Source organism: Acomys minous, assembly GCF_964271855.1.
Source record: "Acomys minous genome assembly, chromosome: 2".
Classification (NCBI taxonomy): Eukaryota; Metazoa; Chordata; class Mammalia; order Rodentia; family Muridae; genus Acomys; species Acomys minous.
In genome coordinates, this window is record NC_140484.1 from 49153952 (window position 1) to 49263553 (window position 109602).

General features: G+C 48.3%; 9 protein-coding genes and 1 pseudogene across 21 annotated transcripts; 5 read left to right on the forward strand and 5 right to left on the reverse strand.

The window, feature by feature from the left end:
* Positions 1–1044: 1044 nt before the first annotated feature.
* POLR2G (RNA polymerase II subunit G) lies at positions 1045–6323 on the forward strand. The gene is made up of 8 exons (XM_084773490.1): positions 1045–1237; positions 1362–1471; positions 2331–2490; positions 4645–4695; positions 4804–4869; positions 4981–5052; positions 5555–5588; positions 5767–6323. The coding sequence occupies exons 1-8, from the start codon at positions 1226–1228 to the stop codon at positions 5778–5780; spliced, it is 519 nt and encodes a 172-aa protein (XP_084629616.1). The 5' UTR covers positions 1045–1225; the 3' UTR covers positions 5781–6323.
* Positions 6324–6460: 137 nt separating this feature from the next.
* Positions 6461–7460, forward strand: LOC311592737 (small ribosomal subunit protein uS12-like; annotated as a pseudogene). Its single transcript has one exon. The product of its transcript is annotated as a small ribosomal subunit protein uS12-like (transcript).
* A 5995-nt stretch (positions 7461–13455) lies between these two features.
* Positions 13456–25259, forward strand: TAF6L (TATA-box binding protein associated factor 6 like). 6 transcript variants are annotated; one of them, XM_084773459.1, is made up of 12 exons: positions 13456–13644; positions 14705–14761; positions 16227–16386; positions 16811–16897; positions 18637–18787; positions 18900–18950; positions 19398–19492; positions 22170–22244; positions 22377–22597; positions 22878–23010; positions 24219–24347; positions 24456–25259. In XM_084773459.1, exons 2-12 carry the CDS (start codon positions 14754–14756, stop codon positions 25215–25217), a joined length of 1872 nt encoding a protein of 623 aa, XP_084629585.1. In that variant the 5' UTR covers positions 13456–13644; positions 14705–14753; the 3' UTR covers positions 25218–25259. The 6 variants fall into 6 exon arrangements, with proteins under 6 accessions (XP_084629585.1, XP_084629588.1, XP_084629587.1 ...); XM_084773462.1 differs by lacking the exon at positions 13456–13644 and adding an exon at positions 13701–13812; XM_084773461.1 differs by lacking the exon at positions 13456–13644 and adding an exon at positions 13702–13849.
* Positions 25258–27485, forward strand: TMEM179B (transmembrane protein 179B). Its single transcript, XM_084773488.1, has 5 exons — positions 25258–25411; positions 26361–26548; positions 26629–26763; positions 26926–27004; positions 27150–27485. The coding sequence occupies exons 1-5, from the start codon at positions 25316–25318 to the stop codon at positions 27309–27311; spliced, it is 660 nt and encodes a 219-aa protein (XP_084629614.1). The 5' UTR covers positions 25258–25315; the 3' UTR covers positions 27312–27485.
* Positions 27486–27563: 78 nt separating this feature from the next.
* TMEM223 (transmembrane protein 223) lies at positions 27564–29022 on the reverse strand. Its single transcript, XM_084773489.1, has 2 exons — positions 28712–29022; positions 27564–27964 (listed from the first exon to the last, which is right to left on the reverse strand). The coding sequence occupies exons 1-2, from the start codon at positions 29013–29015 to the stop codon at positions 27672–27674; spliced, it is 597 nt and encodes a 198-aa protein (XP_084629615.1). The 5' UTR covers positions 29016–29022; the 3' UTR covers positions 27564–27671.
* A 90-nt stretch (positions 29023–29112) lies between these two features.
* On the reverse strand, positions 29113–45533 carry NXF1 (nuclear RNA export factor 1). The gene is made up of 21 exons (XM_084773465.1): positions 45353–45533; positions 38643–38823; positions 38317–38470; positions 37533–37616; positions 37349–37453; positions 37156–37236; positions 36999–37068; positions 36799–36887; positions 36574–36681; positions 35967–36076; positions 33950–33986; positions 33607–33675; positions 33472–33527; positions 33248–33355; positions 33096–33154; positions 32877–32992; positions 32372–32414; positions 31756–31828; positions 31231–31413; positions 29666–29726; positions 29113–29446 (listed from the first exon to the last, which is right to left on the reverse strand). The coding sequence occupies exons 1-21, from the start codon at positions 45378–45380 to the stop codon at positions 29408–29410; spliced, it is 1854 nt and encodes a 617-aa protein (XP_084629591.1). The 5' UTR covers positions 45381–45533; the 3' UTR covers positions 29113–29407.
* Positions 45534–47211: 1678 nt separating this feature from the next.
* Positions 47212–63421, reverse strand: STX5 (syntaxin 5). 5 transcript variants are annotated; one of them, XM_084773482.1, is made up of 11 exons: positions 62880–63162; positions 62337–62583; positions 61898–61968; positions 61678–61733; positions 61387–61457; positions 56904–57020; positions 56759–56815; positions 56536–56617; positions 55906–56012; positions 55651–55772; positions 47212–47946 (listed from the first exon to the last, which is right to left on the reverse strand). In XM_084773482.1, exons 1-11 carry the CDS (start codon positions 62915–62917, stop codon positions 47787–47789), a joined length of 1128 nt encoding a protein of 375 aa, XP_084629608.1. In that variant the 5' UTR covers positions 62918–63162; the 3' UTR covers positions 47212–47786. The 5 variants fall into 5 exon arrangements, with proteins under 5 accessions (XP_084629608.1, XP_084629607.1, XP_084629604.1 ...); XM_084773481.1 differs by lacking the exon at positions 47212–47946 and adding an exon at positions 48350–48818 and having other exon boundaries at positions 62960–63170; XM_084773478.1 differs by lacking the exon at positions 47212–47946 and adding an exon at positions 48350–48818 and having other exon boundaries at positions 62880–63170.
* A 199-nt stretch (positions 63422–63620) lies between these two features.
* On the reverse strand, positions 63621–64462 carry TEX54 (testis expressed 54). Its single transcript, XM_084773492.1, has 2 exons — positions 64042–64462; positions 63621–63914 (listed from the first exon to the last, which is right to left on the reverse strand). The coding sequence occupies exons 1-2, from the start codon at positions 64109–64111 to the stop codon at positions 63703–63705; spliced, it is 282 nt and encodes a 93-aa protein (XP_084629618.1). The 5' UTR covers positions 64112–64462; the 3' UTR covers positions 63621–63702.
* A 134-nt stretch (positions 64463–64596) lies between these two features.
* Positions 64597–70468, reverse strand: WDR74 (WD repeat domain 74). 3 transcript variants are annotated; one of them, XM_084773484.1, is made up of 11 exons: positions 70333–70468; positions 70146–70252; positions 69942–70063; positions 68480–68555; positions 68204–68350; positions 67949–68050; positions 66492–66592; positions 66358–66413; positions 65414–65559; positions 65109–65165; positions 64597–64829 (listed from the first exon to the last, which is right to left on the reverse strand). In XM_084773484.1, the coding sequence occupies exons 1-11, from the start codon at positions 70394–70396 to the stop codon at positions 64650–64652; spliced, it is 1158 nt and encodes a 385-aa protein (XP_084629610.1). In that variant the 5' UTR covers positions 70397–70468; the 3' UTR covers positions 64597–64649. The 3 variants fall into 3 exon arrangements, with proteins under 3 accessions (XP_084629610.1, XP_084629609.1, XP_084629611.1); XM_084773483.1 differs by having other exon boundaries at positions 68480–68576; XM_084773485.1 differs by lacking the exons at positions 69942–70063; positions 70146–70252; positions 70333–70468 and adding an exon at positions 69340–69358.
* An 18632-nt stretch (positions 70469–89100) lies between these two features.
* On the forward strand, positions 89101–96122 carry SLC3A2 (solute carrier family 3 member 2). The gene is made up of 9 exons (XM_084773084.1): positions 89101–89652; positions 90080–90253; positions 91286–91384; positions 93698–93762; positions 93870–93928; positions 94086–94266; positions 94355–94498; positions 95248–95331; positions 95430–96122. The coding sequence occupies exons 1-9, from the start codon at positions 89247–89249 to the stop codon at positions 95799–95801; spliced, it is 1584 nt and encodes a 527-aa protein (XP_084629210.1). The 5' UTR covers positions 89101–89246; the 3' UTR covers positions 95802–96122.
* The last annotated feature ends 13480 nt before the right edge of the window (positions 96123–109602 follow it).

Sequence of the window (109602 nt, forward strand, 5' to 3'; positions counted from 1 at the left end):
CACACCTCCTGTTTGTTTGTTTGTTTGTTTCCCAAGACAGGGTTTTTCGGGGCTCAGATGGCTGCTCATCCAAAGGTCCTGAGTTAAAATTCCCAGCAACCACATGGTGGCTCACAACCATCTATAATGAGATCTGGTGTCCTCTTCTGGCATGCAGGCAGAACACTGTATGCATAATAAATAAATAAATCTTTAACTAAAAAAGAAAAAAAAAAGATAGGGTACCTCTCTGCAGTTTGGGCTGTCCTGGAACCTGTGCTGTAGACCAGACTGGGCTTTAACTTAGAGATCCACCTTCCACTGCCTCCTGATTGCTGGTATTAAAGACATGAGGCACCACTGCCCCGCTATTTATTTATTTATTTAATTTGTTTTTTGTTTTTTGGGTTTTTTTTTTTTTGAGACAAGGTTTCTCTGTGTAGCCTTGGCTGTCCTGGACTCGCTTTGTAGACCAGGCTGGCCTCGAACTCACAATGATCCACCTGCCTCTGCTTCCCGAGTGCTGGGATTAAAGGTGTGGGCCACCATGCCTGGCATTATTTATTTATTTATTTATTTATTTATTTATTTATTGGTTTTTCGAGACAGGGTTTTTCTGTGTAGCCTTGACTGTCCTGGACTCACTTTATAGACCAGGCTGGCCTCAAACTCACAGCGATCCACCTGCCTCTGCCTCCCGAGTGCTGAGATTAAAAGCGTGCGCCACCACGCCCAGCGGTTTTGTTTTTTGTTTTTTTGAGACAGGGTTTCTCTGTGTAGCCTTGACTGTCACCAAGCCAGGCTTATAATAAACTTGGTTTGATTTTGTTTTTCGGGACACGGTTTCTCTGTGTAGCCCTCGCTGTCGTGGAACTTGCTTTTCTTTTTTGTTGTTGTTGTTGTTGTTTTTCGAGACAGGGTTTCTCTGTGTAGCCTTGGCTGTCCTGGACTCACTTTGTAGACCAGGCTGGCCTCGAACTCACAGTGATCCACCTGCCTCTGCCTCTCGAGTGCTGGGATTAAAGGCGTGCGCCGCCACGCCCAGCTGGAACTTGCTTTTCACAGGCGGGAAGACTGACCGGCCGACCTGAGGAGCGGGGCTTCGTGGATCCCCGCCCAAGACGATAAGGCTCTATAAAAGGCCCCGGAAGCGCTCAGAAAGCAGGGGGTGGGACGTCGGAAAGTGCTTCCGGTGAGGTCCTTCCATGCGGAGTTCTGCGCTCCGCGGTGCAAACTTCTGCGGAAAATGTTTTATCACGTGAGCTGAACGTGGGGAGGCGGTGGGGGCATGGGCAGGAGGAGCCAGGAGGCCGGGAAGGGGCGAGCGGTCTCCTCTGGTTGTCAGGGCGGCTGCTGGAGTGGCCATTCCCCTTTCTCTGTAGATTTCCTTGGAGCACGAGATCCTGCTGCACCCTCGCTACTTCGGTCCCAACTTACTCAACACGGTGAAGCAGAAGCTCTTCACCGAGGTGGAGGGGACCTGCACCGGGAAGTGAGTGTCACACCCACCGTGTCGTAACCCTGACCGTAACCTCTACCCAACTCCTCCTGTCAGGGCTTGTCACTCACTCTCAGGAGCCCTTTCAGGCACCCAGGGCAGCCCGGTGTTGCCTGTCTCAGGCCCTCTGCAAAAGTTGGGTAACAAAGTGTCCTGCCTCTGTGTGAGATCACTAATGCAAATGGTTTTGATTTTGAGATGGTCTCACCATGTGGACCAGGCTGACTTCTGCCTCAAGAGATCTGTTTGCCGCGGCGTGCTGGAATTTTTATGTTTTTCGAAAGATCTGTCTCACCATGTTGTCTCAGGCAGGCCTGCGACCCTGACTAATCAATCCTCCCGGCTCAGTCTACATGGTGCTGAGGTAATAGACGTTTGTCAGCTGGTCTGGCCCTTGGGCATTTACTGTACAATTATGAGAGCATCACTTACTCTCACAGGTACTGATCTGGGTCCTGTCATTCGTTTGGCCGTTGAGCTCTCTGAGCAGAGCTCAGAGCAGAGCACACACGGGCTCCTGTTGCTGATGGCCTTTTTTTTTTTTTAATTAATTTATTCTTGTTACATCTCAATGGTCATCCCATCCTTTGTATCCTCCCATTCTTCCCTCCCTCCTCTTTTCCCCTTACTCCCCTCCCCTATGACTGTGACTGAGGGGGATTACCTCCCCCTGTATATGCTCATAGGGTATCAAGTCTTTTCTTGGTAACCTGCTATCCTTCCTCTGAGTGCCACCAGGTCTCCCCCTCCAGGGGACATGGTCAAATATGAGGCACCAGAGTACGTGTGAAAGTCATACCCCAGCTGATGGCTCTACATATACAGTAGCTGTCTTGTGTCATCCTCTTTGCAGGTATGGCTTTGTGATCGCTGTCACCACTATCGACAATATCGGTGCTGGTGTGATCCAGCCAGGCCGAGGTTTTGTTCTTTATCCAGTGAAGTACAAGGCTATTGTTTTCCGGCCCTTTAAAGGTGAGGTGGTGGATGCTGTGGTCACTCAGGTCAACAAGGTAAGGACATTCAGAGAAAGGTTGTGGGTGGTTCCTAAAGTCAGGGCTCAGTCCTCAGTCTTTTGTTCTTAAGGTTTATTTTTACTTCCAGGGTGTGGTGGCCCACGCCTTTAATCCCAGCACTTGGGAGGTGGAGGCAGGCGGATCTCTGAGTTCGAGGCCAGCCTGGTCTACAAATTGAGTCTAGGACAGCCAAGGCTACACAGAGAAATCCTATCTCCAGAAAAAAAAATTTTTTACTTTATATTATTTTTGCTTTTTAAGATGGGGTTTCTCTGTGTAGTCCTGGCTGTCCTGGAACTCACTCTGTAGGCCAGGCTTGCCTAGAGCTCAGAGATCCACCTGCCTCTGCCTTCTTGTGCTGGCATTGAAGACATGAGCCACAGTGCCCAGCAATTTATTTTCTTTTTAATTATGTTTACTTGTATGCTATCTCTGTGTGAGTATGAGCCGTGGGTGCTGGTACCCTCTGAGGCTTTGCGAGGGTTTCAGGTCCCCTTATCGCTGGGGTTGTGAGATCCTGGATATGGGTGCTAGGAACTAAACTCGGGTCCTCTGCAAGAGCAGATGCACTCTTAATTACTGAGCCGTCTCTTCAGTCCCTCAGGTCACTTTTTGGTTCTTCAGTTTCCTAACCTGTCAAGTAATATTACTCATCTAACTTGGGGTCTTGTGAATTAACATCAGTCATCACACTACAACAAAAGCCTCTGTTGACTGAGTAGGTGCTGTGGACTAATAATGTGTAAATTCCCTCTGACTTTTTCTTTCTTTCTTTCTTTCTTTCTTTCTTTTTTTTTGGTTTTTTGAGACAGGGTTTCTCTGTGTAGCCTTGACTGTCCTGGACTCACTTTGTAGACCAGGCTGGCCTCGAACTCACAGAGATCCGCCTGCCTCTGCCTCCCGAGTGCTGGGATTAAAGGCGTGCACCACCCCGCCTGCCATGCCTGACTTTTTAAATTATGTGTGGGTATTTTGTCTGCGTGTATGCCTATGTACCACATGAGTTGGTGCCCATGAAGGCCAGAAAAGGGATGTTGGTTCTCTTGGAACTGGAGTTAACAGAAGGTTGTAAAGTACCCTGTGGGTTCTGGAAATCAAACCTGATTCCTTTAGAGGAGAACCTAGTTGTCTCAACCACTTGAGTCGTTGTTGTAGCTGAAGCTGGAAGGCCTGGCGTGGCGTTTTAAGCCTGTAAGCCTAGCACTTGCGAAGCCGACGTAGGATCGACGCGTGTCTTAAACTGGCATGGGACGTAGAGGGGGCTCGCTGTCTCAAACCAAAAATAATGTGGCTATTGTTAGTGGGCAAAGTGCTTGCTGTGTGAGCGCGGGGCCCTGAGCCTGGTCCCCAGCACCCTTGGAAAATCCAAGCTTAGTAATAGAAGCCTGTAATCCTCTCTACTTGGGAGGCTGAAACAGACCACAAGTTCAAGGCCTGCCTGGGCTGTCATGTAAATAACACAGTTAGTGATACCGTCTTAAACTCAGAAGTTACATGTTTGTTGTTGTTGTTGTTGTTATTTTTGGGGGGGGGGTTGGTTTTGGTTTGGTTTCCTTTAGTTTAGTTTTTATGTACCATTGTGCCCAGCTAGACCTTAAGTTTTTTAGAAGCTAAGGATTATAGCTTAGTGGTTTAGAGCGCTGGTTGTTCTTCGGCAGGACCTGGGTTTGACTCCCAGCACCCGCACAGCGGCTCACAATCTTCTGTAACTCAGGTTCCACGGCCTCCAACACCTTCTTCTGGCTTCCACAGGCTCCATGCTCACGGTGCACGGACACACAGGCACGCACGATACTCTCACACATAAAAAGAATGGAAAATAAAAATGTAAGGAAGCAAAAGGTTACAGTGAGAGAAATAAAAGCAAACGCTACAATTCAGACTGTTACAAAACACGAATAGCACCATTAGAAATCAGATAAAGATGGAAAACTGAGTCCCTCAAAGCCATACGTAAGCCGGGCATGGTGGCGCACGCCTGTAATCCCAGCACTCGGGAGGCAGAGGCAGGCAGATCGCTGTGAGTTCGAGGCCAGCCTGGTCTACAAAGTGGTTCCAGGACAGCCAAGGCTACACAGAGAAACCCTGTCTCAAAAAACCAAAACAAACAAACAAACAAAAAAAAATCAAAGCCATACGTTTCCCTCTTAGGTTGGACTTTTCACAGAAATTGGGCCCATGTCCTGCTTCATCTCTCGACATGTAAGTCTGGGTGTGCTGGGAGGAGCCAAAGATGAGAGCCCAGTTCATGGCCAGCATCTGTTGACAGAGCCCTTTGAAGTGCTAACCGTCCTGTCAATTTCCTTCTAGTCCATCCCATCGGAGATGGAATTTGACCCAAACTCGAATCCCCCTTGTTACAAGACAGTGGATGAGGTGAGTGAGCGGGAGGAAGTTGGTGAGAGGCCGGGGGTGAGTCATGCTGAGGCTGGGCGCGGCTCACACATCCTGAGTGTGCATGAGCACGTCCTTCCTTTCCGTCCACAGGATATCGTGATTCAGCAGGACGATGAGATCCGCTTGAAGATTGTGGGGACACGTGTAGACAAAAACGACATTGTGAGTCTCTTGCTGGACTTCTTGCCTATAGCCCAGACTGGCCTAGGACTCATGAGCCCCCTGCCTCAGCCTCCCAAGTGGTAGGATTCCAAATAGGCCAATACCATCGTTCTTGGCTGAGAGCTCCTGGTTTCTTTTTTCTTGTTTAAAACTTTACTATTTTAGTGTTTTTAAAGATTGCGTTATTTGTGTGGATGTGCGTGGGTGTACACCCACTCACCACAGTGTGGCGTTCAGACAGCTTTCAGGCTCTCTCCTGCAGCTGCGGGCTTGGGGGATGGAACTCAGGCCATCAGGCCCAGGCAGCAAAGCTCCTTTTCCATCTGAGCTGTTTCACTGGCCCAAGACCTGTTGATTTCTTGCCATCCACAGTGGGTGGGAGTTTTCCGTGTTATTTTTCCATGAGAAGGGGATGGGAGCCAGCAGGCTTGGAGTGGGAGATGAGGAGAAGATGCCCGTGCTTGCCGTGGTCTCACTTCCCTCTTCCCCCTTCCTCCTACAGTTTGCTATTGGCTCTCTGATGGATGATTACTTGGGTGAGTGCCTGACATGGATGCCCAGACTGCGCCCTGAAGAAGGATGTGCTGGGAGGCATTAAGTCCCCGTCCTGCTCTCCTGGAAACCCGAGACAGACATCTCCTTGGGGTGGGGGTCTATGGTTTTGGCTGCCTGGGAACTCAGTGTCTAACTGGAGTGTCTTTGCTTGTTTTGTAGGACTTGTGAGCTGAATGAGGGAGCCTCCAGCCTTGTTTGGTCCTGTTTTGAAAAGTAGGACTTTTCTACTTGGTACATTGTCCACAGTACTGGCCACTGTTAGGGAGGCAAGGAAGGTTCCCTGCCCCCAGAAGACTTTGCGTGCTTCTCCTAGTTGAGTTGTGTTCCCAGACTCTGACTGTAACCGTAAGCATCCTTAGTTCTCATGGGAACATTGTCTTCTCTTATTAAGAATAAGAGCTCTGTGTAGCTGCGTTTGCTATTTTGTGGGTTCTTCTTTTTCCCACCCTCTATCCCCGCCACCGTTCACAGCAAATCTGAATCTAATTTTTTTCTTCAGCCAGTTTCCCTGAACAACCAACAGCGACAGACTCCGATGATTGTGATTCTTGGCTCTAGCATGTATATACCCTGTGAAAGTGCCCAGAATTCTAAATGTCACACAGTCACAGAAACCATTGCAGAACATGAGACAAATTATTGTCAGCTACTGTAAACAGTCTAATGTAGTCCCATATCCCCGTCCTAGGATTAAAATGAAACATATTCTTATGGTATTTCTGTGTTTTTTCTTTTTCTTTTGGTTTTTCGAGACAGGGTTTCTCTGTGTAGCCCTAGCTGTCCTGGGATTTCTTTAGACCAGACTGGCCTTGAACTCAGAAAGATTCACCTGCCTCTGCCTCCTGAGTCCTAGAATTAAAGACATATGCCATCGTGTCTCTCTTATTTCTGTGTTTTTAAATTTTTTATTTTATAAGCATTGGTGTTTTGCCTGCATGTGTGAGGGAGTCAAGTCCCCTGGAACAGGACTTACACTTGTGAGCTGCCATGTGGATGCTGGGAATTGAACCTGGGTCCTCTGAAAGAGCAACCAGTGCTCTTAACTACTGAGCCATCTCTCCAGCCCCCATATTTCTGTGTTTTGTTTTGTTTGTTGTTGTTGTTGTTGTTTTAAATAAAGAAACCAGTGTGGGTGAGGTGGCACACACCTGTGTTCCTAGCACTATGGGAGGCAAAGGCAGGCTGATCTCTGAGGCCAGCCTGCTCTACAAAGTGAGTCCAGGACAGCCAAGGCTACACAGAGAAACCCTGTCGTGAAAAACAAACAAAAACAATGCTGCCTTTCTCTCGGTTCCATGGTGCTAGCAACATGGGCAAGTGTTGTCTCTGTACTGCCAGGAAGCTCCGCAGTCACTGATTGTGACCAGAAGTGGCCTGATTAACGATACAAGAAAGGACACTTGGGCACAGCCATGAAGGCCAGTCCTCTTGAAGGTGCTTTTCATGCAAAAGAAAAAAGTGCTGGAAAAAGTAGGGGTTGAAGCCAAGCTGCCAAAGGCTGCTCTCCGGAAGTGTGTCAGGGCGCAGCTCAGCAAGAACGGCAAGAAGCTCACAGCGTCGGTGCCCAGTGATGGTGGCTTGAGCTTCATTGAGGAAAAGGATGAAGTCCTGGTTGCTGGGTTTGGTTGAAAAGGTCACGCTGTAGGTGATGCTCCTGGAGTCCGATTTAAGGTTGTTAAAGTAGCCAGTGTTTCTCTTTTGGCCCTGTACAAAGGCAAGAAGGAAAGACCAAGATCATACATTTTGACAATGCAAACAGTAATAAACTTCCATGTTCTGAAGAAGCAAAAAGCTCCTGCTGCTAGGTGTGGTGACTCACCTTAATAATAAGTAAATAAATTAATAAATAAAAACTGAAGCATCCAAAAATGACTGGAAGATGATAGAAGGAAGGCAGTCTAATATGGTTCCTTTCCCTTCACTACTCCTGGGCTGCTTTGTACACACGGATCTGCCTGGCTCTGCCTCCCAGTGCTAGGATTAAAGGCGTGCACAACCACCCCCAGCTTAAAATGTTCTTCATTGGAATTGGATGTCAACCTACTCTACATAGGTTTTTTTTTCGTTCAAAAACAGAGCAAAATGTTCTTAATTGAAATTTTGAGAAAAATAGGTTTAGACTGCTGCCCACATCTCCCAGCCCGTTTGTTAGACAGGGTCTCACTGTGGTGCTAGTTGGCCTAGAGATTTGCAGGCCTTCTGATCACTGAGATTAAAGGCATATGCTACTGCGCCTGGCTTTCATCTTTTAAAGTCAGCACCACACTATGGAAGTCTGAAAGTTAGAATGTCAAACTTTGTTCTTGTAAACAGTTTTTATTAGCCTTTATTATAGGGGTGTGTGTGTGTCTGTAGGAGTGCAGGTGCCTGCAAAGAGGCCAAGAACCAAAGTTGGAGGTACTCGTGAGGCATTGGCATGCATGCTTAGGTAGAGTAATCAGTTCTTTTAACTGCTGAGCCTTTTCTGCAGCCCCAGGAAGGTTAGTGCTTCTTGAATTGGCCCCAGGCTAGTCATAATGTGCTTTGTGCCTAAAACAGTACAATTCCTTTGACCCATAACTTCAAAACAGTTCCGTGAAATAGACTTATCTTGCTCTGTAACCTTCTGAAACTGCTCAGAGAGTCGAACTAACGAGCCTCAGGACACACAGCTAATGATAAAATGGAACTACAGGTTTGTGTTTTTGAGACGGAATCCCACTGTAACCCAGCTGCTCTCGAAGAGATTCTCTTGCACCATCCTTCCAAAGTTTGGGAATACAGGAATGTTCCAAAGTGGCCTGGCAAGGGTCTGCAGTAAAGCAACTTGTTCTTTCCAGGTGCTCACTGTCTGGGGAGTGAGAGGAAGCTTTTGTGTTGAGGACCATGTTGGCAGGCTAGTGATGCAGTGACTGAATTCACCAAAGACTAGACCGATAGAAATGAAAGAATTAGCCGGGCGTGGTGGCGCACACCTTTAATCCCAGCACTTGGGAGGCAGAGGCAGGCGGATAGCTGTGAGTTGAGGCCAGCCTGGTCTACAAAAAGAGTCCAGCACAGCCAAGGCTACACAGAGAAACCCTGTTTCGAAAAACCAAAGGGGGGAAGAAAAAGGAAAGAAAGAAAAAGAAATGGAAGAATTTTTAAAAATTGGCCAGGCGTGGTGGCACACACCTTTATTAATCCTAGCACTCAGGAGGTGGAGGCAGGTGGATTGCTTGATTTCGAGGCCAGTCTGGTCTACACAGTGAGTCCCCAGGACAGCCAAGGCTAAACAGAGAAACCCTGCCTCAGAAGGAAAAAAAAAGTTATTTATACATTGGTGTTCTGCCTCCATGTATGTCCGTCAGGTCCCATGGAACTGGAATTACAGACAGGTGTGAGCTGCCATGTAGATGCTGGGAATTGAACCCAGGTCCTTTGGAAGAGCAGCCAGCGCTCTTTAACTGCTGAGCCATCTCTCCGTCCCAGAAGTAGAAGACTTAATGAAATATCACCAAAGCTTCGTGTGTGTGTGTGTGTGTGTGTGTGTGTGTGTGTGTGTGTGTGTGTGTGAGAGAGAGAGAGAGAGAGAGAGAGAGAGAGAGAGAGAGAGTGAGAGAGTGCAATATGTAACATAATGTGGGAGAAAGGAAGGAAAGAAAAGCTCTTTGCAGGGTTAGGTGGAAATTTCTTAGCTCTGATCAGGAGGGACATTACTATGGGCTCTTATTTGGTTGGCTAGGTGACAAGACATAGTGCTGAAGATGAATAACTTTCACAGTGTGGTATGCATGTCCTTGGGACTGGCCTTCAGTCTCAGCATGTGCTATTAAGGGTCAAACTTCTCCAACTATAGATCTGCCCATTAAAGAGTGGAAATTCTACCAGGTGTGGTGGTGCATGCCTTGGATCCCAGAGCTTAAGAGGCAGAAGCAGGCAGATCTGACACCCCTACACCAATGCACATAAAATAAAGTTAAATAAATTATTTAAAAAGTTAAAAATTTTTTTCCAAGATGTATTTATTTATTATGTATACAGTGTTCTGCCTGCATTTACACCTGCAGGCCAGAAGATCTCATTATAGGGAATTGAACTCAGGACCTTTTGAAGAGCAGCCAGTGCTCTTAACCTCTGAGCCATCTGTCCAGCCCTAAAAAACATTAAACAAAACGGGGGAGGGGGGGGGACCAAAACAGTGGAATTCTCTGGTAACAAGGCCTTAAGATAAAGTGTAGCCAAAGTAGCTTTGTTTTGAGGGTGATACATCTAAGATGGCATCCGCAGCAGCCACCTTTTTTCCTGTGGTAATGTGGATCTCCTTGCCTTCCCAAGCTCCTGCCTCTACTCCATCTGGGAACAAATAAACCCCAAACAGATTATATACAGCTTCACTAGATCTGCTAGGACCCTGACAGGTCTGGGCCTTCATCTTCTTCTGTCTCCAAATGGCTAGCGGGGTGGACAGACACGCAAATGTGATCAGGATCAGCCAGCAGCAGCCCAGATGCTCCTGAGGTGATCAATCAAGGCCTTCAGGAATGGCCTCACTTTTATGGGTGGACACACACTTTGGTGCTCAAGCATGAAAACCACAGCAAATGTCAACCTAACTCAGCAGGGTCAGTAGCCTCAGGTGGAGTTGCCATGGTAACCCCAGTTCCATCCATCTGTCGTTTACAGCTCAGTCTCAGAGGATTTTCTTTTCTGAGCAGCAGCAGCAGCAGCAGCAGCAGCAGCAGCAGCAGCAGCAGCAATATCAAACCCTGAAAGGAAGAGAGGTGGAGGCGCATGTCCATGTTCTTATGCAGGAGGCTCCATTCTGCAATTAAAAACTAAGAGCTGGAGAGACGGCTCAGTTTTAAAAGCTCTTGTTGCTCTTAGACAGGACCTGGGTTCAGTTACCAACAGCCATGTTAGTAGGAGATGGAATCACCTACTATTCCATCTCAGGGGATCTGACTGCTCTGGCTTCCTTGACCACACTCTGCACTCGTGTGCACACATAACATACACATTAAAATAAATAAATAAATAAATTCTGGGGCTGGAGATGGCTCAGCAATACTTACTCACCCGGGGTGGTGGCCCACACCTTTATCCCAGCACTCAGAAGGCAGAAGCAGGCCGATCTATCTGTCAGTTTGAGGTCAGCCTGGTCTACAGAGCAAGTCAAGTACAGCCAGGTCTGTTACACAGCGAAACCCTTTCTAAGAATACTTCCTCAGGCTGGAGAGATGGCTCAGAGGTTAAGAGCGCTGGCTGCTCCCCCAAAGGTCCTGAGTTCAATCCCCCAGCAACCACATGGGGGCTCACAAACCATCTATAATGAGATCTGGTTCCTTCTTCTGGCATGCAGGCAGAACACTGTAAACATAATAAATAAATCCTTTCTGTTTGTTTGTTTTGTTTTTGTTTGTTTTTTTGAGACAGGGTTTCTCTGCGTAGCCTTGGCTGTCCTGTACTCACTTTGTACACCAGGCTTGCCTCAAACTCACAGTGATCCACCTGCCTCTGCCTCTGAGTGCTGGGATTAAAGACATGTGCCATCATGCCCGGCCTAATAAATCTTAACAAGAGTACTTGCTCTTCCAAAGGGGTCTGTTCTCAGCACCCACAGGTAACACATAGCTCCAGCCTCAGGAAATCTGATACCCTCTTCTGACTTCCTCAGGCACCAGCACACACATGGTGCACAGATACACATGCAAGCAAAACACTCATACACCTAAAATAAATATTTAAACATTTTTAGATGAAAATGATTCTTTTTTTTGTTGTGTATTTTGGGACAGGGTCTCTCTGTGTTAGCCTGGGCTGTCCTGGACTCACTCTGTAGACCAGGCTGGCCTCAAACTCACAGCGATCCACCCACCTCTGCCTCCCAAGTGCTGGGATTAAAGGCGTGCGCCACCACTGCCCAGCGATTCTTTAAAATAATAAAGAGCAAGCCAGGCATGGTGTGGCGGCACACGCCTTTAATCCCAGCACTTGGGAGGCAGAGGCAGGCGGATCACTGTGAGTTCGAGGCCAGCCTGGTCTACAAAGTGAGTCCAGGATAGCCAAGGTTAATACAGAGAGTCCCTGTCTCGAAAAACCAAAATAATAATAATAAAGAGCATATCAATTACTAATCTATTTTTATCATAAGAATATACATCTTAAGTGCAACAGAGAGATATGATTCTATAGAAAGATAAGGCAAAATAGATAAGATCTTCAAAAATCTCAGACATACAGAACATGGCATTTTAAAATGTTTTTATTAGTTTAAAGATTGACTGCCGGTTGTGGTGGCACACACCGGTAGGATTTGCTGAAGGAGGCAGAGGTAGGAGGATCACAAGTTCGAGGCCAGCCTGCTCTACAAAGTGAGTCCAGGCCAGCCAAGGCTACACAGAGAAACCCTGTCTCGAAAAACAAAACAAAACAAACAAACAACAAAAAGAAAAAAAGAAAAAGAAAAGAAAAAAATAAAAAGATTGACTGACAATGAGACAGGTTAACTCCTGGAAACACCCAGCCAACCTCAAAGAAGATGATGAGCATCAAAGAACCTCCCTATGGAGTTGGCTTCAAATGTGGCAAACAAGCCACTGGGCAAAATGTCATTGTTTCTACTACAGACAGAATTCTGCCTTAAAATGGGCAAGCTTGGATGCAGGCAGAGTCGACAGCCGAACTCTGCCAAGACAGAGTAAGCAAGTCCTCAATAGTTCCTGCTTCACAAATATGTCTATCAGATATATTGGGCCAGAAGGCTGAAGATGATGCTCCAACATTATAGAGAGTGTTGGGTGACTGATCAGGCAGCAAGTTGTCTCTGTCATTTTTTCACTTTGGAAGTTGCTAACCTGCACTTCCTGTTTACCCAGGTAATCAATTGTACTCCTTCTCAAGTCTCTGATGGGGTTGAAAACCAGACAGTTTAGTTTTACAATTAAGCTTAGTTGTTTACGGGTTAAGATGTTTTTTAAGTCTAAATAGATGGTTTAAGTTGATAAATGATGATATGATAGATATTGATTTACATTCAGAATTTTAAATGCACCAAGATAGGAAAGATGCTTTCTCTGAGGCCGCCAAATACAAATAGCCAAAACACTAAGATTGTAACATTTATCTAACTCCTGACTGTTTCATGGTTCTTCTTGCTGAAGGTAGTTTATTGTCTATATGTGTAATAATATAAATGTGTATGTAAAAAATAAAAATATTTAATAAGAAAAATAATCAAGAGCACTGAGGATGTGACTCAGTGGTAGAACACTTGCATATCTGATGCAAAGCTGTAGGTTGATCATCTGAACCACAGTAAAAAAAAAATTACTTTCTCAGGGTTTCCTATATACCACGTTAGCCTTCAGCTTGATACGTAGCCAAGGATAGTATTGAACTTCTGATCTTCCCACTCTAACCTCCCAAGTCCTGGCGTCACAAGTGTGGATCACCTCACCGAGTCTATGTCCTGCAAGTTCTAGACAGGCTCTATAACAAGTGAGCAGTATCCATCTTTACACAGGACTGGGGAGATGGAGAAAACAAGTAAAGGAGCTTGTTGTATAAGCCCAACAACCTGAGTTCAATTGTTGGTCTCTACATGGTGGAACAAGAAAGAGCATCAGCTTCTGCAAGTTGTCCTCTGACAAGTACATGCACACACATAATTTTATTATTTTTAAGATCAGAAACTGGAAAGCGGTGTAGTGGCGCACACATTTAATCCCAACACTCCGGAGGCAGAGGATTCTGCCAGCCTGGTTCACATGGTGAATTCTAATTCAGTGTGAGCCAGGGTGACACACACCTGTTAACCAACCCACACGAGCTGTTGCTTTAAGAAGCGCCGCTCACGTGACCAACGACGCCTCGGTGCCTTTACTGCACATTCACACTGACCAATCTTGAGGTGGGACGCCTCCTTGGTGGGCGGGAAACTCAGCAGACAGCCACCGATTGGCTCCGCCTATGGAGGGCGGAGCCTGGGCGCCGAGAGAGGGAATTAGTGTGAGCCCGGTGAGTGGAAGCAGCCGCCGCCTCTCCATCAGGGCGCCCTCACAACGCCGGAGTGTGCAGGTGAGCAGGCCCTGCCGGGACCCGGGGCTCCGCGTCCCCCGGTGGGCTGCTCACTAGCCTCGGAGCCCGCGGGGTCCCGCCCCTTCACTGAGCACACGTGACACAAGTTCCGTAACCCCTGACCTCCCTACTCCACCCCCACGCCCTCTGGCTCTGGGATGAAGGAAGGTGGGTCTGAGGATGCGCAACCCAGAGTCCCCTGGAGGTCGGTTCCCACGCTTCCTGTTCAGAGGGACTTGGAAGTGAGGGTGTGCAGGACAGGAGACTGAGGAGTGAGAGACCCTGGTCACAGACCGGACTTTGTGAGGTCTCAACAGGGGGACCATGATAGAGAAATTCCCGCCTGGCTTTACACTTGAGCAAGACTGAGTGCTCCCATTTTACAGATGGGCAAGCTGAAGCGTACTCATTCAGTGGTGAGTGACCGTGGAGGGACTCCAAATCGTTGGGCTACAATGCCAGGCCTAGTTCAAACACAAGCCTACTGCTCGTTTATATAATACCCTGCATTGACTTAGAGCAAAGAGGTGTGGGTCCTTGACGTCGAAATTACTCAGTGCTAACTGTTTGATCTTGGACAGTCAAGGCAACCTCTGTGAGCTATGACTTCCTTGGCTTTGTGAAGTGGACACAGCATATCTCTCGTTTCATAGGATGGGGTCATGGGGTGTTGCTAGCTGGAAGCCACAGGCATTTATGTGTGTAGAAACATAGCTGGGCTAGAGAGGTGGCTGCTCTTCCAGAGGACCCAGATTGAATCCTCCAGCACCCCCTGATTCACAACTGCCTTGTAACTCCAGTTCCCGGGGACCTGGCACCCTCACAAAGATACATGCATGCAGGCAAAACACCAGTGCGCACTGAGATGAATAAGTCTTTAAAAAGAAAGAAAAAGAAAAATAGCTATTCTCAGCTAGGAGCAGTGGCCCATGCTTTTAATCCCGGCCCTTGGGAGGCAGAAACAGAAAGCCCTGAGTTGGAGGTTAGCGTGGTCTACAGTATGAGTTGTAGAACCAAACAGCTTTTGTCTCAAAACAGTAACTGTCCTTTCTTTTTTCAGCAAGTGTTAATGAGGGCATAGTATGTGCTGACACTGCTGGACGCTTGGGATGCAAAGGTGAGCAAGCTGGCCATGGTCTTTGCTGGTGTGCAGCTTACAGTCTACTGGGGGACCACGTGCTGATCCCCAGCATCCCTTTAAAGAGAGTGGGATTGATGGCAAAAAGCTGTGTGCGGTGAGCTTGTAACCAGTGTGCCAAGGTAGGTTGGTCTCAGGAGCCTTGCCGAGCAGCCAGCCTAACCTGGTCTGTGGACCCCAGGTTCCAGTGAGAGACCCTGTCTCAAAAAATAAAGTGCATAGCTCCTCGGGAGGAATGGTACCAAGGTTATCTTCTGGTAGGAAAGCTCTTTACCTCTGAACTTTATCTACAGGGTTTTTGTTTTTTGTTTTTTGTCTTGTTTTTCTTCAGGATAGGCTTTCTCTGTGTAACTCTGGCTGTCCTGTTACTTGCTCTGTAGACCAGGCTGGCTTCAAACTCAGAGATCTGCCTGCCTTTGCCTCCTGGGTGCTGGGATTAAAGGTGTGCACCACCACTGCCTGGCTCCAGCCTTCTTTTTCAATGTTATTTGAGATTGCCAGAGTTCTTAGGGTAACCGTGAACTCACTTCGTGCTTCAGGTGGGCTTTGAACTATTCATCTGCCTGACTCATAACTGCTTTGGAGCCAAAGTACAGGGACAGTTACACAATCCGGGAAGACCTTTTTGAGCAAGTAACATTTGAACAGGAGTTTGAAGGAGGGGGGGAGGGAGTAGATTGCTGAGTCAATGATATTTGGGAGGGGGCTGGAGAGATGGCTCAGAGGTTAAGAGCTCTGGCTGTTTTTCCAAAGGTCCTGAGTTCAATTCCCAGCAACCACATGCAGGCTCACAGCCATCTATGAGGAGATCTGGTGCTCTCTTCTGGCATGTGGGCACACATGCAGGCAGGACACTGTATAGATAATAAATACATCTTTAAAAAAAAAAAGCTACTCGGGAAGGAGAACAAAGCAGCGTCAAACAGAAGAAACACAGTGGACTGAAATAAGGAAATGAATGCCGCCATGGGAGGAAGTGCAAAACGCAACAGACACAGTAAGGTTTCGTAGACAGTGCATGCAGAGCCTTTCTTTCTTTCTTCCAAAAGCATCTGGAAGCACTGGGAGCAGAGCTGTCGGGGCTGCTTAGGCTGCCCGGTGGTCTTAGAGATAGAGAATGATGAACCCAGCGGGGCGTGGTGGCGCACGCGTTTAATCCCAGCACTCAGGAGGCAGAGGCAGGCGGATCGATGTGAGTTCAAGGCCAGCCTGTCTACAGAGAGAGTCCAGGACAGCCAAGGCTACACAGAGAAACCCTGTCTCAAAAAACCAAAAAAAGAAAAAGAATTACGAGCTGTTGCTGGGGCCTTGCCTGCTTGGCCATCTTGGACTGGGCCCTGCTGAGCCTCTAAGCTCAAGAGCAAGAGGAACAGCCATGGTTGGAATGGTCCTGCTTGGCCCCACGGTACTGGGCAGCTTTTCAACCTTCTTTTTCCACTTGTAGCTCCACCGGGGCCATGTCAGAAAGAGAAGAGCGAAGGTTTGTGGAGATCCCTCGGGAGTCAGTTCGCCTCATGGCAGAGAGCACAGGGCTGGAGCTGAGTGATGAGGTGGCCGCTCTGCTTGCTGAAGACGTGTGCTACCGTCTGAGGGAGGCCACACAGGTGTGCTGGCCTCGGCTCCCCTCACTCCTTCTCCTTCTGTTCTTCCCTGTTACTTGGTCACACACTGACGTGTTCAACACATGTATGCCTTCAGCCTTGGGCTTTGAGAGCAGGAGACAGTTTAGATCTTTTAAGGAGCCCCCCTCCAGCCAGCCAGGCTTCTGGGAAAGACCGCAGTTGCTGAGCACTCTCTCAGGACATTCTCTCACGATGTCACTCTGCACCTGTGACACTGAGGCACACAGTGGGGGACGAGATATTGGGGAGTTGTACCAAGGCTGAGCTGGAAATGCAGGCTTTCTGATCGCTGGTGTGGGGCCCTCTTTGTGTTTTCAGTCTACCCCATTTCCTTTGTGTGTGTGTTTGGGGGGTTTCCCACATCTGCTCCCTGCCCCTTGACTCTGGCTTCTGTTCCCCCCCTTAGAATAGCTCTCAGTTCATGAAACACACCAAACGGAGGAAACTAACAGTGGAGGACTTCAACAGGGCTCTCAGGTGGAGCAGTGTGGAGGTGAGTGGACTTTGGCCGCAGAGGGCTCAGGTGGCATGAGGCCACCTCTCCTGTTCAGATCAGGGCTGACAATGTGGTGAGACATGAAGACAGACACAGTGCAGTAGGCCAGGTGCTGGGTCCAGACCAAAGGAATATGAGTTCCCAAAATAGTGGAAAGGCCCCTGGGGGCCCCTGGAGGATGAGGAAGGCTTCATAGAAGAGGTAGAGCTTGAGCCAGGCCTTAAAGAAGCCAGGCTGGGGGTGGGGGTGGGGCGGATGCTGCAGAGATGGCTCAGCTGTTAAGAGCACTGTCTGTTCTTACAGAGGTCCTGAGTTCAATTCCCAGCAACCACATGGTGGCTCACAACTATCTACACTGGGATCTGATGCCCTCTTCTGGCCTGCTGGCAGACAGAGCACTCATATACATTAAATAAATAAATAAATAAATAAGTAAAGCTAGGGTTTCAGGCAGACAGAGCACTCATATACATTAAATTAATGAGTAAATGAATGAAGCCAGGCAGTAGTGGTACACGCTTTTAGTCCCAGCACTCAGGAGGCTATGTGAATTCGAGGCCAGCCTGGTCTACAGAGTGAGTTCTAGGATAGCCAAGGCTACACAGAGAAACTCGGTCTTGAAAAAGTAAGCCCCCCACCAAAAAAAAAAAAAAAAAAAAAAAAAAAAGGAAAAGTAAGCCCTTCCCTCCCACACACAAAAAAGAAAAAAAAAGTGCTGAAGAAATTGAACTTGAAGTACTCTAGGAATAAAAGGGCATGCTGGGTAAGGAAGCAGCCTGAGGATTGTTTGAGGCTGCAATGTGAGAGGCTGGCAACACAGCAATGGGGCGCAGAAAGGCAACACCCTCCCTGATCCAGTGAATTCTGTGCAGCTCTGAGCCCTGGGTTCTCGCTTCAGGGCCCATGGCCTGCCCTCCAGCATAGGATAGGCTACCTGCGCCATGGCCTGCCCTCCAGCATAGGATAGGCTACCTGCGCCATGGCCTGCCCTCCAGCATAGGATAGGCTACCTGCGCCATGGCCTGCCCTCCAGCATAGGATAGGCTACCTGCGCCATGGCCTGCCCTCCAGCATAGGATAGGCTACCTGCGCCATGGCCTGCCCTCCAGCATAGGATAGGCTACCTGCCCCATGGCCTGCCCTCCAGCATAGGATAGGCTACCTGCGCTATGGCCTGCCCTCCAGCATAGGATAGGCTACCTGCGCTATGGCCTGCCCTCCAGCATAGGATAGGCTACCTGCCCCATGGCCTGCCCTCCAGCATAGGATAGGCTACCTGCGCCATGGCCTGCCCTCCAGCATAGGATAGGCTACCTGCGCCATGGCCTGCCCTCCAGCATAGGATAGGCTACCTGCCCCATGGCCTGCCCTCCAGCATAGGATAGGCTACCTGCGCTATGGCCTGCCCTCCAGCATAGGATAGGCTACCTGCCCCATGGCCTGCCCTCCAGCATAGGATAGGCTACCTGCGCCATGGCCTGCCCTCCAGCATAGGATAGGCTACCTGCGCCATGGCCTGCCCTCCAGCATAGGATAGGCTACCTGCCCCATGGCCTGCCCTCCAGCATAGGATAGGCTACCTGCCCCATGGCCTGCCCTCCAGCATAGGATAGGCTACCTGCCCCATGGCCTGCCCTCCAGCATAGGATAGGCTACCTGCCCCAGTCAGGAGACCCCATCCTGGCTCTCGTTCCCTCGCTGAATTCACTCAGCTTGTCAATCCTCTTTCTCTTCAGGCTGTGTGTGGCTATGGGTCCCAGGAGGCATTGCCCTTGCGCCCCGCAAGGGAGGGTGAGCTCTACTTTCCAGAGGATCGAGAAGTGAACCTGGTGGAGCTGGCACTGGCCACCAACATCCCCAAGGGCTGTGCAGAGACGGCCGTCAGAGGTGGCTGCTAGGGGCCTTGGGGTTAGGACAGGAACCGGAAGGGCCAGCTGTCAGGTATGGCAGAATTCGGAGGGATAAAGTCCTGACAGACACCCGTCTCCCCTGACTCTAGTTCACGTCTCCTATCTGGACGGCAAAGGAAACCTGGCACCTCAAGGATCAGGTAAATGGGAGTGTGGGGAATGGGCTGTCGGGACGGTGAGGGGCCTCTGGGCCTTCTGGCCTGCATCTCACAAGCATTTATGGGTGCCTGCTGTGTTCTAAAGGGACACAGGTCCAGAAGGCTTATGGTTACGGGTGCCATCCTGACCCGTCACCATTGGTAATGTATGTCGGAGGCCGAGACAGAAGTCTAGGCTGCATGCCGAAGCCCCTGAGTCTTGTACACTGGGAGCTGGTGACGAGAGCAGGGAGCGTGTGTTGCAGAGGTGTGGGTGGGCGCAGATGGAGCCCGGTGCAGCTGGAACAGCTGGAGCCTGTGCCTGCTTGTTCTGCTTGAGTGGGCTCCCTGTGGGTGGGTGCCGTGGTGGTTGTTGGACAGCAGGCTGAGGAAGCTTCCAGAAGGCTATCGCTCCCATCTGTGACTCCTTCCTTTCCTGGCCTCTCACAGTGCCCAGTGCAGTATCTTCACTGACAGATGACCTGCTCAAATACTACCAGCAAGTGACCCGGGCTGTACTAGGAGATGATCCCCAGCTGATGAAGGTGAAACCGTGGGTCTGCTTAGGCGTTCAAGTCAAAGTTTTAAATCCTTATGAAGTATTTTCAGCTGTCTAGTTCCTGTCTTCTACGTACGAACTAGTTCCTATGGTGGGACCTGTCCTCTAGTCATGTGTGTGCCCTGAGTGGCCCCTGCTGTGCCGGGTCGGAGCCCTTTATGGCCTAGAGAGACCCTCGTCCCCTGGGCAGAGGGCAGCGCAGCAGTGTGTCTGATGACTGCGTTCCCATTTACTTATCTCTCTGGATTTGGTAAGGAAGGGAGAAGAAATAGAGGTCCAGGTTAGGTGCCCCAGGTGCCCAGCCCAGCCTGTTCCGCAGACCCAGTTCCCACCGGTGGTCTTTCCTCATCCGCCTGCGGTCAGATGAGCGCTGTAGTTTACCCAAATCATGTGACCTTACTGTGTGCGGTGTAGATCCTCCGCATCTGGCTGCTGCTGTTTCGCTTAAAAAACTAAGAACATTGCAAGCACCTGTTTCTATCCTCAGAACTTGGCTGCTGGGCTAGCCGTGCATTGACTAGCATGTTGAAAGGGCTAGATCGGAGACCTAACCCTGTAAGACAAACATAGAGGCAGCCATGGTGCTCTGGGCCCATCATCTCAGCACTGGTAGGAAGACTGCAAAATTGAGGCTGGACTGTGGCTTCCTTGTAAGACCCTGTCTCTGTAGGACAAGAAAACCCGGGGAAACAAAACCTTAGCTCTTGGCTTTGTTTCTTAATCACCTATGGCTGGCAGCTGTGGGGTCTGGGAGCTGAACTCCTCTTCCCTTTCAGATCTTTATCCAGTGGGTTTGGAGAGTCGTGGTCACAGTGGTTCATGGATGGAGTTGGTTTCTTTGTTTGGTTTATGTTTTTTCTTGAGATAGAATCTCTCTGTGTAGCCTGGTTCCAGGCTTGGCATACCATGAACTCAGAGATCTGCCTGCCTCCCCTGGAGTTCTAGGATTAAAGCTGTGCATCATCACCCCAGCTATTTGCTTTGTTTCTCAAGATAAGGTTTCTTTGTATAGCCTTGGTTGTCCTAAAACTGACTGCTTTATAATTTTGTTTTTGTTTGTTTTGGGTTTTTTTTTTCTTTTCTTTTTAAAAAATTTTTAGTTTTAGTTTTTGTTTCTTTTTTGGTTTTTGGAGACAGGGTTTCTCTGTGTAGCCCTGGCTGTCTTGGACTCACTTTGTAGACCAGGCTGGCCTTGAATTCAGGTGACCTGCCTGCCTCTGCCTCCCAGTACTGGGATTACAGTCGTGCCAGAGCACTGGGCCGCTTTTCTATTTTTTAAGGAATTATTTCTTATTTTATGTGAGTGAGTGCCTGCGTGCCTGCCTGCATGCCTGCCTGCGTGCATTTAAGCGCGCCTTCTTTGTTCAGGGCCTGTGAAGGTCAGAAGAGGGCATGTGTCTCTAGAAGGAGAATCAGAGGTGTGAGTTGTTAGTGCATGCTGGGAACCGAGCTCTGTGAAAACAGCAAGTGCCCTTAACTGCTGAGCCATCTCTCCAGCCCTGGATGAAGATTGTTGTTGTAATAAATGTCTTCTGTCTTAGAAGGTAATACCAGCGTATATTTATTGTGGAGCTACATACGCTATAAAAGCATACAGTCTTTTGCTCACTTACTCAGGGTTACCTTAATGTAAACATAAGGGGTATCTGGTTTTACAAGTTACCTTTTTTTACCCTTGGTTTTTGTTTTGTTTGAGAGAGAGGGGTTTAGTCTCAGTCTTGCTATGTATCCTTTGGCCTGGCACTCACCATGGAAACCCAGGCTGGCCTCACACTTGCAACAATCTTTATGTTTCAGCCTCTCAAGTGCAGAGATTACAGGTTCAGCCACCAAGCCAATCCTACAGCTTGCTTGCTTGCTTGCTTTCTTTCTTTCTTTCTTTCTTTTTTTTGAGACAGGGTTTCTCTATGTTATCTTGACTGTCCTGTACTCACTTTGTAGGCCAGGCTGGCCTCAAACTCACAGCGATCCACCTGCCTCTGCCTCCCAAGTGCTGGGATTAAAGGTGTGCGCCATCATGCCTGGCTCGGCTTTTTCTTAGTTAAAAATATGTTGAATTACTAGACATGCTGGTGAATACCTGCAATTCCGGCTCTTGGGACATGGGACGCAGGGGATCAGAACTTCAATGTTGTCCTCAGCTACAGTATTAAAGGCCAGTCTAGGATACATCAGACCTTGCTTTAAGAAAAACAAAAATATTATTGGACGATTAGATTATATTCTCATTATTGTTGTTGTTGTGTGTGCTTACACATTTGTGCACGCTATGGCACATGTGTGAAGGTAAGACAACACTTTGTGGCTCTTTTCTATCTTACATGGTTTCTGAACTTTGAACTTAGGTTGATGGCCTTGGTCAACATGTGCTTTTATCAAACTCTGAACACTCCCATGGGCCCTGCCTTTCTGAAAGGAGGGTCAGGCTGGCTGCGAACTTGTCCTCTAACTAGCTGCCTTGTGTACCACACCTTGCCTGGGGCCACTTTAAAAAAAAAAAAAATTGACAGAAAGTACTTTTCGTGTTTGCATCAGTGCGTTTCTTTAGGTTAAAACTGGTGGATGCAATTTCTGGTTCAGGGCATGAGTATTTAATATAACAAATAGTTGCTAACCCACCCTCCAGAACGGTGGTTTCCTTATATTGAGGTGGTTTCTTTCAGGTTGCCCTCCAGGATCTGCAGACAAACTCCAAGATCGCAGCACTCCTGCCTTACTTTGTTTATGTGGTTAGTGGGGTAAGTGACCAGTTTTCTAGTGAAGATGATTCTGCCATGTTTAGGGTTCATAGCAGATGCTGTTGGGCTAGCAGGCTCCTGTCTCCCTATGTCTCTCTAACTACCCCCCCACCCCCCTCCCTCTGCAAACAGGTTAAATCTGTAAGCCATGACCTGGAGCAGCTGCACCGACTACTGCAGGTGGCCCGGAGCCTGATACGGAACCCACACCTCTGCCTGGGGCCCTATGTCCGGTCCCTGGTGGGGAGCGTGCTCTACTGTGTCTTGGAGCCACTGGCTGCCTCTATCAACCCCTTGAATGACCACTGGACTCTGCGAGATGGGGCCGCCCTTCTACTCAGCCACATCTTCTGGTAGCCACTGGGGTTAAGCTGAGCAGAGGGTGGGATGGCTTAACAGAGTTGATTGGGTTGTGGTAGGGCGCTGTGTGAAGCCTCTGGCTTTTAGATGAAATGTTGAGTGTGGAACCTTTCCTTAAAAGTCCCCTAGCTGACACAAATACCAAGATCTTAGTCTTTTGTCCCTTGGATCTTGGGCCAGTCAAACCTGATAGCCTATCCCAGAGTACCCTACAAATGTTCAGCTCCTTATGTGTGGTCCCTGCTTCTCTGTCCTGACTGTTGCTCCCCACAGGACCCATGGGGACCTTGTAAGTGGCCTCTATCAGCAGATTCTGCTCTCCCTGCAGAAGGTTCTGACAGACCCTGTTCGGCCTCTCTGTTCTCACTATGGGGCTGTGGTAGGACTGCATGCTCTAGGCTGGAAGGTGAGGACACTGGCTTTTCTCACAGATATTTGATAACGGCTAGGTGTATTGGAAAACATAGTATTCATGTGTATTTTATTGTTTATTGTAGAAGTGGTGTGTGTTTGATAACTAGGCCAGATTTAAAGTTTAATTGTTAAGAAACAGCCAACAGTATACCTTGACTGTCCTTTTTTTTTTTTTTTCTTTTTTTCCCCTCTTGACAGGGTTTCTCTCCAAGTAGCCTTGGCTGTCCTGGACTCACTTTGTAGATCCACCTGCCTCTGCCTCCCCACTGCTGGGATTAAAGGTGTGCACCACCATGCCCGGTTTGACTGTCTATTATATGTAAATGTGTTATCTCTTCAGAACTCCTATTTGCTTTTTTAAAAAATAAATTCCTGTCCATTCCTTAACACCATGTTATGAAATATACCTTCAATTTCTTTGATGTTATCTCTTGCCAGAGCAGCCATGTTCTGAATTAAAATTCCTCTACAGTACTCCACAGCCTATAATCCTAGAGTTTGGGAAGCTAAGGAAGAGAATTCTTATGAATTCAAGGCCTGGTCTGGGTTCCCAACATGGTCATTTCAACAACAACAACAAGAAACTGGTTTTGTTTTGTTTTGTTTTGTTTTGTTTGTTGTTGTTTGTGGCTGGAGAGACAGCTGTGGGTGCTGGGAACCGAACTCTTATATTTATGGTTGTGAGCCTAGCCTTTAACAGCTGAACCATCTCTCCAGCCCGAAACTTTTTTTTTTTAATGGTTTTTCAAGACAGGGTTTCTCTGTGTATCCCTTACTGTCCTGGAATAGCTTTGTGGACCAGGCTGGCCTTGAATTTACAGCACTCCACCTGCCTCTGCCTCCTGAGTAAAGGCATATACCATCATGCCCGGCTTATTGTTTTTTATGTGTATGGTCTGAACTGAGCTCTAGTCTCTCTAATGAGAACAGCACTTTCCTGCTATGTCGTAATGATTAATTATGCCTTATTAGCCCATGGTAAATGCCAGTAATGGGGCATTTTATACTTCTTGTATATGTCTTTATTCCTTATGCTTACCAAAGCTTGTACATATAGTAGATCCCAGAGAAATGTGGGGTTATTTCAATGCTGGAATTGAGGACTGAGCTCTGTCAACAATCAAGTAGATCTGTGAGAAAGGGTATTCAGAGTACATATGGGAAAAGTTTGCTTAACTGCTTTCCCTCTTTCTCTTCTAGGCAGTGGAACGAGTCTTGTACCCACATTTGCCCACTTACTGGACAAATTTGCAGGCAGTGCTGGATGACTATTCGGTATCTAATGCTCAGGTCAAAGCAGATGGGCACAAAGTCTATGGAGCTATTCTGGTGAGCACCAGCCCCAGCTTCCCCTTCCTGCAGGAGCTTAGCAGTTTTACTATGACTGCTACAGAAATGACTCCTGGGCCCAGGTTCCTACTAGCTCTTTGTTTACAGGTGGCCGTAGAGCGACTACTGAAGATGAAAGCACAGGCAGCAGAGCCCAACCAAGGTGGCCTTGGTGGGAGAGGGTGCCATCGTGCAGAGGACTTGCCTTGGGACAGCCTTCTCCTGCAAGAGTCTCCCCCCGGGGGCGGCGCGGAACCAGGCTTTGGACCTGGTCTCCCGCTGCCGCCAGGGGCCACGGGACCAGAGGACCCATCTTCCTTGACCCTTGCAGACATCTACCGTGAGCTATATGCCTTCTTCGGTGACAGCTTAGCCATCCGCTTCGGCACTGGGCAGCCTACGCCCACAGCCCCCCGACCACCGGGAGACAAGAAGGAGCCCGCGGCCGCCCCGGACTCAGTGAGGAAGATGCCGCAGCTGACCGCCAGCGCCGTGGTCAGCCCGCAGGGGGACGAGAGCCCATGCGGCGGGACCCCCGTGGCTGCTTCCGCCGCTTCGGAGGGTAGGCCGCTGCCGCGCGTGCACCGGGCGCGGGGCACTCCTCGGCAGCAGGGTCCCGGCGCGGGAACCCGTGATGTCTTCCAGAAGAGCCGCTTCGCGCCCCGCGGCGCCCCTCACTTCCGGTTTATAATAGCGGGGCGTCAAGCCGGGCGGCGCTGCCGTGGGCGCCTCTTTCAAACTGCTTTCCCCGCGCCCTACGGGCCCAGCCCTGCGTCCCGCTACGTGCAGAAATTGCCCATGATCGGCCGTACTGGCCGCCCAGCCCGGCGCTGGGCGCTCTCGGACTATTCTCTGTACCTGCCTCTGTGAGGCTGCCGAGCCTCCCAGAATAAAGCTATACCCGGAAGTGACGTATTCGTGCTCGTGGGCGGGGCTTGGGCAGTTGGCTTCCTGGTGGCCTGGGCGTCATGGCGCTCCCCTGGTTGCAGCGAGTTGAGCTCGTGCTCTTCGGTGCCGCCTTCCTGTGTGGGGCTGTGGCGGCCGCGGCGCTCACCCGGACCCAGGTGGGGCTGTGGGGCGGGCGGCCTTGGGGTCCAGCCGGCCGGCAAGGGGGCTGGCCACGGTGGCTACACCCGGCTTGGGGCTAGAGCGCCCAAAGTTGTTTCCTTGCCAAAGGAACTGTAAAAGCAGAGCGTCTTCCAGCCCAATATGAACTTGTTAGTTGCTGCATAAGCTTACTAGGGCGCTGAGACACATAGATGAGGCCCAGTTTGTGCATCCACCCAGTAATGGTGTCAGATGATTGTAACGCGATGTGTGAAATGAGAAACGTACATTTACTGCTGCTGGGAGGTCTTGGTAAAAAAGTCACTATAGGAGTGTAAAACGCCTATTTTTACAGATTAGGAGAGCTTGCTAAAGGGCAGGCAAAATCAGGGTTTACTCTAGAATATCTGTTCACAGGGAGGGCCGAAACTTGATTTGTCTTCGATTTTCGTTTTTTTAAAAAAATTTATTGTATATGAGTACTTTATCTGCAGAAGAGGGCACCAGATCACATAGATGGTTGTGAGCCACCATGTGGTTGCTGGGAATTGAACTCAGGACCTCTGGGAGACCAAGCGGCGCTCTTAACCACTGAGCCATCTCTCCAGCCGATTCTTTATTTTTATTTATTTATTTATTTTTGGTTTTTCAAGACAGGGTTTCTCTGTGTAGCCTTGGTTGACCTGGACTCACTTTGTAGACCAGGCTGGCCTCGAACTCACAGCGATCCGCCTGCCTCTGCCTCCCGAGTGCTGGGATTAAAGGCGTGCGCCACCACGCCCGGCTTGATTCTTTATATTTATAACCCACTGAATTGTTTGATTCTTTATGGGCCCTGCAGGTTTTGTTTCCCGCAGATCCCTATCAATTGCTTGTTTCACCTAACTTGTGAACTAGCCACAACATCTGACGGAAACCTGCACACTGGGGAACTGAACTGAAGGACTCAACAGCTTCTCTCCACAGGGCTCCTTCGGTGGTAGCTGCCCCTTGTATGGTGTGGCTGCCCTCAATGGCTCCTCTCTGGCCTTGTCAGGTCCCTCAGCCCCTTCCCTCTGCTACTTTGTGGCTGGGGCTTCAGGGATGCTGGCGCTCTACTGCCTTCTGCTTCTCTTCTTCTGGGTCTACAGCAGCTGTATCGAGGACTCCCACAGGTGACTGCCCTACTGAGGACATGGGACTGAGGTGAGAGGAGTCTCATCTCAGCCACAAAGCTTTTTTTTCTCTCCCTCAGAGGCTTTATAGGGCTCCGAATCGCTTTGGCCATCTCAGCTATAGCCATCTTCCTGGTTTTAGTGTCTGCCTGTCTACTTCGATTTGGCACCAATTATTTCTGCAATTCCATCATCTCCTTGAACCGTACAATTAGGTAATGGACAGGGAGGGAAGCCGGGCAGGGACTGTCTTCCCTGGGTGGGACAGATCATAAAAGTTCCCATTTTATCCCCATCAGCTGGCCCTGATTTCTAAGGACACGTGTGTGTTTAGAGCATGCCCCCTCTTTCTCACAACTGTCTCTTTGACCTCACAGCTGCTTTGAAGCCCAGAAATTCTCATGGACACCTCCTGGAACTGCTGTGCAGTTTTATACCAACTTACACAACGCTGAAGTGAGACAAAGGGATATGCTAAGATAAAGTAACTCTAGTAATGTGTACTAAGCTCAAAATAACCGTGGTCTGACCAGACAGACGGTGTGTGGGTAGTACTGGCTTGAAGACTTCTCCCTCCTCATGTCCCTGTTCTCTCTCACAGACCTCCTCCTGGGTGAATCTGATACTGTGGTGTGTGGCCTTGATGATCCAGGTCATTCAGTGCAAGTTTCAAGCCACCCCATACCAGTCGCAGAAGAGGGGTGACCCAGAGTGGGGCTCTGAGACGGACGCTCTTGTTGCACACCGCCAGGGTCACTCCTAAAGGATACTCAAGAGTGCTTTCTACATCCAGAACCTCTATACCCAAGTGCCTTCGATCCTCTTGCCTCCCTGGGACCTCAGTTTTCCCTCTAGGAGGGAAACGTTAGAACAGCCTCCCCCTCTGCTTTTTCTCAATATTTTTTGTACCAAAATAATATGTTACTTTTCTTCATAACGGTATGAAGTTCTTGATGTTAAATCAAATAGATAGGAGAGGACAGAATGATGTCTTAAGTAGGCAGGCATCAGGCCCTTTGGAAGATAGATTTATTGGCTCTTATGAGTCCTGGGCACCTTTTCCTTGCTTTGGTGGTCTCCTTATCCCTAGGGTTTGCATCATCCGAGAGGGGTAAGCCACTTTTCACAGGCTCCGGTAGATACCCACAGTGTTATCAAAGAGTTGAGTGTTGGGAAAGTGTCCAGCTTTGTCCAAAAGGAAGTAAAAGCGTCGGCCTTTGACCTTCAGAGGCAACATAGCAGGAACTTCACCTCTGTGGGCCATGCAGGAAACCTGGTTCAAGGGAACTGTGAAACGCGTCCCCAAGCCAAAGGGGGCATAAGTGGTAAGTGTCACTTGTTGCCCTCCTGCAAGGAGCATGACTGAACGCACAGATCGGCGAGAGTAGAGAAGACCAGCACCAAGGATCAAGGCTCCTGCAGAGGCAAAGTGGGTAAAGGGTTATACAGACCCTCTTAGAGCCAAATTAAATTACTGTAATGGAAGCAACAGTCTTGAGCACTTACACTAAGAATTTTGTGTTCCTAAACCCATCAGTCTTTAAAAAACAACAACAAAAGCCAGGCTTGGTGGCGCACACCTTTAATCCCAGCAGTTGGGAGGCAGAGGCAGGTGGATCACCGCGAGAAGCCAGCCTGGTTTATACAGTAAGTTCCAGGGCAGCCAGAGCTACACAGAGAAACCCTGTTTCGAAAACCAAAACTACAGGGTCCTTTATTCCATGCTGGCTGCAAGCTTGTTACATGTTCCACAACAACAACATTTATGATCTTTCTGCCTCCACTATCCAAGCACTAAAATTACATTTGGGTGCCACTATGTATGATGGATTATGCAGCATTAGGGGCTAAACCCAAAGCCTCATACTAGGCAAGCACTCTACAAATTGAGCTATATCCCTACCCCACCAACATTTTTATAGATGGCCAGCTCCATTGTTAAAAGGAGAAAATAGGCCCGTGGCTACGGTAGCCGGCTCCCAGCTATAGAGAGGGCAAGATCTTGGTCTATGGTACACAGGGTGGGGTGCAAGGCATTCAGGGACCTAGTTACAACATACCAGTATCCCGCTTGTTTTTCTGCTCTTTTGGGAGGATTGGGAACCCTTCTGCCCTGAGTACTTTACTAACAGCCCCACAGCAACCTGTAGCCCAAACCCTTACCCATCGTTCCGCAACCAACAGCTAGCCCGTAGCGCCAGAGTGCAGAGCGCAGGTCCAGGTAGCCCCGGTTGGGAGCCTCCGTAGGAATTCGGATCTGAGGTCTGGACAAGGCTGCAACAGCCAGGGAAGTCCAGAAAATGCCCTGACCGGCGCAAAACAGTCCAAGGACGGCAAAGAAGCGGCCCCGTTCATGCTGGAAGAGTAGCACATCCCTCGGGACCCCATTTTGCAAAGGCCGGCACACGGGATGGGACTTCAGCACGGAAAACAGCCCACTGATCCGCCGCCTGCAAGGTGCCGCCATGGCAGGGCACTTCCGTCTCTGAGGCGGGACTTCCTGTCATGACGCACTTTCCCACCCTCCTGCATCGAGGGAAACAAGCCAGTAAAGGGACACAAACTACAATTATCACTCTTTATCTTAAAAAGTAGAGGGAATCCTGGGGTTAAGTACACAGAGCACCTAAGTCCTTCGGGTAGTTTAGTGTCAGCTCTACAAAGTAAGCTTTGGCTTCCTGGCACCATGAGGCTCAATTTTCCGGAAGTCGTCTCTAAGTCTTCCAGAAGGCGGGTGAGGATGGAGCAGCCCTCCCTCCTCCGTCACAGTTACAGGGTGGCCTCGGGCTGGACAGGAGACAGCAGATGACAGCCAGACAATATTATCCAAGGGCTATTTACAAGGGACTTTTCCTGTGATCATTTCATAAACGCTACTTCTGGAATTTCTCCCTTGGCCTGCAGAAAGATAAAATACAAGTTGAGCCAGATGACCCCTTTCCCACCTTCCCTGGCCAGCTCATGCGACCCCTAGCTGTCCTGACACACTCTATGTAAACCAGGCTGGCCTCTGCCTCCCAAGTGCTGGGTTTAAAGGCGGGCACCACAATTAGCCTTCATCTGACCCTTTCAAAGGCTCAGAGAAATCTGTTTTTCGCCACAGATCCCCTATCTTACCTTGAGATGAGTGAAGGCCTGGGCAGACCTGGTGTAGTCCCAGTTGTTGTCCTGAAGGCACCTGGAGTGTGATTACAACAGGTTACGTGCAAACCAGAATCATGTCACGTGACCACTAGACGCCATTCCAGAGCCATCCACGGAGAAAGCCACCCATGCTTTCCATAAGTTTACACACTGTTGTACCATTCATACAGAATGTCTACCAACGTCACCAAGGTAGTGTTTACACTGGCAGGAAAGGACTTACACGGTCTAAACACTAACTTGCAGCTAGGCAAAATGGTTCAGGCATTCAATCCTACCACTTTCGAGGCTGAAGCAGGTGGGGATCTCTAAGTCTCAGGCAAGCCTGGGCTACATAATGAATAATTCCCAAGCAGCTGAGGCACATAGAGGGACCCTGCCTCAAAACAAAACAAAAGCTGCAGAACCATATATAAAAGGACTTTGGAAGCCAGGTGGTGGTGGCGCACGCCGTTAATCCCAGCACTCGGGAGGCAGAGGCAGGCGGATTGCTGTGAGTTCCAGGCCAGCCAAGGCTACACAGAGAAACCCTGTCTTGAAAAACCAAAAACCCAAATACATAAATAAAATAAATAAATAAATAATAAAAGGACTTTGGAACCAAGTCTGCACCTATAGCCCCAGCCCCCTTGGAATGCTGAGCATCAATTGGAGTCTAGGACTTGAAGAGTTCAAGCCCAGTTTTTTTTTGTTTGTTTGGTTGGTTTTTTTTTTTTTTTGTTTTTCGAGACAGGGTTTCTCTGTGTAGCCTTGACTGTCCTGGACTCACTTTGTAGACCAGGTTGGCCTCGAACTCACAGCAATCCGCCTGCCTCTGCCTCCCGAGTGCTGGATTAAAGGCGTGCGCCACCACGCCCGGCCTTCAAGCCCAGTTTTAACAACTTAATGAGACCCTGTATCAAAATGAATGACGGAAGCTGGGCGTGGTGGTACACTCTGGTAATCCCAGCACTCAGAGAAGCCCTATCTCAAAAAACAAGCAAACAAACAAAAACGAGGACCATGCAGCCCGTTACAATGGTTCACGCCTTTAATCACAACACTCTGGAGGAGACAGGCACAGCCCTGTGAGTTCAAGGCCAGACAAGTATATAGTGAGACCCTGTTCCAAAACATCAACAGAGGCAGAGAAACTAGCTCAGCGGTAGAGAGCCTGTCTAGCATATGTGAAGTCTAGGCTTAATCCCTAATTCTGCTGGAGGAAGGGAGAGAGGAGCCATAGGTAGGTGGGAGGGCGACAATTCATTCTTGTTTTTTCAAGACAGAGTTTCTGTAGGTAGCCTTGGCTGTCCTGGACTCCCTTTGTAGGCCAGGCCAGCCTTGAACTCAGTGATCCACCTGCGTCTGCCTCCCGAGTGCTGGGATTAAAGGTGTGCACCACCACACCCGGCTGACAACTCATTCTTTGTGATTTATAATTTAAAAAATAATTTATACAGAATTCTTAGTATGAATCTTTTCTTTTTCTTTTTTAAAGCACTGCTATTCACTGTTAGGCCATCTGTTTCCCCTGGGTCCTACCCAAGTTCAGCACTCACTTCTGAGACCACTCGAGGTTCATGCCAGACTGGGTAGAAAACGCTTGCAACATTTCCTGTTGTTCTGGGGAGAGTGTGGGTACTGGGCTGGAGGAAGGTGTGGGTGCAGGCATGGCGAAGGCTCTTTGGACTTCTTCAGGGCTGGCATTCCGCACAAATAATTCATCATTTACAATACATAGCCTTTGGGACAAAAAAGCCATTTTAAATAAATGGACAACCAACCTCACCCCTTCACACCGTCTCGCTTCTCAGATCTGGCTGGTATGTACATGGTGCCCCTCCCATAGTACCTTCCATCACTTATTCTCAACTATGGACTAGGTACTTAGGAGGATTACCTCAAAAACACACTAGAATTATTATACAGCCACTCTTTAACCTATCGACAGTTGTTATTCAAACTTCATAAACTTCCTATTGCTTTTCGGCAATTCTGAAAATTCCCCAAGGAATCACTTTCAATTATCGTTCTGCTGTCCTGGGACTGAGACTGGTACCCAACCTGGTAAGATGAGCACTGACCCTGAATTGCTGGCAGGAACTGCAATGAAAGTTCTTGTGAAAGCACGTAAGGAATCTCGAGACTTCCCATCCACTGCAACGAGAACAGCAGCAATAGCTCCTATGAGTCACTCACATCACAGTATTTGATACAAAGAACCCTAACTTGGCCACCTAAGAATAGTTATTTGGACACAGGGGAACAGAGGTGGGATGAAAGGACAGATCAGGGAGGATAGTAACAGAATTTGCTGTGCGATATAGGAAATAAGTGAAAAACTTAAAAAGTGCTAGCCTGTGGCCTGGCAAAGTGTCTGGAGTCACTTCACCTCCTCAAGCACCACTGTGCCTAAGTATCGTAAACCTCATCCAACAAAAGAATCAAGATCTGGAGAGACTGTAACTTTCCCAGACCCACAGAATAAACGCAGGATAAAAATGGAGACCTGTCTGACTTTTACAACCTACACTGTTGTGGTCCCAGGCTTTTGTCACAATGCAGATAAGATAGGTGGAGGAGTTAAGGCCAAACCAAGATGGACTGGGCAAAATAGGAAGGAGGTTGGAGAAGAAACAGATGAACAGATAGCTGGGAAACTAAGGATATGGAGAAAGATTCAGAACTGAAAATTCTTACCTTCCTTGAAGACTCCATTGACAGAAAAACACAGCAATGTGCTCTGAAAGAGAAAAAGCCCCAGAAGCAATGTAGGTTCCCAATCAGAGCCCGAGCCTGCTCACCCAGTGAGTGCTGAACCTATTTGTTTTGTTTTGTTTTGATTTTGATTTTGATTTTGATTTTTTGAGACAGGGTTTCTCTATGTAGCCTTGGCTGTCCTAGACTCGCTTTGTAAACCAGGCTGGCCTCAAAACTCACAGCGATCCGCCTGCCTCTGCCTCCCGAGTGCTGGGATTAAAGGCCTGCGCCACCACGCCCAGCTTGTTTTGTTTTTAAAGACAGTGTTTGTGTAGCCTTGGCTGTTCTGGAATCACTCTGTAGACCAGGCTGTCCTTGAACTCACATCAATCCACCCGCCTCTGCTTCCTAAGTGCTGGGATTAAAGGTGTGTGCCCCACCACACACGCTGGGTGCTGAACTTATTACCCTCCCCAGTTTTTTTCAGGAGAGAATATGTGCTTACTGTTTGGGCACTTATGTCTACCACAAAGGAATTGATGTCATGTTGAGTTTTGGGTAACTCATTGAGGAAGGCAACAACGTTGAGACGTGTATGTTTTAATAGCCGGAACCGCAGGGCTACAAGAAGACGGAACAGAATCCAAGGTTAGCACACACCCACATTGGCTAGCTCTACTGATTTTTTTTCCCAATTGTTTGATTGCTCACAAAATATACTTACTGGGATCTTTAAACTTCTTCACATCTCTGCTGTCTTTGAAATATTCAGCTAAGTTGCTTCTAGAAAAGAAGAAGGAAAGATGGTCAGAACAGTAGCCTGTGTCTCCCAAAGAAGCCTGTGGTTCTAGATAGGTTCTGACATGTGCCGCTCACCGGACAGAGTTCTGGGTGTTGGAAGGAATGCTTAATGAGCAACAGGCGCCATCATGGTAGGCATCTAGAAGACCCTGGCGGTCTCCTGAGTCATAAATTGCATAGTACCTGTAAGCAGAGCAAGAGAAAGAGTCTGAGTTCTATGTCTGAAACCAATGGGGGACAGCAGTGAGCAGTGCACAGGCAGTCATTGTACCCAGCCGACGGGCTCCTAGGACACTCACTGCTGCAAGAAGTGCAGGACCAAACTCTTTAGGTTCTCTGTTCCAAAATAGCTTCCCTGAAATCAAACAAGACATTACGATCATGATATCAGCAGGCTTCCTGCTCATGAGTCTAATTCCACCCCCAATTCTGACCTTGCAGGGTGGTAACATTGTGGGGGCTTCGACATCAAAGGCAATTGGAGGGGGGAGCTCATGGCCATCCTGTGGGAAGAAGTGAATATAACACATGAAACAGAAGACTGGATTTGTGAACCCACAGAACAGCTAAGGGTGAAGGGTCTGTAGCCCATCATAAGAAGGCATGGGGAGGGCGCAGGGCTCCCAGGTGAACTCTGCCCACAGGTATTTCTAGGACAATGACTACCACTATTAGCGGATTCTCAAAGGGATCTACGCACCCACAATTTTGGTTGGTCACAAAATAGAGGCAAGACCTTGATGATGCTTGTTAGAAAGTACAAAGTGTTAGACTTACCAGGCGTAATAACTTGGGAAATCGTTCGCGAATGGCGCTGTCAAGAACGGGACAGAAGTGAGTGACACTTCAGAGCCATCATGCCTCCTGGGCTGCTCTAGGAGCAAATACACCAAAAACCCGAGGAACAGCCCATCCCATCCTGCTCATTGCCCACTCCTCCCCAGCTTGCACTTAGGGACAAGAACCCCCATTCCCCTCCTCACCAGGGCACCCCTTCTAGACTGCCTTGAAGGCTGGCTGTGTATTCTTGCTGCCTGACCCCGAGTGTCACAGGAGGAACACTCTCAGCCCAGGCTTTAAGCCTAGGGCCACCTTCCCCACTTTGCCCCCCTTACCTTCCACCTACTCACGTGTGCAGCCCCGGGAGGAGGGAATGGGGTGGGAGCCCAGGGGCTCCGCTGCCTCACCAGGTATCCACCAGTTCTGCCAGGTCTGGCCTTGGCCAAGACCAGAACACACCACAAAGTATGGCACAGGATGTTGAGGCAGGGAGATGAGCAAGACGGACTTAAGAAGAGGGGAAGAGAAGAGACCAAGGGAAAGGAGAAGAGAAAAAGACAAAGACAGGGCAGGGACGAGGGAGAGATGGGGAGATAAGGAGAGGAAGCCAAGCAAAAGGGACAGAACTGAAGGCAGAGGCACTTAGCAAAGAATGGTAGAAAGAAAGACCTCCTGATGCAGCCCTTTCCTTCAGCTGCCCCTCTCCTGTGGTCCCAAGGTAGACATGGAGAACAATTCTTTTTTTTTTTTTTTCTTTTTTCTTTTTCTTTGGTTTTTCAAGACAAGGTCTCTCTGTGTACCCTTGGCTGTCCTGGAGTAACTTTGTAGACCAGGCTGGCCTCGAACTCACAGCGATCCGCCTGCCTCTACCTCCCAAGTGCTGGGATTACAGGCATGCGCCACCACGCCCGGCTCTGGAGAACAATTCTTATAGTGGTTTGCAATCGCTGTTGGCCAGGTCTCTGTCTGCTCCCTGGGTCCTGGTCTGAGCTGGGCGTGGGAGGTAAAACAGCCATGGGGCCAGGAGACCTTCCTCAGAAGATATGAGGGTTCAGGCCTCTGCCAAGTTGGGGGGCGGGTGAGAGTCTATGCCTCACCTCAGTTGGACCCCAAGTTCTCTCCTGATGGCCCCTCTGGGACTGTGCCTGTCTTAGGTTGTTCCTTCCCTGAGGAATCTTACCCGTCTCTGGCTAACCAGCCATCCTCCGGGGCCAAGCAGGGTGATGTGAGGTGTGCCAGTGAAGGAGGCGCAGTGCCCATGACAGAGTCATTTCTGTCTCCTTCGTAGCAGATGCCCCTGTGGCCTCCACGCCCAGCACCTGCCTTGGGAACCCCTCGCCTGCTGCCGGGGCCCCGGCTTTGGTCACATCTTAGGGAAGCCAGGTTTCTTCTTTAGGAGGGGCCCAGCTCATAGCACTGGGCAAGCCTCCAAGAGGCATCAACCTCAGAGTGGGCAAGAAGGACCAGGCCACAGCTTTGGCTAAGTGCATCATGAGGAGAGAGTCCCTCTTGGCACAATGGAAGACAGACCATCAAAGGACAAAGAAGGCAGGCCCATCTCAGTAGGCAGTCTCAGAGAGGGCTTTTCTCAGCCTGAGTGCACCAGGTTTTGGCTAAAGACAAACACATGAGTGGAACATATATAAGGCACCCCCACATCAGAACAGAAAAGTGGGGAGGTGCCCTTCCTGGAACAACAGGTAGGGAGATTCTAGAAAAGGCTGTGTTCAAGAAGGAAAGAGAAAGACCAGAGAGCCAGAGAACAGTCATCGGGGGGGTGGGGGGGGGGGTGGGGTGGGGTGCGGGGGGGAAAAAAAAAAAGAAAGGAGCGATCTGGGACAAAGCTAGGAGACACAGACAGGCAGAAAGGAGTACGTGATCCTCCTCCCAAAGGACAGGTGGCTCCAGCTCAGGGCTGCAAGTTCTCCTGTAGACGGGCACTGGTCAGGGTGCATTAGCTCAGCCTCCTAGGGGGTGAAGGTCCCCGGGAGGGGAGACAGAGACTACAACTGACCTGATATATGTGGCCTGGTCTATGAAGGTGTCACACATGGGGTTTCTGTCAAGCCACAGCTCTTCTAGCTTCAGCCCTTTTATCTTGTCTAACTCCCGCTCAGACTTCAACTGTAAAAGATGAGGGGAGGGCAAAGGGAAGAAAGACACCCTTGTAGAGACAGCAGGGGGACCCCCATATAACTGAACGCTACCTATGTTTTCTTCCCTGCTTCCCACCATGGCCAGCCAAACTCTTCTTGACTTCCACCACTGGAGCAATCTCGCCAGAGGTCAGTGTGATGGCTCAGGAGTCAGGAGCTCTTGCTGAGCAAGCACCACAACCTGAGTTCCCCAAAGCTGTCCTCTGGCCTCCACTCACTCATAATCAGTAACTATTAAAAACAAAACCATTGGGGCTGGAGAGATGGCTCAGAGGTTAAGAGCACTGGCTGCTCTTCCAGAGGTCCTGGGTTCAATTCCCAGCAACCACATAGTAGCTCACAACCATCTATAACGTGATCTGACACCCTCTTCTGGCAGGCAGAGCACTGTATACATAATAGTAAATAAATAAATTTACAAAAAACAAAAACAAAACGAAACCATCACTAGGTTATCAGTCTTACTTCATTCCCAGAGAGATTTAGCGTCTTTAGGTTTGGCGCCTTCTGCACAATGCTGGACATATCATCCAGCCTGTACAGCCTGTTGTTGCTCAAGTTCAAAGACATCAGCTGTGAGTAGAACAAAGTTTGGAAGTGTTAGCACAGTAAACCAGAGACAAGTCTGGTCCTTATCCTATTCTACCTATCTCACACAAAATAAAATAAAATAAAAAATAGAAGTTTCACCTCAGGAATGTTGTCTTCGATAATCCTCAGGGTGGCTGCCATACACCTTCTGCGGTTTAGAACAACATCAATGTTCTGGGCCACCAAATCTTCATTAAGCAAAAAGAAAAGGAAGTCTGAGAAGGCATGCCCACACCAGTGTTATAACGACTAGTTGCTCTCCCTCTCCATCTAGTCAGGACCACTGCTGTCAGCCATACCTGGGTCTGAGCACAGGCCCTTGAGGTCAAGTGCTTGCTGGGAGCCATCAAATCGTTTGCTCATGATAAGCTGGAGGAAAGAAGACAAGCAAAGGGCTTAGTGGTCACTGAGTGGAACTTAAAAACTGCTGGACCACATCACCTGAGCCAGCCTCACCTTGAGCTGCTCTATTTGTTCGGGCTTCAGTTCATTCTCTATAGTGACGGGTGGAGCAGAGGAGTTGATGATGATCGATATCTGAAGAGAAGACAGAAAGGCAACACTTGAGGGAAGCCTAGCTCCCAGAACTAAGACCTAATCCCTTTTACTCAGCGCCATCCATGCTACACTACACCCTTTCTCCACATACCCTTCTGTTTTCTCGATCATGAATCTTATAGTTGATAGCCTTTAGTGCGGAAGCAGTAGTGGCATCTTCCACAAAAAACTGGGCCCGTGTGTTTTCATAGTGAAACTGAAAGAAGGAAAAACAAGAACATTAGACCTGAGTCCACAAGCCCTTACCCAGCATCCCAAGCCTGACTTCACCTTACCTCAATGGGGTTGAAGGGGACACTGCATTTGCTCTGAATCATGCTCAGGAGCCACGTTTTGTCATATTTTCTGCCATAAGGAATCTGGAAGTGGGGGAAAAGAGTACATATGTAACCAAGCCAGCACATTTCCATTAGTTCTCCTTTTATATTTTCTGACAAGAATGAAAAGATTTTTAGAGCTTTAGGGTGGTGCTTTCACATAGAAGGCATACTTAGTATGGCATGTATGAGGCTCGGTGATAGAAAGCACTTAGCATGCATGAGGTCTCAGAGATAGGAGGCATGCTTACATGCATGAGGCTGGTAGAGCCCTTCCATGACAAAATAACTGTTTTTTTTTCTCCTAAAGAAAGAACCAGATATGTCCAGTTTCCACTTGAGATACAAAGATTCCTTAAACTCTTTTCCATATACTTATTATTCCCAGCAATATGGCTCAGACAACATGGCCGCATATCAAATGTATTAATTCTAAAAGTTCTAAGATTATGTGTGCCTTACCTAATCCCCAGAGACTCCACAGCCTCCCATTAAGTGTTAATCTACATCCTGACCACACTTATCCGATTCCCTGTCCATCTGTCATCCTGCCTATCCTCCTTAACTCCTGCCTTAACGCCGTTCTTAGATACTCATTCTAAGAGGAAAGGACAGATAGTGTGAAACTTGATTACTAAGTAAACATTGGAGAAAACAGATTTGAGGGCTAGGGGCAGGTGTCAAAACACCCTCACTGAGTCCAGTCCTGTTTCCTGGATCATCTACTCTCCCAAGTACTCACTGTAATCTTGAACCAGTTCTTAGTGGTTCCATCTTGACTGGTGCCAGCCCCTCCTCTCTCTGGAGGAGCTCTGTGTCTTCGTACAGTAATATGAATTCGATCTCGATCATGCCAAGTATCTCCCCGACGGTTAGGCCGGTTGGAATAGGGATTGCTATTGGGAAGCAGAAAAAAATGTCCATAAACACTAGGAAAGATGAACCTGTCCTGCTAATGAAACGATAGCTACTAAATTAGTTCTGTCAAATATCACTTTACAAGGTTAGAGAAATGACCCAGACAATAACTAAGAGGACTACATAATCCAAAGCAGACCAGTCACTTACTATCTTACTCGGGGGCCATCTTGGGGATCGTTCATTGCCACATCTCCATCATCTTCCTCAAACCGGGAGGACCGTATACCTGAACCACCTCTTCCAGACCTGCGATTCCCCTCACACTTCCATCGGAAAGGCCCCCGGCCTTTCTTTCTTCTCTGAGGGAAACTAACACGGTCATCATGCTCTGGAATTGGAAACAGACACAGGAATTGAATTAGTAAACCTATCAGTGGTCTTAGCTACCTTGGAGCGACCACCAGTTTCTAGTACTCTGTACTCCTGGAAAGAAAGATGCTAACTACAAAGGCCACCTCCATACAGATGTCTATGGCCTGGCCAGACGAACTAACTTTCTCTAGGACATCAACACCAGGAACAAGTTACTGGAAAACTGTAGGGATATTGGAAAATAAGAGGGCCAAGAATGTATCTGAGGGGGCTGGAGAGATGACTCATCCTTCCACCCTCCCCCCAAGACTAGGGTTTCGCTGTGTAACACTGGCTGTCCTGGAACTATCTTGTTCTGTAGACCAGGCCGGCCTTCAATTCAAGAGGTCCACCTGCCTCTGCCTCCCCAAGTGTTGGGATTAAAGGCAAGACGACTCTTTTTTCTTTTTTAAAAATATTTACTTATTTATTCATATACAATGTTCTGCTTGTATGTATGCCTGTACACCAGAAGAGGGTACCAGATCTCTCTATAGATGGTTGTGAGCCACCATGTGGTTGCTGGGAATTGAACTCAGTACCTCTGGAAGAGCAGCCAGTGTAACTGCTGAGCCATCTCTCCAGGCCAAGTCTTTTTTTCTTTTTAAAAATTCTTCCCTCATACAATACACACAGACTACAGCCTCTCCTCCCTCCATTTCTCCCAGTCTTCGTCCCTCCTCCTAACCCCTCAATCCCCGGCTCAGACCCACTGCTCCTGCTTCCCTTCAGAAAAGAGCAGGCCTTCCAGTGATATCAACCCAACATGGGATGACAAGATGCAATGAGACTAGACACAAACCTTCATATCAAGGCACGATGAGGCAATCCAGAAGGAGAAAATGGTCCCAAGAGCACGGAAAACGAGTCAGAGACATGCCCACACCCACTATAAGGGGGCAATCCCACAAAATCCCCAAGCTAAGCACCACAGCATATGTGCAGAGGAGCTGCTGCAGACCCGTGCAGGCCCCTGGTTGTCACTTCAGCCCCTGTGAGCCTCTGTGAGCCCTGCCTAGTTGACTCTGTGTCCTCAACCCCCCTGGCTCCTATCATTCCTCCTCCCTCTCTTCCCTGGGGTTCCTAGAGTTCCACCTAATGTTCGGATGTGGGTCTCTGTATCTGCTCCCATCAGCTTCCAGGAAGCCTCTCTGATGACGATTGGGCTAAGGCACCTCGCTTTGCAGACCAGGCTGGCCTCCAATCACAGAGATGCTGGAATTAAAGGCATGTGCCACCATGTCCAGCTAGGCACCTCATTTTTTTTTTTTTTTTTACTTTTTCAGACAGGGTCTCTCTGTGTAGCCTTGGCTGTCCTGGACTCACTTTGTAGACTGGACTGGCCTCAAACTCAGCGATACACCTGCCTCTGTCTCCCAAGTACTAGGATTAAAGGCGTGTGCCACCACGCCTGGCTTTAGGCATCTCATTCTTAAGAATACTAACTGCTGCGGCTGGAGAGTCACAACCATCTATAGTGAGATCACGTGCCTCTTCTGGTGTGCAGGCGTACTCACAAGCAGAACACCATATAAATAATAAATAAACAAATCTTTAAAAAGAGTGCTTATTAAAAAAAAATACTAACTGCTCTAAAAGAACCAGCTTTGATTCCCAGAATCCACACTACAGTGTACACTGTCTGTAACTTCATTCCAGAGGCCTCCATGGGTACCCCAGGCACTCATGTGGTTCACAAACATATAAACAAGCCAAACACTAATATAAAAGAAAAAAAAAAAGGAAAAGAAAAAGAAATGTAGTTCAGTGATAGAATGTTTGCCCAGCACATTCAATAACCTGGGTTTGATGCCCAGTATCTCCTCAAAATAAACAAACATCAAAGTGAACAATTTTCATGCTTTTAGTACCAGCAGTTGAGGGGGAGCAGCAGGAGAATCAGAAACTCAAGGTTATTTACAGCTACATCCTGAATTTAAGACCAACCTGGGCTACATGACATCTTGTCTTAAAATAAGGCTTAGCCGGGGAAGGGGAGGCTCTTTCCACAACCCCAACTGCACTGGCTGTGCTGGAGGCTGCAGGAACGGCCCAGGGACTAGAATGCGTGCTGCCCCTTCAGAAAGCCCAGCACTGGCTTCCAGAACCTCCGTGCTGGCCCCCAACGGTCCACTTTAGTGTGGAATCAAAGCTGTTCCTCTGGAAAAACAGCCAATGCTCTTAAGCAACGAGTCATCTCTCCAATCCCCCCTGAATATATCCTTGACCCTTTTATTTTTCCATCATCCCTAAGTTTTATAATAACTTGTTCCTGATACTGATGTCCTATAAAAAGTTCTTTCCTTGGGCTGGAGAGATGGCTCAGTGGTTAAGAGCACTGTCTGCTCTTCCAGAGGTTGTGGATTCAATTCCCAGCACCCACATGGCAGCTCACAACTGTAACTCCAGTTCCGGAGGATCTGACACCCTCAAACCAATACAAACAAACAAACAAATAAATAAACGTGTGCATCACCACAACTGGCACTGTGGTCATATTTTTTTTAAAAAGGAGGAGATCTTTCTTCTGAGGCTGGAGAGATGGCTTAGTGGTTGATTAAGAGTACCAGCTGGCTGGCGGTGGTGGTGCACATCTTTAATCCCAGCACTTGGGAGGCAGAGGCAGGGGGATCGCTTTGAGTTCGAGGCCAGCCTGGTTTACAAAGTGAGTCAAGAACAGTCAAGGCTACCACTCAAGGGAAACCCACATACTTGCAAGCACGCAAGAGGACCAGCTGTTCTTTCGAGGACATAGGTTAAGATTCCCAGCACACACATGGCAGCTCACAACTGTCTGCAACTCTAGTTCTAGAGGATCCAACACCCGCACACAGACACACACGCAGGCAAACCACCAATGCACATAAAATGAAAATGAATTTTAAAACTGAAAAAAAAAAAAAAAAAAAAAAAAAAAGGTTCTTTCCTCTGGCCAGGACACTGGCGTCAGTGTGAAGGTAGCCTTTGTAGTTAATTCCAGGGAATCCAAAGTCAACTTTCTGGCCTCTGCAGACACCACACCCACACATGACATACAGATATACGTACAGGCAAAATACCCAGATGCGGAAGATAAAAATAAACTTTCAAAATGAAAGGTGAATATAATCACAATACATTGTATATATGTATAAAATTGTCAAACAAACAAAACCCTTAAAACTTAAGGGGGGATAGGGGAAGCAGAAACTAGTTCTTACAAAGAAAAGTAAAATGTGGAAGTGTGAGCAACCCCAAAATGTAACCAGATCCCTGAAATGTCACTTGTGATTTCTTTTGCCTGTAAGTACAAATGATGGTCAGAGCCAGATGTTGTGGCAAATACCTGTAATACTGGCAACTGGGAAGTGGAGGGCTCAACTACACAAGAGTTCAAAGGTATCCTGGGCTACATGAGTTTCTATCTCAAAAAATAAAAATAAAAAAACCTTACAAATATGACATACTTTAAAGTCTCCTAAGAATGACTGCTACCTCTTGCACTCTGAATTTAGGAAATGCTAATTTCTTTGACGAGAGATAGCTTGCACCACAAGGGACTTCTAGATTCAGGATGTGATGGCAGCTCCACATGAGGGTCCTGGAATGTTCTCTAAAGTAACCTGTGTTTGAAGCAGGAAGATTACAGGTTCCAGACCAGCTAACACCCTGACTTAAAAAGGAAAATAGGTGGACTGGAGAGATGGCTCAGAGGTTAAAAGCACTCTCTGCTCTTCCAGAGGTCCTGAGTTCAATTCCCAGCAACCACATGGTGGCTCACAACCATCTATAATGAGCTCTGGTGCCCTCTTCTGGCATGTTGGCTCACATGCAGACAGATTACTGTATAAATAATAAATAAATAAATCTTAAAAAAAAAAAAAGAAAGAAAGAAAATAGGCGCTGAGTGTGGTATCACATGCCTGTTATCCTAGCACTCAAGAGGCAGAGGCAGGAGGATCTCTGTGGGTTCAAAGCTATCCTGGTCTACAAAGAGAGTGCAGGAAAACCAAGGCTACACAGAGGAAAAAACCCTGTCTCAAAAAAAAAAAAAAAAAAAAAGGAAAATAAGCCAAAAATAGTAGCTAGGCAGAGCTCTTTTTATTTATTTATTTATTTGAAGGCCAGCCTGGTGAGTTCCAGAATACTCAGAGCTACATATTAAGGCCTTGTCTTAAAGTGGGGGAAAAGAAGGAGGAAGAGGAGGAGGAGGAGGAGGCAGTGGTGGCATTGTGGTGCATGCCTTTAGTGCCAGCACTCAGGAGGCTGAGGCAAGTGGATTGCTGTGAGTTTGAGGCCAGCCTGGTCTACAAAGTGAGTCCAGGAAAGCCAAGGATACACAGAGAAACACTGTCTCAAAAAACAAAAACAAACAAAAGAAAACAACAAAAAAGAAAAAAACCCACAAAAACAAGAAAAGGTAAATACATAAAACCAAGTGTAGAAGTACAGCAGCTTAGGGCAAGAGGATTAGAGAGGTTCAAGGTCATCCTCCACTCCAGAGTTCAATGTGACTAGGATGAGACCTGTCTCTCTTAGTGTGTATCTCTACATATATGTAGACAAATAAATACAAGCAGGGCTGAGGATACAGGTCAGTTGATAAAGTGCTTACCTATCCTTTACACAGACAGACACACACACACTCACTCGCCAGACTGAAGCTGAGGCAGGAGAATTTGAAACTTCATGTCAGTCTTGGCAATTTAGTAAAATCATCTCAAACAAACAAACACAAACAAACAAACAAACCAAAAAACCAAAACAACAAAAAACAAAAAAGGGATGGGGATTTAGCTCTGTGGGAAAATAGAAGGCCTGGCTGTCCAGGTAGTGGCTCTCGTCTTTAATCCCAGCACTCAGGAAGCAGAGGCAGGCTGATCTCTTGTGAGTTCAAGGCCAGCCTGGTCTACAAAGTGAGTTCAGGACAGCCAAGGCTACAACAGAGAAACTTTGTCTGGAAACCCACCCCCCCCTTAAAAAAAAAAAAGTAAAAATATGGTGGCAAAAATCACATGCCTGCCTGCAATACTGAACTTGGGAAGCTGACACAGGAAGACTGACTGAGGCCAGCCTGGGACACTAAGGCTGACCCTTATAAGGGAGAACTAGCCTTCCCCAGGGATCAACTCCCTAAATGGTTATCCAATCCCCAATGGAAAGCCTTAAAAACAAATACACAAAAGCAACACTAAATTGATTCAGCAGGCTGCATGAATTTGGGGAGCGGGGCAACATGGGAGTTGATGGAGGAAGGAGATCAAGTAATTTTACTTTAATTAAATTAAAAGCTCACTGGGTAAACTGAGCACCTGTAATCCCAGCACTCGGGAGGCAAAGGCAGTCTGATCTCAGTGAGTTCAAGGCCAGACTGGTCTACAAAGTGAGTCTGAGTCCAGGACAACCTAAACTATACATAGAAACAGTGTCTCAAAAAAAAAAAAAAAAAAAAAAAAAAAAGGTTCACTGGGTAGAAAAAACTTGCCTGGCTGGGCGGTGGTGGCGCATGCCTTTAATCCCAGTACTCAGGAGGCAGAGGCAAGGGGATCCCAGTAAGTTCGAGGCCAGCCTGGTCTACAATGCGAGTGCAGGACAGCCAAGAACACACAGAGAAACCCTGTCTCGGAAAATAAAAAATAAAAAATAAAAAAAGGAAAGAAAAAAAAAAAAGAAAAAGAAAAAGAAAAGAAAAAAACTTGCCCATGATAAATCATCAGTACCACACAAATCCAAACCGGTTTAAAACTTCCAGAGGAAACTACGTAACATCTAGCGTCCTGTAAACAATGACCCTCCCCAAAGGACCCTGGTAAAAAGAAACAGCGCACTGAGAAATCTCCACTTCAGGCACCTGATAGACATGAGATCTATCTCTCTCTCTCTCTCTCTCTCTCTCTCTCTCTCTCTCTCTCTCTCTCTCTCTCTCTCTCTCTCACACACACACACACACACACACACACTCTCACACACACACACAAACTTGAGAGACAGGTATCCACATGAAAGAGGCGGAAAACAAGGCCTGAAAGTTTAACTCAGTCGGGGTTAGCACAGCCAACTCCAGATTCAAATTCAGCTGTCATACTATCCTAACCACCACAACGGATTAACAAGTCAGGGTAGGTATTCAGACTAGAAAACTGGTAAACAATAAGCAGCAGGCTGCAAGAACCGACTGATGGAATAAATAAATAAGATAAACAGGGCACCAGGGCAGCCCATGAACAAGTGACTCCTGACTCACATTTAAAGAGGAGGGCCGCCGAACTGAATTGACAGGCAGCAACCACCCTCGAAGTTGAAAGGAATCTTGTCACCTCACCGGAGCCACAGGTCCTCCAACGCCAGAATCCAGGAGACTCTGGAGCCCTCGGGTCCCGTGGCGCCCTGCGCCTCCTGCCCGCGAGGCCACCGCTGCCCACGGACGCAGGGCTCCTCGCGGCCTCCCGCCCCCGGGCTGCGGCCTAGGCCGGGGCCGCCCACCCCGACCCACCGCGCCGCCTCCCGGCCCGAGGCCCCGCACTGACCGTTGTATGACTTCCCTTCGTCCGCCATGGCACAGGCAGGTACAGGGGCGGGCTCAGGCGCAGAACCTGACGCCACCAAACGCCCCGACGGCTCGGCGCTCAGGACAGAAGCTCTCCTACGACCGGCGCCACCGCATTTATCCGGCGAAGCACGTCGCGCGCGGCCGACGTCCCCAGGATGTGGGCGGTGCCGCGGGGCGGATACGCGCTCTCTGCGCCTGCGCGGAAGCAGGGCGGGCGCGCGGGGGCGTAGCCAGGCCCTCCGAGGCCCGCCCACGGCTGGAGTTTGGGGCTCAATGGTTTACCAAGCAGCCCCGCCTTCCTGCTTCTCTGAAGGTCCGGCAGTGCCGGGGTTCCTGCTGGAGCTGAGCGGTCAGCTGCAACCCTGTACTCAAGAGGAGCAGGGACGAGGGCCGCACAGAAGACCTGGTCTCTGAACGGGTTAACGGCTCACAGCTTCCGCCGGTGGGATCCCGGCAGCGTGTAAGTCGCAGCTCAGCTCCTTGCCAGCCGCGGGCTATGCCCACCCAGCTTTCCTCGCCTCTACGATGGATTATGACGAAATAGAAAATTGGAATGTAAAGCTCCACTAGAGCAGGAACCTTAACTAATGCAACTTTTCGTGCTCCAGGGCGCCTGGCTCAGTGTCATTACCCAGTGTGAACTAAACGAAACTGTCCTTGCAGTCCTCCACAAATTACTGAACTAAAAAGATAGTATCAAGCCGGGTGTAGTGGTGCACGCCTTTAAACCCAGCATTTGGAAGGCAGGTGGATCTCTGAATTTGAGGCCAGCCTGGTCTATATAGACATTTCGAGGACAGCCAGAGCTGTGTAGAGACCTCCCCCATCCCCTAAAAATTGTCCTTTGTCTCAGTACTTGGGAGTTCGACAAAGTAAGTATGTAGCCGAGGCTATAGAATATCAAAACAAAATCAGGGTTGTAGCGCTCTAGCCACCATTATGCCTAATAGATGACCCAGGCCAGCTAGGTATATAGGCAAAAGTTGCTAGCAGTGATTGGATTTTTAATTTTTTTTTTTTAAATTTTGAGACAAGGTTTCTGTGTGTGTAACCCTGGCTGTCTTGGAACTCACTTTGTAGACCAAGTTGGCCTCAAACTCAGAGGTACACCTGATTCTGCCTCCCAAATGCTGGGATTAAAGGTGTGTGCCACCCACCCTGCTGTGATAGAAATTTTTTTCAAGGCAGGGTTTCTCTGTGTAGCCTAGGACTTGCTTTGTAGACCTGGCTGGTCTTGAACTCAGTGATCCACCTGCTTCTGCGCTGGGATTAAAGTGTGCACCACCACGTCTGACTTGAAAATTTTAAATGACAAACCCAAGAGCTCTTCTAGGAAACAGTAATGACTATCATAGCCTGAGGTTCCTTGGAGTCAGATGCTGCCTGGGGGGGATGGGGTCAGGGTGGGGGTTGGTTGGGGGAGGGGGGAGTAGATGGGTCACTGATAGGGATGGAAACAGCTCATCCACTTCCCTTCAGGGTGTTTGTTAGGTGGGTCATTTTCCATGGCTGGTTTGATTTGCTGAGGGTCTTAGAAGGTGCCAAAAATTGGGTACAGATGCTCTTCTCCCAGCAGCGAGCTCAAACACTGCTCAGAAGTACCATCCAATTATGAACCCACTCAGCTCCAGTTCAAAGGGAAATTCTAATGAAGTGCTGTTTGTATTTGGTTACTTCTGAGGATAGAGTTGTTGGTTCCGAGCCCCAAAGCTATCCTACTTATCAGTGGGCCCCCTTAGAGCTTCGGACTCAACCCTTTTGATTCTGGTATTGAGCAATTGTTTGCTTCCTGCTGAAGCCCTTGACAATCCCACCCATAAACGACAACATCGCTAGTGAAGCTGACAGTCTTGCTGTAATTGGGAGGAAACAGGTTGCAGCACATTTGGCAGATTGAAAGTCACCAGTAGCCAAAGTCAGGTTTGTGCAGGCAACTGTAGGGCTCAGAGCCCCCTCACCTCACACAGTGAAGTGAGGAAGGCAGTCAAGTTCTAACTAACCCAGATGATAAAGTTGGTCCCTGGGAGAGTTTTACTTCCTTGCCTCATTCTCAAGGCAAGGAGGGGTTAATATCTCCTCTTGCTGCCATTTACACCTTTGGGGGCGGCTGGGAAGGGTTTATAAAAAATCTCATGGTGGAGACAACCTCCCCACTGGCTCCTAGCTGGCTTCTGCTCCCAGCTACTTCACAGCAGAGTCCAAATCCAGAACCAGTGTGTTTCATGGGCCTGAGGATAGGACAGAGTGGCCAGAGACAAGGGTGGGCAATCAGGGATACTGGCCATTCTTAGCAGTTCCAAGGAAATGGCCTTTCTCCCAACCACACTGCACAGGCTTAATCAACAGTGGCCACTCGGCCTCCCAGGAAGGTCCCAAGTCCTCCATGGAGTGCCTCAGAGTGAGAGGAGGGTTCAGGCAAGGAAGACCACAAAGATGATGAAGAAGACAATGAGGATGAGGAAGATTTTGACCATGAGCCACCGATTGGAGGTGACTGACTGGAAGTACTTGAGAATCTCTGAATGGGCGGCCTCAACATCCAGCTGGGCTCCAAGCACATTCTCATCGATCCTGGAAACAGCCGGGAGAGAAAACAGAAGGACACTGGGTTAGAAAGAATGCTGATGACATCCATTTATTGATATGGAATGGTGCTCACCATGTGTGGAAGTCAAGTCTTGCACTATGTGATCTTGTGTGTATTTGTATGAGTATTTACTCGTGTTTTGAGTTAGGAGACCATGCTTGACTCTAGTTTGAAAATGTTGCCAGTTTCTAGCTTATGATTGAATTATTTTACCAAAGTCTATTTTCCACATCTGAAAAATGAGATTGATATAAAGCCTACCTACTTTCAGAAGGTTTCAACTTTCAGTGAGCTAAATATCCCCCAACCCATATGAGCACCCCAAGTGCTGTAATTTTTTTTTGTTCAAATAAACATGCTTTTAATGTATACTTTACTAACTTTACACACCCCATGAAATGACATCCAACTTTGCTTGTCATATAAGACAACACCTACAGAAGTAAGGCACCAAAGCGTGTTGCCTCTCAGAGTACCTCCACCCATAAGTTCTAGCATTAGTATCAAGAAGAATTACCTAGATCCAGAAGCTTCTGACATTCTCCACTGTGAGGGCCGTGGTCTTATTCCTCTTTTAGTGGTGTAATTTTTACTCATTAGCACTGATTTTTTTTTTCAGGTAATGAACATGTATTAATTTGTGATAATGGGGGGGGAGTTCAGACCATTACAGTAAGAAAATTCTGGTTGGGGCTGGAGAGATGGCTCAGAGGTTGGGAGCGCTGGCTGCTCTTCCAGAGGTCTTGGGTTCAATTCCCAGCAACCACATGATGGCTCACACCCATCTGTAGTGAAATCTGGTGCCCTCTTCTGGTGTGCATGCAGGCAGAGCATTGTGTATGTGTGATAAATAAATCTTTAAAAAAAAAAAAAGAAAAAAAAAGAAAATTCTGGTTGGACTATGGGACCAACTTAATATAGACAGGAACTCAAAGGGAAAGGATCACACAGGTCATCCTTACATCCAGAGAGCATTACCTACAGGGACATGTCGTCAGAGGAAGGGCCATTTTGAAAAGTTACTGAGGCAAACAAAACCCTCCCCAGGCAATGTACATATGCAATCCTAAAACCTAAATATTGTGGCTGAGTAGATAGCACAGTAGGAAAAGTGCTTGCTCAGCAACCAAGGACTTGAATTTGGATTCTAGTAGCCACATAGCAAGATAGCCACGGTCTTCTTTGTGCCCACAACCATAGCACAGTGGATAACTTGAAGAGCTGGGTTTTGCTCTAGTTTTAGGCTAAGGGAGAAACCCTACCTCAAAAGAATAAAGTAGCCAAGGATGGTGGTGGGTGGCGCACACCTTTAATTTCAGCACTCAGCAAGCAGAGTTCAAGGCTAGCCTGGTCTACAGAGTGAGTTACAAGGCTATACATAAAAACCCTGTCTTAGTCAGGTGGTAGTGGTGCACGCCTTTAATCCCAGCACTCAGGAGACAGAGGCAGGTGGATCGCTGTGAGTTCGAGGCCAGCCTTGTCTACAAAGTGAGTCTAGGGCAGCCAAGGCTACACAGAGAAACCCTGTCTAAGGGAAAAACAAAAAGACCACTCCAGAACACATAGGCTCAGCCAACTGAGAGAGTATGAAAAAAAAAAAAAAAGAGCTGGGAATGGTGGTGTACACCTGTAATCCCAGCACTTTATGAGGCAGAGGTAGTGCAGTCTCTGAGTCGAGGATAAGCCTGGTCTGCAGAGTGAGTTCAGGACAGCCAAGGCTACATATAGAAACTCTGTTTTGAAAACCATTAAAATTGTATTTGTGTATTTAATTGTATTTTTTAATGTGAGTACATTTGTTATCTCACAATGAATAAAACTCATAATGTCAGCCAGGCATGGTGGTGCATACTTTAATCCCAGCACTTGGGAGGCAGAGGCAGGTGGGTCTCTGTGAGTTTGAGGCAAGCCTGGTCTACAAAGTGAGTCCAGGACAGCCAAGGCTACACAGAGAAATCCTGTCTCAAAAACAAAACAAAACAAAACAAAAATGCATAATGTCAATTATGAATAGCTTTGCTTTACAAAATAGATAATCCTTATAAATGTAACCTAGTATATAAGATACAAAGGTTGAAAAGATGGCACAGCAGGTAGGGTACCTATCTGAGGATTTGGCTTTGATCCCTGGGATCCACATGGTAAGAGAGAAACAACTCCACTGCACTGTGCTCAGGCTGGCCTTGAACTCAGAGATCCCACCTGCCTCTGCTCTCCTGAATGCTAGGATTACAGGCATGTGCCAACACACCAGCTTGATGGCTTGTTTTATTTATTATTTATTTAGACAAGATCTCCCTGTACAGCCCTGGCTGACCTAAAACTCACTATGTAAACCAGGCTGGCTTGGAACACATAGAGATCCACCTGTCTTCAGAATGCTGGGGTTAAAGGCTTGTACAGGGGTTGGAGGGATGGCTCAGAGGTTAAGAGCACTGGCTGCTCTTCCAAAGGTCCTCAGTTCAATTCTCAGCAACCACATGGTGGCTCACAACCACCCATACTGATATCTGGTGCCCTCTTCTGGCATGCAGGTGAAACACACTATACACAAAAATAAATAAATCTTTAAAGGCATGTGCAAACATTCCTTATGGAAAAACATTTTTTTTCAGTTAAGAAGTGTCCAAAAGCCAGGCACGGTGGTGCATGCCTATAATTCCAGCACTCTGGGAGGCAGAAGTAGTCCAATATCTCTGAGTTGAGGCCAGCCTGGTCTACAAAATAAGTCCAGGGCAGCCAGGGATACACAGAGAATCCCCATCTCAAAAAGCTTAAAAAAAAAAAAAAAAGCAAGAAGCTGGGTGGTTGTACAGGCCTTATCTCAGCATTTGGGAGGCGGAGGCGGTCAGAGTTCTATGCCAGGCAGGGTTACAGAACAGACTGGAAAATCCTTCACAATTAAGTACATGTAATCTGTGTCTGAATGTAACTTTACAGTATTTTTTTTTTTTTTTTTTTTACTTTTGTGTGTATGTGAGTGTGCCATGGCCCTCATGTGGGGAGGCCAAAGGACATGATGTGGGAATTGGTTCTCCTTTGACTATGTGGGTTCCAGAGGTAACCGGCCTCCGGGCTTCGTGGCAAGCATCCTTACCTGCTGGGCCATCTCACAGGTCCCTGCCTGGAGTTTTAAATTCAAGAGGGAAAAGGCTAAAAACCAACGACTGAGTATGTAACTCAGTGGCAGAGCACTGACTAGCATGTACAATGTCTTGGGATTTATCCCAGCCTGACAAGAGGGCTGAGGGGATTACATCTGATACCTCCCTGATATAAAGCTTCCTATGAAATACAACATATACAGTATTTTCTCTCAAGTAGCCCATACAAAATAACATAAGCAGGGCCTCTGGAGCCTGTATTTGGTTCTCTATTTTATTTTAGATTTATTTATTTTTTATTATGTACACAGTGCTGAAGAGGGCATCAGGTCACATTATAGATGGTTGTGAGCCACCATGTGGGATTTGAACTCATGACCTCTGGAAGAGCAGTCAGTGCTCTTAACCACTGAGCCATATCTCTAGCCCCTGCATTTGGTTCTGGAAATAACATTGGAGAGGCTGGAGATATGGCTTAGAGGAGAGCACTAGATACTCTTGCAGAGTTCCTGAGTTCAAATCCCAGCAACCACATGGTGGCTCAAAACCATCTATGAGATCTGGTGTCCTTATCTGGCCTGCAGGTATTACATGCAGGCAGAACATTGTATATACATAATAAATAAACCTTTTCTTTTTTCTTTCTTTCTTTTTTTTTTTTTAAAGTGTACCACCATGCCCAGCTCCAGATCAGCTTTGTAAGAATTGTAATTCCCCTTCCTGAGAAGCTCCACAAGCCAGATTGTTTTAAATCTAATATCCTTGTGACTGATGGGTAAGTAAGGATCAATTTGTTTTTTGAGACAGAGGCTGGTTGACAGTCCTGCCTCTGCTTCCCAGGATTACGGGTCCATGCTACATATAGTGTTCTCTTTATTGTTGTTTTTAATTTGTAATATGCCTTTGATAAGCCAGGTGTGGTGGCGCATGCCTGTAATTTCAGCACTTGGGAGGCAGAGGCAGGTGGGTCTCTGTGAGTTCGAGGCCAGCCTGGTCTACAAAGTGAGTCCACGACAGCCAAGGCTACACAGAGAAACCCTGTCTCAAAGAAACCAAATAATAATAATGATGATAATTTTAAAATATCAACTTTTTAAAAAAGATGTGTAGATTAGAAGAATATAACGTGTTTGATTTTAGATTCTTTTCTCCATTCCTCCTATTTTCACTTTTGTCTTGTGGCACAAGAGCTGCATATGGCACCTTGCTTTATCACGCTCTTTTTCTTGTATGTGTATGGGTGTTTTGCCTGTATATATGTGTACCACATGCCTCCTGGTACCTGTATGTGTATGGGTGTTTTGCCTGTATATATGTGTACCACATGCCTCCTGGTACCTGTGGAGGCCAAAAAAGGATGCTAGGTCCCCTGGAATTGGTGTCACAAGTGGCTGTATTAGGCCATGGGGATAGTCAGATTTAAACCCAGATCCTCTGGAGGAACAGCCAATGCTCTTAACCACTGTGCCATCTCTCCAGCCACCATCTTTTAATTATTTTTGAAACTGAGTCTTATGAAGTTGTCCACATAAGCTGGCTTCAAATCCACAATCCTCCCAATCTCAGTCTTCAGAATACAGTATTATAAATAACAAGCAATGAAACCTGACTTCCTTGCTGCATTCTGAAACAAACTCCTAGAAAAGGTTGTTTGTTCTTTTTGCTTTCTCCTTTTCCTCTGTGGTACCAAGACTGAATCCACAGACCTAGTAAGTCCTAGACAGCAAGTAAGCCTTCTATTATTGTGTGCATCCTTAGTTTGCTTCTAGGAACTGGGACTTAAAATAAAGCTCAGGCTGGCCTTGAATTTCCTATGTAGCTGATAACCTTTAACTTCTTCTTGAGAGGCAGGCGGATCTCTGTGAGTTCAAGGCCAGCCTGGTCTACAAGTGAGTCCAGGACTGACAGGGCTACACAGAGAAACCCTGTCTCAAAAAACCAAAACAACAACAACTTCTCGTTCTGTCTTCATCTCCTATGTGCACCACACCAGTCTCCTCCAATTTTTTTTCTTTTTTTTTTTTTAGTTTTTCAAGACAGGGTCTGTGTAGCCTTGGTTGTCCTAGACTTGCTTTGCAGACCAGCTGGCCTCAAACTCACAGTGCCTGTGTCTGCTGGGATTATGGGTATTCGCTACCACGCCCAGCTTTTTTTTTTTTAAACATTTTAACTAAGTGTATGTATTCGTCTGTGGAGATGATGGGTCATTTTGGACCTAAGAGTTATAGGTGGTTTAAGTCATCTGATATAGGTGCTGGAACTAAACTTGGGTTCTCTGTAAGAGCAGTGAGTACTCTTAAACCACTGAGCAATCTCTTCAGTCTCTGCATGCCTATGCGCACAGTACAGTTAAGTCAGGTACCCTGTTCTGTTATGTTCTTTCTTGAGACAGACACCTTTGTGTCTCTCACTTAACCCAAATCTTGCTGTTTTGGCTAGGCTAGTGAGCTCCTGTGATCTGTCTGTCTCTGCTCCTCGCCTTGCCCCTCTAGGGTTTCAAGTGTGTGAGGCCCTTGCACGAGTGCTGGGAAACTGAACTCAGGTCCTTCTGTTTGTGCAACAAATACTTTTTACCCACTGAGCCATTTCCTGAGCCACTCTCTAGATCATTTATTCTTACGTTCTGAAGTAAGAGCTTGCTTTCTAAATTGCTAAGGGTGGTCTTCAAACTTACCTGGTTCCCAAATGGTAATCTTAAAACTGAAAATTAGTCAGGATGATAGCACCTGTCTATTCCCCTAACCCTGAGATGGAAGCAGATCAGGCTTTCAAGGCCAGCCTCAGCTACACAGAAACTACGAGTGAACTTAAAGCTACCATGAGCTAAGACATGAGAGCCTGCCTCCAACAACATAAAAATTCACTATTTGAAATTACAATTTCTCTGGGTGTGGTGGCGTACACCTTTAAAAGGCCAACATGGTCTACAAAAGCAAGTCCAGGCACATGCCTATAATCCCAGCACTTGGGAGGCAGGGACAGGCGGATCACTCTGAGTTCGAGGACAGCCAAGGCTACAGAGAGAAACCCTGTCTCAAAAAAACAAAATAAATAAATAAATAAAATATAATTTTTTGGATTAACAACAGAATGAAGACAACACTGAAATCATGTTTTCTTTGTTTGAGACAAGATTTCACCAGTAGACTTGACTAGCCTGGAACTTGCTATGTAAACTAGGCTGGCATCCAACTCAAGATATGTTAGGATTGGAGAAATAGCTCAGCAATTAAGGCTAATTAAATGGCTCAGAGGTTGAGAGCACTGTCTGCTCTTCCAGAGGTCCTGAGTTCAATTCCCAGCAAGCACATGGTGGCTCACAGCCATCTGTAATGGGATCTGGTGCCCTTCTCTAGTATGCAGGCATACATGCAGGTAGAACATTGTTTATGTAAATCTTTAGAAAAATAAATAAAATAAAAAATACATCTAAAAACAAATCAAAATAACAACAACAATAAAACTCAAGAGATCTGCCTGCCTCTACTTTTGGAGTACTGGGACTAAAGGCATATGCCATAATACCCAGCTCTCATAAAATTTTTAATTAAAAAATTAGATTTATTAATTTTAAAACATCTTTACAGTGTGCTTTGCCTGACTGCATGTCTGTATATGCTTGCAGGCCTGATGCCTGTGGTGGGCAGAAGAGAGAGCGCCTCATCCCCTGGTAAAGACGACTGTGAAACAGCATGTGAGTGCTAGGAACTGAACCTAGGTCCTCTGGAAAAGGAACAAGGGCTCTTAACTGCTGAACAATCTCTTAAAAAAATATTTTGAGGGGCTGGAGAGATGGCTCAGAGGTTAAGAGCACTGGATATTCTTCCAAAGGTCCTAAGTTCAATTTCCAGCAACCACATGGTAGCTCATAACCATCTTTAATGAGGTATGGTGCTCTCTTCTGGTGTGTAGGCACACATGCAGGCAGAACACTGTATCCATGATAAGTAATTCTAAAAAAGAAAAAAAATTTAAACAGAGCTTCACTGCATTGGCAAGGCTGGCCTTGAACTCCTGGGCTCAAACAATGCTTAAGTAGCTGGATTTTAAGGTCTGCACACTGTGCTCCCTTTTCAGCTGTTTATTTTATTTATTATTATGGAGGCATATATGTGCTGGTCAGAAGACAACTCTTTGACATTGGACTTTTTCATTTTCACCTGGTTGCAGTTATCAAACTCCTGTCACTAGGCTTATGCAGAAAATGCCTTTCCCGGCTAAGCCAGTTGGCTGGCTCCACGGTACTCTCTTTCCTTTTTTCCTAAGATTCTGAAGACAGAGCTAAGCTCTCGTGTGCGGCAGGCAATCAGTCCACCGCCAGACTGTACTTCCAGGCCCTCACTTCTGTTCCTCCTTTCTTTTTTTAAGGATCTCTCTACATAGCCCACCCTGGCTGTCTTTGAACTCACTATGTAGACCAGGGTGGCCTCAAATTTAGAGATCTGACTGTTTCTGCCTCCAGAGTGCTGAAGGCGTGCGTCACCACACCAGCCTCATCAGTGGGCAGGGTCCACTCTACTCTTCCAAAGCAAACCAAGCTGCCCTGCGGATGCCAATCCACTGTGTGGGGTGAGAGCGTCTCACCTCTGAATCGTTTCCTCCTGTTCTTTAACCATGTGTGCCAACTGCTGAAAAATGGAGCCCAGCTCAACGATTGTAGACTCAATGTTCTGCATGGTGTCTGCCCGACTCTGGATGTAGGAGTCCTTCAGAAGAAAAAAGCAGCATGAACTAGGGCCTGAGCTTTTAAGACTCTTTCACCATGACACAATCCAAACCCTCTGGGGGACACAAAAGACAACAGGAGGAGCTGGTCCTCTGATTTCAGAACCTCGGTACCTGCTCGTCAATGAGCTGAAGCTGCTGGCTTGTTCTAGAGTCCATCATGTCGATGGCCACGTCCCTAGAGGCTCGAGACTCTGCTCCCAAAACTATGGGGCCACCTCCTGGGAAGGAAACAGGACGTGGCACATTTTAATGGTTAAAAGCAGGTTCAGGGAATGGTGTGGTGGCACATGCCTGTTAAACTAGCAATAGTCCTTGGCTAATAACAATTGAGAGGCTAGCCCAAGCTACAGGAGATCCCAACTCTAAAAACAGAATCAAGCACACCAAAACTCACTGGCACTAGATTTAAATCCAGTGCTGGGTAGATTATTTAATCTGAGCCTCAGTTTCCTCATCTGTAAAATGGAGCTAACAATAGTTGCTTCTCCAAAGGATAGCTATGAAATTAAATGAGAGAATGACTAAGCACACAAAAATTAGAGTCATTCTTCTGAATACGTTTGCATTTGCCCCATGAGAAGACACAGGGGTTAAGTGGGGGCCATGAAACTCCAAAACCAGGTTTGTCCTCTGAGATAATGCCTAGTACTATCCTGGCCCTCCACTCTCCTATTCCACACCTGCATTTAGTACAGAGGATGCCACCACACAATATGGCTTCCCATATGATCTCTGACTTACCAAGGTGGTTAGGAGCAAGGGGCAAGGCTGACACTGGTGCCCTGGAAAACTGTTCCCGACGGTTCCTCTGCTGTTTCAGATTCTGATGTTGGAGGGAAATGCAAAGGTTCTGAGTCTCTGGAAAGTTGGTATGTTGACCCCATGACTCTGGCTAACACGCCCCCTTCCCTTTTTCTTCTTGGATCATACCATAGATTCTTACCCACACAGAGATCATGCTTACCTCAGTCCTCACTTCTAAAACTGACTTGAAGTCATTGGACATGGAAGCCAATTTTGACTAAAAAGCAAGGACAATTGGGTCATTCGAAGAAGATACTTCCTGTTATTCCCTCCCTCCCTTCCTCCTTCCATCCCCAAAGTCCCACCTGTAATGAAACTACAATGGTGTTAGAATGGGTCTGCAGGTGCCGGCCACTCTGGTTGCCCTTGGCCCTCACAAACTCTTGAAGCTGAGCAATTTGTTTGTTGAGGCTGTTGATGTCCTGGTAAGAGAGCAGAGGAAGAGCTTAGTTAAGCAGGGAGTCTTCAGTCACTGGCTCTGTCTATGACCATCTCTGGCAGAGAGGACATGCTAAGACCTACTAGTAGAGTGAGCGTCTAGTCAGGTCAAGAAGATAGCACTAGGACTTTGCAAGCTCTGTTCATTTCTTGCAGAGAAAAGCCAGAAAAAGGAAGGTGTTATACGTTACCCCAGAAGCCACAGAACCCTTACGAAGGCCAAAATCTTGTACCTAGAGCATGCTGACAGAGTACTTGAGTAATACTCCAGAAAAGGCAAGCTCTAGTTTCCTAGATGCTTCAAAGAAGCAAATCTTTACAGAGAATTTCTAATACTGCAAAAGATTAGCTGTGATTATTTATTCAAAGCCATATACTGTGACTTCATATCACAGCCTGTCACCTGCATCTCATTTTCCACATGAGGGCAGAAAAACCTGTCCCAATATACCATGACCCAGGAGGAGACGGAAGGCACTAAGAATAGTAGACACAAGGGCCAGCAAGATGGTTCAGCAGATAAAGACGCTTGCTGTGGTGCCTAGCAGCCAGGATCCAACCCCAGGGCACCATGCTGGGGAAGAAGATAACCAACTCCACATGCAGGCCACGGCACTCGGGCGCCGCCCCCCCCAAACACAAATAAATAGAATTAAAAATTTTTAAATAGTGAGAAATTAACTTAAGATTAAATCCAAGCATTTCTAGAGACTTTCTAAGTAGACAGAACCTCACTTCTCTTCAGACCCCTAGACTCACCAATGACAGGTCTATCCTTTTAGAGTTTCTCACCCAAATGCACTTCAGGGTTTGTTTGCCATAGTAGCTCCTTCCCTTGGGTTCTAGCTTGGGGAGAGTACTATTTCCAATGCAAGAGCTTAAGGTAAAGGCTTCTAATCTCCCATAGCTCCTTAGCCTACCTAACACCATCGTACGGATATCATCTCTGTTACTGAGGGACAGGACCATCATCCACTAAGAGCTTACTTAGCACACACTCAGTACTGTGTCACATATAATAGGAAGCCTGGGGTGTGGGGCAGCAGACACAGGCCTGGATTTCCTTCCCTGCACCCCAACCAGAACATTAAACCAACCAACCAAACAAACAAAAAAGCTCATTAACTGCTATTTATTTACTACTTAAGCATCTTACAACTTTCTCTCCTTAAACTTGACAACTCGTAACCGATCCCCTCAAGCCACATCTCCCCTGCTTCTTTCTCCACTCTATTAAGTGTGCCACCACCCACCAGATGCCTAGCTGGTCATGGTGGCTTATACTTACAATCCCACCTGCGGTAGGCGGACTGTGATGAACGTAAAACCAGTCTACAGTCTGAGTTACAGAATGGACTCTATCTTAAAATACAAACAAATAGTAGCAGGGCGTGGTGACACAGGCCTTTAATCCCAGCACTCAGGAGGCAGAAGCAGGCATCTCTCTGTGAGTTAGAAGCCAGCCTGGTCTACAAAGCGAGTCTAGGATGGCCAGGGCTACACAGAGAAACCCTATCTTGAAAAACCCAAAAACAAGCAAACAAATGCGCTGGAAAGCTGGCTTAGTGGGTAAGAGCACTTGCTACTCTTGTAGAAGACACAAGTTCAACTTTCAACCCCTACATGGTAGCGCACAGCCATCTGTAACTGCAGTTCTAGGGTATCAATGCCTTCTTCCAGCATCCACAAGCATCAGGCACAAATGGGCTACAAACAGATAGATGTACACAAAACATTCATACAAATGTTTTGCAGCAGGCATGATGGTGGATCCCTTTAATCCCAGCCACTTAAGGGGCAGAAGCAGGTGGACTCTGGGAGTTCAAGGTCAAACTGGTCTACATGAGACCCTGTTTCAAAAGAAAAAAAAGTTTTAAACACCTCAAAATTCTCCTTTTCCTCATATTCGTTCGTTTTGACTCTGTCTTCTAGTATATATATTCTAACCTATCCACAGTATCTTCTTTTCTAACTCAAGTACCATAACCCTCTTCTCTACTCTCAAAAAACATCAAGAGCTCTTTAGTTGGCTGCCCTCTTTCTAGTTTGCCTTGCTATGATCTGCTGTCTAAATTGTGGCTAGTGTAATCTTCAAAACCAAAATCAGGGGGGGTACTGTCATCCCTCTGCCTAAAAATCTTCCAAGAGCTTATGACTCAATTTAGAATACATCCAAACGGGGGCTGGAGAGATGGATCAGAGGTTAAGAGCACTGGCTGCTCTTCAAGAGGACACAGGTTCAATTCCCAGCACCCACATGGCAGCTCACAGCTGCCTGCAACTCTCGTTCCAGGGATCCGACACCCTCACACAGCCATACATACAGGCAAAACCCCAAGTTCATAAAATAAAAACAAACCATTAGAACACATGCAAATGCCTAAGCTGCTTTGCACAGGCCCTGTCTGTCCACTGCCCCTGTGCTTTCTGAACCTCTGTACTCTCAGCACACTTGAGATCTTTCCTTTTGCTATGTCCATATCCTACTTTTTGGGATGCATCCCCACCAGATCTTCAGATGAACTGCTTTTCCTCACTGTTCAGACATAGCTCAAATATCACTTCCTCGGCCATACTGTAAGCTTGGATCAACCAATCCAGTAGTCTCAGCTACCGTCAGTGACTGACAAAAGCAAACAAATGATCCCCATAACATCTGTGGGACAGGTACTTTATCTCTGCCTTCTTGATAAGACAACTCAGAAATTAGGAGCTCACACAAGGTCACATGCCAAGTGGGTAACAAAGCCACTTTATAATTTTCAGAATCCAATGGGATAGTTTTTTTTTGTTTTTTGAGACAGAGTTTCTCTGTATAGCCTTGACTGTCCTGGACTCGCTTTGGAGACCAGGCTGGCCAGTTCTGCCTGGCTCTGCCTCCGAAGTGCTGGGATTAAAGGCGTGCACGACCGGCCAGTGAAACAGTTCTTACATGCTAAGTAGTAACACCCTAATAGTAATCTAATCATCAACATAGCACCCCTTAACCAGGTCTGCTCTTTGGCCTCTGCCACCTTATCTGTACCAGAGAGCCACAGGAGCTGCTTTCCCAGCCTCTACCCTATCCCATTCACATTCCAGATCAGACTCTGTGTCACCCAGAACACTCAGGAGCATCCTGCACTTGTCATCAAGGTCCACAATGTTCTTTACAACTAGCCATCAGTTACACCGACAGCGTCTTGCCAGTTACTCATTTAGGCAGCCAACAGTCAGGCCAGCCATTACTATAAGCATTTGTAATATATCTGTGAACAAGCAGAAAGGAAATCCTGGGCACAACGTAAATACCAACCAGGAGCGATGCGTGACAGCAAGGCCTTTAACGCCAGCATCTAGGAGGCAGCGGCAGGTGGATCTTTGAGTTCGAGACTAATCTGGTCTACAAAGAGAGACGATGGCTCAGTGGTTAAGAGCCCTGGCTGCTCTTCCAGAGATCCTGAGGTGAATTTCTAGCAAGCACATGGTGGCTCACAGCCACCTATAACGGGATGTGATGCCCTCTTCTGGGTGTGTGTGTGTGAAGACAGATTACTTATATACATTAAAATAAATATATTAAAGAACAAATAAAAACACCAGCCTGGGCTATATATCTAAACAATCTCAAAACCAAAACAAAGAACTTGGCCCAGGGGTATCTGTGTATCTTTCGTCGCCACTCTCTTTCTTTCTTTCTTTCTTTTTGGACAAGTAGAAAGGTCGGAGGAACTGAAGACAAACATAAACTAATTCTAGAGGATGTGACACCTGATACTTGAGCTTTTTCCTTTCTTCCTTTTAAAACAGTTTCTCTGTACAAGCCTGGCTGTCCTAGAACTTCACTCTGTAGACCAGGCTGGCCTCAAACTCCCAGAGATCCGCCTGCCCCTGCCTTCTGAGTGCTGGGATTAAAGGCGTGCGCCACTACACCTGGCCACAGATCCCCTTTTCTAAGGAACACTGAATATAGCCTCCTCAGCCTATTCAGCCCTTCTAACTACCTCTGAGTCCTCTGAGTCCAGCTAAGATTCTGTAACTTCTGTCAATCTTTCCCAGAATCCTGTTTCATTTGTCTTTTTGTAAAAACTCTTCTATGCTAACTCCTACTCATTTTAAGCCAAGGCTCCTGAAGCTGGGTAACTCTTAAGGAAAATGAGCCCTTGAAGACAGTAATCTCGCTTCTTGTTTCATCAGCATCTAGAACAGTTCTTTATAAATGCTAGGTGATCCTAAGTGTCTAAGGACTCAATGGAGGCGCAGGGTGTTTGGGCACGGGTCTAGATACTTACCCTGGGGATTCGTGACGATGGAAAATGATGGAAGTAATTTAATTAGAATGCTGGGCTCTCCTGACGGCTAGCAGCTCACCTGTTTGATGATGTATGTTAGCTCCTCGATTTCTACTGCTTTATCATCAAAGAGGGACTTGCGCTTTGCCACTGCAGAGACAGGTGAGATGTTAGAACAGGTGAGGGTAATGACAAGATTTTAAAGGGCTAGGAATACAGTTCAGTGGTAGAAGCCCTTGCCTTAAGGCATAAAGCCCTGGTTTAAATCCCCAGCACCAAAGAAAAAAAACAAAAACAAAATCTCCAGAGGCCTCACCTCCTAGCACAACCTTTTACTGCCCCACCTAGGAGAGACCCCCCAAACACTCACAGATGGTTAGCTTCTCCAGCTTGGCAAATGTATTGCTGAGATCTTTCCCAATGTGCCTGCAAATGATCATCAGTGAGATGGTTGGGGTAAAGGGTAAGAAAGAGGCTATTCCCCCCGTAAGTGCCACAACGACCAGCCCCACTCAGCCAAACCACCACAGGCACATCTAGGCCGCCTTAGGCAATTCTATCACCCCACCAGGAAGCCTCCCCCAACTCACTTGGCCATGAGGGTAAATTCACTGCGTTGTCGGGCAGCACGTAGAGCTGGTTTATTTGTTTGGATTCCATTCTGAAAGGTAGGTGTCAAGAAATGACTACTTTAGTTCCCTTCACTATTCATGCTGAGCTTTTCACTGCTCCCTCACAGGCTCACTGAACACTCTGGTGCTACTGGCATCAGACAACCTAAGTTTAGCAGTGGTTTGTAGCTAAGGAAAAAAAAAAGTTGATGTAGGTTTGAATCTTGACTCATCGTTTGTGGTATTTAGGACAAGTGACTTAAACTATTCTTAACGTCTATTGAAGACAATTCCTTCGCTCCTATTGGTAAGATCGGATCATCTAAGAGTTGTAAAGTTAGTTCAGACAACTAGCAAACAAAACGTAAGCAACGTAAATATGCCCACGCCTGCCCTTCTTCGCACTCCACGTCCTTACCTGACGGCTCTGCAGCGACTTGCAGGCTGACCGGAACTCCTGGGTCCGATCCCGGCAGGACATGGTGTCGGGAGGGGAGGGGACCAGGGCCACCGGGGTGGGCAACGGAGCGATGATGTCACTGCTGCTCCCGACAGCAGTTGCAGGGGACAGAACCTGCGTCTTTGAGAGACCCAGGTAGACACCTTGATCCGTGTTCTTAGATCCGTAGCGTTTCCGCGGGATCATCGAGTCGCATAACCTCGGACTGTTGTGGAGAGGACAATGTCATTCTCCAAACAGCCCTCTTTCCCCAAAACTCTCCCCTCAACCAGTAAATCCTCAGGCCCTTTCCCGTATCTGACAGACGTTCGAGCCCAAGGCCACCCGCAGCTCCTGCAGCCCAGGCACGACGAGAAGGGGCAGCTTCCTCCAGGCCCAAGGCGAAGCCTCCTCAGATTCTCCTTCCAACTTGGCTCTGATGCCCAAAAGCACCGGCCGGGGGCCCTAAAGTCGAGAAAACAACCAGAGCCTGGTCTTGCGGCCCTGAGCCTCCAGACAGACCTTTGCAGTTGGCCCGTCTTAATCGTGCCCTCTGACATACGAGATTTCCTTCACCCTCTCACGGAAAAACGGCTACCGACCTCCAGACGTGGGCACACTTCGGTGGGCGGAGGGGGGCAACCTCTTAAAGTGTTTATTTGAAACAGGAAGTCCCACCTCCGTCAAAGCCCCGCCTGTTGGAAGACTGCAGCCACTGATTGGACAGGGCCGAAGTCTTTCTCAACAAGGCCTTTCCTGATTGGATAGCCAGGTATTCGCTTACGCGGAGCCGCCAGCAGGACTTGCCCCTGGCTCCCTTTCCCCCCCCCCCGCCCCCCCCCGGCCCCCCGAACCCCGGTCAAGCCGCTGCCCCTACGCTGAGCCGACCGGCCGAGGCTAGACTCCTACTCGAGCGAATCCCTACCTCCTCTCTTGCCTGCCGTCGCCGCCACTGCCACTCTCCCCAGGCCGTCGGCACCTCCTCGCCGGACTTGTAAGCCGCCGAAACCGAACCAAAGAGCAGGAGCCGCCACGTCACCCACACGTACCCCCACCCCCGTGACGTGGCCGCTGTGCCACGCCTTTTTTTTTAAGCCCAGAGACGGCAAGAACACACCTCTGCCCATGCAGGCTCGACTCCGCTCTTCTATTGGCTAAACTGCCGCCGCGGCCCCGCCCCCTAAGGAAGAGGAACAGATCCCAGGGGGCTAGGCTAGGGGAGCCTTAAAGAGCCCGAGGCCGGGTCTACTACGGAGCTGGAAGCCCAAGCAAGAGTGTTTTGGGCAGGTCCACAGTATTAATTTTATTCTCTGGATGTTGGGGAGGACTGAAACCAGGGTTCAAGTCAGCCCTTTTCTGGTTCCTTGTGGCTTCCTTCACGTTTGCGCTCCTGGATCTGACTGTCCTGCCTTTGAGTCTGTTCTGAGAGCCTTTTGCCTGACCGTGAGGACCCCCGACGGCTGAACAGGGATAGCCTGCGCCACAGCACGGTGATCAGAATACTTTCGTTAGATCTTTGTTTACGGCGGCCTGTGTTGTCCAAGTCGATGTTGGTGCCTGCAGGGACCACCAAGGCCACTTTAGTTCTTCTCTCCCCAGCCCCATCTTTGGGGCAGACCCTTCGGGGGCACCTCCTGCTCCCATTCCCACTCCTGCAACCCCCTTTTTTGGTGTCTGGTCCTACCTCCCTCGTTCATGTCTTCCCTTGCTTGCTCATCAGAGGTCTGATGGTCCTTGTCTTGACAGCAGCCCATGGCCCCAATGGTGGCACAGGACTCTACTGCCTCCTCGGCCTACTTAGCTCTGGGCCCAGCTTTTGTGACGTCAGGACTCCCACCCACAAGCCCTCTTTCCTTTCTCCAATCACAAAAGGTTCAGGCTCTCACCCTGAGTGGTGGTGCATGCCTTTAATCCCAGCAGAGGCAGAGGCCACTAAATTCGAGGCCAGCCTGGTCTACATAAAGCAAGCCCAGGACAGCCAGACTGTTACACAAAGAAACCTGTCTGCAAAAACACTTTTTAAAAAGGGGGGGGGGGGCAGGGCTGGAGAGAGAGCTCAGAGGTTAAGAGCACTGTCAGCACTTCCAGAGGTCCTCAGTTCAATTCCCAGCAACCACATGATGACTCATAACCATCTACAATGAGATCTGGCGCCCTCTTCTGTTGTGCAACCATATATGCAGGGAGGACCCTGTATACATAAGAAATAAATCTTTAAAAAAAAAAAAAGTTCAGGATCTCAGTGTGTGTTGGGCTGTTTATTAACAAAGGAAGCAAGGGGCTTCAAGTCCTTCAGGGACTGGTGGATCCAGGCCGATTCTTTTTCTTCCTTCTGGTTTGGAGAGCACTTTGTGTCTGGTCCAAATCGGGGAGCTTCCGCTTGGCAGCTGCCTCCAAAGATGCCCAAAGTTCATCTGTCTCTGTGTCTTCTGGGGGTACCAGGCTGGACTCTTGAGGTTCCTGGGGCTCATCCTGATGAGGGGGAAGGACACTCAGGACAGGCACAGAGAAACAGACTGGCTGAAAAACAAATCTTCTGGGCACCACCATGTGGATCTAGAAACCACTGCCTTTGAGTTCTGGAGTGCCTGCCCTAGGCAATAAGCCTGCAAGGCCTTGAGCATCTCTCAGGGAAACTGACAGCAAAGAGACACTCTGGTCTGTGTTCTACCACCTCCCATCCTTTCCACAGAGAATCTCTCACCATCATGCCTTTGGCACCCAAATTCCTACACCTAACTAGTTGCTCACCTCCCAGTTATCCCGGCCTGACAGGAGAAGGCAGTTCAGCTGAGACTTGAGATAAACCTGTAAAATAAGCCAAGTGGGTGGTGGTGGAGACAGAAGCAGGTGGATCTCTGAGTTCAAGGCCAGCCTGCTCTACAGAGTAAGTCCCAGGACAGGCAAGGCTACACAGAGAAACCCTGTCTCAAAAAAAACAACAAAACTGTAAAATAAAGGGGTCTTGAGCCCAGACAGAGACTTTGCTGTGGGGTACAGGAAGGGGACAAGCTCCAGAAGAAGTAAGCGTGAAAGTCAAAGGTCTTGGCTCTCACCTTATGCTCCAGCCCACGTGGATGGCGGATCCTGTGTATCCTCAAGACTCTGTCCAAGCCACAAGAGGCTAATAGGGGCTTGGAAGGGTGGCACTGCAGCCCACGCACACTGCCAGCCAGCCCCTTCAGACAGCCCAGCAGACGCCCTGGAGAAGGGTGCAGGGCATCAGTGCCAGCTACCCAGCCCATCAACATTCACTTACTGTTCCTGTTCAAATCACATGTGTTTCAGTATTTAATCCTCAAAATAACCTAGAAACAGGAGTTACCTGTTGGGGGATAGTCTGATGGATTTTGATGCTAGTTAGTGCTTACTGTCTCTAACATTTTGCTTAATAAGAAGCCACCCGACCTGGGCAGGGCAAAGGAGATAGATAGGGCTAGAAGAGAGAATTCTGGGAAGAAGTAGGACACTTGCCACCAGGAGAAGGAGACCTGAAGTGAAGAGAGGAAGGCCACCATGGGTTAGCTGGAGGAGAAGCACATGGCCAATGTGGATGGAGAATCCAGCCCAGATGAAGAACATGAGCAAGTGTTTGGGATTATAGATGAGAGGTAGCTTGACAGAAGTTATTAGAAGCAGATGGCATGGGATTGAGACAGGGATCCTATGCCTGCCCCACTATGGGAGGCAATTTAGAGGACTGATATCTGCCCTGCCCCAGGTTAACTAAGGCTATCAAAATATAACAAGTGTCTGTGTCTTGACTGATTGCTAGCCCGGCCTACAGATAATACTTGTAATTCTAAAAACAATAGTTACCAATGACATTCCAATTTTATAGGCAAGGAAACAAAGACATGGGGACCAAGGTTACAGAGTTTTTGGTGAAATCAGAACCTGAACTCAAAGAATGAATGCGCCACTGACAGGGCTCCGTAGCTGCAGTGCCTGACTTCCGCTTTGCCCCTTCCCCTGCTCACACAACCCGTCCTCCACTCACCTTGCCGAAAATCAATTTCTGCCAGCTGCCCGTGAGTGTTCCCTACGATGACGGAACTAAGGAGGAGACCAGAGAGGGGACTCAGTATGACTTCTGAAGCCTTCCAGAGCACTTTCCCTGCCCTCAACACTCACTTGCCCTCAGGAGTAAGGGTCATGGCTGTCAGTGGGTACTCTCCGTAGGTGGCCTCTAGGACCGGCCGGCGCTGGGGGGAGACTGGATCATAGACACGGACCTAGGAGAAGACTGAAGACTCAGAAGAGCATCCTTCCCCACACTGGCCCTCAGTATCTTCATATTTATCACCATCCTTCTGAAGACTGCTTTCTTTTGTTATTGTTGTTGTTATTGTTGTTTTGAGACAGGGTCTCTCTACATAGCCCTGGCTGTCTTGGAACTTGCTCTGTAGACCAGGCTGGCCTCGAGGTTAGAGATCTACCTCTCTCTGCTTCCCAAGTGCTAGGATTAAATGGGTGTACTACCACACCCGGCAAGACTGCTTTCTCATGTGAGGTCTGTGCCGCATCTCAGTGTTGGGGGAGGGGTCAGCAGCATGAGCACAGTCTGAGCGGAGGGCTAGAAAAGCACATGGGACCAAAGCTAGAAAATGGCGAACTTCAAGCAGGAAGGCTTAGTCTCACCAAGGGAGGAATGGGCAGCTCGTCACGTGTTGTGAGCGAAGCCCTAGTACCTGTATAAGACTTTAATGTGTAGGAATATACAAATGACAAACAGCGACCCAATCCTGGCTGAGTCTCAGAACTTCAAAAGAAATAGGCCACAAAGATCCCTAGCCAAGCCTGCCCACAAAACTGGTAGAGCTGAGACCAGAAAGGGGTCCCCAAAGCAAATCAGGCTACATGAGGACTACAAAGTTCTCTCTGTGACCGTACCATCCAGAATATGCCCAGTCAGAGCTCATGAGCCTGGCTAGTACTAGATGGAAGGGTTATGCAATTGTTTTGACAGCCAACCTGCTCTCCGCCCAAGGGATCTGTTCCCTGTGGAACGTACCGTGTAGCAATACTCCCTTTGCTGTTTTCCCTTCTAGGTAGGAGAAATAAAAAGAGTTCAAGAAATTCCACCTTTAGGAAGGTGTGGTGGCTCGCCTTTAATCCCAGCACTTGGGAGGCAGAGGCAGGCGGATCACTGTGAGTTCGAGGCCAGCCTGGTCTACAAAGTGAGTCCAGGACAGCCAGGGCTACACAGAGAAACCCTGTCTCAGGGAAGAACAAAAAGACCACTCCAGAATGCATGGGCTCGGCCAACTGAGAAAGTATGAGCTCCTTTCAGATCCTAGGACGAGCCGGGCGTGGTGGCGCACGCCTTTAATCCCAGCCCTCGGGAGGCAGAGGCAGGCGGATCGCTGTGAGTTCGAGGCCAGCCTGGTCTACAAAGCGAGTCCAGGACAGCCAAGACTACACAGAGAAACCCTGTTTCAAAAAACAAAAACAAAACAAAACATCAGATCCCAGGACAGAAGATGGTGAGACGCCATGGGAATCTATGTTGCCTGGAGACAGTTTCCCCACACCACCGCCCCTACCGCCAGAAGGCTGTTTTAATCCAGGAGTAAGCAAGAGAGTCTCACCTGGTGGTATCCTGTACATGTGACAAGTTTCTGTGACCCAGGGAGGAACTGTATATCTTGGTCCCAAATAGGAACCCGTAGATCGAGCCAATCGTTCCGCACCTGGTGCAGCAGGTACATAGGTGACACAAGGTGTTGGGAAACCTGACCTGTTTCCCTCAGTCCTCCATCACCCGCCCCCACCTCATCAAGGCTCAGAGCACAGTCAGTGGCCTCCACGTCCCCCACCCTCAGACACAGTATCTCATGACTCACATTCTTGGCCCGGAAAACAGGCTCCTCAGACCCCTGTAGGTCCCATACTTTCAAAGCATTCTCTTTCCCGCATGTAGCAACCATGTGGATGTGTGCAGGGTCTTGTCGCATCCTACACACCCCAGGACCCACCTTCAGTTCTAAGAGCTGAAAAGAATCAGAGATGAGTCAGTCCCCGAGTCCTTGGTCCTTAATCTTTCCTCTACCAAATTCCCCAGATAGACGCTCACCCCGCCTCCCACCCTCCTCCTCAGCCACTGGGGCAGTGAACCTTACTGGATCAGAGGATGCTTCCTTGTCATTGTCACACCAGACTCTGAGGATCCCAGAATCCACACATGTGATCAGGGTGCTGCAACCAGGGGAGAGAACACTGGGAATTTGAAAAGTGTAAGCCAGGTTTTGTGGTACATGCCTCCTGGTAAATGCATGAGAAGTAATGGGGAGTAGGGGGTGGGGCAAGAATTCAAAGTCAGTCTGAGCTACACAGTGAGCTCAAGACCATCCTGGCTAAATAAGACGGTGCTCAAAAACAAACAACACCCCCCCCCCAAAAAAAGGGGGAGCCAGGCATGGTGGCACAGTCCTTTAAACCCAGCACTTAGGAGGCAAAGGCAGCCTGATCTACAAAGTGAGTTCCAGGGCTACACAGAGAAACCCTGTCTTGGGGTGAAGAAAAGAAGGAAAGAGAGAAGCCCACGTCTTCTCCCAGGCTCTAGAGAGTCTGTGTCTATAGCCTGTGTTCACGATCTTCCGCACACCTGCCTACCTAGGTTCAAGCTCTATATTGCTGGCCTGGGCTGTGGCAAGCAGCATCTCTGATACTCCTCACTCCTACAGGCTCAGAGCTCTGTCCATGGCACTTCCCACTCAAAAACCCCAATATGCTCTCTATTACCTATGAAATAAAACCTCAGCTTAGGACAAAAGCTCTTTCCATTTAATCTCAGCCGAATACAAAGCCAAACTTACACATACAATGATGCTTAATTGACTTCAGGCTCCAAATGCTACTTGTCTCGTGTATGTAGACTCTTAGCCTTTTACCCTGTCAGCCTCTGCTTTTTGGAATGCCCTTGTCTCTTCTCTGACTTCAAGACCCAGTTCTAAACTCCATCCTCTTTTCTGGAGCTCACCTGTTGAATTACCAAAGCAGCCTTCTCTCTTCACTCATCTAAAAAAAAAAAGTGGCACCTAGGTTACCAACCTCGGTGACTCTTTCTTCCTAGCATCACTTTGAAAGCTTCATTATCTTGTTCATTTTTTTGTCAATCACTACTTAAAAGCATGCTCAAAAGCATTAAATTATTTGTACAGAACGTTATAAAAGAGACAGGATAAAAACTCTAGGATGCAACTTCATTTTTTTTTTCTTTTTTGGTTTTTCGAGACAGGGTCTCTCTGTGTAGCCTTGGCTGTCCTAGACTCACTTCGTAGACCAGGCTGGCCTCGAACTCACAACGATCCGCCTGCCTCTGCCTCCCACTGGGATTAAAGGCGTGCGCCACCACCGCCCGGCTAGGATGCAACTTTATAAAGACACAAGCTTTACCCAAAATTCCTGTACTTTTCCCTCATGCCTGGCATTTGGTTAGTAGCTGTCCAATAAAAGCATGTTATAAGGATGAGTTAATCTTTGCAATTACCTATCCCATCACCTAAGGGTTTAACTGAGTGTATTCAGCTCACCCAAGGGAGCAACAACGCTCTGTCACCTGAGCTAGGGTGTAGTCCTTACCCATCCGCCTGGGCGAGACCTCGGAACGTGCCCTCCCCGCCTGGGCAGTATCTCTGGCTCTGGAATGTACCCTCCTCGGCATTAAAGTGCCTCACCGTCCTGTCCGCGCAGCCCACCAAGATCTGCAAGCAGAGAAAGAAGGATGGGACAAGAGCGAGGCTGCCCGGGCGTCTCCTAGCTCCGTCCTAGCCAGCGGCTACTCACCTGGGTTTCGCCGCCTGTACCCCAGCACAGGGCATTCACTGCCTCCTCACGCCGCGGCTGTCCGGATGGCGTGAAGTTTGCAGCGTGTTTCCGCTGAAGGTTCACCCCTGGGGGCGAGAATGTTAGTCACGCTGGGGCGACAAACAAGCGACCCCTGCACTTTCCGACGAACAACTCAGATACTCACCTTTCAGGATTCCAGTGTCGGTGCCAACCCACACATGGTTCCAGCGAGCAGAGGTAGCCGCCATCGCAGAGCAGTCGATGGGTCGCACTTCCGGCGCGCCACCAATGCATCATCAGGGGGCGTCGGATTCGATCTGACAACACTGGTCTCTGTCCCGCTACTCCTCCCTCCCTCCCTCCCTCCCATCCTCCCCCTCCCCTCTTCGTCCTGCCTTTTGTTTCCTTTTTCTTCCTTCCTTCCCCTCTTAACTCCCACCGCTCAAAAAGGAACACTCTTTTACACTCTTAATCTCAGCCCTCCGGAGGTAGGGACAGGAGGATCTCTCTGTGTTCGAGGCCCGGCTGGTCTACAAAGCCAGTTCAGGACATCCAAGGCTACACAGAGAAACCCTGTCTCTAAAAAACAAAAACAACAACTTTGGAAACCAGGGTGGTGGCGCATGCCTGTAATCCCAGCAATCGGGAGTCAGAGGCAGGCAGATCACTTGCTATGAGTTTGAGGCCAGCCTGGTCTACAAAGCGAGTCCAGGACAGTCAAGGCTATACAGAGAAACCCTGTCTCAAAAACAAACCAAACGGACAACAACAACAATAAAATGTACCCCCAAACTGTGTGTACGTGCATTCAGAAACTTAGAACTCGGGGCTGAAGACATGGCTTAAAGGTTAAGAGCACTGACTGTTCTTCCAAAGGTCCTGAGTTCAATCCCAGATAACCACATCGTGGTTTATGACCATCTATAATGAGACCTGGTGCCCTCTTCTGGCTGCAGGCATACAGGCAGGCAGAATACTGTATTTAGAAAAAACAAAAAAACAAAACAGCAACAACAACAACAACAAAAAACCCCCTAAAACTCATTGGGGAAGGGGAAAGGAAAAAAAAAAAGGTGGGCATGGCGGCGCACGCCTGTAATCCCAGCACTTGGGAGGCAGAGGCAGGCGGATCACTGTGAGTTGGAGGCCAGCATGGTCTACAAAGTGAGTCCAAGGACAGACAAGGCTAACACAGAGAGACCTTGTCTCAAAAAAACAAAAAAAACAACACCAAAAACAAAAACAAACAAACAAAACCAAGAGGAACAAGAGATCTGAAAACACAAATACACTCTAAACAACCATCTACATAAACTGAATAAAATACACATACTAAGATCACAGTGCTGGGGGGTGATGGCATGCGCCTTTAGTCTCAGCACAGACTAAGGCAGAATTCTGAGTTGTGTTCAAGGCCAGCCTGGTCTACAAAGGGAGTCCAGGACAGCCAAGGCTACACAGAGAAACCCTGCCTTGGGGGAGGCGCGGGTGTGGGGGGGAGTTCTGCTCAGTGGCACACACCTGTAATCCCTGCAGAGGCAGAATATCGCTGTAAATTCGAAGCCAGCCTGGTCTACAAAGCCAAGGCTACACAGAGAAACACTGTCTCAAACGAGAGAGAGAGAGAGAGAGAGAGAGAGAGAGAGAGAGAGAGAGAGAGAGAGGGAGAGACCCTGTGTCTGAAAACCATAAGAAAGGAAGTGTCACAAATAAAGCCAGGCAAGAGTGGTGGTAGACAGCTTTTAACTTCAACATTTGGAAAACAGATTACAGTTCTACATGTTTCCAGAGAGTGACAAAACAGTGATAAGACACTTAGCTACAAGTTCTTGTAAGTTCCTATGAATTGATGCTTGCTTTAAACATCATATTCCCTAGGGAGAGTGCACCATTCTTGGAAATACTGCAATACCAAGTCAAAAAAAATAGACAGTGAAGATTCTTTTCCATTTTCTAGTCCCACAATATAGTGATCTTAGCCAAAAGAGCCGACCAGAAGTGACACAGTTGGCTATCTCCCCCTGCTTAGCCTTTTGTTTTGCTTTTACAGTTGTGGTTCCTAAAGTAAGGCCCTATGCTCTATTCTCCAATATACCAACAAATCAATGCTTCACAACTCAGAAATAGTGCTTTAAACCTGTTTACTCTCTGCCTCACTTGAGTACTCAGTCTGCTTGCACAGTCCCTGGGACCACACACTTCAGAATCTCAAAGCCAAGTGACCTCTTTTCCATCTTGTTTCCTTAGTCTCTTCTATGACTTTTTTTAGGAAGGTGTGGTGGTGTCCCAGTGGGACCAAAGGACTGAGTAGCTTCTTCCTGACATGGCAGGAAAACAGTCTTGATCTCTGCTTGCCAGCACCCAACATGATGGCTCCAAGTTTGCTTTTTAGGCTGTCACCTGGTGGTGCATACCTTTAATCCCAGCAGACGGACAGCTGAGGTTAACAGAGGGCTTGTCTCAAAAAAAAAAAAAAAAAAAAAAAAAAAAGCCAACACTAGAAGCTAGAGTCTAAAGAAAGGCTGCTGTTACTCTGTAGGCCCTATTCCTGCCTCTACCTCCCCAAATTTTCTTAAGGGGTTCTTTGCAGGGAATGCTCCCAAGGACCATTCTTAACCCCAGAGCAAAAAGGCATCAAATCCTGGCTAAGAAAGGTCTTCAGTATTTTCTTGGAAACAATGTAAAGTTGGAAACCTAGTTTTAATCCAAATTGGCTAGAATAAAAGTCAGGTGTTGGGCTGGAGAGATGGCTCAGTGGTCAAGGGCACTGTCTGCTCTTAGAGGTCCTGAGTTCAATTCCCAGCAACCACATGGTGGCTCACAACCATCTACGATGAGATCTGGTGCCCTCTTCTGGCCTGCAGGCCTAAAGCAGGCAGAGCATTGTGTACATAAACCTTAAAAAAAAAAAAAACCTCGGGTCCTATGCCTCCCAGTTGTCTTGAATCTGTAGCCCAGGCTGTCCTCTACTTGAGATCCACCTGCCTTTGAAGTAGTGTGCCTAAGTTGTGTGCCCCATTTGCTCCGGGCTACTGTTAGAACAGTGGCTTCAATAGCCCACAGCCTTGCCTGATGGGTAATTCCTTGTAAAGATCCATCCCTTTTCCCTGGTGTAAGGGCAATCTCTCTCCTTTGCCCTGGTCTCTTCTTCAGCACAGGATTTGTCAGCATTACCTTTGTTGGTCCTTACACACTTAGAAGGGTCCTTTTTCACAGCCAAGGCAGACTTACGCAAGCCACTTATACCAGATATAATAGCTCACACAACAAATGGTAAAAAAAACAATTTTATTACTAGGAAAAGAAGGATGACACAGCTCCAAATAACCAAAACTGTAAGAGGATCAGAGATGTTTGATGCTTGTTCCACCGTGCGCCTCCTGCTTTCTGCAGACCTGGAAAAGACATAAACCACCTTGTTTTTTTCGTCCATGACAATTCTCCCCTTCCTGTTACAAAAACTCAATCCCTCAGACAGTTCCTTCTGGAACAAGTTTTCCTCCTTTCCCCCAGCCAGCCCCAGTGGGTTCACCTTTTCAGGCTCTGGGGCTAGGACAGGAAGTAAGACATGTGGATGTTTCCTCATGGGGAAATTAATAGGCTCACTACACCTTATATCTAAGTTTTCTCACCTCATTTCAGCCCGGACTGAGTGAAGGCATGTTTAACTTTCCTGTAGGGTAACAGAAATTGGTACAATTATCCCCACTGCTTAGGAGAGAACTATTTGTATTGAACTTATGTTAGCTCCTATTTGACCAAGGTGAGCTCACAACTCAGCAAATACCTCTCTTCACAGCTATCAGACTGGGGCGGTATTCAATTCATCATGGTGAGCAGGAATTCACCAGATCAAGAACGACACAATGTCACCTAATAAACTAGGGCAAACGACATTACAAAGCACTTACCTGGCACTTTCCTTGCCTCTAGGCCAGACAGCACATCTGAAACAAGACAGTTAACAATGTTTAAAGCTTGCACCACATGGCTCTCATCTGACCCATCATTCCAAGAGAGGGGAAAAAATGATCAGATTTCCAGTTCTCAACAGCAATCATCAGCCGAACGAGATTCTATGAAAGTCATCATGTACTTGTTACTTGGCATCTTAGGAACTTTGAAAGCCCAAATCCATGCACCACACACTGAAGCTACTCACCTGTGCGCAAACCCAAGCATGGCATCGTTAACGGACCTGGGGAAAAGAGAGCAAAATACTGAACAGAAGGCTGGGCACAGGGATCCTGGCCCTACACTGCACTTCCCAGTTTCTCAGGTGTTCCTGTGTTTTCACTGGCAGTCATAGTGAGCTAGTTTGATTCATCATAGAAACTGGCAATCATGGCGCACGCCTTTAATCCCAGTGCTTGGGAGGCAGGCAGATAGCTGTGAGTTCGAGGCCAGCCTGGTCTACAAAGTGAGTCCAGGACAGCCAAGGCTACACAGCGAAATCCTGTCTTCAAAAACAAAACAAAAAACTGGCAATCAAACACCATGCAAAAAAAAAAAAAAATACCCTGTTCACATTGGAGATTGGTGGTATACAGGAATGGACTAAAGCCTCCAGAAGGTTAAGGCCCTTGCTGCATCCCAACCCTGCCTGCCCCACGCCATATAAGGATTCAAGGACAGGCAGGAGCATATTGCCCACATGGCGCTTACTGTTTTTTTTTTTTGTCAAAAACACAGCAACAAGTGCAGTTTGTTCTGTGTATTATTAATGAGGCAAATGAATCACTAAGAAAAACCAGAAGACAACTGATAAAGAGGGGCTCGCTTTAGTGACAAAGCCCATTCGATATCGTAACAGGCTTAGTATTAATTACCAGGAAAATCTCACCTTTAGATAAAGAAATCACCATCAGGAAAACCTGGGAACGAATAATAAGCAGTCATTCTCACTCATCAGGACAGAACAAAACTCCTTTACCACCGGAAACTGCCATCAGAACTCTAACATGCTTTTAACCGACAGCCTCACAGAGCATCAGCGCACCGATTCAAATCATCTGACAGTGACCAACCCTTGCACTAAGGTACTTTTTTATTTTGTTTTTCGAGACAGGGTTTCTGTGTAGTCTTGGCTGTCCTAGACTCGCTTTGTAGTCCAGGCTGGCTTCGAACTCACAGCGATCCGCCTGCCTCTGCCTCCCGAGTGCTGGGATTAAAGGCGTGCACTAAGGTACTCTTTAAGTGGAGCCCTGCTCCCGTGTGTCTCTCTCCTGCTTATTTTAGACTCTCCAGGGACGAGAAGGCCAGAGCCCATTTAGACTAATTACCTGCACTCATCCTGGGAGGTCGCTTGAAATTTTCAGAAAGTTACAGTATCCTGGATACAGAAAAAACAAAACAAGCAACCACAAGTTATTATTTAAGGCAACCATAGCCACCCCAGCACCTGTCCATCTTCGGGCCACTTTTCAGTAGTAATGTGACATCACTAGAGTTCAGCCATATGCTTGTCATTTACACTCATCATCAAGTGGTCACCCGCACGTGCTACCTCCTCCCAAAAAAAGGCGCAAGCCGTCTTTACCCACCTGTAGCACCGGTGAATCCTGCTATCTTTATCAATGAAATTGCCCAGCTCCAAACTGTAACTTCCTTTGTAATTAGCCATACCTGGGAGAAAACAGAAACAAACCAAAACCAAAGGCTTTAGTAACGGACTTTACTCCAAACCAAGATACCTGCCGCAGACTGTGCCACTCAGCCTTCTCAGTTCCTCTCCACTACACCATCAGAAAGAGAGAGTTCAACTTTTAAATCATCCCTGTGGCACATTCACAACTTACAGGCAACAACGAAAATTCAAGTTAAAACACTTACTCCAAAAAGCAAGCCTACTCCCATTCTCCTGTATGTGAACAAGTGCATCAAACCTGTGACATAAAGAGTTAACATCCAGTTACCCATAGGCCGCTTTTCTGAGAAAGCTGCGGGGTGGGGGGGAGGGAGGAGGCGGTAGCAGGGCCAGCTTCCTCAGAGTTACTCTTCCTCACGGAGATCAGTACAGGTCTGTGAAAAGGTACTCATCACAGGGGATGGCCCGGCACCGCCGCCTTCATTTTGTCCTTCACAAAGCCACCCAAACAGAACCTCCCCGGCCCAAGCTACGGAACAGCGAACACAAAAATCATATCTAGGACATATGTCCATGTGGTCTCTTAAATAAAACCACCAGAAACAAAAGTTCTGTAAAAAAAAAAAAAAAAAGGTAGTGTTTCACGCCTTTAGCTAAAAACGTACGTAAATCTCTGTGGGATCGAAACTAGCCTCGTGTGCAGGCAAGCTGGGGGGAGGCGGGGGGGAGGTAGAGCTAAAAATCGGAGCACAAACACACACTCACCCAGATCACCGAAAAATGAGACCGAAAAGGACAATGGCAGACCTATAAATACCATTTCGCAGAGGCCCACGGGATTTGGAGGCGTGACCAAGAGCGACGTGCGCGCTCACGCAAACGTCGTGTGAGCCGGGGGAATTGTGGGTAGAGGAGTCCACTAAAAGGTGCGTGTGCAGCGCTCCGCCTCTGAAGTTGCGGCGCGAAAAAGAGGCGCAGGCGCTTTAGCAGAGTGTGGCACGCCCTCGGCCCTGCGCTAGGCTGTCCCAACCCACTGCGAATGAAACGTCGTTGCTGGAGGTTTGGCTTCGGGACCACCGCGTCTCCACTGACTGGGTCATTGCCTCCAGTGCCCGTACTTAACGTGATTCCTTGCCCTCACTCACGCTAAACCCGCGTGTAGATCCATAGAGATGGATCCTGAACCTACTGAACACTCCACCCACGAAGTCTCGGTTCCCCCCCAGCCGTCCAGCTCACAGGCGGGGCCGGTTCCCCCCCAGCCGTCCATCGCGCAGACTGGGCCAGTTCCCCCCCAGACGTCCAGCTCGGACATGGGGCCGGTTCCCCCCCAGCCGTCCATCGCCCAGACGGGGCCGGCTCCCCACCAGCCGTCCATCGCCCAGACGGGGCCGGTTCCCCCCCAGCCGTCCATCGCGCAGACTGGGCCGGTTTCCCCCCAGCCGTCCATTGCGCAGACTGGGCCAGTTCCCCCCCAGCCGTCCAGCTCGGACATGGGGCCGGTTCCCCCGCAGCCGTCCATCGCCCAGACGGGGCCGGCTCCCCATCAGCCGTCCATCGCGCAGACGGGGCCGGTTCCCCCCCAGACGTCCATCGCGCAGACAGGGCCGCTTCCCCCCCAGACGTCCAGCTCGGAGATGGGGCCGGTTCCCCCGCAGCCGTCCATCGCTCAGACGGGGCCGGTTCCACCCCAGCCGTCCAGCTCACAAGTGGGACCGGTTCCCCCTCAGCCGTCTAGCTTGCAGATGGGGCTGGTTCTCCCCCAGCTGTCCCTTGTGCAGATGGGACCCGTTACCCCCCTGCCGTCCAGTTCACAGACAGGGTCGGCTCCCCACCAGCCGTCCAGCCCGCAGACGGGCCGGGGTCCCCGCCAGCCGTCCAGCCCACAGACGGGCCGGGGTCCCCGCCAGCCATCCAGCCCGCGGTCTGGCCGGGGTCCCCGCCAGCCGTCCAGCCCGCAGAAGGGGCGGGGTCCCCGCCAGCCGTCCAGCCCGCAGACGAGGCGGGGTCATCGCCAGCCGTCCAGCTCGGAGATAGGACCGGTTACCCCCCAGCCGTCCAGCTCACAGATGGGGCCGGTTACCCCCCAGCCGTCCATCGCACAGACTGGGCCAGTTACCCCCCAGCCGTCCAGCTCACAGATGGGGCCGGTTCTCCGCCAGCCGTCCATCGCGCAGACTGGGCCAGTTACCCCCCAGCCGTCCAGCTCGCAGCTGGGGCCATTTACCCCCCAGCCGTCCAGCGCGCAGCTGGGGCCGGTTCTCCGCCAGCCGTCCATCGCGCAGACTGGGCCGGTTACCCCTCAGCCGTCCAGCTCGCAGCTGGGGCCATTTACCCCTCAGCTGTCCAGTTCGCAGCTGGGGCCGGTTCTCCGCCAGCCGTCCAGCTTGCAGATGGGGCCGGTTACCCTCCAGCCGTCCAGCTCGCAGCTGGGGCGGGTTACCCCCCAGCCGTCCAGCTCGCAGCTGGGGCCAGTTACCCCCCAGCCATCCAGCTCGCAGCTGGGACTGGTTCTCCGCCAGCCGTCCAGCTTGCAGCTGGGGCCGGTTACTCTCCAGCCGTCCAGCTCGCAGCTGGGGCGGGTTACCCCCCAGCCGTCCAGCTCGCAGCTGGGGCGGGTTACCCCCCAGCCGTCCAGCTCGCAGCTGGGGCGGGTTGCCTCCCAGCCGTCCAGCTCACAGATGGGGCCGGTTCTTCTCCAGCCACCCATCGCGCAGACTGGGCCGGTTACCCCCCAGACGTCCAGCTCGCAGAGGGGGCCAGTTCCCTGCCAGCAGTCCAGCGTACAGACGGACCGGAGTCCCCGCCAGCCATCCAGCCCGCAGACGGGTCGGAGTCCCCGCCAGCCATCCAGCCCGCAGACGGGTCGGAGTCCCCGCCAGCAGTCCAGCCCGCAGAAGAGGCGGGGTCCCCGCCATCCATCCAGTGCACAGATGGGGCCTGACGTCCAGGTTGTCAGCGCAGCGGGCGATTCAGGTACTGGGACCCAGGCTGAGCTCGGTTGGAGACCCCTTCCTCTCATGGAGCCTTTTAGGGAAACACAGTCAGGCCTCATTCTGGAGACCGATTTTTGTGTTTTCTGGTCTGTTTTCGCCATGATCTTGGCCCGGATTGAAGTAGGGCCAACCATTAGGTGTCATTTATGGAGCATGTTTAAGTGTTTTTGTTTTTAACGGTACTATAAATTCTTAGGCTATGTGCATGTAGACAAGTACTCTACTTCTGAGTCTGACACCTCTCCACCCACCTGGGCTTACCGTTTTAAGCACCCTCTATGAGTTAATACCCCACAATACTAAGAGGTAAAGACAGTGACAACCCTCATTTTATATAAGGGTAGTCTTAGATATGTGTGTGGGGGGGGGGGTACGGCGATTCTTAAAATTTACCAATTGTTTAGGTCACAACTATAGACTGTGCAGCAACATCACATCATTAGTCAGTCATTTATAGCAAACATCTACGTGCATTAAATTGCCTTGTAAACACTTATGAATCTCTTCTCTGTGACGTCACTCAATAATTCTATTGTTCAAGTTGGAAGGTGTTAAGGTAAAGTAATGGTGAGGAACCAGAGCCCTAAAGAGATTAGGTAATATGCTGAGTGTTATCCAGACAAAGAATATCAGATCCAAAGGCATAATTCCAGGCAGGCTGATTCCAAAGTCAGCACTGGTTGTTCTTGCAGAAGACCCTGGTTCAGCTCCCAGCTCCCAGCCATTTGCAATTCCAGTTCCAGGGGGTGCGACGCCCACTTCTGGCCTCCAAGGGCACCTGGCACACATGTGGTACTCATGTATGCATGCAGGCAAGACACTCAGACAGTTGAAGTAAATAAATTTAATAAAAAGAAATAATGTTGGACATGTTGATGCATGCTTTTAATCCAGCATTAGGGAGGCAGGCAGAGTTTGAAGAACTCAGCATGTTCCTCATAATGAGATCCAAGCCAGCAAGGGTTACATAGTTGAAATCCTGTCTTTAAAAGAAGAAGAAGAAGAAGCCCACACGCCTTTAATCCCAGCACTCGGGAGGCAGAGGCAGGCGGATCTCTGTGAGTTCGAGACCAGCCTGGAATACAAAGTGAGTCCAGGATAGCCAAGGCTAACACAGAGAGACCCCGCCTGGAGCGGGGGTGGGGGTGGGTGGGGGGGTGAGGGGGGGGGGAAAGAAGAGGAAGAGGAGAATGTTTTTGCTTTGTTTTTTGTTTTGGTCCTTTTCAAAACAGAGTTTCTTTGTGTGACCTTGGCTGTAAAACAGGGTGGTCTCAAACTCAGATCCAGTGGGGCACTGCCTCTGCCTCCCTGGTGCTACTATATGGAGCCAATAAATGAGGTGGCCTAAAGCCTCATGCCATTGGCAACTCCATTTAGAACACCAGCCAATTTATACTCTGAGGGCTAAAAGGAGTCCCATGTATAACGTGTACAGTCACAAGGACAAGGTGCATGAAGGGGATAAGTTGCGCGTGGCAACTTAGGGGCATGAAAACACATCCCAAGAGCAATTCCATCTTTTTGAAGAAACAGGTCATAAGGCTCTTCTTCTTTTGTTTCTTACAGTTTTTTTCACAAGCACTCAGAACTATCGTCATGCTGCTTCATTCAGGTCACTGTTCTAACAAACACACACACATTTTCTTTTGGTTTTTTGAGACAGGGTTTCTCTATATAGTCCTGGTTGTCCTAGACTCATTCTGTAAACCAGGCTGACCTCAAACTCCTCCTAAGTGCTGGGATTAAAGGCATCTGCCACAACCGCCTGACCCACACACAACTTTTTAAATATATTAAATTTATTTTATATATTATATGTAATTTTAAATTTGAACTTTATTTTAGAGGCAGGGTTTCATGTACTCCTCAAACTTACTGTATAGCCCAGAGAACCTTGAGCTTCTGATGATCTTCCGAGGGCTGTGATTACACTCATGTACCCCCATGTCTAAATTTATGTGTGATGGGGATTAAATTCAGGTTTGTTTGTTTTTTGTACACATTGTAAGAACTCTACCAACTGAGCAAATTCTCAGGCCTTTAGCAAGTTTTCTACCTGTTAGCAAATACATACTAGTATTTTACTATTTGGATTTTTTTTTTAAGGTCTCACTTATATAGCTGTGGCTGGCCTTGAACTTTCTGTCCTGCTTCTGTTTCCCGAGTGCTGGGATTACGAGCATGTGCTGTTGTTGTTTTGAGACAGGATCTTCTGTAGCTTTGGCTGCCCTTAATTCTCTAATAGTCCAGGCTAGTTTTGAACTTCACCTCATTAGTCTTGAGGTTACAGGATAATAGGTACCAGACTAAGCAAGGCAAACTCATATAAAAATATCTCTCTCTCTCTCTCTCTCTCTCTCTCTCTCTCTCTCTCTCTCTCTCTCTCTCTCTCACACACACACATACACACACATACACACACACACACACACACACACACACACACAGGGTTTCTTTGTGTAGCCCTGGCTGTCCTAATCCTCTGTAAAACAAGATGGTCTCCAACTCAGCTATCCAGGGAGGCACTGCCTCTGCCTCCCTAGTGCTGAGACTTCTTGACTGACATACTGTAATTTTCCTTTCCTAGAATTCTCTTTTGAGCAGTTATAAGTTATTTGTTCTTTCTTTAATTAATAAGTTGAATAAAATCATTGATGTGTTTCACTTTGTGCTTATATTGATCTATGTTTCAACTTTTATTTATTTACTTATTTACTTTTAGATTTATTTATTTATTGTTTTGTATACAGTGTTCTGCCTGCATGAACACCTGCAGCCCAGAAGAGGGCAGCAGATTACATTACAGATGGGTGTGAGCCACCTGTTGTTGCTGGGAATTGAACTCAGAACCTCTGGAATTGCAGTCCATGTGCCTAACCTCTGAGCCATCTCTCTAGCCCTATGTTTCAACTTTTAAAAGTTACACTTCAACAACCTCTTGCTTTTTTTCTTATTTTGTGTGTGTGTGTGTGTGTGTGTGTGTGTGTGTGTATACACCTGTATGATGTGTATGTGGGTTCAGGAGTGTGCATGCTCTAGCATATCTGTGGAAGTCGGAGGACAACTTTGAGGCGTCTGTTCTGTCCTTCCAGTTTGGGTTCTGGGGGTTGAGTCCAGGCCATCAGGCTGTGCAGCAGTGTTTTTTCCTGATGAGTCTTCTCACCAGCCTATGCTTTTATTTTGTTTTTGAGACATGGTCTTATGTAGCCCAGGTTGGCCTGAAGCTCATATCTAGCCAAGGATGGGATGACTTTGAACTTTGGATCCTCTTGTCTCTACCCTTTTAGTACTGGGATTACAGATGTGTGCCCGATACCAAGGTTTATAAGGCAGTGAGGTTCAAGCCCAGGACTTTTGTATGCTGACAAACCCTCTATTAAAGGAGCTACCTCCTCAGCCTTACTCTTGGGGTTTTGCCACAAACTGTCATTCATACCTCAGCTTCTTCCCTTCCAGTCCATTCTTTACTTTGTAGCTAGAGTGCACAATTCCCAGGACCCACATGGCAGCTAACACCCATCTGTAACCTCAGGTTCATGGAATCTGACACCCCCTTCTGGTCTCCAGGGGCACCAGAAAGGCATGCGGCGCACAGTTACACCTGCAAACAAAACACTCACACGTAAAATCTTTTAAACAAAACAACAAAAAAACCTGTCCATTTCAGTTCTCAGCTCACACGCCTTCAGTGCCCCTCGACTACACTAAGGCTACAGTCCAGTTTGATTAACACTGCTCTAAAGAAAGATTGTTGCCAGGGCTGGAGAGATGGCTCAGAGGTTAAAAGCACTGACTGCTTCTTCCAAAGGTCCTGAGTTCAATTCCCAGCAGCCACATGGTGGCTCACAACCATCTATAGTGTGATCTGATGCCCTCTTCTGGCCTGCAGGTGTACATGCAGGCAGAGCACTGTATATACATAATAAATCTTTTTTAAAAAAGAAAGAAACATTGTTGCCAATTTGGTTCAGTCCTAGTTTCCTTTTTGTTGCTGTGATAAAATAACCTGACAAAAGTCAACTTAGGGGAGAGAGAGGCTTATTATAGCTTACAGTTTCAGGTTACAGTCATTGTCAGGGAGTCAAGGTGAACCTCAAAAAGCCACATCTTATCTGTAGGAATGCATACGTGCTCAGCTGCTTGTTTGCTTGTCCTTAGCTCAGTTTCTCTACTCTTACACAGCTCAGCACCCCCTGTGGAATGAAGGACGCCATATACAATAGGCCTTGTCTTCCTATGTCAGTTAATTAAGACAGTCCAGTCCCCCACAGACATGGTTACAGTCAACCCAATGCAGGTAATCCCCCGTTGGAACTCTTCCCAGGTGACTCCTCGTAAGTTGTGTCAAGTGGATAGTTAAAGCTGGCTATCCATTTCTTTTTTAAACAAAACCTTATAGCAATTATTTATTTTGTGTGTGAGCCCACTATGGCAGGCATGGAGAGGTCAGATTGCAATTTTCCAGAGTTGTTTCTCTCCTACCCCTATGGGTCCCAGAGGTGGAACACAACATCACAACCATGTGAGTCCCAGGGACTGAGCGACAGGCTTGAAGGCAAGTGCCTTTGCTTGCGGAGCTACGCCACCTGTTTCCTCCCGGAGCCTGACCCACCACTGCTACCAGCCACAAAACCCCTCAGTTTTGTTCTTCTGCACACGAATCATCGCCCTGTCACCTAGCAGGTTATAAGACGCAAATAGAATTCAATGTTTAATTATTAGTTTGTTACTTCAGAAGTATAGGGAGGTAGAGAGATAGATGAAACCAGATATATAGGTGCTACCACTAAGCTATACAGATACGTATATATGTGTGTGTGTGTGTGTGTGTGTGTGTGTGTGTGTGTGTATATATATATATATATAGTTTTTGAGAGCTTGGGCTGGTTTTGAGCCCTTACGCCTCCTGCTTCAAACTCCCTCTATATTTTTCACTGACCTTTTTTCAGTCTCAGTTGGTTCTCCATCACTGGTTACTAATCAGATGAGCTTGCTGTTAGAGTGCCGATGAATGTTTGGTCGAAGACAACCCTGCTCCCACCTGGTAACAAGAGGCACTGTCTCCCTGTAGTGGAGAAAGGAAATGTGCAAATGACTAAAGCTCCTCCTGGAACTAGGAGACCCAAATGGAGGAAAAGTTCTCTGTCAGTCTTCGTTCGTTCTAGGGAATCCATCACAGGGACTTGTAGCAACTAAGCTATACCCCTAACACTGTGCATTTATTTGCTTCATTATTTATTTACTTATTCATTTGAGCGGGTGTCATACTGCAAGTATGGAGTTCAGAAGGCCATGTTTTGAGAGTTGGTTCTCTCTTTCTACCATGTGAATCCCAGGGATTGAACTCGGGACATAATACTTGGCAGCAGAGGCTGTGACCTGCGTAGCCATCTCACCAGCCCCTAAGTTAATTTGATCTGTTTTTTTTAGGGGTCTGAGGATTGACCCGTGGGGCCTCATGGGTACTTGGCAAGTGCTGCTACTACTGAACTACACCCTAGTCTAATAAATGGATACAATTAATTTATTTTAGAGGTTTATTATTTTATGTGTGTGGGTGTTGTTTGCCTGCATGTATGTCTGTACACCACGTGTGCAGGGCCCTGTGGAGGCCAGAAGCGTGCATAGGAACCCCTGGAACTGGAATTACATATGGTAGTTAGCTGTTGTGCGAGTGTTGGGAATCGAACCCTGGTTCTGTGGAGTAGCAGTCACTGCTCTTAATCATGGAGCAATCTCTTTAGCCCCACCATTAATTTAAGGTCATGTTTCCCTCTGTAGCCCAGGTTGGCTTGGAACTTATGATCTTCCTCCCTCAGCCTTCCAAAGTGTTAGGATTACAGGTGTTCTTCAGACCAAGTTCCCTTCTACTCAGTTTTTCACAGCTGTCTCAGAATATGACTACCCTCTATTAATAGCTGGTCCCCACAAACCCTTTCATTTCTTCCTTTATGTTGTCTACTCAGGACATCCTAATTGGGCAGTGGCGGCACAGGCCTTTAATCCCAGCACTCAGGAGGCAGAGGCGGGTGGATCTTTGTGAGTTCGAGGCTAGCCTGGTCTACAAAGCGTCTCCAGGGCAGCCAGGGCTACACAGAGAAACCCTGTCTCAAAAATCAAACCAAACCAAACAAAAAACAAAAAACAAAAAACAAACAAACCACACAAAAAAGAAAGATCTCCTGTGTTACATAGGAGCTTTTATGCATAGTGGGTAAACAGTGGCAGTTCTGATGGGGATCTAGGCTACTTGTTTTTTTGTTTTTTGTTTTTTGTTTTTTAAGATTTATTTATTATGTATACAGTGCTCTGCCTCCATGTACACCTGCCCACCAGAAGAGGGCATTGATCACATTATAGATGGTTGTGAGTCACCATGCGGTTGACCGGGAATTGAACTCAGGACCTTTGGAAGATCAGCCAGTGTTCTTAACCTCTGACCCATCTCTCCAGCCCCTAGGCTACTTGCTTTTATTACTTCCAGGTTTCGGTTCTGCTTCATCCTGGAAGAACTGTTTCATGTTATCAGAGTCTATGCTGGATCTTTGTGAATTAGGACGTGATAGGGTCAGGGCGTTCTGCTCATGACAGGATGTTCCGATGTTCTCTGACTCAGCGTTTCCTAGTCACTTTGTACTTTGGTTACATGTGGTGAATGTGGTGGTTCATTCCTACTCGTCTTTGCCTCTTCAGTGGCCCAGCTGTGTCTCTCTCTCCCTTTCTGTCAGCTCTACACAGTAGTGGAGCCACCACTTAGCTTCTGAATGACGCAGACACTTCTCTCGCCAGTGCATTCCTGCTGACTTTGGTAAATGTCTTCTCTGGGCCTTTTCCTGGACTTCAGTTCCCATTAAGGCCTCACATAATATACCCATCTCCGCATAGCTATGGTTTAGCTTGGTTTTGTCTTGCTTCTGACTCAGGGTCTCATGTAGCCCAGGCTGGCCTCATGTTTGCTCTGTGGTAGAGGCTTCTTTGAGCTTTTCCTGCCTCCACTTCCTGAGTGCGCGTGCTGGGATTATCAACCCGTGCCTCCTCTGTGCCAGGCTTATGTGTGCCAGGGACAGAACGCGGCTTTCAGGTGTTAAGCAGGCATTCTCCCTACTGAGCTGCAGCCCCAGCCCTTCCTTCTCCAGTGCCTGTGGTGCTGCTGACTGAGACCTGGGCCTTGCGCATGGCAGGCAAGTAAGTACCCCCTCCTCTGAACTGCATCCCCAGGCCTTTAAAGTTACCTTAGTCCACGCACACTAGTAGGATATGGGGCGTTCTGCTCTCCTCTGGAATCTTGACCTTCCTTTTCTTCATCCTAACCTTCTCTCTGGCAGAGTCTCCTATGGCTCGGACTCGGCTCACTGTGCGTCTGAGGCTGGCCTTGAACTCCTGTTCCTCCAGTCTCCAACTTGCTTGGAGTGCATGCGTATGCCACCATGGTACCTCTGGCCTCTCTCTGCAGTCTCCTTTTCCTGTCTTCCCTTCCTGGCCACCGTTTTGTTTTAGTTTGAACATAACAAGTCTTGGTTCATTTTTTTTTTCTACACAGACCACTTCATCTTGGTATAGTAGTGCTAAACTTTACTTAGTTGCTTCTAAGAGGGGAAGAGTGGGGCCTGAATGCTACAAGTTTATCCACTCATTTACCAAACGCTTCTTCGGAAGGGGCTTACTGTCTGGTATTCGAGCAGACAAAGGACAAGCTAGCACGAAGCTCACCGCTTGTCTTCAAGGGCAGGCAGACAAGAAAACAGAGACAAGAAGGTGGGACCCAAGTTGTAGCAGTAATAAAAGACAGGTGGAGGGAAAGCAAGTCCAGATGAGAGCATTCTCTCCCTGGGTTATATCTCAAGCGAGGGAGAGTAGTCTACGCTAGGGCGTCAGAAATGCTGTCACTTGAGTTAGAGCTTGAATGAGGAAGAGCACCCCAGCAGGTAGAGCCAAAGAGCAGAGCAGCAGCGTGCACAAGAGGCACAGACGGAGGTACCCTGTGTGTAGGGAGATTGGCAGGTGCTGGGAGGCTGCTGTGTCTGGACAGCAGTGACTGGGAAGGGGTGCTGGCTGAAAAGACGGGGGAGGCAAGTTCACTTTTCTAAGACACTCAGGAATCGATTTCTGCCCCTGGAGCTGTGGGGGGGCTGGGAGATGATGTTAACTTAGATTTTTATTTATTTTGTGGGGAGCAATGAACATGTGGAGGTAGGAGGACAACTTTTGGGAGTCAGTTTCTCTTTTCACCGTGTGGATTGAAACTCAGATCGTCAGGCTTGGTGGGCAAGCATTGGCTTGATCCAATGAGCCATCTGGTTGGATTGAAATACTGTATTTCGAGGGCATATTTCACCGAACTAGCTCAAGGAGTGCTTTTAACTGCACGGCCCACAAACCTTGAGAGCTTTCATGCTCGGCATAAAGTCTGCCCTGAACCTTTCTTATCTGGCCTGCCCAGGGCAAGGTAGGCCTCTTATCACCTGTGATCACGGGAAACACGCCTTAACCTCTACCAGCTTTGCCTCTTCCTAGGAACCTATGTTTAGGCTTTTCTCTAGCAAGGCTGGAGGGGATCTTTGAGAATTCGAAAGGACAGTGGCAGGTGATGAGACTGTTCATACACCTCACTTGTTAACTGACCCGACCTTGGCTTCTGCTTTCTTCCAAATACATAGCTAGCACTTGGCTGCCAGCTAGGAAGGAGAAAGAAAAAGGACCTGTTGTTCCTTTTGGCTTCTCTCTGAAAATAACCCAGTTGTGCTGAGGTAAGGAACGCAGAAGTTCCTGAGAGTGTTGGTACCTCCTAGAGTTGATGTCCAGTTGTCCCTGCTGTGAACCCAGTCTGCCCCAGACCCTTCCTCCTGCCAAGGACCTCTGTGGGGGGAATTTGTTTTTGTTTTTGTTTTTGTTTTTTGTTTTTTTGAGACAGGGTTTCTCTGTGTAGCCTTGGCTGTCCTGGACTCGCTTTGTAGACCAGGATGGCCTTGAACTCACAGCGATCCGCCTGCCTCTGCCTCCCGAGTGCTGGGATTAAAGGCGTGCGCCACCACGCCCGGCTCTGTGGGGGGAATTTGAAAAGCTTTCAAAGTGTAAGGGAACGCCTTTAATCCCAGCACTTGGGGGCGGGGCAGGTGGATCTCTGTGAGTTCGAGGCCAGCCTGGTCTACAAAGTGTGTCCAGAACAGCCAAGGCTACACAGAGAAACCCTGTCCAAAAAACAAAACAAAACAAAACAAAAAACAAAAAACTGGTGAGGGAACTAAGCTGCTTCGAGGGCCTAGCATAGTCAAGGGATGTAGGAAGCCTGGCACACTGGAAGGTTTGAGTAAGAGTCAGAACATCTTGTAAATGGATAGATGCCGCAATGCCTTTGGAATGTTTATTACAGCCCCATTAGTCTCTTCTGGATGTCTGCTTCCTAATGGACCAACATTCTCTCACTAGTAACTAGGGTAGGATGAGAAGGGCAGTGTCTTCTGTGTTTTGTTTTTGTTTTGTTTTTCGAGACAGGGGTTCTTTGTGCAGCCCTGGCTGTCCTGGACTCACTTTGTAGACCAGGTTGGCCTGGAACTCACAGTGATCCGCCTGCCTCTGCCTCCCAAGTGCTGGGATTAAAGGCGTGCGCCACCATGCCCGGCTGAGAAGGGCAGTGTCAGACAGCCGGTGCACACCTGCCATCCCAACACTCCACAGAGGCAGAGTTCTGTGAGTTCTGTGAGGTTAGTACGGTCTACAAATTGAGTCCAGGACAGTCAAGGCTACACATAATAAGACCTGTCTTGAAAAACAAAAACAAAAAGAAAGAATAGTTGTGTCCACGTCAACTCTGTAGTTCTCTCCTCACAGATTAATTTTGAATCAAGGAGAAGAACGGTTTACAGTTGATTCTATGCAAAGAATCCCGAGGAATTAAATTCAAGGAGTCTTGAAAGGTGAGTGGGTGTAAGCCCTGAGCAGAATCTAGGGCCTGAGCTAGATCCTGAGTCAGAGAAGACAAGACCTGATGTGGGGAAAGCAGAAGTGAGATGTGGTGCCAGGGTCTCTGTGAACTTGGGGAGACCAGGTGTTAGCCTGAGCTGTGCCTGGGATGCAGGGCTGATGGTGTGGACGGAGGCTGGTGCCATTTTGTGAAGAGAGTGGAGGCCTCACAGGGAGAGAGTGAATGGGGCCTGAAGGTCAGAGGAGGGGCTTTGGAACCTGGTCAGGACACACTGGGAGCTGTTATTATAAGGGTGACTGACTTCTTGCTCGGGTTCTCCGACTTTTTGCGGGAAGACGCATTTAAGGATAGGCAGGTTCAAGAAGCGAAGCTGGAGACGCGAAAGGACTTCTTGGCATCCCTTTAAGGGGAGGGCCGGGGCGGAGCTCTTGGGTCCTTTTTCTGCGGCCACGCCCGCCCGGCGGCAGAAGCTGTTAGGGAAGCCGAGCTAACCTCACAGCCGGGGAATACCTCTCTGAGTTTGGAGATCCGGGCAGCAGTCGAGCCGCCCTACTGACCACAGGCCGTGTTGTGTCATCGGTTCTGCAGGCATCATGAGCCAGGACACCGAAGTAGACACGAAAGAGATGGAGCTGAACGAGCTAGAACCGGAGAAGCAGCCTATGAATGCAGCGGCCGGGGCGTCGGCCGGGGAGAAGAATGGTCTGGTGAAGATCCAGGTGGCCAAAGACGAGCCAGAGGCCGAGGCCAAGTTCACCGGCTTGTCCAAAGAGGAGCTATTGCATGTAGCAGGCAGCCCCGGCTGGGTGCGCACCCGCCTGACGCTGCTGGCGCTCTTCTGGCTCGGCTGGTTTGCCATGCTGGCCGGCGCCGTGGTGATCATCGTTCGGGCGCCGCGCTGCCGTGAGCTGCCGGTACAGAGTTGGTGGCAGGAGGGTGCCCTCTACCGCATTGGCAACCTTCAGGCCTTCGTAGGCCCAAATGTTGAAGGCTTCGCTGGTGAGTGGGGGTACACACCGCTCTCCCTTTCCCCCACGTACGCCTTCGTTTAATCCGGCCATCTGCTGCTCTCCTTCCTTCTCCCCCGTCTCTAGAAGGGTTCTCCCTTGCACTCTGTTTTCCGGGCCCATTCCTTGGGAAACAATCCTTCCTAATTTTCTTTTTTTTAAAAAGCTACTTGTTCCTAAGGGTGGCTGACTCAGCAATCCTCTTTTCTCCTCCGCCCCTGAACCACGCGGCCCCTGAGCCAGTCCAAACCAGTTTCTGAAGTAATGTGTGAGGCTCCTTGCGTCAGCTACTTTGTCTCGTGATCCAACCCACTTCTGAGGGAGGGAGGGGGGACGGTGGGGGTGTGTGTGTGGAGAGAATGTGGAGGACCGAGGCTTTTCATGCCCGGCTGGTTAACCCAGTCCTCTCCTCGTAATAGGTCTGGACAGCCATCTGGATTACTTGAACACCCTGAAGGTGAAGGGTCTAGTGCTGGGCCCCATTCACCTGAACCAGAAGGATGACGTCAACGGAACCGACTTGAAACAGATTGACCCCGCTTTTGGCTCCCAGGAAGATTTTAAAGACCTTGTAGGATGTGCCAAGAAAAAGGGTAGGTTTTTCTAAGAAAGCAGAAAGGGTTTCTCATTCAGGCTAAGAAGCAGGATAGGGGTTTTTGTCTGGTTTACTCCTAATTTGCTCAGAGCCTTTTAGGGTCAGGTACAGGGGGGAAGTATGTTTGTCACAGGTCACACTCAACAATGTGGTTCATGTCTTCTCTACTTGGCTGAGTAATTTTTATTTATTTTGGTTTTAGTTCTGAGATAGGGTCTCACCATGTAGCTCAGGTTGGTGGGACTGTACCTTACCACACAGACCAGGCTGGATGCAAGTTTGCAGACTCCACTGGTCCTGAGTGCTAGGCTTAAGTGTGCCACCGTGGCTGGCTCTTAAACTTAGAAAATGGCTTCTGTCTATGCAGGGATTCAAATATTGTTTTATAACTCAACCTAGAGGCCTGGGAATGTGGCTCAGTTGGTAAGAGTGCTTGTCTTAGTTTCCCTGAAGGCCTGAGTTTGACTGCCAGGTACTACGAAAACAGATGTGTAAGCATGCACCTATAATCCCAACACTGGGAGGTAGACGCCGGAGGCTACTGATCCTCAGCCAGCTAGCCCTTATGCATAAAACCCTGCCTCAACCAAGAAGAGACTTGATATCCCTATGATCATATACAGGGGGAGGAGGTCCCCCTCAGTCACAGTCATAGAGGAGGGGAGTAAGGGGAAAATGGGAGGAATAGGAGGATACAAGGGATGGGATAACCATTGAGATGTAATATGAATAAATTAATAAAATATATTTTTATTTTTAAAAAAATCCTCCCTCAAAGGATAAAAACAAAACCAAACCCAAAAACCTCAGTATGGAAACATGTTGAAAGATTTCCTTGTGGATGGGGAAGCCAGGGCTCCTAGCTCAAATTTATTTGCTCCACTGTAAAACCAATTAAGGGGTTCAGTGGGGTTCATTCAGATCCAAGCTGTTGAACAAACCATGCACAGGCGCACCTGGCCTAGTGTTCCCGTTCCCTGTTCCCTCCTCTTACTCTAAAGTATTTTCTCACAGCTGGTTTCTGTTCTAGGCATTCACATCATTTTGGACCTCACCCCCAACTACCATGGCCAGGAGGCGTGGTTCCTCCCCGAGGAGGCTGACGTCGTGGCCGCCAAAATGAAGGCGAGTTTTATGGCTGGTGGCATTCAGATGCTGGGGCTGTATGGATTCATTCACAGCAAGCCTTGTGTGCACTAAGCAGTGAGGTTCTCACAAGTGGGAACACCTCCTCCCATAGCCGGAAGGATAGGCCCACTGCGTACAGTGTTTTTTTGTTTCTTTTCTGACTTTTTTTTTTTTTTTTTTTGGTTTCCTTTACTCTAGAAGCAAGGCTGTGCCGGCAAGGGAATTCTCAGACGTCAGTCTGGAAGTTCAATTTTTGTTTTTGTGATAGGAAGTCTTTTTCTGTCTCTGTGGGAATCCTGATCTGACTGATTTCCTGGTTTTTGTTTGATATGTTTGGAATGGAGCCCAGTTTGAAATTATAAGCACCAGGGTCTTACTGTGGTGTATCTGGGATTTTATTTTGTCAAGTGTCTTATTGCTTTTTTTTTAAAATTATTATTATTTTTTTGGTTTTTTCGAAACAGGGTTTCTCTGTGTAGCCTTGGCTATTCTGGACTCACTTTGTAGTCCAGGCTGGTCTCGAACTCACAGCGATCCGCCTGCCTCTGCCTCCCGAGTGCTGGGATTAAAGGCGTGCGCCACCACGCCCGGCGCTTTTTTTTTTTTAAATCTAGCTCCAGTATGAATTTGTTTTCACGTGTATGAGTATCGCCCTGCGTGTCTGTATGTGTACATGAGTATGGGCCTGCATGTATGTATGTGCACCATGTGCATGCCTGGTGTCCCAGGAAGCCAGAAGAGGCTGTTAGACCCCCTGGGGCAGAAGTTACAGACAGTTGTGAGCTGCCGTGTGGGGAACCTGGGCCCTCTGCAAGAGCAGCAAGCACCATTAACCACCGAGCTATCTCTGTAGCCCCTTATCCCAAGTATTCTATAGCTGTTTTCTAATTTCTTTTGTAAACTCACAAACTACCCGTTACTGCTAATCTGTTAATGAGGAAATTGAGACACAGTCACTTCGATCTGTTCCAAACCTGCAGTCTCAAGGTGTCTTCTCTACTCTGCCTTTCCTTGAGGCTAGCCCACCAGGCTAGAGTAAAGCGTCTGGTGTCACTCTGGCTTCTGGTGCCTCTGTGGTGAGACACTGGCAGGTCTAGGATGGACATAACAAAGTAGAGGCAGATGCTGACACTCTCCTGGTGACCGGGATTCTGAAGGAGGATTTTGCCTTCTAGCGTGTGTGTGTGTGTGGGACTCCTGTAATCACCCAGGCTTTTTTGAGTTTGGCTTTTGCTAATTGCTGGGACATCCGTATTCTAGAACTCTGTCGCTGTGGATGACCTTGACTTCTTAATCCTCTTGTCGCCCAAGTGCTGGGATCCTATACTCAGGAAGTCTGTTAAAAGTTACTGATAAGAGCCGGGCGTGGTGGCGCACGCCTTTAGTCCCAGCACTCGGGAGGCAGAGGCAGGCGGATTGCTGTGAGTTCGAGGCCAGCCTGGTCTACAAAGCGAGTCCAGGACAGCCAAGGCTACACAGAGAAACCCTGTCTCAAAAGACAAAAAAAAAAAAAAAAAAAAAAAAAAAAAAAGTTACTGATAAGGAAAAGTTCAAAGCACTAAAGCAAGCCCGCAGTCGCTCCTAGTGCTTGAGAGTTGGAGCGGGAGGATCAGAAGTTAAAGGGCAGTAGTCTCAGTGACGTAGTGAGTTGGAGACTGGTCTTGAGCTAAAAGGAAAAGCAACCGTTACTGTTTTCAGGTGGTCGCCTCAGATAAAGATGGAGAGCGGATGAGAAGAGAGGGTGGGGGTGGGCTTCTGTGCGGAGCGCTAGCTGGAGCCAGGGCTTAAACCTTCAGGCCTGGGCCTGTTCTGCAGAGCTGGCCTCTTTTCAGATGTCTCAATAGCCCTGGGGCTGCGTTTTAAATTTCAAGCTTTTCATTCTTGGCCTTGCTCCCACCAGCTAGGCCTCGGGAAACTCACGAGCACATTTGCCTTAGGGTCTTGACTGGTAATTTTAGGTCCTATCTCTGCTGTTCCCCAGTTGTGATCTTGGCTGTGTCCTCTTGCTTCTCCGAGCCTGTTTCTTTATCTCTAACTTGAGGGTATTTTCAGTCCATGTTAGAGCTATGCGCGCATATTTTCTCTTGGGTCATTTCTGTTGTAGCTGTTAAAAATGAAGCCGCGTGATCTGCCAAAGGCAAGAATAGAGAGTAGACAAATGCTGTTACCCAAGAGCACTGCTGGGGAGCCAAGGGCTAACCTTTGAAACAGAGAGCGTGAAGCCCTGTTCTCCAGGTCCCAGGGAGATGTGGGGGTAGGTGAGGGCTTGCTTGTGTACTGATCCCCCCTCTGTTCTTTTGTGCCCTGTAGGAAGCTCTGACGTTTTGGTTGCAGTATGACATTGATGGGTTCCAATTTCGGGATGTGGAAAAGCTGACGGTGAGTGCCTCTCTGCATTGAGAGACAAAGGTTTGCCGAGAGGAGTGGGTCTCAGCCGGGGCTAGGTAGTAGCCCCTGTTCTGACTCCGCTTTTTTCCCCCTGCTAGGATGCAACCTTGTACTTGGCAGAGTGGCAGAGCATCACCAGCAACTTCAGCGATGACAGGTAGGTGCCCGACACCCCTGCCTGGCTGAGCCCATGTGAGAGCCCCTTGGAATACAAAGCCCTGAAAGGGAAGTTTCCTGGACTTGCGGGCTCTTCCCTTTCACTCTTTTCCCTCCTGCCATTTGCTAACGGGCACTCCTGCCCTTGCTCTGCACAGGCTTTTGATGGCAGGGACTGAGTCCTCCGATCTGCAGCAAATTGTGAGCATACTCAACTCCACCAACGACCTGCTGTTGACCAGCTCATACCTGTCCAATCCCGGTTTCACTGGGGAGCATACGGAAGTCCTGGTCACTAGGCATTTGGATGCCACTGGCAGCCGCTGGCTCAGCTGGAGTGTAAGTAGCATGCCGCCGGTGGGTTGAGGGGCAGGTGGAAGGCGGTGGCCGCAGGGTGGGAGGTACTCACAGGCGTGCCTTCCTCCAGGTGTCTCAGGCAGGGCTCCTGACAGCCTCCGTACCAGCTCAGCTCCACCGGCTCTACCAGCTGCTGCTCTTCACTCTGCCAGGGACTCCTGTTTTCAGCTATGGGGATGAGATTGGCCTGGAGGCAACCACCCTTCCTGGACAGGTACCGCTTGTCTTCTGCCTGGCACAGTGTAGGAAACAGTGTTTGTTTATGTATCCTATGGTGGCATCTGTTGGGGGGCGGGGGGGCGGGCAGACAAACAGCCTTGAGGGAGAACTTGGTTAGATCTCTTTGTCAGTCAACCTGTGGGCTGTGTGGCACGTGTGTATATCTTTTAAACAGCGTTTTCCTGTTCTCATAGCATAGCCTGGGCTGGCCTCAGATACCGTGTGGCCTGTTCTCCTGGAATGGGACTCAGCTGGGGGAATCCTTGGGCTTGTGTGTGTGGTGGGCAGGGGGCAGGGGGTAGGGGTGGGGGGTGAGGGGGCTACATAACAGGGATCAGAGTACAGCTTTGTGGAGGAAGTTCTTGCCTTCCGCCTTTATGTAGGTTCTGGGGATAAAACTTAGGTTGTCAGGCTTGCATATAAAGTGCTTTTACGCATTGAGCCATCTCGCCAGACCCCAAGGACCTATATTTAAAGGCAATGCCTAGCATCTGGTAAGATGTCCAAAATGGTAGCCAGCATTCCTTTGTTGGACAGTGGTACTTTGCACCCATTTGAGCCCTCTGGGAACTGACAGCTTAGTGAGAGTCCAGACAAAGGGTACAGGGCAGTGGGTGCTATGCTGGGGTGCCTGCCACAAAGGCATCTGCCAGCAGAAAACAACCCAAGATAATGAAAATAGAAAACAGGAAGAAGGGGAGTGGACCCACCCTCTTTTAAAGCCCCACACTCTCTGTTTGTTAGCCTGTGGAGGCCCCATTCATGCCTTGGGATGAGTCCAGCATCTCCCACAGCCCGAGACCCATAACCTCCAACATGACAGTGAAGGTAAGCAGCTTAACCAGACCCTCATGGTGGGCAGGTGGCTTACAGATGTCCAAAACCCTCTCATCTCTTCCTCTGTGTGTGTGTGTGTCTGTTTTCAGGGTCAGAATGAAGACCCTGACTCCCTCCTCACCCAGTTCCGGCGGCTGAGTGACCTTCGGGTGAAGGAGCGCTCTCTGTTGCATGGTGACTTCCACGCACTGCCCTCCTCATCCGGCCTCTTCTCCTACATCCGCAGCTGGGACCAGAACAAGCGTTACCTGGTGGTGCTCAACTTTCAGGATGTGGGCCTGTCAGCCAGGATAGGGGCCGACAACCTCCCTGGCGGCATAAGCCTGCCAGCCAGTGCTAACCTGGTGCTCAGCACCAGCAGTGCCCGGCCAAGCCGTGAGGAGGGCACCTCCCTGAACCTGGAAAACCTGAGTCTGAATCCTCATGAGGGCTTGCTGTTATATTTCCCTTACGTGTCCTGATTCTACCTGTCCAGACACTACTGTGCCCCTTTCCTCTCCCCAGGCCTTTTTTTTTTTTTCTTTCCCCGAGACAGGGTCTCTCTGTGTAGCCCTGGCTGTCCTGGACTCCATTTGTAGACCAGGCTGGCCTCGAGTTCACAGCGATCCGCCTGCCTCTGCCTCCTGAGTGCTGGGATTAAAGGTGTGCACCACCATGCCCAGCTCCCCAGGCCTTTTGAATTCTGGTTTTTCTCCATTTTTTTTTTAACTTTTGTAGATTACATATGAATTCTCACACTGGGTGTTTTTGTTTTTGTCTTCAAATAAAAATCACCCCTGCGAGGTTATGTCTCCGTTCATCCGTCATCATGGCAGGACTTTGTCTTCCCACTGTTCTCTCTTGGCCTGTCCCCCCCCCCCCCCAGCCAGTTCTATACAGCAGTTCTAGCTCTTAAATTAATCATTTAAGGACCAAGACTAGAGAAGGGCCCTTGCAAAGTTAACAGCGAGAAGGTGTCAGGGCGGGGGCAGTAGCCACAGCTCACACTGGCCCAGGTGTCCTGGGGACAAGACAGTTCTTCTCAGCACAGGCCTCCATCCGTGGTGTCTTTTTTTTTTGTTTTTTTGCCATTTGTTTCTCTCAGGAAAAAAAAAAAGGGTAGGGTAGCTTGAATGCACACTCCTAGGGCCTGGGGCTTCCGATGGAAAACAAAGTCCCTTCTTTACTCAGTGGCACAGGATTTGTCACCATTACCCCCCAACTCCAGAAAAAAGCCTTTGTTTCCTTAGGGTATGTAGTCTCATGTGGCGATGGAGAATAAATAAGGAATAAACATTTTTCATGTGATGGATATGGTTAAGTGATCAAGAAGGGAAAAGTGAGGCTGGAGCCATGGCTTAGAGGGTTTTAGAGCACTAGATGCTTCTGCAGAGGACGGTTCCCAGCACCTACATGGTGGCTCATAACAACATTTATTCCTGTTCCAGGTGATCAGGACCCACTTACGGTTTTGTAGGCACCAGGCTTGCATGTGGTATACACACTTAAGGGCAGGCAAAACACATATAAATAAAAGGAAAAAACAAAACTGGAAAGATGGGTTTGGGAGTAGGAGGTCCCACCAAGGAGGTGGACTGACCTGTGAATTATGGCTCCATACAAAGTCATAAGCAGTAAATTACACTTGTTACATTACGAAGTCAGAAGTTAGACATATCCGGTGGGTCTGGGGAAGCCTTTGGTTACATGAATGGGAGCATGATTGGTGCTCATGAAGCAGAAGTAAATAAGTAGTGAAGGTTAGGGGGCTGGAGAGATGGCTCGGAGGTTAAGAGCACAGCCTGCTCTTCAGAAGTTTCTGAGTTCAATTCCCAGCAACCATATATGGTGTCTTACAACCATCTGTAATGAGATCTGGTGCCCTCTTCTGGCCTGCAGGCAGAACACTATATAGAATAAATCTTAAAAAAGAGAGAGAGAAATGACATGAAGGTTATTAGGCAAGGGGTGGGCAGATTGTCAAAGGACACAGAGTTTGGTAGACTCCACAGAGGCCGTGAGACTGCCCTCAAGACAACAGTTGCGAACTACCGTTTTATGAGCTTTCAGATATATGCTCTATGCTAGGATAGACAACCAGCTAAAGGAAGCCGTGCATGGCCAGAGCCTGAGAGGGTGGGAAGGTTTCTCTTCTTCCAGGACTCATTACCTCCTTGCCACAAACTGTAACAAGGAAGCAGGGAGCTCACTTGAGGCTTAGGTGACCAGAGTTTTAGACTGTCTCAGAGTTACAGTGGAGCCAAGAATGACTGGTCCTCCTGCCTCTACCTGGTAGAATTAAGAGCCTGCCCCGATCTGCCTGCCTTTTTCTGGCTTGTTTGTTTTGAGGCAGTAAGTATCTGCCAACGTAGTCCAGACTGTCTTCAAACTCATAGCAGTCCCGCCTCCGTCTTCTGAGTGCTGGGACCACGGACTCGCATCACCATGCCCTGTTTCCCTGGAGCTTAATCACACTGACTATGTAGGTGGCTACCCTTCAGTCTCCAGCCCCTCTGGGCAAATAGGAGCATCCATTTCCTGAAGAGGTTGCATGCTCCACATGTCTCAACTGTGGCAGCCTAGCTGACGGGCCCCCCAAAACAATCCCTGAGACAGAACATTCTAAGGGCCTAGAAATTACTTACTTTGAAGCTGGGGGCAAAGACTTGTGGGCAAGAGCCGTTTGGAGCCGGGTGTGGTGGTGGCACGCGCCTTTAATCCCAGCACTCAGGAGGCAAAAGCAGGCGGATTGCTGTGAGTTGGAGGCCAGCCTTGTCTACAGAGTCCAGGACAGGCAAGATAACATAGAGAAACCCTGTCTTGAAAAACCAAAACAAACAAACAAACAAAGTCATTTGCAACACAACATAGACTCAAGAGTGGACTTGGAGTTGGACTGCACGGAGCAGCGTGACTTCTGACTGATTGTAACAAGCTCAGTGTGTGATCTGTGGGAAAGCAGGGAGGTGGCGATGGAAGGGGCTGGTCAAAAGGGGTTGCATCTTGCACTGATTTTGCAGGTCACTCCACAGGATTTATTGTTTTGTCAGCCAATGATTTTTTGTTTGTTTGTTTGTTTGTTTGTTTTTTAAGGTGGGCCCAAAGGCCTTGGCATTAACTTCAGCCTTCAAACCCTTAGGAAGAAGAACACGGTGGACATTTTGACTTTCCTAGCCTTGGGGAAAAGAACATGTTGGAGCTTGTGTACAGGCTGGAGCTCGGGGTGGCCTGGGCCTCTGAGAGTATTCTAGTGTAGAGGGCAGATCTGAGATATAAGAAGATGTAACTAGCTGAGTGCAGTGGCGCACGCATTTAATCCCAGCCCTTGGGAGGCAAAGGCAGAAGGATCTCTGCGAGTTCGAGGCCAGCCTGGTCGACAGAGTGAGTCCAGGGCAGCCAGGGCTACACAGAGAAACCCTCTCTGGGAGTGGGGGTGGGGAAGACTTAACTAATTAAGATCCAGCTGTTTCTTCTCCTTGCTTAGTGACAGCCTGAGGCCTTTGAGAGGAGAGCCTACGGTGACTCCTGCTCTTCAGACATGCCAGTATTTCCCCCCCCCTCCACACCCCCCCCCCCCCCGGCACCCCTTACCCCTGCCTTCTGTCTGTTCTTGCCCTCTTCCTGAGGCTTCCTGCCCCTTCCTTCCTCTGTTTACTTTCCCAGGGTCTTCCCAATCTTTCCTTTCCTCTTTTCCTTCTTTGCTGCCTAGTTTGTTTTTTGTTTTTCTGAGATAAGGTCTTACTGTGCAACCCTGGCCGTCCTGGAACTCCCAGAGACTCTCCTGTTTCTGCTCCACAGTGGAGCCACCAAACCTAGCCCTCAGGTGTTGCCTTTCAACTCAGTGTTTACTGTGAAGCAGTAGCTGTGTGCTATGGCAGGTTACTGGGGGTTTTCTGCTTAGTTTTCAAGTTTTCTTTCCTCTCCAAGACAGGGTTTCTCTGTGTAGCCTTGACTATCCTAGACTCGCTTTGTAGACCAGGCTGTCCTCCAACTCACCGTGATCTGCCCACCTCTGCCTCCGGAGTGCTGTGATTAGAGGTGTGGGCCAACCATGCCGGGCTATTTTTCAAGTTTTTAAATGTGTATATACATTATGGGCTGGAGAGAAATATCAGGAAGTAGGAGCACTTTGTGCTCTTGCAGAGGACTTGGGTCCAGTTACTAGCATCCAAATGGTTTACCCATGGCTTTAGGCCCAGGCGATCCAATGTGCTCTTCTGAGCTCTACAGGCACCAGGTATGCATGCAGAGCACAATGCATACATGTAGGTAAAGCAGTCATACTCAACAACAACAACAAAAATGAATCTTAAAAGTTTATGTTCTTTGGGGTTGGTGAGATGGCTCATCAGTTAAGGGAACTAGGTACTGTTCTAGAGGCCCCAGGTCTGATTCCCAGCACCCACATGGCAGCTCACAATCACCTATATATAACTCTAGCTCCAGAAGATACAATGCCTCTTGTGGCTTCCAAGGGCAGCAGGCACACATGTGTGCATTGGTATACATACACTTCAAAAATAATAAAAATTTTAAATAATAAAGAATAGATATTAAGCAAAAACAAAATAAGACTTAGTTTTGCTCCTTACAGCAATCATGATGCAGGGAAGCCTCAGACACTGAGTTTGTCTGTCAGGGTCCTGGCAATACTCTGCCGCCAGATCTCTGTGTTGTGGGAAAACAAGACTCCACTGAAATCTGCAAGTTCTGAACCCTGACATGTGCAATCATCTTCAAAGCTAAGCAGGGTCTGGCCTGGTTAGTGCTTGTCTAGGAGACCACCTGGAAATACCAAGAACTGTAAGATTGTAAGCATTAAGAATGAAAAAAGATGCTGGAGAGATGGCTTAGAGGTTAAGAGCACTGGTTGCTCTTCCAAAGGTCCTGAGTTCAATTCCCAGCAACCATATGAGATCTAGTGCATTCTTGTGACAGATGGGTGCACATGCGGGCAGAACACTGTATAAATAAACAAGTAAATCTTAAAAAAAAAAAAAAGAATGAAAAAAGGCTGGGCGTGGTGGCGCATGCCTTTCATCCCAGCACTCAGGAAGCAGAGGCAGGCAGATTGCTGTGAATTTCAGGACAGCCTGGTCTACAAAGCAAGTCCAGAACAGCCAGGACCACAAGAGAAACGCTGTCTCAAAAAACCAGGAAAAGGCCAGGCCCAGTGGCACACACCTGTATTCCCAACACTTGGAGGCAGAGGCAGGTGGATCAATGTGAGTTCGAAGCCAGCCTGGTCTACAAAGCAAGTCCAGGGTAGGCAAGGCTACAGAGAGAAACCCTGCCTTTAAAAACAAACAAACAAAAACAAAGAAAGAAACAAAAACCAGGGGGGGCAGGAAGAATGAAAAAAGGAGCTTCATAGCCCAAACCCTTACTCAACCCCCCTTTAAGGGAAATGGGATGGCGTTCTCTTTTTAAAGCTTCTTCAGGCTGATTTGGGACAAATAATACCTACACAGGGGCCCAAATAAAACTAGGAAAATGGTTAAACAAGCTAGAGATAGCATTTGTGGTCCAGTCTCTAATTGTTGACAAATTCAAGCTTAATAAAAGTCCCGTGTGGGATGGTCTGATATACTGGACCAATTGGAATCAGGAGCTTTCTCCAAAGCTGTCTTGGGAGCTGTTCTGTCCTGAAGACAACAGCAACCGAAGCAGCTGTAGATGGAACATGAGGAATGCAGCATGGCAGCATCTCAGCACACTGGAGGATGAATCCTGTCGGGTCTGATTCAGCATCAGGGTCTGGTGCTTTAATTCTGAAGTTATATAACTTGTCACAAGCATTACTTTAATGTTAGCATTTGGAGGCAGGGGCAGGTGGAGTGACACAGATCAGAGGACAACTTTCAAGAGCCAGCTCAGGTCATCAGGGTGGGCAGCAAGCACCTTTGCCTGCTAAGCCATCTCCTTGGCCTAAGCTTGAAAACAAATTACTACCTCATGGTGCTAGGGACTGAATATAGGGCCCTGTGTGCATGAGGCAAAGGTCCTACCACTGGGCTTCACCCTCAGTCCTTGGGTCAACTAAGTGGGTTGGACTGACTGCAAGGGGAGCTGGGCAGGCTGGGCCACTAAGCTGATTACAGGAGGCAAGAGAGTGAGAGGCAGGAAGGTGATCAGCTCCTTGGTGGTGGTCTGGGTTTAGGTTCTCTGGGACCCGCAGATGGAGGTTTCCAGAAAGGGAGAGGACAACTTAGTACGGGGCAAGATCTAGGAGCATTTGGGGTGTGGGTAGGCTATGAAGGAAGTACTGCTGAGTGATGAGAAAGGCAAAGTGGGGGGGCTGGAGCCAAGGATTGAGCATATTTACAGGACGGACAGTGGGAGAGACCCTAACAAAGGAAGAATACAAGGAAACTGAGCCCCAGGCATGGAGATGGGGAGGCGAGAAGGTGACAGGTGGGAGTCAGATAGAGCAGGTGGCCTTCAGATGGGTGACAAGGGTGCTGGTGGGCTATGGGGCATGTTTTCTGGAGCCTCCAGGGGGAGAATATAAAAGTGGAGTTTTTCTCCTTCTAGATAGTATCAGTTGGTGTACCTGGTTGTCTTAAGCACCAAAAGGACTTACTGGAAGGCTTATCAGGAAATGCCAGAAGAAAGCAGGAAATGAGCAGGAAGCAAGTGCCAAGAAGCCGGAAGTTCGATTGTCTTTTAACTGGAACTGCCTGGGGTGCTGCCACAGGGGACGTACTGCCAAGAAGTGTGTGGCTGGGCACAAAGCACAAAGGCATAGCCTCCCTGGGTGGGATGTGGGCGGTGCTGGAATTTACAATGTGTTCTTGAATGGCCCTGGCATGTCCTGAGTCTCAGGACTAAGAGGGTTATTATTTTCTAAGTGTTCTTTACTTAAAAATTTTTTTTTACAAAATATGGGCTGGAGGGATGACTCAGCCACAAAACAATCCAGGCATCTTGCACATGCCTGTAACTCCAGCGTCAAGGAGAAAGCAGAGAGGAGGATTATTACTGGGCCTTGCTGGCTTCCAACCAGGCGAGAAAACACGAGCCCCACGTTCAGGGAGAGACACTCCTCAAAGGAATGGTTGGAGAGCCATAGAGCAGAGTACTCAAAGCCCTCTTTCAGCCTACATAGTCACACGGCTCACACAGACACACATATTCACAAAGAAGTAAATACTGTTCAAAAATTAAATCAGGACAATGAGATGGCTCAGTAGGTAAAGGTGCCTGATGCTGAGCCTAATGACCTGAGTTTGAACCCTGGGACCCATATAATAGAAGGAAGAACCAATTTCTGTAAGTTGTCCTTTGACCTTCATGTACACACTTTTGCATGTGCATTGTATCTGCCCATACGTAAATATAAAAGGAGGTAAACAAAACAAAACAAAACAAAACCAACTTTTTTTTTGAGACAGGGTTTCTCTGTGTAACCCTGGCTTTTCTAGAACTCACTCTGTAGACCAAGTAGGCCTCAAATTCAGAGATTTACCTGACTCTGTCTCCAGAGTGCTGGGATTAGCACAAATAGTACTAGATTTCATTATGCATTTTTCAAAAAAAATTGTTTCTGTTTTTTTTCTACTTATTTTTTTATTAATTTATTCTTGTTACATCTCAATGGTTATCCCATCCCTTGTATCCTCCCATTCTTCCCTCCCTCCCATTTTCCCCTTGTGCCCCTCCCCTATGACTGTTCCTGAGGGGGATTACCTCCCCCTGTATTTGCTCATAGGGTATCAAGTCTCTTCTTGGTAACCTGCTGTCCTTCCTCTGAGTGCCACCAGGTCTCCCCCTCCAGGGGACATGGTCAAATGTGAGGCACCAGAGTACGTGAGAAAGTCATATCCCACTCTCCACTCAACTGTGGAGAATGTTCTGACCATTGGCTAGATCTGGGTAGGGGTTCTATCTGTTTTTTTAAAAAGATTTATTTATTACATATTATATATACAGTGTTCTGCCTACATGTATGCCTGCACACCAGAAAAGGGCATCATATCTTATTATAGATGGTTGTGAGCCACCATGTGGTTGCTGGGAATCGAACTCAGGACCTCTGGAAGAGCAGCCAGGGCTCTTAACCATTGGGCCATCTCTCTATCCCCTATCTATCTATTTTCATTCCTTTTTTTCCCTCCATCTCTTTGGCCTAGTCTGTACTCTTCCATTCCTGCATGGCCTCTTTTCTCCTTTCATGTCACATGACTCCTCAATGCTTTTTTCTTTCTTCCTTTTTTTTCTTTTTTGTTTTTTTTTTTTTTCTCTGTGTTAGCCTTGACCATCCCAGACTCACTTTGTAGACCAGGCTGGCCTCGAACTCACAGCGATCCGCCTGCCTCTGCCTCCCGAGTGCTGGGATTAAAGGCGTGTGCCATCACACCAGGCTCTTCCTTTCTTTTTTTAAAGACAGAGTCTCTGTATGTGGCCCTGGTTGTCTTGGAACTCACTATATCATGTAGACCAGGCTGACCTTAAATTCACAGAGATCTTCTTGCTTCTGCTTTCTAAATGCTGGAATTAAAGGCCTGCCAACACGCCTAGCTTCTTTCTTCTTAAAAATATTGTGTATGTGCATGGTAGGTATGTGTGGTTCGCCCCACAGTTTAAGCATGGAGTCAGTGGACAACTTTTTTTTTTTTTTAAGATTTATTTATTTATTTATTATGTATACAGTGTTTCACATGTGTGCCTGCACACCAGAAGAGGGCACCAGATCTCAGTATAGATGGCTGTGAGCCACCTTGTGGTTGCTGGGAATTGAACTCAGGACCTTTGGAAGAGCAGCCAGTGCTCTTAACCTCTGAGCCATCTCTCCAGCCCCCAACTTTTTTTTTAAGATTTATTTATTTATTATGTATACAGTGTTCAGTCTACACATACACATGTACTCCAGAAGAGGGCACCGGATCTCATTACGGATGGTTGTGAGCCACCATGTGGTTGCTGGGAATTGAACTCAGGACCTTCAGAAGAGCGGCCGGTGCTCTTAACCTCTGAGCCATCTCTCCAGCCCCTTCTCTGCCACTCTTATGGTCTCCATTCTAACATCATAGGCTCTCTTCCTACACTTCACTCTCACAAATACATCTACTCACTGTAAGCTAGGCCCCACAGACGAGAAAGAACATGCAGTTTTTGTCTTTCTGAATCTGGGTTAGAGAGGGTGTATTAGAGTTCTCTAGGGGAACAGAACAGATAGGATGAATGCATACGTGTTAAAAAGAGTTTTTACTAGAGTGGCTTAGGGGCTAGTTCAATAACATCTGTCTCGGTAACTCCAAGAATCCGATAGCTGGATGGCTTAGCTGGTTCTCAGCACATGTTGGAATCCCAGAGAAGTTGGTCTAATGGCAGTAAAATAGTAGCACCTCCGCTGCAGATAGATAAGTTTATCAGTGAGAGCGAGGACACACGGGCAAACCCACAAACTCCTCACTTATCCTGTTTCATAGGCTGCCACCAGGAGGTGTGGCCTAGATGGAGGGGGTGGGGTTCTCTGACCTCACATGATGCTCACTTAGGGCAAGTCTTCCCACCTCAAAGGATCCAGACAAGAAAAATCCTTCACAGGTGTGCCCAGCTGCTTGGGTTTTAGTTGATTTTATATACACTCAAGTTGACAACTGTTATTAACCATCACAGAGGGTTCTCTTTCTCTCTTTCTTTCTTTCTTTCTTTCTTTCTTTCTTTCTTTCTTTCTTTCTCTTTTGGCCAAGTCATGCACTTGAAGTACTGTCTCTAAACTGAGAGGACAATATGCTGTTTTAACTGACACAGTGGTGTCAATAAGCTTTAGATGGAGAAGCAGCTAGGGATGTGGTAGCTGACCTTTAACCCCAGCACTCTGGAGGCAGAGGTAGGCAGCTCCCTGTTGCTCTGCATAGTGAGATCCATGCCAGAGAGGCCATGTTAAGAGAGAGAGAGAGAGAGAGAGAGAGAGAGAGAGAGAGAGAGAGAGAGAGAGAGAGAACGAACAGGAGTGAAGAATCAAGGCTTTTGGTTAGGAGAATGGATTTGTCATTTAATAAGAGGGAGGCTGCACACAGATCAGATGTCAAGGGGGAACTAAGCAGGCACAGCATAAGTGGAAACATGATGTGTTAGTTGGAAATAGTACTCTGGGGAGACCTGGGCTGGAGATGTGAAACTGGAGTCAAGTGTCCAGTTGGTACAGAAAGCCAGCAAAGGCAAGGGAAGGGAAGAAGAGGGCCATGCGCCAGGCTTGTTTGGAGCCCAGGAAGGGAAGGCCTAGTGGGCTTGGTCTGATCCTGGGTGCCAAGAGAGCAGAAGGGATCAACCGTGTTATGCTGTGAGGGGCCAATAAGACAAGAGGGGCTTGGTTGGCCATGAGTTTATCAGCATAGAGATCTTTGGTGACCTTGACAAGGGCAGTTTTTATTTTCATTTATTTATGTGTGACTATTTTGCCTACGTGTGTGTCTGTGCACTATGTGTGTACCTGGTGCCTGCGGAGGTCAGAAGAGGGTGCTGGTGTTGCTGGGTAATTCCACCAGATTACACATGGACTCTCTTAAACCTGAATAGAAAGTCTGTATTGCTGGCTCATAGCTGCATGAGGAACTTGCCCAAATCATGCAGCCCCAAGCATTACCATTCTCTGTCTTTTATGCACAAAAATTGCACCCTAGTTGTCACACTTTGGTTACCAATACCGGTTAGTGAGAAGCAAAACTACAGAAGCCAAAAAGCAAGATTAGTAAGTACGTTTAGGGACTTTCCTGAATCCAGGAGCTATGGAGTAGGTCTTTGATGGACTGGGTTTTCATCTCTGTTTTGGCAGGTGTTGGGGGCCTTCACGCTGGGTTGTAATGTCAGAATGGTTCCTCTATCATGGTGTCAGTGGTGCTAAGGTATTAGACCTGTATCATTAGGTTCCCTGGAACTGAGGTTATACTCAATTGTAAATAGCCATGGAGGTGCTGGGCATCCAGAGCACCAGGTGCTCTGGGCCCCTGCAAGAACAACAAATGATTTTTTGTTTGTTTCTTTGTGTAGCCCTGGCTGTCCCGGAACTTGCTTTGTAAATCAGGTGAGCCACTTAGAGATCCACCTGCTTCTGCCTCCCAAGTGCTGGCGTTAAAGGCATACACCAGCACTACCCAGCTGTACAACAAATGCTCTTAACCACTGAGCCATCTTCCCCCCCCCCCCTTTTTTATTTTGAGACAAGGTCTTATATGGCTCACCTCAGATTTGCTATATAGCCAAGGCTGGATTTGAACTTTTTTTTTTCTTTTTCTTTTGGCTTGTGTGTTTGGTTGGGGCAGATGCTGGCTCTGTCCTTCCACCAGTGAGTCCTGGGGATTGAACTCAGGTCCTGAGACTTGGCAGCAAGCACCTTGACCTGACGAGCCATTTTGATGCCTCCTTTCCCATCAAAAACATTTATGTAGGGGCTGGAGACGCGGCTCAGCAGCTGAGAGCACGTGTTCTCGCAGGGGACCTGGGTTCAGTTCTCAGCACCTACATGGTGCTCACAACCGTATAGGTATGATCCAGCCCCAGGGGATGCAACACCCTCCCTCTTCTAACCTCTGTTGGCATCAGGCACAGCTGGGCTTACTTCTTCCCTTCCCCTCCTTCTGTGTCCTCTCCTCTTCCCTTGTCTCCTCTCTGATCCCCCCCCCCAGCGCCATCAGCCTTTCAGACCTTCTTTCCTCTTCCTCACTCCTCCTCCTGTTGCTTCTCTTACTCCTTTTCTTTCTAGCTCTGATGATCCAAACAAGGCTCTGTCTGTGGTGGACAGGTGCTCTGTCACCGAGCTGCGCCCACAGCCATGACTGGGCCTTGGTTCATCTGGCTCTGCCTTGAAAACTTCAGGTTTAACTGTTGGTAACAAGCCAAATCTAGCTGGGCGTGGAGGCGCACACGCCTTTAATCCCAGCACTCCAGAGGCAGAGGTAGGTGGATCGCTGTGAGTTCCAGGCCAGCCTGGTCTACAAAGGGAGTCCAGGACAGTCAAGGCTACACAGAGCAACCCTGTCTCCAAAACAAAACAAAACAAAACACCCAAACCAAAACTAAAATTAAAATAGCAACCCAGCCCCCAAGCAAACAATGAAGCCTCAGAGCTGCCCCCCCTCAAAACAAACAAAAGAACCTAAATAACTACAAGTAGTCACTCTGTATAATCTCTGTTCCTGGGAGACTGAGGCAGAGGGATTGCCCCAAATTTTATTCCACTCTGGGCTATACTGCAAGACTCTGTCTCGAAAAATCAAAACCTCAAACTGAAATAGAACCAGACAAAACACCTTAGCCTCAGGAGGAGGACGTGCTCCCTTGTTCTGGGGCAGAAATAAAAGCTGGTTCTTCTCTGTATCCCTGGTGGCTGTTATTTCTAACAGGAATCTTGTCAGGCAGCCAGATGTAAGAGCTATGCTTTGTCCTGTGAAAGTAACCTTTAACTTAAAAAGCCTGTGATTCTGACTGCCTTTCTTACTTAATAATGTGTTGCCATGGCAACACTATTTAAATTCTCATCTCTGTTTTCTAGAAGGTATAAATACCTGTGAATTTTTTTTGTTAAGCCAGAGGAAGGTTCGCTCTCTCTTAGTTTGAGACAGAGCCTATGTATTCTTAGCTGCTCACCTGCTAGCCATGTTAGCCAGGTGGTGGTGGCGCATGGCTTTAATCCTAGCACTTGGGAGGCAGAGGCAGGTGGATTGCGCTGAGTTTGAGGCCAGCTGGTGTACAGAGTGAGTCCCAGGGCAGGCAACCCAGAGAAACCCTGTCTTGAAAAACCAAAGCAAGCAAGCAACCAACCAATCAACCAACCCTCCCCCCACCAAAAGAAAACAAAAACAAACAAAAAAAAAACCCTCACTTTTTTATTGCTGTGAAGAGACACCATGACCAAAGCAATTTATAAAAGGAAATGTTTATGTGGGTCATGGTTTCAGAGGGTTAGAGTCCATGACCATCATGGCAGGGAGCATGGCAGCAGGCGGGCATGGCACTGGAGCAGTAGCTGAGAGCTTCCATCAGAATCTACAGGCACTGGGTAGGTAGAGAGACAGAAAGGAGAGAGCTAACTGGGAAGGGCATGGGCTTTTGAAACCTCCAAGCCCCGATGACACACCTCCTCCCAAAGACCACGCCTCCTAATCCTTCTGGCCCAAGCATTCAAACATATGAGCTTATGGTGTGCATTCTCACTCAACCCATCACCATGTGTGTGCATTCATGTGTGCACATGTACACAGAGACCGCAGGTTGACACATAGTATCATCTCTACCTTAATTTTAATTTAATTTTTTGGAGACAGGGTCTTACTGTGTAGCCCTGGCAGGCCTATAACATGCTTTATAGCTCAGAGTGGCCTATAACTCAAAGAGATGAGCCTGCCTCTGCCTGAGTGCTGGGGTGAGAGGCAGCCACCACGACCCTGGGCTTCTGACTTATTTGTTGTGATGGGGCCTTTCACAGAGCGCAGAGCTTGCCATTTTGGGTAGACAGGCTGACTAGAGAGCTCTCCCTCCTCCAGGTTATAGATGCGCCTGGCTTTTATGTCCCCAGCCTCTCACTGTTCCTTAACTGCCATTTTCCTGTTTATCCCAACACGCTGCCTTCCTTCTCTGCCAAGCCCAGACTTCTCAGGGGCCTCTCTGCTCAGTGGGTTTCTGCTGTTCCTGCATTCCACTTTCTCTCTGGTCGCCTCGGCCACCTCTAGGCTGGCTGAAATCTGCTGTCTACTGAGGCCCCCTGAGCCCCAGTGTGGGAGTAAGCACCGCTTCTTCTTTCTAGATCCTGAAGGAAGCACAGGCACTCTTAAGGTAAAGAGGAATTGCAAAGAGGAGGGACATGACAGAGTGAGTGAGCCTGTTCAAGGACCAGAAGAATTCCACAGCCTGTGGGGCGCGTCACGTCCTCAAGAGGCTGAACGTGAAGGCCTTTGCCCGAGGGCCTTGCTTTGGCTTTCGGAGATACGGGCTCATGTTTGCACACCAGGTTAGCACGAAACTCCTGTAGCGCAAGCCAGCCTCAAACTTCTTGAGATCCTCCTGCCTCAGCTTCTGAACTGTTGAGATTACAACAGCTGAGTTTGCCATTTAAAATTTTTTTTTTTTTAGACAGAGTCTTATATAGCTCAAGTCAGCCTTCAACTCCTGATCCTCCTGTTTCTACCTCTTGAATGTTGGGATCAGCCCTGGAAAGTGGTGTGTGTGTGTGTGTGTGTGTGTGTGTGTGTGTGTGTGTTAAAGATGTGTTTATTTTTTATTTGATGTTGACGAGTGTTTTGCTTGCATGTATGTGCATGTATGTGTGTAGCATGTTTGTGC

Excerpts from the sequence above, each read along its gene's own strand:
- NXF1 (XM_084773465.1), bottom strand. The coding sequence starts at position 45,380 with ATGGCGGACGAAGGGAAGTCATACAACG. Across the intron at positions 36,077-36,573 it reads TAAATCTCTCTGGGAATGAA|TTGAAGTCTGAGCGGGAGTT; the intron begins GTAAGACTGATA and ends CATCTTTTACAG. Across the intron at positions 33,987-35,966 it reads GACCAGGCCACATATATCAG|CGCCATTCGCGAACGATTTC; the intron begins GTCAGTTGTAGT and ends CGTTCTTGACAG.
- TMEM223 (XM_084773489.1), bottom strand. The coding sequence starts at position 29,015 with ATGGCGGCACCTTGCAGGCGGCGGATCAGTGGGCTGTTTTCCGTGCTG. Across the intron at positions 27,965-28,711 it reads TGTTGGTTGCGGAACGATGG|GAGCCTTGATCCTTGGTGCT; the intron begins GTAAGGGTTTGG and ends TTGCCTCTGCAG.
- TMEM179B (XM_084773488.1), top strand. The coding sequence starts at position 25,316 with ATGGCGCTCCCCTGGTTGCAGCGAGTTGAGCTCGTGCTCTTCGGTGCC. Across the intron at positions 25,412-26,360 it reads CGGCGCTCACCCGGACCCAG|GGCTCCTTCGGTGGTAGCTG; the intron begins GTGGGGCTGTGG and ends TTCTCTCCACAG. Across the intron at positions 26,549-26,628 it reads TGTATCGAGGACTCCCACAG|AGGCTTTATAGGGCTCCGAA; the intron begins GTGACTGCCCTA and ends TCTCTCCCTCAG.
- POLR2G (XM_084773490.1), top strand. Across the intron at positions 2,491-4,644 it reads TGGTCACTCAGGTCAACAAG|GTTGGACTTTTCACAGAAAT; the intron begins GTAAGGACATTC and ends TTTCCCTCTTAG. Across the intron at positions 5,053-5,554 it reads GTGTAGACAAAAACGACATT|TTTGCTATTGGCTCTCTGAT; the intron begins GTGAGTCTCTTG and ends TTCCTCCTACAG.
- STX5 (XM_084773478.1), bottom strand. The coding sequence starts at position 62,917 with ATGTCAGAGGGCACGATTAAGACGGGCCAACTGCAAAG. Across the intron at positions 56,816-56,903 it reads CCATTGTAGTTTCATTACAG|TCAAAATTGGCTTCCATGTC; the intron begins GTGGGACTTTGG and ends CTTGCTTTTTAG. Across the intron at positions 55,773-55,905 it reads TTCAGCTCATTGACGAGCAG|GACTCCTACATCCAGAGTCG; the intron begins GTACCGAGGTTC and ends TTTCTTCTGAAG.
- WDR74 (XM_084773483.1), bottom strand. The coding sequence starts at position 70,396 with ATGGCGGCTACCTCTGCTCGCTGGAACCATGTGTGGGTTGGCACCGAC. Across the intron at positions 70,064-70,145 it reads GTACAGGCGGCGAAACCCAG|ATCTTGGTGGGCTGCGCGGA; the intron begins GTGAGTAGCCGC and ends CTCTGCTTGCAG. Across the intron at positions 65,166-65,413 it reads CACGTGGGCTGGAGCATAAG|GTTTATCTCAAGTCTCAGCT; the intron begins GTGAGAGCCAAG and ends CTTATTTTACAG.
- SLC3A2 (XM_084773084.1), top strand. The coding sequence starts at position 89,247 with ATGAGCCAGGACACCGAAGTAGACACGAAAGAGATGGAGCTGAACGAG. Across the intron at positions 93,929-94,085 it reads AGCAACTTCAGCGATGACAG|GCTTTTGATGGCAGGGACTG; the intron begins GTAGGTGCCCGA and ends TGCTCTGCACAG. Across the intron at positions 94,499-95,247 it reads CAACCACCCTTCCTGGACAG|CCTGTGGAGGCCCCATTCAT; the intron begins GTACCGCTTGTC and ends TCTGTTTGTTAG.
- TEX54 (XM_084773492.1), bottom strand. The coding sequence starts at position 64,111 with ATGGGCTGCTGTCAAGACAAGGACCATCAGACCTCTGATGAGCAAGCA. Across the intron at positions 63,915-64,041 it reads GGAAGACATGAACGAGGGAG|GCACCAACATCGACTTGGAC; the intron begins GTAGGACCAGAC and ends TGGTCCCTGCAG.
- TAF6L (XM_084773459.1), top strand. Across the intron at positions 18,788-18,899 it reads TGCAGAGACGGCCGTCAGAG|TTCACGTCTCCTATCTGGAC; the intron begins GTGGCTGCTAGG and ends CCCTGACTCTAG. Across the intron at positions 23,011-24,218 it reads TGCATGCTCTAGGCTGGAAG|GCAGTGGAACGAGTCTTGTA; the intron begins GTGAGGACACTG and ends TTTCTCTTCTAG.